The sequence below is a fragment of the Leptodactylus fuscus genome, chromosome 6 (genome assembly GCF_031893055.1).
Source record: "Leptodactylus fuscus isolate aLepFus1 chromosome 6, aLepFus1.hap2, whole genome shotgun sequence".
In the NCBI taxonomy this organism is placed as follows: Eukaryota; Metazoa; Chordata; class Amphibia; order Anura; family Leptodactylidae; genus Leptodactylus; species Leptodactylus fuscus.
Window position 1 is genome coordinate 62,099,515 of NC_134270.1, and position 144,179 is coordinate 62,243,693.

At 44.7% G+C, this 144,179-nt stretch overlaps 1 protein-coding gene across 1 annotated transcript; it reads left to right on the forward strand.

Annotated features, from left to right (window-relative positions):
* Window positions 1–7,557: 7,557 nt before the first annotated feature.
* LOC142210006 (CMP-N-acetylneuraminate-beta-galactosamide-alpha-2,3-sialyltransferase 4-like) lies at window positions 7,558–71,059 on the forward strand. Its single transcript, XM_075279038.1, has 11 exons — window positions 7,558–7,588; window positions 8,460–8,561; window positions 35,634–35,718; window positions 40,833–40,907; window positions 41,282–41,379; window positions 56,254–56,317; window positions 58,884–58,979; window positions 60,261–60,450; window positions 67,075–67,215; window positions 67,289–67,432; window positions 70,973–71,059. Exons 1-11 carry the CDS (start codon window positions 7,558–7,560, stop codon window positions 71,057–71,059), a joined length of 1,113 nt encoding a protein of 370 aa, XP_075135139.1.
* Window positions 71,060–144,179: the final 73,120 nt, after the last annotated feature.

A 144,179-nucleotide genomic window follows, 5' to 3' on the forward strand; every position in this document is an offset into this window, starting at 1 on the left:
ATCATCACTGACAAGCGCACCCGTCTGTCAGCTGAGAGTGCCGACCGGCTCACTTTGATAAAAATGAACCACCACTGGATAGAGCCTTCATTTTTGGGCCCACCTGTGTAAAGCACCCCAACATGAAACTCCATGTCTGTACTCAACCTCTCCAATTCCTCCGCATCCTCATACTCATCCACCATAAGCGTTGCACAATTCTGCTAATACTAGGCTCCCTCCACCCTGATTTCCCCCAACTCTGCTGGTTAGAGGCTCCCTCCACCCTGCTTTCCCACAACTCTGCTGGTTAGAGGCTCCCTCCACCCTGATTTCCACCAACTCTGCTGGTTAGAGGCTCCCTCCACCATGAATTGGTCCAAACTGGGCTGTTTAGCGGCTCCCTCCACCATGAATTGGTCCAAACTGGGGTTTTTAGAGGCTCCCTCCACCATGAATTGGTCCAAACTGGGCTGTTTAGAGGCTCCCTCCACCATGAATTGGTCCAAACTGGGGTTTTTAGAGGCTCCCTCCACCATGAATTGGTCCAAACTGGGCTGTTTAGAGGCTCCCTCCACCATGAATTTGCCCAAACTGGCCTGTTTAGAGGCTCCCTCCACCATGAATTTGCCCAAACTGGCCTGTTTAGAGGCTCCCTCCACCATGAATTGGTCCAAACTGGGGTTTTTAGAGGCTCTCTCCACCATGAATTGGTCCAAACTGGGCTGTTTAGAGGCTCCCTCCATCATGAATTGGTCCAAACTGGGGTTTTTAGAGGCTCCCTCCACCATGAATTGGTCCAAACTGGGGTTTTTAGAGGCTCCCTCCACCATGAATTGGTCCAAACTGGGGTTTTTAGAGGCTCCCTCCACCATGAATTTGCCCAAACTGGGCTGTTTAGAGGCTCCCTCCACCATGAATTTGCCCAAACTGGGCTGTTTAGAGGCTCCCTCCACCATGAATTGGTCCAAACTGGGGTTTTTAGAGGCTCCCTCCACCATGAATTGGTCCAAACTGGGGGTTTTTAGAGGCTCCCTCCACCATGAATTTGCCCAAACTGGGCTGTTTAGAGGCTCCCTCCACCATGAATTGGTCCAAACTGGGGTTTTTAGAGGCTCCCTCCACCATGAATTGGTCCAAACTGGGCTGGTTAGAGGCTCCCTCCACCATGAATTTGCCCAAACTGGCCTGTTTAGAGGCTCCCTCCACCATGAATTTGCCCAAACTGGCCTGTTTAGAGGCTCCCTCCACCATGAATTGGTCCAAACTGGGGTTTTTAGAGGCTCTCTCCACCATGAATTGGTCCAAACTGGGCTGTTTAGAGGCTCCCTCCATCATGAATTGGTCCAAACTGGGGTTTTTAGAGGCTCCCTCCACCATGAATTGGTCCAAACTGGGGTTTTTAGAGGCTCCCTCCACCATGAATTGGTCCAAACTGGGGTTTTTAGAGGCTCCCTCCACCATGAATTTGCCCAAACTGGGCTGTTTAGAGGCTCCCTCCACCATGAATTTGCCCAAACTGGCCTGTTTAGAGGCTCCCTCCACCATGAATTGGTCCAAACTGGGGTTTTTAGAGGCTCCCTCCACCATGAATTGGTCCAAACTGGGCTGTTTAGAGGCTCCCTCCACCATGAATTGGTCCAAACTGGGGTTTTTAGAGGCTCCCTCCACCATGAATTGGTCCAAACTGGGGTTTTTAGAGGCTCCCTCCACCATGAATTTGCCCAAACTGGGCTGTTTAGAGGCTCCCTCCACCATGAATTGGTCCAAACTGGGGGTTTTAGAGGCTCCCTCCACCATGAATTGGTCCAAACTGGGGTTTTTAGAGGCTCCCTCCACCATGAATTGGTCCAAACTGGGGTTTTTAGAGGCTCCCTCCACCATGAATTGGTCCAAACTGGGGGTTTTTCAGAGGCTCCCTCCACCATGAATTTGCCCAAACTGGGCTGTTTAGAGGCTCCCTCCACCATGAATTGGTCCAAACTGGGGGTTTTTAGAGGCTCCCTCCACCATGAATTTGCCCAAACTGGGCTGTTTAGAGGCTCCCTCCACCATGAATTGGTCCAAACTGGGGTTTTTAGAGGCTCCCTCCACCATGAATTGGTCCAAACTGGGCTGGTTAGAGGCTCCCTCCACCATGAATTTGCCCAAACTGGCCTGTTTAGAGGCTCCCTCCACCATGAATTTGCCCAAACTGGCCTGTTTAGAGGCTCCCTCCACCATGAATTGGTCCAAACTGGGGTTTTTAGAGGCTCTCTCCACCATGAATTGGTCCAAACTGGGCTGTTTAGAGGCTCCCTCCATCATGAATTGGTCCAAACTGGGGTTTTTAGAGGCTCCCTCCACCATGAATTGGTCCAAACTGGGGTTTTTAGAGGCTCCCTCCACCATGAATTGGTCCAAACTGGGGTTTTTAGAGGCTCCCTCCACCATGAATTTGCCCAAACTGGGCTGTTTAGAGGCTCCCTCCACCATGAATTTGCCCAAACTGGGCTGTTTAGAGGCTCCCTCCACCATGAATTGGTCCAAACTGGGGTTTTTAGAGGCTCCCTCCACCATGAATTGGTCCAAACTGGGGTTTTTAGAGGCTCCCTCCACCATGAATTGGTCCAAACTGGGCTGTTTAGAGGCTCCCTCCACCATGAATTGGTCCAAACTGGGGTTTTTAGAGGCTCCCTCCACCATGAATTGGTCCAAACTGGGCTGTTTAGAGGCTCCCTCCACCATGAATTGGTCCAAACTGGGGTTTTTAGAGGCTCCCTCCACCATGAATTGGTCCAAACTGGGGTTTTTAGAGGCTCCCTCCACCATGAATTTGCCCAAACTGGGCTGTTTAGAGGCTCCCTCCACCATGAATTTGCCCAAACTGGGCTGTTTAGAGGCTCCCTCCACCATGAATTGGTCCAAACTGGGGTTTTTAGAGGCTCCCTCCACCATGAATTGGTCCAAACTGGGGTTTTTAGAGGCTCCCTCCACCATGAATTTGCCCAAACTGGGCTGTTTAGAGGCTCCCTCCACCACGAATTTGCCCAAACTGGGCTGTTTAGAGGGTCCCTCCACCATGAATTGGTCCAAACTGGGGTTTTTAGAGGCTCCCTCCACCATGAATTGGTCCAAACTGGGGGGTTTTAGAGGTTCCCTCCACCATGAATTTGCCCAAACTGGGGTTTTTAGAGGCTCCCTCCACCATGAATTGGTCCAAACTGGGGGTTTTTAGAGGCTCCCTCCACCATGAATTTGCCCAAACTGGGCTGTTTAGAGGCTCCCTCCACCATGAATTGGTCCAAACTGGGGTTTTTAGAGGCTCCCTCCACCATGAATTGGTCCAAACTGGGGGTTTTTAGAGGCTCCCTCCACCATGAATTTGCCCAAACTGGGCTGTTTAGAGGCTCCCTCCACCATGAATTGGTCCAAACTGGGGTTTTTAGAGGCTCCCTCCACCATGAATTGGTCCAAACTGGGGGTTTTTAGAGGCTCCCTCCACCATGAATTTGCCCAAACTGGGCTGTTTAGAGACTCCCTCCACCATGAATTTGCCCAAACTGGGCTGTTTAGAGGCTCCCTCCACCATGAATTGGTCCAAACTGGGGTTTTTAGAGGCTCCCTCCACCATGAATTGGTCCAAACTGGGCTGTTTAGAGGCTCCCTCCACCATGAATTGGTCCAAACTGGGGTTTTTAGAGGCTCTCTCCACCATGAATTGGTCCAAACTGGGCTGTTTAGAGGCTCCCTCCACCATGAATTGGTCCAAACTGGGCTTTTTAGAGGCTCCCTCCACCATGAATTGGTCCAAACTGGGGTTTTTAGAGGCTCCCTCCACCATGAATTGGTCCAAACTGGGGTTTTTAGAGGCTCCCTCCACCATGAATTTGCCCAAACTGGGGTTTTTAGAGGCTCCCTCCACCATGAATTTGCCCAAACTCTGCTGGTTAGAGGCTCAATCCACCCTGATTTTCAAAACAAATGTTGGTGCCAACCTCAACTTACTACAAGGGCCAAATTCACTGCTGGTGACAAGCTCTCCTCACTGCAAGTGCCAAATACACATGTTTCAAGGTGTTTTCCTACTGTCAGAGAGGTGGTATTGAGTGTGTAAAGTGTGTAGTTGTTAGGCTGTGATGTTGGGGTAATAGAGGGTCTTTGGTGTGTTAGATGCCCCCAGACATGCTTCCCCTGCTGTCCCAGTGTCATTCCAGAGGTGTTGGCATCATTTCCTGGGTTGTCTTAGTGGACTTGGTGACCCTCCAGACACGGATTTGGGTTTCCCCCTTAACGAGTATCTGTTCCCCATAGACTATAATGGGGTTCGAAACCCGTTTGAACACACGAACATTGAGCGGCTGTTCGAATCGAATTTCGAACCTCGAACATTTTAGTGTTCGCTCATCTCTAGTTACCAACAGATAACAAGAGAAGAGGGGAAAATATAGGCAGGGGAGAAAGAGGGGGTGGGGGAGGGGTGAGGGGGTGAAGGAGACTACAAAAAACACAAATAGGAACAAAAAGAAACGCAGCTCCCGCCATACTGCAACCCTCCAGCAAACACAGAAAAACGTGGCGGTCACCTGGCGGAGAATGCGACCACTACTATCGCAATGACAACTAAAGTGAACCAAAATGACTGTAAGAGGAATAAATAACAAGACCCCTCATAATAAACACGGGAATCAATAAAGACATATACAGTCCTATGAAAAAGTTTGGGCACCCCTATTAATCTTAATCATTTTTAGTTCTAAATATTTTGGTGTTTGCAACAGCCATTTCAGTTTGATATATCTAATAACTGATGGACACAGTAATATTTCAGGATTGAAATGAGGTTTATTGTACTAACAGAAAATGCGCAATATGCATTAAACCAAAATTTGACCGGTGCAAAAGTATGGGCACCCTTATCATTTTATTGATTTGAATACTCCTAACTACTTTTTACTGACTTACTGAAGCACAAAATTGGTTTTGTAACCTCAGTGAGCTTTGAACTTCATAGCCAGGTGTATCCAATCATGAGAGAAGGTATTTAAGGTGGCCAATTGCAAGTTGTTCTACTATTTGAATCTCCTCTGAAGAGTGGCATCATGGGCTACTCAAAACAACTCTCAAATGATCTGAAAACAAAGATTGTTCAACATAGTTGTTCAGCGGAAGGATACAAAAAGCTGTCTCAGAGATTTAACCTGTCAGTTTCCACTGTGAGGAACATAGTAAGGAAATGGAAGACCACAGGGACAGTTCTTGTTAAGCCCAGAAGTGGCAGGCCAAGAAAAATATAAGAAAGGCAGAGAAGAAGAATGGTGAGAACAGTCAAGGACAATCCACAGACCACCTCCAAAGAGCTGCAGCATCATCTTGCTGCAGATGGTGTCACTGTGCATCGGTCAACTATACAGCGCACTTTGCACAAATAGAAGCTGTATGGGAGAGTGATGAGAAAGAAGCCGTTTCTGCACGTACGCCACAAATAGAGTTGCCTGAGGTATGAAAAAGCACATTTGGACAAGGCAGCTTCATTTTGGAAACAAAAATTGAGTTGTTTGGTTATAAAAAAAGGCGTTATGCATGGCGTCCAAAAAGAAACAGCATTCCAAGAAAAACACATGCTACCCACTGTAAAATTTGGTGGAGGTTCCATCATGCTTTGGGGCTGTGTGGCCAATGCCGGCATCGGGAATCTTGTTAAAGTTGAGGGTCGCATGGATTCCACTCAGTATCAGCAGATTCTTGAGAATAATGTTCAAGAATCAGTGACGAAGTTGAAGTTACGCCGGGGATGGATATTTCAGCAAGCCAATGATCCAAAACACCGCTCCAAATCCTCAGGCATTCATGCAGAGGAACAATTACAATGTTCTGGAATGGCCATCCCAGTCCCCAGACCTGAATATCATTGAACATCTGTGGGATGATTTGAAGCGGGCTGTCCATGCTCGGCGACCATCTAACTTAACTGAACTTGAATTGTTTGTCCAAAATACCTTTATCCAGGATCCAGGAACTGATTAAAAGCTACAGGAAGCGACTAGAGGCTGTTATCTTTGCAAAAGGAGGATGTACTAAATATTAATGTCACTTTTCTGTTGAGGTGCCCATACTTTTGCACCGGTCAAATTTTGGTTTAGTGCATATTGCGCATTTTCTGTTAGTACAATAAACCTCATTTCAATCCTGAAATATTACTGTGTCCATCAGTTATTAGATATATCAAACTGAAATGGCTGTTGCAAATACCAAAATATTTAGAACTAAAAATGATTAAGATTAATAGGGGTGCCCAAACTTTTTCATAGGACTGTATGATGAGTGCAGAGTGGCTGTTATGCAAAAAGAAGATGGCATCAGAGAGTCAAGGCGATCATAACGTACGAGGGGAGGAGGAAGCAGCACGACAAAGTCCCCTTCAAAAAATGCGGACCAAGTAATGCTATTAATCCCCCATGGAGGTAGTCGCAGCAGTCGCAGACTCCGTCTGAGCCAACAAGGATTTTCGGGCCTTTGGCGACTTGTTTCTCCCCGAAGAACGAGAGGGATCCAGGGTGATAGCTGACAGTGCGGGGACCCGTATGGACTCAGTATGTACCCCTCATAGGCCAAGTCCGCCCTATCTCTGGCCACTCGGAGAAGGTCCACAGTGTGTGCGGAAGATAGGAGGGCACACAACAAATCATGCGTCGGGTCCTCGGGGCTAAGTTTCGGGCGAACTGACCTATGGACCCTCTCCAGGGACATCATGGAGGCAGCATCTTTGCCCACCAGGGAGGCAAAGACTTCGGCAATGATGAGAGGGAGCTGTTCCAACAAGTAGGTCTCCGGCAGGCCTCTAATGCGAAGGTTTCGACGGCGGGACCGGTTGTCCAGATCCTCCATCGCCAAATAGGTATAATTGAAATGTGCAGTACGGGTGTCCAGGCGCTCCGAGATAGATGAGGCAGTTTGCAAGACCTTTCCATGGCAGGACTCTAACATATCCACACGACTAGTGACAGTGGTAAAGTCAGCGCGCAGCGCAGATAGATCGCTCAATACAGGAGCAAGGGCTTGGAAGAAAGTCTGAGAGAGTTTTCTTGAAATACTCTTTGGAGATGGGCGCCGGAGGATTGTCCTGTAGGGAGCTATCCTCATCAGAGTCAGGTGTCCCATCCCTCAAGCGAGCTGCATCCTCAGGAGCTATCTTCTTCAGGAGGGCAGGAGAGTCCGACAGCTGTTTCTTGAGAAACTTCTGCATCCCCGCTGACTGGTTCGGTCGATCCCTCGAATCAGGGGGTTCACCGGATCTACCACGTCCGATCTTAACCATGGCCTGCGACAATAGATGAGTACGAAAATGTATCCTTTTTTCTAGATAGAGGTGCAGGCAAGCAGTACAGGGTGGTGGAGGCAGTGTCAAGAGCAGGCAAGCAGCTACTACAGCTAGTCAGAGGTACAGTCCCTCGGGCTGGAGAGGAGCAGGACCAGCTAGAAACGGCAGGAGTTACACTGGAGGAGCCCCCAGGACAGGAGATCTCATGCAGGGCGTCCAGGGAGGAATAGTCCCATGGCAGCCGACTCCGGAGCAGAAGGCAGGCGGCTGGAGCTATGATGGCAGCCGGCAGCAAGACCAGGGGGAGAGGTAGGCCGCAACAGTTATATTCTCAGGATAGCGATGATCCAGTGCAATATCACCCCCGGTAGGGGCACGGAGACTCGTCGAATGGTCTCAGGGTATCCGAGTCAGCGGATGGCAGCCAGAGAAGCTATAAAAAGCAGATTTTTGGACCAGCGCCCGGAGCTCAGAATGGTGCGTCTGTACTCACTGGCCGCTAGCCACGCCCCCCCTAGTGGTGATTTGTTTTGGGGTTAGTTTTCCAGGTTACGTTTTCCCCTTCAAGACCTTATCAAAAGGGACTCGCTGGCTCCACAGAGTTGGTGGAGAAATAATTGGGAGTGGGCTTAGAACTTGAAACTAGGACCAATCTGGGATTTGCAGGTGCTGCAGGAACAAATGATTCATCAGTTCTCTTAGGTCTGTCTTGCGTTTTATGATATAGCGTCTCCCATCCAAGGTCGTCATAAGGCCTAAGTGGAACAGCCAATAATAAGGGCCTTTTTTCACTCTCAGCATATCAGTGATCGGTTTCAGTATTCTACGTTTTGCTTAGAGTAAGAGGTGTTAAGTCTTGAAAGAACAGAAAGGGTTTACCTGTCTGACTACGTATATGGAGGCTGACTATAAGGAGGAGGGGGCTGTGCAGAAGGTGAAATGTCAGATTATAAGGGTAACTGCCCTCCACTGTTGTGTTAGTGTGCCAGTATATCCTCTTGGAAGGAGGAGCTGAGTGTAATTATGCTGGTCTTTAGTTAAGTATGAGCCAAGTGCAGGGATATGCAGAGGGTAGTTTGTAGCAGTATATGGAGTGAGGTTAGGAGAGCGGCATGCGGTGTGATAAAAATTACATAAGAGGAAATAAAACTTAACTCTTATTAGGTCTTAATTAAAACAGGGAAATACCAAAGACACCTGCCAGTGATTCCCAGCAATGTGTTTAAAGCCCATTTAAAAGTAGAGATGCTGTCCGAGATCTCACATACAGTCATAGTCATAAGTATTGGCACCCCTGAAATTTTTGGAGAAAATCAAGGAATCTCCCAGAATATTATTATAACTATTTTTTTTTTTTTGTCATCTACATGTTTATTTCCTTTGTGTGTATTGGAACAAAACAAAAAACAAACAAACAGAGACTGGGACATAATTGGACATAATTTCACACAAAAATCCAAATATGGACCAGACAAAATTGTTGGCATCTTTTCAAAATTGTGGGTAATTACAGGAGCTACGAGGAAAATAGTAGGAAATTTGGGGTACCCAGTTAGCTTGCATAACTGACCATTTCACTTTTCACTGTGCAAAATAATGCTCATTACATACAGGGTTTATTGCCCTTGATAAATACTACATGGCACTCCTTCTGCAATTTATGCCTACATGTATGACACGTTTGTACCCAGAATAACATACATACATAACAATGTAATGTGAGTAAACTGCTGTTCGGGCACCCAGCTGGGCACAGAAGGGAAGGAGCCCTATTTGTGCTATACTAGCTAATAAAATGGTATATTTCTTTAAATATTTTAATTTTCACTTTGAACATTAATTTTGAGCACTCATAGGCCCAAAAAGATAACAATACCCCTTGACAACCTTGAGGGTGTAGTTTCTAAAATAGGGTCATATTTTATGGGTTAATTATTCCTCTTTTCTCAGGCCCTCTGCAAGTGCCCACCAATATAGTGTAAATTTTAAAATGTGGAATTTATACAGTGACCAGAAGGTTTGTTGGGGGCATGAAGATTCCCTGATGTGTACATTTGTGTAAGATTTGATCCTTAACAAAAAATTATCTCCCTCCCTTCTATATAGTGGAGCGAGTCTTTGTGAATAAATGGGGTGTGTTTAGAGACATCTATAGATACCCCCCTGCTTGCTTTAGTGGAGGAGTTGCTATTACAGCATCCCAGAGGGTTCGGAGTGTGTGAGTAGCGTACCAGGCCTAGCAGGCGGAACAGCCCATGTCGTTGTATTCTGCACTCTTTGATCCCCTCCGCTGGGTTGCTGCACTATGATACCACTTATTAAATTCAAATCAAATCGGCTTTATTGGCACGTCCGAATAGATATTTGGCATTGCCAGAGCTAGTAAATTGGAGGGGGGAGTTGGAGTCGAGAGGGAGAGTATGGGGGGAGTGGCTGATTTGGGGTATAACAGTCCGTGGAGTCTCATCTTTCTCTTAGTTGGTGACAGCTGTATGGGGGGGGGGGTGATTTAGGATATAACAGTCTGTGGAGTCTCATCTTCCTCTTAGTTGGTGGCCAGTATATGGGGAGGTGGGGTGAGGTGGGTGGTTTGGGGTATAACAGTCCGTGGAGTCTCATCTTCCTCTTGTTTGGTGGACGCTGGACACGTATTGGGCAGCGATCTCAACAGTGGCCTCTACTTCTCCCAGTAGGATGTAGAGTTTCCTCTTCTCGTCTGAAGATATGAAGTCTGGGATGTCGGCAGAGAGTCTTTGGAAGTAGACGGCCCTCACAGCTGAGTATTTGGTGCAGTGTAGCAGGAAATGGGCCTCGTCTTCTAGGGCACAGTGCTGGCACAGTCTGTTCTCCCCTGGCTTGTATGTTTGCCTGTGTCACTCCGTCTCCATGTTGTGGGCACTCAGTCTGTACCAGCTCAGGGTCTGTCTGTGTTTGGGGTGGCGTATTCTCTCCAGGTAGGTGGCCATGGTGTAGTCCCTTTGCAGTGACTGGTACACAGTGAGTTTCTTGGAATTATTTATTGCGCTTCTCCATTCCTCGATGTAACGCTCTCTGTCTCTCTCAATTACTCCTTTTATTTGAGCCTTGTTCAGGGCATGTTGGGGGTTTTGGCTTGGCAGAGGGCTGATGCTTGGTTGGGGGGGTATCAGTTTTTCTCGGGGCTCTGTGGCTCAGCCAGGCTTGGTGGTGGCAAGAGCCAGGGCTGCTGCCCTGTATGTGTGTCCAGAATGATAGTGCCCTCTTCTGCATGGTGAGCCATAGGGGGAGTCTTCCTAGCTCTGCCTGGCATCCCATGTTGGAGGTGCTGCGGTGGACATGGAGCAAGTACTTGCAGAACTCCAAGTGGAAGGTCTCTGTTGGGCTGGAATCCCACTTTGACTGGTCTGGGTAGGTGGCTGGGCCCCAAACCTTGCTGCCATAGAGGAGGATCGGAGCGATGACTGCTTCAAATATCTTCATCCAGACCCTCACCGGTGGTTTGAGGTGGTACAGTTGTCTTCTGATGGCGTAGAAGGTTCTGCAGGCTTTTCCTTTCAGGGTTTCTATTGCTGCTTTGAAGCTTCCTGATTGGCTGAGCTCCAGCCCCAGGTAGGTGTAGCTGTTGGTTTTCTCCAGTGTGGAGCCGTTCAGTGTGAATTGTGGGGTGGGGCTTTGTTGTGGCCCTTCTTCTGAAATACCATGACTTTGGTCTTCTTCTGGTTGATGGGTAGGGCCCATGTGGTGCAGAATTTTTCCAGCACTGACAGGCTGTCTTGGAGGTCTTTCTCGGTGGGGGACAGGAGTAGGAGGTCGTCGGTGTATAGCAGGAACTTCACCTTATGGTCGTTCAGGGTGAGGCCTGGGGTTGGTGAGGCCTCCAGGGCTGTAGCCAGTTCATTGATGTAGATGTTGAAGAGCATTGGGCTCAGGCTACAGCCTTGTCTGACCCCTCGGGCATGTTGGAAGTATGCTGTCCTTTTCCCATTCACCTTCACACTGCACTGGTTTTCAGTGTAGGAGCTCCTGATGACGTCACACGTTCTTCATCCTATTCCACTCTCTCTCTTGTTTGTCTTTAACACCTTGCTCCCCTGCAGGGATTAGTGAGATAAACTAGGGCGCAAACACTCAGTATCTGTTCACACCCATCTAATCCCTCTGTTTGTGCGTTCATCTAAAAGATGTCCTGCTATATTCAAGGCAGGACTTAACTTATGCACCTAATCTGGTGGCTAGGACCGTGCCAACTGATCTGGGGATCAATAACTCTTTTGAATATGCCCAGACGAGGATATAAGGTAACCACACTCCATCTGATTCATGGGTTAGTATATTCCCTCACTAACAGTTGCACTGCAGGAACTTGAGTCAATTATAACCAGTCCATTGTAACCAGTCTCCTCTTGTTACAGTCCTATGAAAAAGTTTGGGCACCCCTATTAATCTTAATCATTTTTAGTTCTAAATATTTTGGTGTTTGCAACAGCCATTTCAGTTTGATATATCTAATAACTGATGGACACAGTAATATTTCAGGATTGAAATGAGGTTTATTGTACTAACAGAAAATGCGCAATATGCATTAAACCAAAATTTGACCAGTGCAAAAGTATGGGCACCCTTATCATTTTATTGATTTGAATACTCCTAACTACTTTTTACTGACTTACTGAAGCACAAAATTGGTTTTGTAACCTCAGTGAGCTTTGAACTTCATAGCCAGGTGTATCCAATCATGAGAAAAGGTATTTAAGGTGGCCAATTGCAAGTTGTTCTACTATTTGAATCTCCTCTGAAGAGTGGCATCATGGGCTACTCAAAACAACTCTCAAATGATCTGAAAACAAAGATTGTTCAACATAGTTGTTCAGGGGAAGGATACAAAAAGCTGTCTCAGAGATTTAACCTGTCAGTTTCCACTGTGAGGAACATAGTAAGGAAATGGAAGACCACAGGGACAGTTCTTGTTAAGCCCAGAAGTGGCAGGCCAAGAAAAATATCAGAAAGGCAGAGAAGAAGAATGGTGAGAACAGTCAAGGACAATCCACAGACCACCTCCAAAGAGCTGCAACATCATCTTGCTGCAGATGGTGTCACTGTGCATCGGTCAACTATACAGCGCACTTTGCACAAATAGAAGCTGTATGGGAGAGTGATGAGAAAGAAGCCGTTTCTGCACGTACGCCACAAATAGAGTTGCCTGAGGTATGAAAAAGCACATTTGGACAAGGCAGCTTCATTTTGGAAACAAAAATTGAGTTGTTTGGTTATAAAAAAAGGCGTTATGCATGGCGTCCAAAAAGAAACAGCATTCCAAGAAAAACACATGCTACCCACTGTAAAATTTGGTGGAGGTTCCATCATGCTTTGGGGCTGTGTGGCCAATGCCGGCATCGGGAATCTTGTTAAAGTTGAGGGTCGCATGGATTCCACTCAGTATCAGCAGATTCTTGAGAATAATGTTCAAGAATCAGTGACGAAGTTGAAGTTACGCCGGGGATGGATATTTCAGCAAGCCAATGATCCAAAACACCGCTCCAAATTCTCAGGCATTCATGCAGAGGAACAATTACAATGTTCTGGAATGGCCATCCCAGTCCCCAGACCTGAATATCATTGAACATCTGTGGGATGATTTGAAGCGGGCTGTCCATGCTCGGCGACCATCTAACTTAACTGAACTTGAATTGTTTGTCCAAAATACCTTTATCCAGGATCCAGGAACTGATTAAAAGCTACAGGAAGCGACTAGAGGCTGTTATCTTTGCAAAAGGAGGATGTACTAAATATTAATGTCACTTTTCTGTTGAGGTGCCCATACTTTTGCACCGGTCAAATTTTGGTTTAATGCATATTGCGCATTTTCTGTTAGTACAATAAACCTCATTTCAATCCTGAAATATTACTGTGTCCATCAGTTATTAGATATATCAAACTGAAATGGCTGTTGCAAATACCAAAATATTTAGAACTAAAAATGATTAAGATTAATAGGGGTGCCCAAACTTTTTCATAGGACTGTATCTGCCTGCTTATTCAAAGAAACCTGCCATCCTTCAAGTATAAAATAACTTTCCCTGTCATATCCCCTCTTGCCCTACATGTTTCGCCATTAAATATAACTCTTCAGGGGCTCCAGATATACGGGTTCATTAGGGATAGCAATAGCGTATTTTTTAATTTACTTAGTCTTTTAATCACAATAGGTTATGTACCTTTAATAAAATACGAGCACTTATTGTTCTTTATTTATTTTCAGTTCTCTAGTTGCTCCATTTTGTGGGAACAGCTTATTAAAATAAGAGCTTTTAATCCTAGGAAATGAATTTTTCATTTAAGTGTGTTTCTTGTAGTAGACAAATGTTTATTTTTCATTTACTAAAGTATGTGACCTCTTTTAGCTGTTTAATTAAGATCTCTGACATTGTACAATAGGAAGTTTATGCTTCGCCATAATGTGATGCGAGCCATGCAATATCCAAACCCTTCAATGTCTGTTCTTCAAAGCAAGGGATTGGGGGTTAACACCTCAGAACAGTTGGCAAACAGTAAAAATGACAGTATGAAAAATAGGTCAAGGTAGTTGGCACCTGTAAAGCGCCTCATGTGTCAAGTGTGACCAGTGCCATGATGGCCCCTGCACTAATTGTCCATAAAGAAATGTAGCTGAGAATGATGCCGTGAAGTTAAGATGCAACCGTAGTAAAGTTATATCAAATTAATATGGCTAACTTTCACCAAAACTTGAATAAAGACAATATATCGAACAACAAGTAAGTAAAATGTTAAGAATATCTAGACGGCACATAGGAGTTCTGTGTAGATGTGTTAGTGGTGATTTGTTTTGAGGTTAGACACAGGTGAGTATTGGATATACCAATCAAAAAATTGGGAAACGCGCTCCCTCGGAAGTAAATGATAGTCAGAAGATATGCTTCTTTGTGGAGGAATATTTTATTTAATTAATCCTAATTAAAGGCTCAGGTTCCGGACCAAAAAATGGGTAGCCACGACTGAATGCTGCATACTCTGCTCCGGATTAGTCCCAATAGTCGGGAGGAGGGAGAGTCTTCAGGCCGAATCGCGAGGCTAATCAGCCTGAAGAATGAGCATCTCGCTTCTTTTTCCGGGAGCCGGAGCAAACCGGCTCCCGGAAAAAAGACCTGACCGGCTCCCCTTGATTTCAATGGGAGCCGTCTATTTGGTCAGGATTTTGAGGCGGATACGGCCTCAAAATCCTGACCAAAAAACCCCGTATGAACTTAGCCTAATACTTTATATCCTCAATTTGGATCCTCAAAGTTTTTGTTACATCTGAGCTGCCCTTCCATCTTTTCCTTGATGTCCCTTGTGGACATCTAGTGTTCCAGGTTACCCTAGGATGTAGAGCTTTTTATTAGCATATGGAAATTTTGTTTGCATTGGTGATCTGCCAGTTGGTCACTGTTAGCATTGTATTTGTTTTGTATATTTTGTGTACTATATGTAAACCCTCAAATGTAAAACAGCATGGAATTAATATAATGTTCAGCAGCATGGAATTAATAAGATAAGATAATCCTTTAATAGTCCCACAATGGGGAAATTTCAGTGATACAGTTTCATAGATGGTACAGTAGTATATAACAAGAAAGAAACACATACAAGCTCATGGCAGATAGAGAAATCCTAGGAATCATAGCAACTAAAAAGAAAGAAACACAGACACACTGCAGGATCATTTAGTTCTCTGTGTGAAGTGATGTTAATAATACAGCCCGACCGTGGTTGGAGGACATGAGGAGGGGGGGTCACAGCATGTAGATATAACAGGCAAAAAAACATTTTTTTTGCAGAGGTGGGGGACATATGCAGCTATCATGATAACATGTGGCAGTTCCTTTGGTAGGTGGCGAGATCTCCTGCTCACAGCTGATAGTTCAGTATCTTGCATCAGCACTATTGTCCATTAACCACAACAAAACGCCCCAAATATCCTTCATCACAAGCCCTCCTCTTCCTTTCTTCTTACCACTGTGTTCTACTGCCCAGAGAGGTCTGAAGCCATCCAGGTAGACAGGGTGCTGCTCTCTTGCCAAGCTTCCATAAACACATGGGTAGGTGGGTGATGGTAGGTTCCCAGGTTGTAACAGAGTCCCACGTGTCCATAGTAAAAGAGAGAAATACCAGTCAGCTGTAGCATCTTCACACATCAGCAATAGACTCCAAAAATCTTCTCCTTGAAAAGAAGAAGTCCACACTTCCATGTAGGTTTCTCCTCCATGCCACATAGTGTCCATGCTGTCCTTAGCTCCTGGGGGGGATGGTAACAGGCACATGTGCACAGGTCTTGAGTCATTGTCCATGCTTAACAATAAAAACAAAAGGAACAAAATACTCCACAGGGTCTTCCATTCAATTTATAGTTGCTAATTCATAGTGCTCGTTTGCTTGGTTACAGGATTCTTGAAGATACAGAGGAAAAGAGTGAAAAAGGAAAGATAAAGGATGCACCCAGCTTGGAGCACTGTATCAGGCAGCCACACACAAGGCGGCGCCAGGAAGTTAATATAATAATGTACAGAACCGCGGAATTAATATAATAATGTACAGCACCATGGAATTAATATAATGTACATCAGCATAGAATTAATATAATGTACAGTACCTGTTCTGTCCCCACATGAGGCGAATGAAGATGCGGCAGGTGGATAGGAGCTGGGAGAGGTCCTACCTTCGTTTCCTCAATGCAGGGCAGACAGGACCATGTTGCTCAGCGTCCGGAGAGATGATGCACATCAGGAATGGTGAAGTTCAGGCTTGTTTATTTGGAAGACTGGACATACAGCATGTGATGGTAATGCAGCACTTCTCCAGGAATACAGGTGCAACAAGCAGGATGGTACAGCAATTGGGAGCAACTACTTATAAGTGTAGTTTGTGATAAGTGTGTGGTCGAAAACTGATGCCTTCTGCTGCTCAGTCCAAAAGTGCTCTCCCAGAGAAAATGGAGACTAATAAGTGAAAACAGGAAACAGTAACCCTTGAACCAGGAAGCAAAGGCATGTACAGAATTAATTAACTACAGGCTGTCATACGAAAAAAGGACAGCAGGTGGCAGCATGGATTACAAAGAATACAATCTATGTATGAACGGTATGATTACATCTAGATGAAACAGCACAGTACCATGGAACTAATATAATAATTTACAGCAACATGGAATTATTATAATGTAAATCAGAATAGACGTAGTGTAATGTACAGCACCATGGAATTAATGGTGCTCTATAAATAATAATGTGTTAGGGCGGGTTCACACCTGCGCCCCGATCTCCACTTTTAGGTTTCCGTCTTCTGCCCGAGGAACTGGACAGGAGACGGAAACCAGCAGTCACTTTTCAAGACCATTCAAGTGAGCGCCCGTGAGTGTTTTGTGGTCTCCGCAGCTAAACCGTTTTTTTTATCCACACACAAAAGTCGGACATGCAGAACTTTGTGTCCAGTTAAAAAAAAAAACGGTTTTGCTGCGAAGACCACAAAACACACTGTTTGCCGGGTTTCCGTCTCCTGTCGGCAGAAGACGAAAACATAAAAGCGGAGACCAGGGTGCAGATGTGAACCCACTCTTACAGCTAACAAGCCATTTACTTTAGTATGGTTTTAGTTGTGGATATTTTGCTTTTACCAGGCTATCATATCTTGAAGAGTTAAATGTTTGCTCTATGAAAAGTTTACAAAAAATCCCTGCCTCCTATGAAGAAGAATATAACTACTATAATGCTGCACATACTGTATGCAGAGGAATAGAACTACTACAATTCTGCAGGTGCATAGAGGAATATAGTTATTGTCACACTGCCAGGATACAGTGCAGTAGAACTGCTTTATTTTTATAGCTCCATATAATCCTTTCAGCTAGAGTTTGGAGTATACTCACATTTGCAGGATAATACACATACATCCCTATTCTCAATCACAATTCAATACTGCATGACAGAGGGGAAAATACAAACTATGAAGATTGATCGTTCATGATCATGGGTGAAGATCATAGAAGGAAATTATTCACTACAGAATCATATTTCATATTACATATTACGTTGAATGTGTGTGTCTTGGAGGTTAAAGGAAAATCAAGACCTAATCTTATTGCATACAATATGACAGATTTACTATTGAAAATGTGCTGGAGTTCTGGCACAATTTGCTCCAGAAACTGGTTTACAAACTCAAAAACAAGTAGCACTAAACCCTTCATTAGCCCTGTACAAGAGATAAGCGTTTTCTTAGGAAGCACATACGACTGGCACAGCTTCTTGTAGCTTAAAGGTGCTCTATCACTAGGAAAAGTCATTTTTAACTAATCACATCCTTGCATAGCCTTTAGAAAGTCTATTCCACACCTACCTTTAGTAGATAGATTGCCTCAGGGCTCATTCACATCTGCGCCGGCACTCCGTATTTGAGGTTTCCGTTTCCTGCCTAAAACAGAGGCAGGAGACGGAAACCTGCAGGACTCTTTCTCACCCTTTCATTTGAATGGGTGAGAGAGCTGTCCGGCCATGAGCGGCGGTGAGCGTTTTGCGCTCTCCGCCACGAAACCAGGTTTTATAATCCAGACACAGAGTCGGACATGCAGTACTCTGTGTCCGGATAAAAAAAAATCCGGTTTCGCGGCGGAGAGCCTAAAACGCTCACTGCCGCTCACGGCCGGACCCGGTCTATGGTTTCCGTCTTCTGGCATGCAGAAGACGGAAACCATAGAACGGAGACCCTGAACGCAGGTGTGAACCTAGCGTCAGTGGTTTCTGAATAAGTCCGTTTTTATTCATATGCTAATTAGACTGGTGCACGATACATCGTTCACTCCTCGCTTATTGTTTCCTATGGGAGGCTGCTGCTGCTGATGACTCAGCTTCCTTTTTGCCTCACACACATAGGAGATAATAGAAGAGAGGAGGCTGCTGGGAACTTCCTGTACTGGCTGAAAGCTCATTAGCATATTAATAAAAACGGACTTATTCAGAAACTACTGAGGCAATCTACATACTAAAGGTAGGTGTGAAGTAGCATTTCTAAAGCCTATGCAAGGATGTGTTTAGATAAAAATGACTTTTCCCAGTGATCACTTTAAAGGGATTCTACCATTAAAACCTCTTTTTTTGTGGATAAGACGTTGGAATAGCCTTTAGAAAGGCTATTCCTCTCTTACCTTTAGATGTGATCTCCGCCGCGCTGTTCCTTAGAAATACTGTTTTTTACCGGTATGTAAAAACTAAGAGAGAACTAATTTGCATACCGGTAAAAAACAGTATTTCTAAGGAATGGCGCGGTGGAGATCACATCTAAAGGTAAGAGAGGAATAGCCTTTCTAAAGGCTATTCCAACGTCTTATCCACAAAAAAAGAGGTTTTAATGGTAGAATCCCTTTAATGATAAGCATCTGATGTTGATCTGATCTTTTAGTCTTATAATACTCACCTGCTCTCCCAACTCTGATGCCAGAGATTATATTAGGGTTAGGGGGATATCGTCACTCCTTGGGGAGAGACCACCATATAGGTGTGTGGAGACTTATTAAGCCTTTAGCACTCCAAGGGACAAAGTGGAGTGCTAAAGGCTTAATAAGTCTCCACACACCTATATGGTGGTCTCTCCCCAAGGAGTGACGATATCCCCCCTAACCCTGTCTAAGCCTTTCACCTCTACCAGGTTAGTCTTCTCTACACCGGGCTGACGAGATGCAATAACATCGAAACGGCCATCCTTGGTTGAGAGACTATACCTGGTAATAATCCCAGAATCATTGCAAAACAAAGGCCTCTTGGAAGGTCGAGCATGATGTTAAAGGGAGCAGCCTTTATTGAGCTAGATCACTGAGATTCTGTCTTCCTAATTACGTCAGGGAAGACAGGCTTGCACATTCCAGTGAGCGCCCTCTATTGGTTTGCAACACTGAGGCACCTGACTTCCTAATTACATCATGGAAGACAGATTTGTATATTCATCCCATGGCCAGAGATTATTTCACAGTGGAAGGAGGAGCTGAAAGAGCAGTGACAAATAAAATACCTGAGACAGGAGCAGCAGCCTCTTTCTACAAGGAGCAGGGATGTGGGAACAGGAGGTGACACATAACTGGAGTTAATTTTGAATTATGGCGAGCTGGTCATTCTATTGTTTATGGTAATTATTGATGGAAGATATTCGATTAATATTATAATAGAGAATGATGTAATATTACCAGAATGATTATTTATTTATTTGTAGTTCCATAAATAGTCTAGGTGTAACCAGGGATATATATTCGTATACAGAATTAGTTCTTTTGTTTGTTTTTTTTGTTTTATTTCATTGTTTTATTGTATATACAGTGAAATATTTTGTTGCAAAATAACCAAAAATATCATTAAAATAGAATAAATATTTTCAGAATTGTAGATAAGACATAAAACATTAGAGATTGATGGTGTTATCTGCAGTTTTTTTTTTTTTTTTTTTGGCAAGATGATGGATGTCAATGGGATATTTCAGACACCATTGATATCCATTATATAATATGATATTGATTTTTTTAATAAAACAGAAAAATAGGAAAACGTATATATCCTCGAATAGACAGTCTATCCATATGTCAGATCATGCAGCATCAGTCACTGTGATAAATCTGGTGCATTTTAACACAGAGTAGTCTGAGTTTAGACACTGTTAGGAAACCTGCCTCATTGTTCCTCAGGTTGCTAATACCCTCTGCTTGTCATGTATATGTATAAATGTATTTGAATGGATCACTTGTAATAATAGGCTTAGTTGTTAGCAAGTTAGTATAGCTGACACTAGAGCTTTATGCTAGTTGCTATCCTCACCTGCTGGTTGTAGCCGGTCATTGCTTCTCTCATAAGATCACAGCTCCGGTTATCACTGGATCCTACTTCTTTTAAATGTTGGTGTCTATCCCTACTCCATTATGCAATGTGTGGAGACCTCTGACTGGTACAAAATATTGTAGTTTATGTTTTATGTGAATAAATCCTTCAGCTTTACTTAAAGAGGACTGTGATGAACGGACCATCAGTTATGTATTTTTCATTCATGTATTTGTCTTCTGTGTTATGTCACATGCTATATTTACCCTTCTTGATCACAGGACCACAGGATGTGTGGGGGGGGGGGGGTGTCGGATGGCAAAGCCTGCTTAATTATTAGAAGGGCCTTTTGTTGCTCCTGGCCAACCCTATTACCATACCTATGCTAACCTCATTATCTCCCAGGGGTTTCCTGTGAGGTAAGAACCTATGGCAGTCAGCTCCAGACACTTCAGAGCCAGGTTCCACTTCAAAGAGCTATGGTTTCATGATGATATTGCCCCAGGAGAATATGTTACAGTTACCCCCAATAAATTCCTCAGGTGAACAATGCAAAGGTGCACATTCCAAGTCCAAACATTTTACATTTGCGGCCAGGGGAAAGATCCAGACACTGAACTCATTACTCATTACCCAAAGGGGATTGGGGTGTCATCCTTGGTGTCTACATGATGGGGACCTCACTACGAATCCCATTGTGTCACTGGCTTGGCCCTATGATCATCTGGCAGGGAATTATGCCTACTCACGGTTATTTTGTTGCCCGAAGGAGGGCTGAGCTGAGTTGGGGGGGGGGGGGGCTAGGCAGAGATCTTTTGTCTCCCATGAGGCGGCAATGCTGTTTTGTGTTCTGCTACCCTGGATACTATAAGTACCACATCTGAACTGTAATCTCTTGCTTGATCTGGATATCATGTGCTGAGACATGCACTCTGGTCTGCTTTGGACTGTTCTACTGATGAGGAATGCTGCCCTCTGTGCTATTCTTTCCTATGTGTCTGTACAGCACAGGCTGTTGCTGATTGTGATGACTCAGCTTCCTGATTGCACTCACAGATGGGAGAGAATAGCAGAGAGGAGTGCTGCTGACAACTTCCTGTGCTGTCCGGAAGCTAATTGGCATAAGAATAAGCAATGACTTATTAAAAAAACACTGAGGCAATTAGCATACAAAAGGTACGTTTGAAATAGTCTTTCTAAAGGCTATGCAAGTATGTGATTAGTTAAAAATGACTTTTCCCAATGATAGCGCCCCTTTAACCGGATCCTATCATTCAAACTAATTTTTTTTTCTCACTAACACATTGGAATAGCCTTAAGAAAGGCTATTCTTCTCCTACCTTTCAAAGTCTTCTCCACGCCGCCATTTGCTTGAACTCATTTGCATTCTGCATTTGCAGTGCTCAAACAGCACTCTCTCCAGCGCCGCCTCAATCTTCTTCAGCAACAGCCTCTTCTTTTGTCTTCTTCCGGCACGTGGGGGGTCAAAATTCAACGCATGCACAAGTCGGCTCTGCCAGAGCAGAATTCACATGTGGGCGCCCATTTTTTTGTGGCCGCTTACGCGAGCAGGCGCAGTACAGTCTGTACTCCATAGAACTACAGGAGAGTACTGTGCCTGCTTGCGTAAGCAGGCACAAAAAAATGGACGCCCACATGTGAATTCCTCCCACGCGACGGAAGAAGATGAAAGAAGAGACTGTTGCTGAAGAAGATGGAGTGGCAATAGAGAGAGTTCTCTCGAGGATTGGGGATGCCCTCAGTGCTGTTTGAGCGCTGGGGCCCGCCCCTAGTGCTGCGAGATAACTCATTTGCATACCGACAAAAACAGGATTTCAAGCGAACGGCGGCATGGAGAAGACATCGAAAGATAGGAGAAGAATAACTTTTCTTAAGGCTATTCCGACGGCTTAGTGAGGAAAAAAAATGAGTTTGAATGATAGGATCCCTTTAAATATGTGATATTGTTCAGATGCCAATTCAAGCTCAGCATTGTTTTCTGTCTTTGTGTTTTCCAGAATGTGTACAGCTTCAACTGCCAGGATGGACAGAACAGTGAATTTATCAGGTGACATTGAGCCAAGTTACTCAATATGTTCATTATGATGAATTCTTCTAATTTGACAGGTCCCTATAATACGGCTCATCAAGCATAGATGGGGGAGGGGATATTTGGTAGCAGATTGACTTTATTTGCTAGAATAGCGTTGGGACAGCAGCAACAGTAGTGTAGGTTTAGGGCAGGCAGATAAATGAGCTAAAGTCCATATACTCGTATACGTCAGCAAAATGAACTTAACCCCTTAGCGACCTTTGACGTACTATTACCTCATGGGCGTTAGGTACTTAGTGCACCATGAGGTAATAGTACGTCATGGTAATTCCGCCCGCTCACTAGCTGAGCGGGCAGAATCGGAAGCAGGTGATAGTTGTTACAGACAGCTATCACCCTTTTCCTTAACCTCCGATCGATGCTTTTATCGATCGGAGGTTTTAACCCTTTGATTGCGGTGGTCAAACATGACCACCGCAAACAAAGGGTTTTGCGGTGTTTTCCGCCCCCCCCCCCCCCCCGGCGGCGAGATCGTCGGTGTCGGTATCTGTAATACGCAGCTTGGGGTCTGGTTAGTGACACCACTTACCTTTTCATCTTGCCGGCGTCTTCTGGAAGTGAGCTGTGCCGTCTGCACAGCTCACTTCCTGTTTGCAAAGTGAGACGTGCAGGCTGTGTCTCACTCTGTATGAAAGAGGATTAGTAATGAAATCATCACTAATCCATGTGTCCCATAGGGACACATGAAAAAGTAAAAAAAAAAGTGGAAAAAAAAATAAAGTGTTTTATAACAATTAATAAAGTTATTACGCTCCTAAAAATCCTTTTTTTCTATAGAAAATGAATTATATAAAAAAAACCTAAAAATTAATAAAAACAACACATATTTGGTATCGCCGCGTCCGTAACAATCTGTACAATAAAACTGAAACAATATTTAATGTACACGGTGAATGACGGAAAAAAAAAACGGAAAAAAACCCGCCGGAAGTAGTGATTTTTCGCCATTTCACCTTACAAAATATGCTATAAAAAGTGATCAAAAAGTCAAATGCACCTCACAACAGTACCAATAAAAAGCACACATTGTCCCGCAAAAAATAAGCCCCCAACCAACACTGTCAACCAAAAAATAAAAATGTTACGCCTCTCAGAAGATGGTGATGCAAAAAACACTGATTTATGTCCCCAAATGTGTTTTTGTTCTGCAGAATTAGTATCGCATAAAAAAATAATATAAATGAGGTATCGCCGTAACCGTACCGACCCGCAGAATAAAGGTCACATGTTACTTATACTGTACGCTGCATGGTGAAAAATTTTAAAGGTAAAACGCAATGCCGGAATTGATTTTTTTTTTTTTAACTCCAGCAAAAAAGAGTTAATAAAATGTAATCAGTAAGTTGTAGGCACCCAAGATGGTGTCATTACAAAATACATCGCATCTCGCAAACAACAAGCCCTTATATGGCCACGTCACCAGAAAAATAAAGAAAATATAGCATCTAGTAATGCGAGAACAAAAACCCGCAAAAATTGCCAAATTATTAGAACACAACTGGCTGCGTCAGGAAGGGAATATATAAGCTATGCAAGCGAATATCAGGGGACACCCCATATTTACAGCTTATGAGCGAAAATACACCAGAAGTGACCCCCAAAGTGACCCCCAGAGTGACTCCCCCAATCATAGGAGCTACTGGGACATAGTAGGGAATTTGATGTTTGCAATGTCCTCCGCACCGCTTATATATTCCCTCTTCGCCATCCGCTGTGCAGTCACGTCTGGGATACTAATACTCACTACACCCCCTGATAAATTCTTTGAGGGGTACAGTTTTCAAACTGGGGTCACTCTTTTGGGTAATCCAATTTTCCGGTACCTTACAGGCTCTACAAACATGACATGGTGTCCAGATACCAAACATCTGAATCTGCGCTCCAAAAGCCACATAGCGCTCCTTCCCTTCTGCGCCCTGCTGTGTGCCCAAACTGCATTTTATGCCACATGTATGACACTGGTGTACCCGGGATAACGTATGTAATGTGATATGTGGGTATAAACTGATATTGGGGCACAGCCGGATACAGAAGGAAAGAAGGGTTATTTGGTTTTTGGAGCAGACTTAGACGGTTTGGTTTTTGGATGCCATGACCCTTTTGCAGAGACCCTAAAATTGCCCTTACAAAATGGGGCTACTTCTTAGGGAATTCCAGTTTACTGGCACCTCCAGGGCTCTGCAAAAACAACATGGCGCCCAGAAAATCCATCTAAATCTGTACCCCAAAAGCTAAAAAGCGCAGTGCTCCATCCCTTCTGAGCCCTGCTATGTGCCCAAGCAGCAGTTTATACCCACATATATAATTTTTTGTCCCTCGGGATGGCCCCTTAATAGTTTTAGGACTGCAGGTCTCTGACAACACAAAGTGGGTGCAATGTATTGGGCACCAAAATGGCATATTTCTTTAAAAATTTCAATTTTCAGGAAGCATTTTTAGTCTCAAAATCATAATACCCCTTGATACATTCCTTGACGGGTGTAGTTTCTAAAATGGAGTCACATTTGAGGGGTTTCCATTGTATTGATACCTTAGGGGCTCAGCAAATGCGACATGGCACCAGAAAACTATTCCAGCAATATCTGCCCTCCAAAATCCAAATAGCACTCTTTCCATTCTGAGCCCCACCATGTACCCATACAGCAGATTATGATCACATATGGGGTATTGCCATGTTCAGGAGAAATTGTGTAACAAACTGTGGGGGGCTTTTAATCGTTTAACTACTTGCAAAAATTTTAAATATGGCGCGAAATGGACGATTTATTGGAAAAAAAAGTAATTTTTCATTATTACGTCCCAATGTTAATAAAATCTGTGAAACAGCTGTGAGATCAAAATGCTCACTATACCCCTAGATAAATTCTATGAGGGGAGTAGTTTCCAAAATGGGGTCACTTTTAGGGGGCTTTCATGGTATTGGTATTGGTCATTCAAAATGACACCTGAAAAATATTCCAGCAAAATCCACCCTCCAAAAGCCAAATGGCGCTCTTTCCATTCTTTTTTTTTTTTTTTTTTAAATTGTTTATTTATGAAAATTTTAACAATAAAGCAATACAGCAAGACCAATAAACCAGTACCAGTCTAAAAAAGAACAAGGTAAACCAATACAATGAGGATATGAAGAGAATACAAATGGCAAACCAGTAAAAAAAAAGAAAGGGACAAAGAAGACAAACACAGACAAGACAAGACAGGGAGAGGGGAAGGGAAAAACAACAAAGAAAAAAACAGAGGTTCCAGGAAATAATGCAATCACAAAGGCTGAGTGGCCCAGAACGAGTCCCATAAATCCCAAACAGCATGAAACCGCTCCTCCTCATCATTAAGCACAGCTGTCAGGTATTCCAAAGATGGAATACCTCTAAAGATGGGGAGGGTCGACTGACGCCAACGTTTAGCAATTAAACACCGGGCAGAAGTGAGAAGAAACAGAAAAAGTCGCAGGGCCGGCTTGCGAAGCTTCACCGGAGGGAGGTTAAGGAGATAGGTCTTGGGGGATAGGGGAAGACATATTCCCAGAACCCGGTGTAGAAGGTTCCCAACCTGAGTCCAGTAAGGGAACAGGGAGGGGCATGACCAAAACAAATGAAAGATGTGTGCAGGACGTGCACCACATCTCCAGCAGCAACCCAGAATAAAGCTATCAAAGGAGTGGAGAAGAGCTGGCGTGTGGTACCAATGCATCAGCATCTTGAAGAAGTTTTCTTTATGGACCACACAACTCGAGGTCTTAAAACCTCTGCTCCAAATAAGGGACGGCGCTCTTTCCATTCTGAGCCCCGCCATGTTCCCATACAGCAGATTATGGCCACATATGGGGTATTTCCGTGTTCAGGAGAAATTGTTTAACAAACTGTGGGGGCTTTTTCTCCTTTAACCCCTTGTGAAAATGAAAACTTTGGGAAGAAAGAGACATTTTAGTCATTTTTCATTTACACATTCCAATGTTAGCAAAATCTGTGAAACGGCTGTAGGGTCAAAATGCTCACTATACCCCTTGATGAATTCTGTGAGGGGTGTAGTTTCTAAAATGGGGTCACTTTTGGGGGGTTTCCATTGTTTTGGTACTCTAGGGTCTCTGCAAATAAGGCATGGCGCATTAAAACTATTCCAGTAAAATCTGCTGTTCAAACACTGTGCGTTGCTCCTTCCCTTCCGTGCGCTGCCGTGTGCCCAAAAATAAGTTTACACCCACATGTGGGGTATTTCTGTGCACGGCAGAAATTGCACAATAAACTGCCAGATGCATTTTCTACTTTAACTCTTTTTGAATGTGTTAATTTTAGGTCTAAATTATTAGTATTAGTGTATTAGTATTAGTATTAGTGAAAAAAAGTTAAATATCTAAATTTCACCTCCATATTATTTTTATTTTTATGAAATGCTTAAAGGGTTAACAAACATCCCAAATGCTGTTTTGCATTATTTGAGGGGTGCAGTTTTGAAAATGGGGTGATTTATGGGGGTTTCTATTATATAGGCCTTTACAATTCCTTTCAGAACTGAAGTGGTCCCAAAAAAATTAGTTTGGGGAATTTTCTTGGAAATCTGGAAAATCGCTGTTACACTTGTAAGCCTTGTGACGTCCAAAATAAATTAAAAGACAATCAAAAGTTGATGCCAATATAAAGTAGAGATATGTTAGATAATATTTATTCATGTATTTGGGTGGTATGACTATCTGCCTGAAAAGCAGAGAATTTCACATTTTGAAAATTGCAATTTTTTCCAAATTTCCATCAAATTTCCTATTTTTTTTACAAATGAATACAAAAATATTGATTAGTGTTTACCACTAACATGAAGTGTAATGTGTTACGAGAAAACAATCTCAAAATCACTTGTGTAAGTTAAAGCGTCTCAAAGTTATTGCCATTTAAAGTGACACATGTCAATTTTGAAAAAAGAGGCCTGGTCCTTAACGCACTTTTGGGCTGTGTCTTTAAGGGGTATTCCAATTAACATAATCAGATCTATATTTGTAGATAATTAAAGGTTAAACATTTTTGTAAATATAAGTAATTAAAAATTCTGCAGAGTTTAAAAGATATTTTCTAAATATCTTGCTGTCACAAGTTGCTGATCAATTGCTTGATCAGTTGCCAATGGATACGACCACAAATGTAGAAACTTTCTAAGGTCTTGGACTCATCAGGAAGCCAGCCATGACTTTCTTATTGTAGCTGGGTTATCAGGATGAGACACTACATGTATGAGAAGATATCCCGGCCACAATAAGGAAATCATGGTTGATTTTCTGACCTTAGAAAGTTCCTGCATTCATGGTCGTATCCATTGGTAACCTATCAAGACAACAAGACTCTGACCATGAGATTTTTAGAGAAAATCTTTAAAATTCTATAAAATGTTTAATTACTTATATTTTCAAAAATCTTTAACTTTTAGTTACCTACAAATTTAAAAATGGTCCTGTACAGAGGAATACCCCTTTAAGTCTGTGCCTATCAGCACACTAAGAGATATACTGTATATTCATTATTATCAGTATGGGAGGGGCCACAAGGTGAATCTTTGTTCTGCTGAAGAATTTTTCCAGATTGTTACTTGGAAAAAGCAGATCTGCTGCTGAAAGTGCAACACTATGACGGAAATCATTGCACTAAATATGGGGCTCACCTAAAGGGTGCATCACCTCTCTACAGTTACCACATCAAGGTAAGGTTTTAATGTAAAATGCATGCTTTTTTAGCAAGAAAGTATGTGCCATCTGGAGCTTTATGTATGGGGGCACATGGGGATACCATCCCAGCTCCTTCATGTTTTTTTTTTCTTTCTTATGTTTTACTAGCAGTTACCCGCGACTTCGTCTGCGGGTTGGCGGTGGCGCTGAACTGCTTATATTTTTTGTCCTCCCATGTCTGCCCCCAGTTTCTTGTCCCCCCATCTCTGCCTCCAGTTTCTTGTCCCCCCATCTCTGCCCCCAGTTTCTTGTCCCCCCCATCTCTGCCTCCAGTTTCTTGTCCCCCCATCTCTGCCCCCAGTTTCTTGTCCCCCCTTCATCTGCCCCCAGTTTCTTGTCCCCCCATCTCTGCCCCCAGTTTCTCATCCCCCTTTCATTGTCCCTCAGTTTCTTGTCTCCCCCAACTCTGCCCCCAGTTTGTTGTCCCCCCATCTCTGCCTCCAGTTTCTTGTCCCCCATCTCTGTCCCCAGTTTCTTGTCCCCCATCTCTGCCCCCAGTTTCTTGTCCCCCATCTCTGCCCCCAGTTTCTTGTCCCACCCATCTCTGCCCCCAGTTTCTTGTCCCCCCATCTCTGTCCCCAGTTTCTTGTCCCCCCATCTCTGCCCCCAGTTTCTTGTCCTCCCATATCTGCCCCCAGTTTCTTGTCCCTCCATCTCTGCCCCCAGTTTCTTGTCCCTCCATCTCTGCACCCAGTTTCTTGTCCCACCCATCTCTGCCCCCAGTTTCTTGTCCCCCCATCTCTGTCCCCAGTTTCTTGTCCCCCCCATCTCTGCCCCCAGTTTCTTGTCCCCCCATCTCTGCCCCCAGTTTCTTGTCCCCCCATCTCTGTCCCCAGTTTCTTGTCCCTCCATCTCTGCCCCCAGTTTCTTGTCCCCCCATCTCTGCCCCCAGTTTCTTGTCCCTCCATCTCTTCACCCAGTTTCTTGTCCCCCCATCTCTGCCCCCAGTTTCTTGTCCCTCCATCTCTGCACCCAGTTTCTTGTCCCCCCATCTCTGCCCCCAGTTTCTTGTCCCCCCATCTCTGCCCCCAGTTTCTTGTCCCCCATCTCTGCCCCCAGTTTCTTGTCCCCCCCATCTCTGCCCCCAGTTTCTTGTCCTCCCATCTCTGCTCCCAGCATCATGTCCCCCCCCCCCCCCAAATTGGCCCAGTGTAGTTGGACTCACCTTGCCACGCTCCCCCGCCGCTCTCTCTGCTCGCTGCACATAGGTGTCGGGTGGCTGGCTGCGTGTGACATATATGAGGCAGAGCGAGGGCCGGCGTCAGGTTGCTATGACAGCCGGAGCCTCGCGCTGCCTCCCTGGCCTGTTAGGCGTGCGCTTGTATTGCAGCCTAGGCAGGTAGACTGCAATAGAGGCACCGGTATTATACAGTGCATTGCCGAATACCAGCGCCTCTACTGCAGTCTACCTGCCATACACAGCCAGCCGCCCGACACCTATGTGCAGCGAGCGAGCGGAGAGAGCGGCGGGGGAGCGTGGCAAGGTGAGTCCAACTACACTGGGGCCGATGTGTGTGTGTGGGGGGGGGGCATGAAGCTGGGGAATGTGGTTGATGCCTGGGGACACCGACTTAGGGACACGACACCCCAAAATGCATTCAGCCGTTTGGCTGTGATTGAGGAACAAACATCCAAACACACAAACCCACAAACATCCAAACTCACAAACTTTCACCTTTATAATATTAATAGGATTAATTAATTGGTTCCTGAAATTTATAAATGGCTTTGGTTATTTGATTACTTACCTTTATTCTCCTCAGTTTGATTGAAGGACCAATCTCTTATTCTTATGGTAGAGTTGGAAGGGACCTCAAGGGCCATCGGGTCCAACCCCCTGCGAGTGCAGGTTTTTCTAAATCATCCCAGCTATATGTTTATCCAGATTCCACTTGAAGATTTCCATTGATGGAGCGCCCACCACCTCCCGTGGCAGCCTATTCCACTCTCTCACTACCCTCACTGTCAGAAAGTTTTTCCTAATGTCTAATCTGTATCTCTTTCCCTTTAGTTTCATCCCATTGCTTCTTGTACTTCCTTGTGCTAATGAGAATAGGGTAGATCCCTCTGCACTGTGACTACCTTTCAGATATTTGTAGACTGCTATTAAATCTCCCCTCAGCCTTCTCTTCTGCAAACTAAACAATCCCAGTTCTTTTAGCCGCTCCTCATAGGACATGGTTTGCAGACCTTCCACCATTTTGGTTGCTCTTCTCTGGACTTGCTCCAATATATCGATGTCTTTCTTGAATTGAGGCGCCCAGAACTGTACACAGTATTCCAGGTGTGGTCTGACCAGGGAAGAGTACAGCGGAATAATGACCTCTCTTGATCTAGATTCAATGCTTGTCTTAATACATCCCAGAATTTTATTAGCCTTTTTTGCAGCAGCACCGCACTGTTGGCTCATGTTGAATTTGTGATCTACTATTATGCCCAAGTCCTTTTCCCCTATGCTATCACTTAGTTCTATTCCTCCCATACTATATATGTTTTTTACATTTCTGTTACCCAGATGTAGAACTTTGCATTTGTCCCTGTTAAATACCATTTTGTTCGCCTCAGCCCATTGTTCCAGTGTGTCTAAGTCCTTTTGAATACACTCTCTCTCCTCTCTAGTGTTGGCTATTCCTCCTATCTTCATATCATCTGCAAATTTTATGAGTTCCCCAATAATTCCATCGTCCAGATCATTTATAAAGATATTGAAAAGTACTGGGCCCAAAACAGAGCCCTGCGGCACCCCGCTTTTGACTTTCTTCCAGTTCGATGTGTAGCCATTTAGTATTACTCGTTGTGCCCGATCATTAAGCCAGTTGTGAATCCACCTAACTGATTTTTTGTCAAAGCCATACTTAATCATTTTTTCAATAAGAAGGTTGTGTGATACTTTATCAAATGCCTTACTGAAGTCAAGATATACTATGTCCACGGCATTCCCTTGGTCCAACCATTCAGTGATTTTGTTGTAGAAGGAAATCAGGTTAGTCTGACAAGATTTATTGGTCATAAAGCCGTGCTGGCTCTGGTTAATTAATGCCTTCTCATCCAGGTACCGAAGTAAATGTTCCTTGACAATTTGCTCAAAGATTTTTCCTGCTATCGAGGTCAGACTTACCGGCCTGTAATTTCCTGGATCGTCCCTTTTCCCCTTTTTGTAGATGGGGACAACATTTGCCCTTTTCCAATCTAAAGGGACCACTCCTGTTTCCCATGACTTACTGAAGATTATAGCAAGGGGTTCTGTTATTTCCTCTGCTATCTCTTTCAGGACTCTAGGGTGTAAATCATCTGGTCCTGGGGACTTGGTTTCCTGTAACTTGGCTAAGTGCTCTCTTACCAGACCTTCGCTTATAGTCAGCTTGGAGTCCTCCTTCCCCTCATCTCCATCACCATTAATGTCGATATTTCCATTAGTTTCTTGGGAGAAGACAGATACAAAATATGAATTTAGTAGCTCCACCTGCTGTTCCACCATGTTAACTGTTTCTCCTTTGTCATTCTTCAGGACTCCAATGGTCTCCTTCACTTTTCTTTTGCTTTTAACATATCCCCAAAATCCTTTTACCTTACTCTTTGCCTCTTTTGCAAGCTTCAATTCGTGTTCAGCCTTAGCTCCTTTGATGCTTGTCTTGCAGAGTCTGCAGACTGCTGTGTACTCTTCCTTAGGTATAGTTCCCATCTTCCACTTCTTGTATGTTTCCTTTTTCCTTTTTAGCAGGTTATGTAATTTTTTGGTCATCCATCCTGATATTTTTAGGTGCTTCCCATTTTTCTTCCTTCTAGGTATTGTTAGTTCCTGTGCTTTAATGATTTCCCTACGGAAGATTTCCCACTCTTCATGTGCATTTTTGTGCTTAAGAATTTTGCACCATGGAATTCTGCTAACCCTTGCCTTCAGGCTCTTGAAGTCTGCCCTGCTAAAGTCGAGCCTTGAAGTCTGTGTCTTCTCAGGTCTTCTTCTTCTTGCAACCCCAAACTCAAGTATAGCATGATCGCTGAATCCCAGTGTCCCTGCTACCCGTAGTCCCTTAACCATGTGCTCTTTGTTGGTTAGGACTAGGTCCAAAATGGATGTTCCTCTCGTGTTTTCTTCTACTAGCTGGGCAATGAAGTTGTCTGCTAGAGAGGATAAAAATTTGATGGAGCCTTTACTCTTGGCTGTGTGGGTTTCCCAATGAATGTCAGGGTAATTGAAGTCCCCCATGATCACTATTTCATGTTTCTTTGAGAGCGTGGTCATTTGCTGTGAAAAAATCTCATCCATGTCTTCTGTCTGTCCTGGTGGTCTGTAATAAACGCCTAGTATGATGTCCTTATCATTGTTTTTCCCTTGAATTACTACCCAAATAATTTCCAGTAGATTATCATTCCGTAAAACTGTAATTTCTGTGGAGATGTGTTCTTTTTTAACATACAATGCAACTCCACCCCCTCTTTTATTAGTTCTATTCTTTTTGAATAAGTTGTATCCTTCCATCTGTATGTTCCAATCATGCATGTCGTTCCACCAGGTTTCTGTGAGGCCGATGACGTCATAGTTTTCCTTGTGTATCATCAGCTCTAGTTCTCCTTGTTTGTTTCCCATGCTTTGTGCGTTTGTGTAAAAACATTTCAGATTGTGCTCTGTTGTATCCTTTTTCGTAATTTCCTTCTGAGTATCCTGTCTTGGGTCCTCTTTAGCACATCTAGTAACCTTGTTTAGTATGTCTTTTAGCTGCATGTTCTTGGCTTTCTTTTTTCTTCCCATCCCCTCTTCTTCTAGTTTAAAGCCCTTCTGATGAGTGTGGCAAGTCTTCTGGCAAATATGTTTTTCCCAGGTTTTGTGAGATGTATCCCGTCTCTAGCAAGGAGACGCGATATGCTGTGGTAATCGAGCAGGTTATTGGTGTTTACATTTCTGCCTAGTAACAGGTTTCTGTCAGCTGATTGGTCAGCTGTTCCTGTGTCATAAGAGAAATCTCCCAGATGTTAATCTGCCCAGCAGCAGCCAGAGCAGCTGATTGGACAGCTGGGTCAGCAGGCGGGAAATGAAGCAGTTAAAAGGTGGAGTCCTTACCAGCTGAGGTGCCAGTCCTGTCAGGATCAAGAATGGAGCAGTTGCCCACTGGCCCACCTATTTATTTGGAATTCACCTTGTCGCAATGCTTTATTAGTGGGGAATTTTAGTCTCTCAGCTAATGCTGGGAGTATTTGTTTCAGGGACTTTCAGTTATTGGTTCACAGTATTGATTGGCTATTGATTATCAAGATAATTACATTATTTATTTATTATTGATTATTTATAATTAAATATATTCCTTGGGTAACCCCTAAATAAATTGTAATGTCCTGGTATTGCTTGTCCCATTCCCTTTAATAGTCCTTGCAGACCGAGATGGTATGGACATTTTCATATGAAGTAAAGAGGTATCTCCCAATTCCTTCCTATTTATTTAACATATATATTAAATTCACAAGAGCCAGCACACATGGGGGTATAATAATTCACCATCTTGTGGATGTTTGGTGAACTGCACCTGCCTGTATTTTTCATTTTAATTTATGTCTGAGATTGCATCATCCTAGTGTGCTAATGTAAAGGAGTGTCCAGTATGATCAGGTGACCTTCAGAACCAATCAAGCTCCCTTGATTGGCCTGGAGGAGGAGTTGAGTTACAGCCCTCTCTGGAGAGTGTTGGAAACCTTGTTGATCGGTATGTGTGTGTGTGTGTGTGTGTGTGTGTGCAGATATCTGCACATGTGAAGCAGAGTTGGATATGTTAGTCAAGCAGCAGTGCACTTCAACCAGAGATGTCTCTTCCTCTGTGCTCAAGATTCTCCTCAGAGTTGTTTCCTCTGAAGTCCCAAGTCTGCAAGTACTAAAATATACTGACCTATTATCCATACATCTGGGAACTCCGCACGTATCTCTCTGCAAGTAAGTCTTTGGGACAAATCTATATTTAAGGAGCCTATAGCTAGTCTCACAGAACTTGAGGGTCCCCCACTGTCAACACCCCTATTTCCTCTTCTACATACATATATCCAAGTTAAACTACTCAAGCAACTACTAGTTAAACTACCCAAAGTATTCCTGCTCCAAGCTCCATCACCTGCTTAACTGGACACTACCTGCAGGGATCACAGTATTGGATGTGAAGAATTACTCCATCTGTCAGGTACCATGTGGGAGCGGGTAGTCGGGGACATCAAAAAGGCTTTTTGCACATTTTGGATTAAGGGTCATTCTCCAAGCTGGCCACATCTGACATACTACCCATGACATCAGTCCTGGCCCTCCTGATTGTTGCAAAAGCATCACAGCCAATTGAAGAGGACCTTTAATCAGATTGGGCACAGGCAGTTCCATATACTGCTGGAAAGCCGACTTTCCTGATCTGTGCCCCGGGTAAAGCGATATTGGTCCCGGTACCATAGCGCTTTACAGTCAGAAGGGCGATTCTCGCAGTCAGTCAGGTATGACCTCCACAGCAGCGCCTATTGCGCTGCACCGTGTGAGTGGGGAGGAACACCCCCTCCCCTCTGATAATACTCATCTATGGACGAGCACTGTGAGCAAAGGGAGGGGGAATTCCTCCCCGTTCACACTGCACAGCGCGATAGGCGCTGCTGTGGAGAAGGACGTACCTGACAGACTGTCAGAAACGCCCTTCTGACTGTAAAGAGCTACGGTACTGGGACCGAAAGCTCTTTACCCGGGGCACAGATCGGGAAAGCCGACAATGCGCTGAATTCAGCACACTGTCAGCTTTCCAGCAGTATTTAGAACTGCCTGTGCCCAATCTGATGAAAGGTCCTCTTTAAGCCAAAGAATGAAATTGAGTCTTAGTCTCTATTTCGTTCTTTATTTATTTAAATAAGTTATTTATTATCTAAATAGGAGCATATTGGCGCGTGTATCACCATGTCTGTATGAATCTATCATCATGAGGTAACGCTTAAGAGAACTCTGAGAGAACTTATAACTCTCATTCAGCTCTGTCCCCTTCCTACCCAATACTACACCTCCCCCCTCCAGGTCTTTGAGGGATTGTGATGCTTCTTTGTCATTGACCTCACTTACTCTGCTTCACTATTCTGGCATTCTTATGCTTGGTTCACACATCAGTATGCCATCAGTCTTGTTTGAATTCAGTTTGACACTTTAAAACTGACTGATGCACATACTGATTGTATACTGACACCTTTATATGCTGATAGCAAAGGCTGTCTGTCCCCTAGAGGACAGATAAGGGGATTAAAAGTAGCAATTGTAAACAGAGTAGAGATAAGGACATATAATAAATATCCTTATCTCATATAATAAATGTCCTTATCTCTACTCTGTTTACAATTTTCTACTTTTAATCCCCTTATCTGTCCTGCTAGGTGCCTCAGGTAAGTAACAGGTGCTGTTAATTACACAAATTAGGGAAGCATCACATGATTTTTCAAACAGTGCCAATACTTTTGTCCACCCCCTTTTTTATGTTTGCTGTGGAATTATATCCAATTTGGCTTTTTGACAATTCTTTTTGTGGTTTTCCATTGAAGACAAATTAAATGAAGATGATAATACCAAAGAATTTATGATTGCAATCATTTTTTGGAAGAAAATGAGTATTATCTGACAGAATTGTAGGGGTGCCAATACTTTTGGCTAACACTGCATGTGATACTGTGCGCCTAGGCAATGTAACTGAGATGATGTGTTCTTTGTTGCAGGACAGATTATTTTGGAGCTGTTCATCTCTTTAGTTATATTTATCGCAATCACTTTATATAGAAACTCGGATTATTACTGGTCAAGGTAAGAGATGTTTTATTTTTTTTTATCTGATTATCTAAACTTATTCTGAACTGATCATCAGATATCTGAGACTGTGACTGATTAAAAAGTTGTAACAGCCATGTTCGCCCCCACCCATCCCCACTGATGTCACTGGGGACATCTGGGACATTATGTCTCGCTCCATCCACCAACGTCACATTGCACCACAGGCTGTCCGGGAGTTGGCAGATGCTTTAGTCCAGGTCTGGGAGGAGATCCCTCAGGAGACCAACCTCATCAGGAGCATGCCCAGAAGTTGTAGGGAGGTCATACAGGCACGTGGATGCCAGACACACTACTGAGCCTCATTTTGACATGTTTTAAGGACAATACATCAAAGTTGGATCAGCCTGTACTGTGTTTTTCCACTTTATTTTATTTTATTTTTTTTGGGAGGGGGGCTCCAAATCCAGGCCTCCATTTGTTAATAAATTTGATTTCCATTGATTATTTTTTTGTGATTTTTGTGATCATCACATTCAACTTTGTAGAAAACAAAGTATTCAATGAGAAGATTTAATTCATTCAGACCCAGGATGTGTTATTTGAGTGTTCCCTTTATTTTTTGTGTATATATATATATATATATATATATATATATATATATATATATATATGTATGTAGTAAGTTGATGGCTGGTCAGGTAATGGAGGGGGTGTACATCTCACCCAGACTACTAAGGTGGGTGAGATGAGAAAACTCCAGAAAGAATGTTTCTCAGCAGATAATTCTGTCTGCTGAGTGTTATTTCAAAGTTCCAGCTACCAGGCTGGATTTTTAGGAATGGCAGGTAGGTTTGGTAGTGGGACCTGTCATTCCACCCCCCCCCCCCCCTCCAGTCCACACTTTGGGGATGTTCCGGCAGCGACTCGGCTGTTGAGAGTCTCATCGTCAAGGAGGCTTAAGAAGTCAACTCCAGCAGCAGACCTTTGGCAGAGTTTGGCTGCAGAGCCAAAGATAGAGGTCACATTTTGGAGCTGTGTTCTGAGTGATTCAACTGGCTTTTGGATTTCTGTTATTCTAGATGAGGTAACCTATTCTATGTTTAGTTAGAGCCTAGCCGGGCAGGGATTTATTTTTGTATTGTTTCCCTTTGTTGCTGCACTACCTTTTTGTAGTACCTTTTTCATACCATCCTGATGAAGAGACCTCTATAGAGTCTCGAAAGCTCGATATGTCATCAAAAAACTTTTTAAGTTAGCCATTAAAAAAGGTATCAACTACTGAGGACTTCTCTCAAAAAATTTCTTTCATTTCATATCCACTGGCTAACACGGTACAAGGATATACCTTTTTGTGTGAAAATAAACTCTACCTTTGTTTTGGACTAAAAGAAACTGGACTTGTGTGTCTATGCCACCCCACCTAGCAACCCCAGATCCTGACAATAAATAAATATATATATAAATACATATATATATATATATATATATATATATATATATATATGTATATATAGTACAGACTAAATGTTTGGACACACCTTCTCATTCAAAGAGTTTTCTGTATTTTCATGACTATGAAAATTGTAGATTCACACTGAAGGCATCAAAACTCTGAATTAACACATGTGGAATTATATACTTAACAAAAAGGTGTGAAACAGAAAACAAAATATTCTTATATTTTTATATTCAAAGTAGCCACCTTTTGCTTTGATACCTGCTTTGCACACTCTTAGCATTCTCTTGATGAGCTATACAGTATATATATATATATATATATATATATATATATATATATATATATAATAAAAAAAGTCAAATCATTGATCATTTTACACAAAACTCCAAAAATGGGCCGGACAAAAGTATTGGCCCCCTCAGCCTAATACTTGGTAGCACAACCTTTAGACAAAATAACTGCGAACAACCGCTTCCGGTAACCGTCAATGAGTTTCTTACAATGCTCTGCTGGAATTTTAGACCATTCTTCTTTGACAAACTGCTCCAGGTCCCTGAGATGTGAAGGGGGCCTTCTCCAAACTGCCATCAAGAGATCTCTCCACAGGTGTTCTATGGGATTCAGGTCTGGACTCATTGCTGGCCACTTTAGAAGTCTCCAGTGCTTTCTCTCAAACCATTTTCTAGTGCTTTTTGAAGTGTGTTTTGGGTCATTGTCCTGCTGGAAGACCCATGACCTCTGAGGGAGACCCAGCTTTCTCACACTGGGCCCTACATTATGCTGAAAAATTTGTTGGTAGTCTTCAGACTTCATAATGCCATGCACACGGTCAAGCAGTCCAGTGCCAGAGGCAGCGAAGCAACCCCAAAACATCAGGCAACCTCCTCCATGTTTGACTGTAGGGACCGTGTTCTTTTCTTTGAAGGTCTCTTTTTTTTTTTCCCTGTAAATTCTATGTTGATGCCTTTTCCCAAAAAACTCTACTTTTGTCTCATCTGACCAGAGAACATTCTTGCAAAACGTTTTTGGCTTTCTCAGGTAAGTTTTGGCAAACTCCAGCCTTGCTTTTTTATGTCTCTACCATACAGTCCCTTTTCATTCAGACTCCGACGGATAGTACGGGTTGACACTGTTGTACCACAGGGCAGCTTGAACTTGTTTGGATGTTAGTCGAGGTTCTTTATCCACCATCCGCACAATCTTGCGTTTAAATCTCTCGTCAATTTTTCTTTTCTGTCCACATCTAGGGAGGTTAGCCACAGTGCCATGGGCTTTAAACTTCTTGATGACACGGCGCACGGTAGACACAGGAACATTCAGGTCTTTGGAGATGGACTTGTAGCCTTGAGATTGCTCATGCCTCCTCACAATTTTGCTTCTCAAGTCCTCAGACAGTTCTTTGGTCTTCTTTCTTTTTTCCATGCTCAATGTGGTACACACAAGGACACAGGACAGAGGTTGAATCAACTTTAATCCATTTCAACTGTCTGTAAGTGTGATTTAGTTATTGCCACCTACTGTTAGGTGCCTCAGGTAAGTAACAGGTGCTGTAAATTACACAAATTAGAGACGCATCACATGATTTTTCAAACAGTGCCAATACTTTTGTCCACCCCCATTTTTATGTTTGCTGTGGAATTGTATCCAATTTGGCTTTTTGACAATTCTTTTTGTGGTTTTCCATTGAAGACAAATTAAATGAAGATAATAATACCTGAGAATTTGAAGAAAATGAATATTATATGACAGAATTTCAGGGGTGCCGATACTTTTGGCCAACACCGTGTGTGTGTGTGTATATATATATATATATATATATATATATATATATATGACAAAATTGTGGGTCCCCCTTGTTTAATGAAAGAAAAACCCACAATGGTCAAAGAAATAACTTGAATCTGACAAAAGTAATAATAATTAAAAATTCTATGAAAATGAACAAACGAAAGTCAGACGTTGCTTTTCGCTTAAGCAGAATTTTTATTTTTTTTAAATAAACCTCCTGAACAGGCCTGGACAAAAATGATGGTTCCCTTAACTTAATATTTTGTTGCACAACCTTTTGAGGCAATCACTGCTATCAAACGGTTCCTGTAACTGTCAATGAGACTTCTGCACCTCTCAGCAGGTATTTTACCCCACTCCTCATGAGCAAACTTCTCCAGTTGTCTCGGGTATGAAGGGGGCCTTTTCCAGACGGCATGTTTCAGCTCCTTTCAAAGATGCTCAATAGGATTTAGGTCAGGGATCATACAAGGCCACTTCAGAATAGTCCAATGTTTTCCTCTTAACCATTCTTGGGTGTTTTTAGCTGTGTTTTGGGTCATTATCCTATTGACCTGCAACTGAGACCAAGCTTTCTGACACTGGGCAACACATTTATTTCTAGAATCCCTTGAAAGTCTTGAGATTTCATTGTACCCTGCACAGATTCAATACACCCTGTGCCAGATGCAGCAAAACAGCCCCAGAAAATAACAGAGCCTCCTCCATGTTTCACAGCCAACCTCTATATCATGGCTAAGATTTGTATCACTAAATATATTAGGATAGTAATATAATTACATTGTGATCAGACATGAGAAGCTCAGACCTTATACGACAGTATCAGCTATTCCAGTTATTACTACTGACAAACCGACTATACTATTGATATCACTGAATATAATAGTAATATAATTGTGATCAGATATGAGACGCTCAGACATTGCTCTACAGTAACAGCTAGTTCATGTATTACTGCTGACAACCAGTCTTTGCATCATGACAGTGGTCACAGTCCATTCTTCTCTACTAGTTACCGTATATACTCGAGTATAAGCTGACCCGAATATAAGCCGACCCCCCTAATTTTACCACAAAAAACTGGGAAAACTTATTGACTCGAGTATAAGCCTAGGGGGGAAATGCAGCAGCTACTGGAAAATTTCAAAAATTAAAATGGTCAGAGTTTTGGGGTGCAGTAGATGCTGGGGAAGGAGAGGGGCTGTTTTGGTTGTCTGTCTGCCCCTTCCCTGAGCTTGAGGACTGGGTTTTTTCTTCCCCCCACTTGGAATTCAGTCTGGCTGAATATAGGGTATCTGCAGTGCTTCTATTAACCCCTTCCTGACGGAACAGGAGCACTACAGATCCCCTATATTCAGTAGACCGGGCACTTTCAGACACAGGGATACCTAATGTGTATGTGTTTCACAGTCATTTTCTACTTTTGTATGTATTCTAGGAAAAGGAGTATTTTAGAACTTTTATGTTTTTAAAATCTTCTTTTTTGTTTTGTTTTGCACTATTTTATGGGAGATTCTATACATTAATATTGTGGCTGGTCATAGATCCCCCCTCCTTTTTTGCTGACTCGAGTATAAGCCGAGGGGGGCTTTTTCAGCACAAAAACTGGGCTGAAAAATTCGGCTTATACTCGAGTATATACGGTAATATTACTGTGATCTGATGTCCATAGAATATTGTGGGATTTCAGATCATCTTGCAGTCACCTACTAAAAAAGAAGCGCTTCACTACCAGTTGCAAGAGTGAAGGACTTTAGCTGTATTATATTTTACATTTTACCCAGGTTTACCATAAATTGAACAATGTTTAACAAAATTAAAAATTGCAGTTACAATATAACAATGTTTTATTTAGGCCTAGTTTTCTGTTTGCATTTACAATTATTGCCTTTTCTTCCAGTCCACTATTTCAGGACATGCGAGGTGAATGCACGCCAGGGGATGTTGCCTCCAAGGCAGCTGACATAATCTCCAGGTGAGTACCTTCCCATGGCCAGAATGATAGTGAAGCCATTCATGTCTTAGCAAGAGTACAGTATTATAATGTGGGCAAGCAGGCATTTATTCTGGGGCCTCTGCCATATGACCTGCACTATTTGTTTGTCACTAAAAATTTCCTCTTTGGTGATTGCAGCGAATTCATCTTTTGGCACAGATTATGGTTATTATATAGGTTATATATTATGGTATACCTGTATGGGTACATTATTTAGGTGCCATGCGGAACTATTACTGTACGACATTATAGTATGCTATTAGGTCCCTACACCTGTTTTGCCCAGGGCTCTTTTCTGACATTACCCAGAATCCTGAACATCTTTGTGCTCTGATTTCTCTGGTTTATTTCAGTTACTCCAGAAATCACAGAATTTTCCTGGAACTCAGTGACTTTTTCTGGTCAGCGAATCAGTCCTTGTTTAATTTGCCATATGGCACCAATGGAAGTGGTAAGCTACTGGGGTTGTGGGTGAATTCTCCAACAGCGCCTCTTTAAATAAGAATTCATTATTGTATCTGCAAAAGAGCGAAATACTAAATGAACTTGTATGAAGAGGCTTACTACTGCCAACTTTTATGAGCTATACCACCTTCCCAGCAACTCTTATTGACAACACATGTAGATGCAGATAAAGTATGGTGGCGTATCATAGGCACTATATTGTGCCATTATTTAATACATAGTATGGTGGTATTGTACACTTCTGTATCATATGGCACTGATTTACGTTCACTGTTTAGGCCAATGTTTACCTTGTATGGCTGTGGTACTGTGTACGTCATGAACATGATACTTGTATTTGTCACCACATAGTGTAGTATTTTATTATTATTTATGTGATTATTGTATGACATTATTGTGAAGGTACTATTTGGGATAATTATTTAGACATTTCTCTGGGATTTAGGATTTTTTTTTAGTATTTTTAGGTTAGTTTTAATCAAGCAGGGCGCAGATTAGATGCAATTGCACTTGCAAATACATTGGATTTCAGTTTTAATAATCTACTTTGAACATAGACATTTGCCTTCTACTGGAACATGGATATTGTAGTCTACTATGAACATAGGTAGAACATTCTTAACGTATAACAGTTGTAACTTATCAAGAATATGGATATTTGTAATATACTAGAACATATAACAGTTGTAATCCACCAGGTCTACAGAAATAATGCATGTCTTTGGGTTTAAAAGAGAGATTATAGTTATATTATAGACTAGCAGGAGAACCCGGCTTCACACGGGTATATTTCATTTTTTGTTTATGTAGTGGCCCCATAAGAATTGTCTAGTTTTGCACCGGTGCATTTTGTATGTTGTTTGTGTGTGTGTCCATAAGCGTCATCTGATCATGTGTATCTCATTTTGGATATCAGTGAAAAACCTGCGATCAGTTGTTATGCATACCTGGAGTAAATGCTGTGTGAATGTGAACTTATGTAACAGTGTCATCCACAGCGCCCTGCCCCTTTAAAGCTGACATACAGCAGTGAAGAAAAATGGCTGGGTTACTATGGAAACCTGGAGTAAAACTCTAAGGTGTGGTACTCTGTGCGGAGCTGCGTATCTAATCCTCCGGCGTTTGGTAGTGTGTGCTGAGGTGCGTAACTAATCCTCCAGCCTGTAGTACTGTGTGCAGAGGCACTTATCTAATCCTTCCTCGTGTGATACTGTGTGCTGACACGCGTATCTAATCCTGCGGTGTGTGGAACTGTGTGCAGATGCGTGTATATAATCCTCCGGCGTGTGGTACTGTGTACAGATGTGCGTATCTAATCCTCTGGCGTGTGGAACTGTGTGCAGAAGCACGTATCTAATCCTCTGGTGTGTGATACCGTGTGCTATCTAATCCTCTGATTCATGTATCTCAGTTTGGATATCAGTGTTGGATTGTGTATGTAGAGTGACCATGTGTATGGCAGTTGGAATATGAGTGAAAGATTTGCAGGTTTGTATTGGCTAATGGGGGGGTCATTGTTTTGGGAATGCTGTATCTCAGCATTCTTAACTGTAACTCAACAGTACATCCAAGCGAGTTAAGGCCTCGTCTTAAACCTTCCCGGACACCTGAAATATCTGTGTGCCAAATTTGGTGAAGATCGGTCCAGTCGTTTGGTTGGGCATAAAGAACAGACAGACAGAAATACATTTTTATAATATAGAGAGATAACTCTATATTTGGGAGGCTCTAGTACCTTGTTGGGCTTCTTCTAGTCTGGCCTTCAAATACAAAGTGTCAGATACAGTCGGCTCACTTATACTGAGACTGACACTCTCTTGATGATCTACTTATATCTTGGGAAAATTTTTCTTTGTTGTTGTTACACCATGTTCACTTGTGGGTGTTTTTATATCACTTTGTATCTATAGACCGGTTTTTAAGTTATTAATTAAAAGTTAAGTATTATTTGATTGATTTAATTACTGTATATACTCGAGTATAAGCCGAATTTTTCAGCCCAGTTTTTGGGCTGAAAAAACCCCCCTCGGCTTATACTCGAGTTAGCAAAAAAAAAAATTATTATTTTTTTTTTTTTTTTAGGAGCCACAATATCAATGTATAGAATCTCTCATAAAATAGTGCAAAAAAAAAGAAGGCTTAAAAAAAAATAAAAGTTCTAAATCCCTCCTTTCCCTAGAATACATACATACTCCTGTTCCGTCAGGAAGGGGTTAATAGGAGCACCGCAGATACCCTATATTCAGTCAGACTGAATTCCAAGTGGGGAAAGAAAAAAACAGTCCTCAAGCTCAGGGAAGGGGCAGACAGACACCCCCTCCCCTTTCCCAGCATCTGCTGCACCCAAAAACTCCGACCATTTTAATTTTTGAAATTTTCCAGTAGCTGCTGCATTCCCCCCCCCCCCCCCCCCCGGCTTATACTCGAGTCAATAAGTTTTCCCAGTTTTTTTGTGGTAAAATTAGGGGCCTCGGCTTATATCCGGGTCGGCTTATACTCAATATACTCGGTATACGGTAGTTGTATCTGAGATTAATATATGATAAATCATTCAAAATTGACTTTTGATTTGGGACATTGAGACTGTTCTTGGCTGTTTTCACCTGTAGTCTTGATGGAAGATGAGATACGAATGGACATGGAGGCATAGAGGTGCTGTATGGTATTCTGAGGCACATTTGTCCACAGAAATTGGAGTTGGGCCAATAAGTTAGTGAAACTGAAGTCCTGGTTGATCTGATATACGCTTGATTGGTGATCAATCTGGTGACTGAATAAACCAAGGAAACCATTTGTGTGTGTAGTCAAAGATCAATTATTCAAATAGGAGAGTATGCCTATCCATTAGGAAGTTTCCCATAAAAAAACAATTTTATTAAATATAGTTTAAACAGCTACCCCAAGACAAAAACACCATCCACAACCAGGTGCTTAAAACCTAAATCGCACTCATGTATTGGAGATAGAAGCGATTTACAAAACCAGCTGCTAGCTAAATGAAGTCTTTTAAATAAGACCGCTACTGCTATAACCCTCAAATCTGTTTGGATTTTTATGGAGTTTGCAACAATAAGTTAATCACCAGCGGTCAAAAATTGAGTACAGCCAAAAAACCATTATTGTTTGTTTATAATTGGCTTTCAACATCAGGGCTATAGTCCACTCACTGGACCTAACTATGGCTATCGCTTGATGAACACTATAAAACTAACTAACGCGTTTCAATGCCCTCATAAGTTCCTGCAAGGGCATCTCATCAGAGGTAGGATAGGGACTAAAGAAATAGCTATCGCTCTCTCGTTGTTTCATCTATCTAGCTATTTCTACGGAGTGAATGATGTTTCAGCTTTTAATTCTTACCCCCCACTCCCCGCTGGCATTAATGTGCAGATGTGCATGAGAGCCAAAGGTTTGGTCTATTTAAGGCTATAGGACTGCCCCATACCTTCAGCGCTGGCCAATCACATTTCACTTTATGACACCAGCCTTCCACTGACATGGGAACGCACCTACGCGCATGCGTCGACCCTTAACCAATCAAGGGCGCCTATTCCTGACACCTATACTTCCGCCCACCACGTGGGTCAGAGATAAACATAAACATCACAGCAATCGATCGCAGGTAAGTATATGTCTATGCTGTACCATAAATCACCAGGCTTTAAGCTAAGGTTTTCTTCTCCACAGAAAACCGGCATCAGCATCAGCATCAACATTACCTACAGTACTACAACCTACTCAAAGCAGGTACTCCCTGATCATATTCCTTCATCTTGTGAAGTGTTTTTTCTTTTTACATAAGAGGTTAAACGCAACTCTTGATAACACTGTTTCACTGTATTATTCAGCGATATCCCTGAATTTATTCACGAGATCCCAGTCCTATACAGACATATTGTATAATCAGCACACTGGAGTCAAAATAAACACAGCCAAAACCACTTGGGAGTTAGCTTTTCCATCTATACCCGGTTGGCTACGCAAATGCGTTTGTTAAATAAACCTGGACGAAACCACACTAACGAATCCAGATAAATAAAGTGCAGTAATCTAGACCTCCTAAAATCCCACATATTAGTTACAGTGTTGGCCAAAAGTATTGGCACCCCTGCAATTCTGTCAGATAATACTCATTTTCCTCCTGAAAATGATTGCAAGCACAAACTCTTTGGTATTAATATCTTCATTTATTTTACTTGCAAAGAAAAAACACAAAAGAGAATGAAACAAAAGTATTGGCACCCTCAGCCTAATACTTGGTAGCACAACCTTTAGACAAAATAACTGCGCACAACCGCTTCCGGTAACCATCAATGAGTTTCTTACAATGCTCTGCTGGAATTTTAGACCATTCTTCTTTGGCAAACTGCTCCAGGTCCCTGAGATGTGAAGGGCGCCTTCTCCAAACTGCCATCAAGAGATCTCTCCACAGGTGTTCTATGGGATTCAGGTCTGGACTCATTGCTGCCACTTTAGAAGTCTCCAGTGCTTTCTCTCAAACCATTTTCTAGTGCTTTTTGAAGTGTGTTTTGGGTCATTGTCCTGCTGGAAGACCCATGACCTCTGAGGGAGACCCAGCTTTCTCACACTGGGCCCTACATTATGCTGAAAAATTTGTTGATAGTCTTCAGACTTCATAATGCCATGCACATGGTCAAGCAGTCCAGTGCCAGAGGCAGCAAAGCAACCCCAAAACATCATGGAACCTCCGCCATGTTTGACTGTAGGGACCGTGTTCTTTTCTTTGAAGGCCTCTCTTTTTTTTTCCTGTAAACTCTATGTTGATGATTTTTCCCAAAAAGCTCTACTTTTGTCTCATCTGACCAGAGAACATTGTTCCAAAACGTTTTTGGCTTTCTCAGGTAAGTTTTGGCAAACTCCAGCCTGGCTTTTTTTATGTCTCTGGGTAAGAAGTGGGGTCTTCCTGGGTATTGAGATGGTATGAGATTGCTCATGCCTCCTCACAATTTTGCTTTTCAAGTCCTCATACAGTTCTTTGGTCTTCTTTCTTTTCTCCATGCTCAATGTGGTACACACAAGGACACAGGACTGAGGTTGAGTCAACTTTAATCCATTTCAACTGTTTGCAAGTGTGATTTAGTTATTGCCACCACCTGTTAGGTGCCTCAAGTAAGTAACAGGTGCTGTTAATTGCACAAATTAGAGAAGCATCACATGATTTTTCAAACAGTGCCAATACTTTTGTCCACCCCCTTTTTTATGTCTGCTGTGGAATTATATCCAATTTGGCTTTTTGACAATTGTTTTTGTGGTTTTCCATTGGAGACAAATTAAATGAAGATAATAATACCAAAGAATTTGTGCTTGCAATCATTTTCTGGAAGAAAATGAGTACTATCTGACAGATCTGCAGGGGTGCCAATACTTTTGGCCAACACTGTATAGCCTGCCAAAGTTCCTAAATAAAGCAGGCATACGTTTTTTACACGTGTAAAAAATTTCATTGAAATCAATGGGAGTGTTATTTTAACATGTATATTCTATACACGTGTATTATGCTAAAATGTGCTCGCATTAACTCCATGTGCACGGGCCCTTAATAAGCATGGGCCACAAAACAGGCATAGGACGTGGACCCTACATGTGTTTGTGAAAACATATAAACATGCTGGGCGGGCATTCAGGGTGCGCCGTCTTCTTCATCCACGCCTCTTCTTCCTCCGATGTCCTCCGGTCCCGTCCTCCTCCGGCCCTCGCGAACTGACACTGATAAAAAAAAATGGCCTGGGAGCATGCGCAGTAGCCGTAGTAGAAGCCGCATGCTACTGCGCATGCGCCCAGGCCATTTTTTAATATCCGTTTCAGTTCACGAGCGCCGGAGGAGGACGGGACTGGAGGACATCGGAGGAAGAAGAGGCGTGGATGAAGAAGACATACCCTGAATGCCCGCCCAGCGTGCACGATGCGTAAGTAGATAACATTCTTTTTTAGGGTTTTATTTTAAAACTGGGGGGTAGTTTAATATAACATTTACGGTGCCTGAGTAACCTTTTTAAAGGCTATTCATGCATATGTGGGGCTCTATCAGCATGATTTTGCTGATAGAGCCCCTTTAAAGTAATCACATGTATCCCCAAATAGTACCAATAAAAAGCACAGGTTGCTCACAAAAAATAAACCCTCAACCAACTCGGCCAAACAAAAAAAAATAAAAATGTTATGTGTCTCAGAAGATGGCAATGCAAAAATAATTGATTTATGTCCCCAAGTGGGTTTCTGTTCTGCAAATTTAGTATTGCATAAAAAATAAAACAAAATGGTGTTACCATAATTGTACCGAACCGCAGAATAAAAGTAACATGTTATTTATACTATATGCTTTGCAGAAAAAAAAAGAGGTAAAAGCTATGTCAGAAGTGATGATTTTTTCTTTTTCTTTTAAATCCACTGTGACAATTGGGGGTAATTTAGCATCAAAGGTAGCGATTTTCCTGGATTCACAGAGGTGTTGGTGGCGCTGCGTGCCAAATAAACAGCAGATCAGGTAACGCAATTCAAAATAAGTGGCTTTATTCAGCTTACAACCGGAACAAAAAAAAAAAACAGCCTAGCCCACACACAGGGCACTACCTCACTTCTTGAACCCTGTCTAATCTACCAAGAGTAAGTTACTCTACTGAGGTTTCTTCTCATCAGTCTAGCTCACACTGAGCTAAACCAAGTCCTTTATGGCAGAGTTTTCCCAAACTGTGCTCCGGGGAGCACCAAGTGCTCCGCGAACCATCTACAGGTGCTCCGTGATATGGCAATAATAAATGGTTAACAATAGAGATGAGCGAACACTAAAATGTTCGAGGTTCGAAATTCGATTCGAACAGCCGCTCACTGTTCGAGTGTTCGAATGGGTTTCGAACCCCATTATAGTCTATGGGGAACATAAACTCGTTAAGGGGGAAACCCAAATTCGTGTCTGGAGGGTCACCAAGTCCACTATGACACCCCAGGAAATGATACCAACACCCTGGAATGACACTGGGACAGCAGGGGAAGCATGTCTGGGGGCATAAAAGTCACTTTATTTCATGGAAATCCCTGTCAGTTTGCGATTTTCGCAAGCTAACTTTTCCCCATAGAAATGCATTGGCCAGTGCTGATTGGCCAGAGTACGGAACTCGACCAATCAGCGCTGGCTCTGCTGGAGGAGGCGGAGTCTAAGATCGCTCCACACCAGTCTCCATTCAGGTCCGACCTTAGACTCCGCCTCCTCCGGCAGAGCCAGCGCTGATTGGCCGAAGGCTGGCCAATGCATTCCTATGCGAATGCAGAGACTTAGCAGTGCTGAGTCAGTTTTGCTCAACTACACATCTGATGCACACTCGGCACTGCTACATCAGATGTAGCAATCTGATGTAGCAGAGCCGAGGGTGCACTAGAACCCCTGTGCAAACTCAGTTCACGCTAATAGAATGCATTGGCCAGCGCTGATTGGCCAATGCATTCTATTAGCCCGATGAAGTAGAGCTGAATGTGTGTGCTAAGCACACTCATTCAGCACTGCTTCATCACGCCAATACAATGCATTAGCCAGTGCTGATTGGCCAGAGTACGGAATTCGGCCAATCAGCGCTGGCCAATGCATTCTATTAGCCCGATGAAGTAGAGCTGAATGTGTGTGCTAAGCACACACATTCAGCACTGCTTCATCACGCCAATACAATGCATTAGCCAGTGCTGATTGGCCAGAGTACGGAATTCGGCCAATCAGCGCTGGCTCTGCTGGAGGAGGCAGAGTCTAAGGTCGGACCTGAATGGAGACTGGTGTGGAGCGATCTTAGACTCCGCCTCCTCCAGCAGAGCCAGCGCTGATTGGCCGAATTCCGTACTCTGGCCAATCAGCGCTGGCCAATGCATTCTATTAGCCCGATGAAGTAGAGCTGAATGTGTGTGCTAAGCACACACATTCAGCACTGCTTCATCACGCCAATACAATGCATTAGCCAGTGCTGATTGGCCAGAGTACGGAATTCGGCCAATCAGCGCTGGCCAATGCATTCTATTAGCCCGATGAAGCAGAGCTGAATGTGTGTGCTAAGCACACACATTCAGCACTGCTTCATCACGCCAATACAATGCATTAGCCAGTGCTGATTGGCCAGAGTATGGAATTCGGCCAATCAGCGCTGGCCAATGCATTCTATTAGCCCGATGAAGCAGAGCTGAATGTGTGTGCTAAGCACACACATTCAAGCACTGCTTCATCACGCCAATACAATGCATTAGCCAGTGCTGATTGGCCAGAGTACGGAATTCGGCCAATCAGCGCTGGCCAATGCATTCTATTAGCCCGATGAAGTAGAGCTGAATGTGTGTGCTAAGCACACACATTCAGCACTGTTTCATCACGCCAATACAATGCATTAGCCAGTGCTGATTGGCCAGAGTACGGAATTCGGCCAATCAGCGCTGGCTCTGCTGGAGGAGGCGGAGTCTAAGGTCGGACCTGAATGGAGACTGGTGTGGAGCGATCTTAGACTCCGCCTCCTCCAGCAGAGCCAGCGCTGATTGGCCGAATTCCGTACTCTGGCCAATCAGCGCTGGCCAATGCATTCTATTAGCCCGATGAAGTAGAGCTGAATGTGTGTGCTAAGCACACACATTCAGCACTGCTTCATCACGCCAATACAATGCATTAGCCAGTGCTGATTGGCCAGAGTACGGAATTCGGCCAATCAGCGCTGGCCAATGCATTCTATTAGCCCGATGAAGCAGAGCTGAATGTGTGTGCTAAGCACACACATTCAGCACTGCTTCATCACGCCAATACAATGCATTAGCCAGTGCTGATTGGCCAGAGTACGGAATTCGGCCAATCAGCGCTGGCCAATGCATTCTATTAGCCCGATGAAGTAGAGCTGAATGTGTGTGCTAAGCACACACATTCAGCACTGCTTCATCACGCCAATACAATGCATTAGCCAGTGCTGATTGGCCAGAGTACGGAATTCGGCCAATCAGCGCTGGCCAATGCATTCTATTAGCCCGATGAAGTAGAGCTGAATGTGTGTGCTAAGCACACACATTCAGCACTGCTTCATCACGTCAATACAATGCATTAGCCAGTGCTGATTGGCCAGAGTACGGAATTCGGCCAATCAGCGCTGGCTCTGCTGGAGGAGGCGGAGTCTAAGATCGCTCCACACCAGTCTCCATTCAGGTCCGACCTTAGACTCCGCCTCCTCCAGCAGAGCCAGCGCTGATTGGCCGAATTCCGTACTCTGGCCAATCAGCACTGGCTAATGCATTGTATTGGCGTGATGAAGCAGTGCTGAATGTGTGTGCTTAGCACACACATTCAGCTCTACTTCATCGGGCTAATAGAATGCATTGGCCAGCGCTGATTGGCCAGAGTACGGAATTCGGCCAATCAGCGCTGGCTCTGCTGGAGGAGGCGGAGTCTAAGATCGCTCCACACCAGTCTCCATTCAGGTCCGACCTTAGACTCCGCCTCCTCCAGCAGAGCCAGCGCTGATTGGCCAGAGTACGGAATTCGGCCAATCAGCACTGGCTAATGCATTGTATTGGCGTGATGAAGCAGTGCTGAATGTGTGTGCTTAGCACACACATTCAGCTCTACTTCATCGGGCTAATAGAATGCATTGGCCAGCGCTGATTGGCCGAATTCCGTACTCTGGCCAATCAGCACTGGCTAATGCATTGTATTGGCGTGATGAAGCAGTGCTGAATGTGTGTGCTTAGCACACACATTCAGCTCTACTTCATCGGGCTAATAGAATGCATTGGCCAGCGCTGATTGGCCGAATTCCGTACTCTGGCCAATCAGCACTGGCTAATGCATTGTATTGGCGTGATGAAGCAGTGCTGAATGAGTGTGCTTAGCACACACATTCAGCTCTACTTCATCGGGCTAATAGAATGCATTGGCCAATCAGCGCTGGCCAATGCATTCTATTAGCGTGAACTGAGTTTGCACAGGGGTTCTAGTGCACCCTCGGCTCTGCTACATCAGATTGCTACATCTGATGTAGCAGTGCCGAGTGTGCATCAGATGTGTAGTTGAGCAAAACTGACTCAGCACTGCTAAGTCTCTGCATTCGCATAGGAATGCATTGGCCAGCCTTCGGCCAATCAGCGCTGGCTCTGCCGGAGGAGGCGGAGTCTAAGGTCGGACCTGAATGGAGACTGGTGTGGAGCGATCTTAGACTCCGCCTCCTCCAGCAGAGCTAGCGCTGATTGGTTAGTTCCGTACTCTGGCCAATCAGCGCTGGCCAATGCATTCTATTAGCCCGATGAAGTAGAGCTGAATGTGTGTGCTTAGCACACACATTCAGCTCTACTTCATCAGGCTAATAGAATACATTGGCCAATCAGCGCTGGCCAATGCATTCTATTAGCTTGATGAAGCAGAGTGTGCACAAGGGTTCAAGCGCACCCTCGGCTCTGATGTAGCAGAGCTGAGGGTGCACAAGGGTTCAAGTGCACCCTCGGCTCTCCTACATCAGAGCCGAGGGTGCGCTTGAACCCTTGTGCAGCCTCGGCTCTGCTACATCAGAGCCGAGGGTGCGCTTGAACCCTTGTGCACACTCTGCTTCATCAAGCTAATAGAATGCATTGGCCAGCACTGATTGGCCAGAGTACGGAATTCGGCCAATCAGCGCTGGCCAATGCATCCCTATGGGAAAAAGTTTATCTCACAAAAATCACAATTACACACCCGATAGAGCCCCAAAAAGTTATTTTTAATAACATTCCCCCCTAAATAAAGGTTATCCCTAGCTATCCCTGCCTGTACAGCTATCCCTGTCTCATAGTCACAAAGTTCACATTCTCATATGACCCGGATTTGAAATCCACTATTCGTCTAAAATGGAGGTCACCTGATTTCGGCAGCCAATGACTTTTTCCAATTTTTTTCAATGCCCCCGGTGTCGTAGTTCCTGTCCCACCTCCCCTGCGCTGTTATTGGTGCAAAAAAGGCGCCAGGGAAGGTGGGAGGGGAATCGAATTTTGGCGCACTTTACCACGCGGTGTTCGATTCGATTCGAACATAGCGAACACCCTGATATCCGATCGAACATGTGTTCGATAGAACACTGTTCGCTCATCTCTAGTTAACAATAAAAAATAGATATATGTGAAGGATTTCAAAATTAAAATACTGGTTCACATGCACTCCTAATATTCTACCGGTGCGGCACTATGGTCTGTTCAGTGATATATACGAGGCCGGATTAACGCTTCACGGTCTAATGGCACTTCCAAACTGGTTTTAGACCGCCCTTTCTGACTTAATATGCCAGTCTCGTATATTTGCCGAACAAACTGTACCTACGGATGGAAGTGCTTTAGTCATCTTTCACACTTGTATTGTACAGTCACTCGATCCTTGCTGTGTCAGTTTAGTTTGCATGGCACTTGCAGTTATTCGCCACTTGTTGTTCGAAAAACATTCCTAATTTGGTTGTTCAGCAATGGATTACTGGTTAAAGGGTGCATTCACACTACGGATATGCTGACTGATTCTGAACGTTAAAACATGTTCAGAATCAGCGCATATAAAGCAGTTCCCATTCATTTCAATGGGAGCCGACATACGAGCGCTCCCCATTGAAATGAATGGGCTGCTTTTTTCTCTACGAGCGCTCCCATTGAATAGGAAGCGCTCGCGTGTACGGCTCGCCGTGTGAAGGGGCCCAGCGCTCTGCTCATTCCGAGCCGTACACGCAAGCACTTCCCATTCACTTCAATGGGAACGCTCGTAGAGAAAAAACAGCCCATTCATTTCAATGGGGAGCGCTCGTATGCCGGCTCCCATTGAAATGAATGGGATGTGCTTTATACGCGCTGATTCTGAATGTGTTTTAACGTTCAGAATCAGTCAGCGTATCCATAGTGTGAATACACCTAAAGACTGGATCCTTCAGAAAACCAGTTAATACCACTGAAACAGAGCCTCCAGTAGGAGCAGCGGCTTCAACATCCAACAGGTATGTTCTAATATTATGTTAAAAAGTCAGGGGCAACACGGTGGCTCAGTGGTTAGCATTGCAGCACTAGAGTCCAGGGTTCGATTCCCACCAGGAATAAAATCTGCAAGGGGTTTGTATTTTCTCCCCCGTTTCTGTGGATTTCCTCCCATTGTACAAAGACATACTGCTAGAAAAAAAAAGTGCATTGTGATCCCTATATGGAGTTCACAATCTACATTTAAAAAATACATATATATTATATTAAAAAGTTAGACTATGGATATTTTGATTATCCAGAACCATATTTGGGTGATACGACTTTTCAATTGCAGTGTTGAAGAGATTACTGATGCTGAAATAATTCAACAGGCTGAAGAGTTTGTGGAAGAGTTAGTGACGCCAAATGCGCCAGAAGTGTTCAATGAACGAAAATGTAATATCTAATATCAATCCGCTAGAAATCCCCCCCCCCCCCCGCATCGTTAATATTGTGTGTTATCTTTGGCATCTATGTAGGTTTTAGGTAAAATATGTTAAGTGCTCCCTACAGAATTTCTGTCCAGAACAGTGCTCCTCGACTCAAAAAGTTTGGGAAATGCTGCTTTATGGAATCCAATCCTCTTGGGACAGACCTCTTGTCTGTCTCCAACTGGTCCACAGTGCACCTGCTCCTGCAGGTCACCAGCATCACTCTCCTGCTGTGCGCACTCCCTCTGGAGTTGAGCCCCTTTCCCAGGTATGGTTGTGGTCAGTCCTTTTTAACCCTGTTTTTGGTAGCTCTACAGCGCCCTCTAGGTTCACACCCTCACACCACCAAGAAAGAGTTAATAAAATTTAGTCAATAAGTTACAGGCACCCCAAAATGGTGTTATTACAAAATCCATTTCATAGCGCAAAAAACAAGCCTTCATATGGTTACATCGAAAAAAAATAAGAAAAATATAGCTTGTTCAGTGTGAGGATACCACCCCCCCCAAAAATATAACTGACTGCGGCAGAAAGAGCACGCACAAGCTGTGCGAGCGTATATCAGGGTACATGTCAGATCGAGGGTCTATTCACATGGAGGAAAATGGTGAGGAATTTGGTGTGGAATTTCAGCGCTGAAAAAAAAAGCCTCCAATTGATTTCAATGGGTTCTGTTAGCTTTTTTTTTTTTTCCAATAGTGGAAATTCCGCTACTTGAAAAAAAAGCTAGCAGCAACCATTGAAGTCAATGGGAGGCTTTTTTTTCAGTGCTGAAAATTCAGCACCAAATAAAGCGCGATTTTCCTCCATGTGAATAGACCCTTAGGCTAAGGTCTCACTGGGTGTTTTGGACTGGAACCTGAGGCGGCCTCCTGGTAGCCATGACGGGTAGCCTCTCCGGATTAGGCCCAATGAATGGTTGGGAGGAGGGAGTATCTTCAGGCCGAATCGCGAAGAGTAACGGTCTTAAGAATGAGCATCTCGCTTCTTTTTCTGGGAGCCGGAACAAAGCTAGGTGCGATGTGTTGGGCACTGAAATGGCGTATCTTTGGCAAAATTGCATTTTTCATTATCAACTGCGCATTCATCTGTGGATATTAAATTAATGCAACACTAATGAGCTAAAATTGCTCACCAGGCTACTTGATAAATACCTTCAGTGGTGTAGTTTTCAGAATGGGGTCGTATGTCTGCGAATTACACTTAACGCTAGGTTCACACCTGCGTTCAGGGTCTCCGTTCTATGGTTTCCGTCTTCTGCATGCCAGAAGACGGAAACCATAGACCGGGTCCGAGCGTGAGTGGCGGTGAGCGTTTTAGGCTCTCCGCCGCGAAACCGTTTTTTTTAAATCCAGACACAGAGTACTGCATGTCCGACTCTGTGTCTGGATTATAAAACCTGGTTTCGCGGCGGAGAGCCTAAAACGCTCACCGCCACTCAGGGCCGGACAGCTTTCTCACCCATTCAAATGAATGGGTGAGAAAGAATCCTGCAGGTTTCCGTCTCCTGCTCTGTTTTATGCAGGAAACGGAAACCTGAAGTACGGAGTGCCGGCGCAGATGTGAACGAGCCGTTACTGGCAATTCGGGGCTTTGCAAAAGTGGTATGAAGTTCCCTTCCTTATCTTCCCTTGCCTATACCATCCTTCTCCCGCCCTCTTACACCTACCATGGCCGGACCTTCCTGGAGACTTCCCTGGTGGTCCGGTGATGTGTGTGTGTTTTTTTTTTTTTTTTTTTCTGTTTGGTATGTACTACTCATACTAGTGTTTCTTCTTTTTTTGTGTGTGTGTGTGTCTCTGTGTTTTTGGTCGATTTTAGACCCTGTTGTGTTATTAAAATTTTCATTAAAAATTTCAATTGAAAAAAAAAAAGTGGCATGACGTCCAAAAACCAAATGTGCTCCAAAAACCAACATAGTGTTCCTTCCTATATATTTTCATTCATTTTGTGTAGACATTCTTGGCTTTGGCTTAAAAAACTGCTACAAAATAAGTTGTATATCCGCAGCGTAGGGTCTCGCCTAAATTACGATTAAAAGATGATGCCGATATATAACAGAGATATGGTAGATAATTTTTTTAAATGTATTTGGGTGATATGACTCTCACTGTCTGAAAAGCAGAGCATTCCGCATTTTGAAAGTTGCTATTTTTTCCAAATTTCCATCAAACTTCCTATTTTTTTAATAAATAAATACAAAAATATTAATCAATGTTTACCACTAACATGAAGTACAATGTGTCACGAAAAATCTGAAAATCACTTGTTAAAGCATCTCAAAGTTATTGCCATGTAAAGTGAGACTTGTCAGTTTTGAAAAACAAGGCCTGACCCTCTATGCACTTTTGGGCTGTGTCCTTAAGGGGTTAATTCTCTAAATATCTTTGTACTTGGTTCTTGTCACAGTTTACATATATTGATTTTGCTATTCCTTTATGTAGAGGACCTGATCATGCAGACGCTGGCGCTCACCAGTCATTATGACATACCCCAGGAAATTGACAGGTAATGACCGGTGATGCTGATGAGCCTTTCCTATACAATGCTGTGGAATATGTTGTGGCTATATACGTAACAGGATACAAATACATCTACACAGTGTTGGACTGAGGTTCATTGGATCAAATAAAATTATTTTGGAGGTTCCTAAAACCCTATAAAATAGACCATAATTCCCTACAAATTTCTCTTCCTTCTGATGCACCATTATTGTGCTTTATATCAGGTGTGTCATGGATTCAGTAGGTGCTGCTTCGGCTCTGGGAATGTTAAATGTGCGGCCTGCAGGCTCCGTCTGCTACTCTGACACAGCTAACACACCTGGAGCTTCTGCATTTTCGGGTATTGCATTGTTGAAGTTCGTGCTAACCATGTCTCTGCTCTATCCTGTATGCAGCAGGTGGTGTCTCTATCAGTCACAGGAGGCAGCGCCACCTACTGGATCTATAGCATACCAGACAGCACCTGGTGATACCCACTGATACACTTGTGAGCATAATACAACTTGTAAGCCATGTGCTGCGTATTATTTAGTCTTGGCTGCCCCCTAGTGATTGCTCTGAGAATTCATCATCTTACAATATTCATCTCCTGCACCTGCAAAAGTCCTATATATGGCATATATACAATATATACATATACATATATACAATACACCAGTGGCGTAACTACCGCCATAGCAGCGGAGGTAGCTGCCACAGGGCCCGGGACATTAGGGGACTGGTGACAGCTGCTACCGCTGCTATCATTTCGGACCCCCGAGTATAATGATTGGCGGACCGAGAGAGGTAAGAAGCATAAAAAACATGTTACATACCTCTCCACGATCCTGCCAGGCCTCCTTCCTGACGTCCTTTCTGACGTCTCTGACGTCACATGAACCCGGCCTGCCTCCCGGGTCATGTGACGTCCGACGTCATTGTACAAGGACAGCAGCAGAGAAGGCAGCGGAGAAGACCGCGTAGGAGCCGGGGGACAGGTAAGTAACAGTAGTTTTTTATGTTTTTATTCCCCCGGATCTGAAAAGACCCCAGAGTATAATAATTGTTTATGGGTGTCCACAGTGGGAGATAATACTGTGTGCAGGGGCAACTATGGGCGATAATACTGTGTGCAGGGGCCACTAAGGGGGATAATACTGTTTGCAGGGGCCACTATTGGGGATAATACTGTGTGCAGGGGCCACTATGGGGGATAATACTGTGTGCAGGGGCAACTATGGGGGATAATACTGTGTGCAGGGGCCACTATGGGGGATAATACTGTGTGCAGGGGCCACTAAGGGGGATAATACTGTTTGCAGGGGCCACTATTGGGGATAATACTGTGTGCAGGGGCCACTATGAGGGATAATACTGTGTGCAGGGGCCACTAAGGGGGATAATACTGTTTGCAGGGGCCACTATGGGGGATAATACTGTGTGCAGGGGCCACTATGGGGGATAATACTGTGTGCAGGGGCCACTATGGGGGATAATACTGTGTGCAGAGGCCACTATGGGGGATAATACTGTGTGCAGGGGCCACTATGGGGGATAATAGAACACGCAGAAATGTGTAGGAGGGGGTCGGTCGAGGTCTTCGGCGTTGGTCGGGGGGGCCCATGCCAAAAGTTCGGTCAGGGGGGGCCCCGCTATTCCTAGTTACGCCACTGCAATACACAATATTTTTATACAGATTGACCCCAGTGGTGTAACTACCAGGGTAGCAGCTGCCACAGGGCTCGGCAACAGGCACTACCGCTGCGTTTTTTTTAAATAGGCAGCTACCAGCTGGACTTACTCCAGCTGGTAATGGGCCCTACTTACTTACCGATAGTAATGGGCCCTACTTACCAATCCCAGCCCCTGCTAGCAGGGGCTGGGATCAGTAAGTGACACCGCGGACCCCCAAGTATAATGATCGGAGGCCCGGAAGAGGTAACGGAACATAAAAAACTGTGTTACTTACCTCTCTGCGCTCCGGGCATGCTTGGGTCCTACTTGCATGATGTCACATGCAACGCAGGCCCGCCAGTCACATGACGTCCCGGCCATCATTGAAGATGTCCGACCATACCGGAAAATGCAGCAGAGTCGGGAGATAGGCAAGTAACAGTTTTTTTGTTTTTCTGAAAAGACCCCAGTGTATAATAATTGTTTATGGGTGCCCACAATGGAGCATAATGCTGTGTGTAAGGGCCACTATGGGGAATAATGCTGTGTGCAGGGGCCACTATGGGGCATAATACTGTGTACAGGGGCCACTATGGGGCATAATACTGTGTGCAGGGGCCACTATGGGGCATAATACTGTGTGCAGGGGCCACTATGGGGCATTATAGTGTGTGCAGAAATGCAGTGGGGGGGAGTAGTGGTCAGTTGGTTGAGATCTTTGGTGTCGGTCGGGGGCCCCCATGTCAAAAGTTCGCTACGGGGCCCCGCCATTCCTAGTTACGCCACTGATTGACCCGGTCTCTAAAATGGAATCCCTTAGGTCACAGTATATATCCAAATTCATAGAAAATTATTACATTGTGATCTGATCATCCACATTCATGTCTATAGCCATATACATTTATGTCTGCATTCAGCTTGCAGTGTCGGCGCTGTGTGGTGGTTGGTAATGGATATCGCATGCTAAACAGTTCATTGGGAGAGATCATCGATAAATATGACGTGGTCATCAGGTGAGCAGATATTCCTATAGGGAGTCTCTAGTCTAGTTATCGCTATATTGTTATAGGTTGGTTGTTTTGTACACTTGAATTTATCGTGGCAAAAACTGATACTGTAAATTTAAAACGTAACTTTTACTAGTTTGTACTAAAATATAAACGTCAGGACTTATATATGAAAGTGCAGAAAGGTAATTTAAAATAACACACACTATCACCATATGTGAATGCTGACAATGCAGCAGCTTCTAGATACTAACAGTGTCTCCTTAAAGATGTTCAGGGCAATTCAATGCTTTAACTGTCCTTAAGACACTGTGTCCAATAAAGCAGCTACAAAATAGGGTTATGAGAAATACAATTGTAGCTCTACCAAGCTCTTCCTCCTAGCTGTTGCAGACTAGAGATTAAACTATCCGCATATAACATCCCTAGCAGAGTATGGACTGATGCGTAATAGGTATAGCCATAGTAAGCTCATCCTGTGTCTATTTGTCATCTATCTCAACCTGACATAGTGATCTGGCCCTAGTATAAACCAATGCATCACCTATATCGCCCATATAGTCTGCAGGGGTACATATAGAGCACACTGAGGATACTGAGCTTGTACAGATATAGAGGGAGACGATGTTATTGTCCTCACACAGACCTCCCTTTCTTGTAAATAGTCTCAACACGTTTCACCTATTGCTAAGTTCATCAGGAGACAATAATCCTAGTGCCCTACACAGATAGTTGCGGTTAAAACCGCCGTTCCTGTGGACCTGATGGTGGTTCACAGTACTAGTAACTTACTAGTACTAGTCAGTCTTACTACAACCCTGGCAGCCTGCACCTGCCTCTGCAAGGTAACTGAACTCCTGCAGTGGACCAGAAACTGGACCTGCAGACATCTTAGACTCTCTGCTAATACATGGAAAGGTGTCATCCAGCTACAAGCCACTGTGCCATAGCTCACTGCTACAGGACAAGTGAACCAGCAGATGCCTGTTACAATAAAGTAGTGAGTACTTCTACTGATCCTGGCCTGGACATTGCCTTCCTTGTAGCCTGGGCACAAGCTCCTGGTTGGAGGGGAGCACTGACACAAAAACACCATCACAGCCCAGGGCCCTGCGGGTGTCTCAATACTCCAACTGGCATCACATCTAACTGACTCTGCCTATTACCCTGTGCACCTCTCCTGAGAGTTCTGGTGCCTATAAGGTCACCGTGACAATCCAGCTTCCGGCACATTCTCCGGGGATGGTCACAATTGTATTTATGATGTCTGTTTCCTTGTCTTCACAGGTTGAACAATGCTCCAGTCCATAAGTATGAGAAAGATGTGGGCACTAAGACCACACTACGCTTGTTTTACCCAGAATCTGCACACTTCAACCTGATGATGGATAATAATCCAGAAACTCTGATGGTGCTGGTGCCCTTCAAGAATCTAGATGTAATGTGGCTGAAAACAATCCTAAATAATGAGAAGAGGGTGAGTTATGGTACCTAAGAGCCCTGTTAAGGCCCCATAACTGACCTGCTACATGAGTGCTTAGTAGATACTAAATGGACTAAGTGGGTAACACCAAAGCATATACTATCTTCACTAACTGAACACATCATGAGAATTGATCCTCTCATGTTATGGCCAAGCTGTGTGTAGGGGGGATGGGAAGCAGGGTTGTAAAAAATTTAGCACTCAAATATACAGAGCAGAATAGTTGTAAAACGCACCATGTACATTTGGACCAATATTACCACCTCATCCCTCATAACTGTATCCGTAGATAATTCCCTCTGGAATATAAGTCACCATCAGTAACAAAGGGGGTTGACTGGGATGTCTAAAGTTTACCAGTGGAATTGTTTCTAGGGGTCCACCACAGGACTCCTGCAGATCAGTTGTACCAACACAGAGTGACTACAGGTAATAACATGCTGGGATTCATGTTGCTCACCCGACATATGATGTACACCACTGCATTACCTAATCCATACCTTCCAACTGTCCTGAATTCATCTGTCCGCTCCCTGCTTCATCACAGTGTAACCCCTGTTTGCAGTTCAAGGCAACGAGGGGTTAGCAGTTTGCAAACATTATGCATGCAGCATGAAAGCAATTGTGTTTGTTTATCAAATCCTTGGAGGATGGGAGGAGCTGCTTGGCAGGGCAGACAATGTGCTCATGCAGTCTGCAGGAGAGAGGGATCACAGGTGGATGCAAGAGGAAGATCTCCTGAGCTCCCAGAGACTGGAAGCAAAAGAAAAGAGGATTTAATTCCTTCAGAGAAAAGGTCACCAACTCCACAGGGCAATTTGCTGAATAGACTGGGTATTCATACCCTCCACAACGGACGGAGGCGCCTCCCTGCTACACCGGAACGTTCTTCCAGACTTAACCCTTTGGCAGCCTGTTGGACAGGACGGCGTTAAAGGGGTATTCCCACGTTGCATACTCACCAGTCTTCGTTGCTGTGAAATCTTCTGTCTTCCTGCTTTGTTACGTCATTGGTGGGCGGGGTTACATATGCAAAGCCAGCGGCGAGATGCCGCTGGCCCTGCGTGCACGCTCACAATGCGAATACAGACCCGGCATCCGCTGTAATAGAGAGGCAGATGCCGGGTAGTGTAGACGCTGGCACAGATGCCTGCAACATCACTATGCTCCTGCCCTGCATGAAGCCAGCAGCGGCAGGAGCTCCTGTTATTCGGCTCCTCCGCCCCCCCCCCTCTGGAATAGCAGCATCGCTCCTGCCGCTGCTGGCTTCATGCAGGGCAGAGAGCATAGCGATATTGCAGGCATCTGTGCCGGCGTCTACACTCTCCAGCATCCGCTGTAATAGAGAGGCGGATGCCGGGGAGTGTAGACGCCAGCACAGTCTGTATTGGCGGTCCCTTCCCCCCAAAGGGTAAACTGTCCCCCCCCCCCCTGCAGGCTCGCTCCCGTGTACTTAGCCCCTCCCCCCTCAGGGCAGCAGATACATCACTTGACTTATGAGTCAAGGAATGTGTAAAAAAAAAAAATGAATAAAGTAATATAGTGGACAAACAAAGCAGTTTTGCTGAAGCAATGTATTTAGGAAAAGTCTTACATCCACATTATCAAGCAGTATAGATAGGATCCTTGTGATGGGACAACCCCTTTAACCCCTCTGGGACTGTAAGTGTACCTACCACCAGCATTCTTATTTAGACTGCATCCTATGATCCAGGAGTAAATTGTTCTTGCAAATCGTTTTTGAAATAGCACCAGCGCAGCCACTTGGAAAGTAAAAAACTCCTCTTTATTGTGTCCACAATTGTGAAACTTCACACGCAGGTTACAAACTTCCATCTTTACTATGGGCAAGAGGAGTTGGAGTGCCAAGTTTTGAGCATGCGTGATTTTCAAGATCATGCGCAACATGAAATAGGATGTTAGTTGAGTCCATCTGTAGTAAGGGCGAACACGTTAGGGGAGTGTCCGATTGCATCTAGGAATTGGAGATTGAGGTAAGACCGACAATACCTTATATGATATCTTTATGCAATGGACTCCTCTGATGATAAGTTTTTTTGCCATTTTTTCACCTAGCTGTTTTTATTATTTTTTGTTGTGGATTGTTTATTCATACTTTGTCTATGTATGATGTTTTCTGTGCGTCTTGTGTTTTTATATATTGTTGCTCTTATGGGGAGCTGCAGAGATGTTAACACCTGCAATCGATTAGCAATTGTGACGCATCGATTGCAACTCCACATAAGCAAATGTGAGAGTCTTTTTTCAACCAGACTTTGAGAAAGGAAGCTATTTTATCCGAAACGCGTCAGTCTGGCGCAGTTTCCATGTTTGTAACCTGCGTGTGAAGTTTCACAATTGTGGACACAATAAAGAGGAGTTTTTTACTTTCCAAGTGGCTGCGCTGGTGCTATTTCAAAAACGATTTGCATGCTATACAGCTCCGAGCCGAGGGAGACAGTTCCGTGCGACGGCCTTTTATGCAGGAAAGTGAAGGTGGTGTAAGGATATCGTGGAATATTGGACATTGCTACCGGTAGCTGAGTATTCCTTTCCCCTTTTTTCCCTTATTGATTTCTTTGTAAATTGTTCTTGGCTAGTATAACTGTTTAAGCTGGAGCACTGCAGAAGGCGTAAAAGAGACTTGATGCATACAGGCACCTGCTGTGCTGCCATGTCCTATTGTAAGGGATAGAGCCTGCTGCTGATAGATGATTGTAGACATTACTGGATTTTCTGCAGTGTACTAAATCTTCTGCACTAAGGAATATTACCCTGCTAGGAATTAAAGGAGCATTGTTCATTACTGACATATTTCATGTGCACCAACGAACAAAGATTCTTTCCAGAACCGCGGCAACAGGCCTTGTATTAAGACTGAGCTTTGTGATTGTTATGCATGGTCCTAGGGCTTTGCCATATAGACCTGCCATTTTCTAGATAGGTTTATTGTTTAAAGTACCACCTCTTACTGATGCTGTGAATGTTATTGCATATTGTACTTCACCATTACTTTTATTAAGTTCCATATAAAAGTTTCTTTGTTTATACCACAATCCTCTCTAGCGTGTTGTTGTGGGCGGGGCTTTTTCCTTGTCAAGCCTTGGGCAGAGATCTGAAGAAAGGTACTGTCCACCTGGAAGCACCAGAATATCACCAACAAGGGTGGAGGCACTGTGCTAAGCAAGGTAGAACGGCAACTCATACTTACCCGAATGCCCCGCTACCCGGGGGTGTGGCCAAAAGGGGGCGATACATTGGAGGCACTGCTTATATTCGAAAAACCAACAAACCCCTATACAGTTGCAATGGAGAACTTAGCTGAGAGAGATGTGGCTGAATGGTGTAAGGAGATGGATATTCCTGCAGAATGTAGTTTCGCAGTGACTGGAGAGTTTCATGACACCCTGGGTGATGAGATCATACAAATGGTGAGCACACTTCACGGAGTAAATCGTCCTAAGGTGGTGGACCGGAAGAATGTAACTTCTCAGAAAATGATTTTGGCTTTAATAATGACAGATAAAGCCCTAGATAGAGACTGTACACCGATTATTCTGGTTGTACCACGAGAGCAAGGTCGGCGGTGGAGAATCACCTGGCCTTTGAGGTCTGAAGTGGGAGTGTGCCAAGACGTAGAATCTGAACAGGGGGAGTCCAGTCCTGTCCCTTTTCATAATCCTACAAGCACTCAGTCTGATGGAGCCGTAGACACTACTTCTACTCTACGTATTGCCATAGGAAAGTTGGTCGACCAGATTGGGAAGGTGCATCCTGAAGGAAGTTATCGTCGGTTGAGAATCTTCTCAGGCACCATCCCAGTACCCTCTGGAGAAGATCGGTACGAAACCTGGAGAGATGTCACCATGCAATGCCTGGAAGAATGGCAATGCTCGGATGGAGTGAAGAGGCAGCAAATTGTGGAGAGTCTCAAAGGTCCCGCTATGGAAGTGGTGCAGGCCGCTTGGAGAGGAAAGCCGCAGGCTACTTATCAGGACTACATGGAGGCCCTTGAAGATGCATTTGGGTCGCCTGAAGACGCCACTGACCTCTTATTCAAACTTCGTACCACGTACCAAGAAGCTGATAAGAAACTGACTATCTCTACAGATTGGATAAACTTGTGCACTGCGTAGTGGCGAAAGGAGGACTTAGCCCTAATGAAGTGGATCAATGTCGTCTGAATCAGGTGTTGCGAGGCGCATTGAATCATAACCCTATCGCTCAGCGGTTGAGGTGTAGCAACAAGGACAAGATTCCACTGCCATTTCATCAGTTGCTTAAGGAGGTGAGGCAGGAAGAAGCTACCCTGGCGGCCCGGGAACAAATCCCTGCGAGAATCGCCACAGTGGCCATACGCACCGAGTTTAATAGCAGAGAAGAGGGGTTGTTGAAAATTATTGAGAAACAGGGGGAGAAAATTGCCCAACTTATCAAGATGACTGAAGCTCTTATAGTTCAGAAGCAGCAAGCAGCCACAAGTGGCTTAGAGGAGAAGAAAGATCCTATCCGATCACCAACCTGCTTTAAGTGTGGGGAACTTGGACATCTACTGTATATAAGCAGTGTCCGAAGAGATGGGGCCCCAAGAAGCCTGATTCCTCTTCCGGGTCAGAAGCGTGCGGGAAACGGGGCCGGTAGAAGACCACACCAGCCCCCCAGAGACCGCCAGGACAAGGGAGGATGCTGCCCCTCAGCAAACTTTCACAGTACGACTTCCTGGGGGCTTAGTGGGATCTGCCCCTCAGGTGTCTGCCTACATCAATGAGCAGCCTTGTAATGTCTTATTGGATAGTGGATCACAAGTGTCAGTTCTTTTCGAAGATTGGTACAAGAAGTATTTACCAAATGTCCCTCTACAACCACTTACGGGACTAGTCGTCTGGGGACTGAGTGATCGGAGTTACCCTTACAAAGGATATGTGTCCGTTACACTACGGTTCTCAAAGGGTGTTGCTCTAATTGAAAAATAAGTCCCCATCTTGGCTTTGATGTGTTCGAAGACAGATGCTGGTCCTGTATCCACACCTCTGATAGTGGGAACTAATGCTAATATCTTCCTCAAGCTAGCCCAATGGTGCAAAGAAGTTGGGGGAGTTGTCCCTGGACAAGTGCTGTTTCTGCCAGAAATCCGTCAAATTCGTGGGACATATTGTCAGTCGGGATGGGATTGCCACCGACCCTGCTAAAGTGGAAGCTGTTGTGAATTGGCCGAGGCCCACCAAGCTAGCTGAACTCTGGTCCTTTCTCGGATTCTGCAACTACTACCGCAGATTTGTGCCACAGTTCTCTAAGATCGCTAGACCGTTGACAAATCTTACCTGGGTCAGCTCCACACAAGAAACCTCCAAACCAGACTTACTTCAAGGCTAATGAACCCTTTGGAGAAAGGTGGACAGAACAGTGTGAAGAGGCGTTTGAGAAACTGAAGTCTTGTCTAACTCAGGCCCCGGTGTTGGCTTATGCAGATCCTAACAAGCCCTACGTACTGCATGTCGATGCTTCATTTGAAGGACTAGGGGCTGTGTTGTATCAGGAGCATGAGGACTCTCTACGACCCGTTTACTATGTCAGCCGGGGATTGACCCGCAGTGAGCATAACTATCCAGCACACAAACTTGAGTTTCTGGCTTGGTTGCCTGTTGCCCCCCTTGCAACCACGATCATTACGCCACTGGATGTGATGACATAATTCACATGATGTCTGCAGCTTGCTGAACACTTCTGGAGCTAGCAGCAGGAGAGCAATGAGAGATGAGTAGCTGGGAATGTCCTCCTACAGCTAAAGGCCACTGATCAGTAGGGGACTGACACATGGCCCCATCAGTTGTACAGAGCCACTTCCAATACAGAAACTAATGTAGAAAGCTCCATCCACACTAGGTGCCATCAGATACAGTGAAGATGCCCAGCCCCTGTATAGTGGAAGGAGCTTTCTGCTTTCAGGCCTGTATTGTGTTCAAGATGGGCACTGGAAATGGCTCCGTACAGCTGATTAGCATGTGGCAGGAAGCCTGTGGCTTATTCCTCTACCAGTAATAAAACCAGGTCAGCGGCACTACTTATTCCCAGTTCTGTGATCCAGTTTTAGCAACTGGATTGGCAGGACTGGAGAGAACCTTGCTGCATATCACTCCTGCTCGCTACCTCTCCTCTTCCCTCTTCAGCCTTCAATGGGCCCTGTGTGCCACACATCAGGTTGAGATGATGTAATGTGCTGCACATAGGGGCTCCCTAGAGGCTGAAGAGGAGAAGTTGTGAGTAGGAGTGGGGAGAGGTAAGTGAATTGCGGCCATTACCAGACCTCCACTGCCTATTAAAAAAGCAGTGCGACACTGGTAGGATCCCCTAAAGGCAAGGGGCCCATTGGGGAATTTACCGGTACCCTGATGGGCCAGTCTGAGCCAGATTGTAGTGCATCAATGATAACATATGCAAGTCTGTGGAAGATCAGGAAACAACATGTGATGGCAACCAAATGTGTGGTAGGACAAAGAATTAACAATGAATAAGACCCTTAACTAATGGAGGCCTCAGAATTTTTGTACAATTTTGTCCATTTATTAGCTTTTTAACATATCTACATGTTCTGTGTTTTTATATTTTCTATTCTTCCAGAATACAAGTGGTTTCTGGAAAAAACCGCCAGTAATCTGGAATGTGAAGCCTGAGAACACCCGAATCCTGAACCCATACTTCATGCAGGTTGCCGCTACAAAACTCCTGGGCTACAATACTGAAACCCAGGAGCTTGTTGCAGTAAGTGAGTGACAGGTAGGCGTAGGAATTTCTGGTGTTAAGGGCATTCACTGACCCTCTCCTCTAATTACAGAAACCCACCACAGGCCTGATGGCTCTCTCCTTTGCCATTCATTTTTGTGACCTGGTACACATTGCAGGATTTGGGTATCCAGCACCAAGCAATAAAATACAATCTGTCCACTACTATGACAAAGAGACCATGAAGAACATGGCGGTGAGTATCCACCTCTACCTTATAGACACTAATTTCATAGATAACTCATCGAGGGCATGCTGTCAGGTAATGATGGGGATCCCAGACCTAATCCCTCTATAGCTGGTCAACAGTGTGCAAAGCATTTCTCCAATTTAATTCTGTATTCTTATTCACAGGGAGGGGCACTATAGTGGCTATAGTATTGTACATAGGAGGCACTATGGACGCAAGGGATATATTACAGTAATTTCATTTCAGGATACAGATGAGAGGTAGTATAGCGGTCATTTTCTTGTATATAGGGATAGTACTCTAGTAGTTGCATTCTTGTACATAAGCAATGGTATTAGAGTAGGCTTTTTTTCTTGGACATAGGTGACAGTATTATAATAGACTAGCTGGTACCCGCGACTTCGTCTGCGGTGATTGTAAAAGTGAGTAAATACAGGCTTGGGTAAGGTTTTAGTAGTGTGTAAAAGGTATGGGATATGAAATGTACCTTTGTATCTTGTTTTTTCTGTAATTCTGAGAATACATGATATGTTTGTGTTGAACGTAATTTCGTGAAGACGAAACAGCAGTGAGGTGAGAGTGCCGTTGGGGAGTGTGGCGGGCTGGAGAGAGGAGATCGGGTGCTGCGGCCTACGGTGGAGGCGCAAAATGGTGGCGTGCTGGAAACACGTTCTGGAGGTGGCTAACATGCGCATGCTCCTGGCAACACAGTGGAGTGGCTGGGTGGGCGGTGTCGCAGATCGTCAGAGCGGTGGGGGTCGGCAAAGATGGCTGCTCCGGAGCGTTGAAGAGGTAGCCTCCTGGAGTATTGTTAAGGTGAGGGTGAAAGTGGTAAAGTATGTGTAAATGTCATTGTGTGGGGTTACGGGCTAGATTGTAGAGGGCAATATGAATTTTGTGGTTTGCTATGGTCCAAAGTGTGTGAGATTGCAGAGATGGTGATGTGAGTTTGGCTTTTGTGAGGGCCCTGGGAAAAACGTATGTGCGCTATTGTGACGAAAAGTAGCCTATTGAGCAATCCTGTGTAGTAACTATGTTTGTGGAAAATTTCAGCCAAATCGGTGGAGCGGGTTTTGCATGATTGAGGAATAAACATCCAAACACACAAACCTACAAACATCCAAACTCACAATAATATAAATAGGATTAATAGGATAATGTAATGGGAAGGTGTGGCAAAATTTCAAATGGGGTGAATTTGTTTGAAAAATGCATTTATGGGAGTTTCTTAGGGCTTGTGTTTGACGCCGTTCACTGTGAAGGCAAAATGACATGTCCCCGTGTTGTGTTTTTGGTGTGGATTGTGGGGATGGTAACGTCATATGGTTTTATGAACTTTTTCAGCCTTTTTCAAAAAAGCCAGAGTGTGTTGACCTTTTTTTGTGGTTAAAAGTTGTCCTAGTGTGACAGTAGCAAGTTTTAGAAACGTGTGTTGGGGATGTCTTTTGTTGCGGGGCGGGTTTGGTTTGTATTTGTAGGCTGTTTTGAGAAATGTTATTGTTTTGATGTTTGTATTGATATTTATCTGATAATGCAAATAGTGGGCAAACGTTGGTTTGTGGGTTTTGAGTATGTTTGGCGCTACGGTGTTAAGCGTCCAGGCAAAATATTTGTCTAGCTTTGTAGAGTGGGTGATTTCGGACACAGGGATACCTAACATGTATGTATTTCACAATATGGAAGCACTTTTATATGTGTTCTGGGGAAAGGGATTTTTTTTTTTGGTTTGCATGTATTAGACCACCTAGGGGGTCTGATGAGCAATGCAATGCATGACAATGCCAATGCATTGCAAAACAATCCAAATTTCTTTTGCAAGCTGCATATAGCAGGTTGCCAAAGAAAAGGGTTGTTGAAGAGCAGGGGGTGTGAGGACTAATGCAATGCATAGCAATAGTAATGTATTGCAATGCATTTAATTATTGTGCCAGTGCTATTGCAGGCTACGTAGCATAGCCTGCTGAAGCCTGGACAGAGTCAGATGAGTGGGAGACCTGGCGGCTGCCATAGCATCCTGACGCCTGCAGCCTAGCTCAGTGTAGGTGGCGGAGAACAGCAGGAGGATGCCTACGCGCAGCGGGGGACAGATCGGAGGCGCGGCACAGGTAAGGGGTAGGCGCTGGAGAAGGTAATGTCGCCGCTTCATGTGGGCACGAAGCGGGGACATTACTGTAAAGTGTGTGAAACATTGTGCAAGCGGAGGGCTATGGCAGGCGTCCGGCTCCCGGGCGCCTGCCATAGAGAAACCGCTGGTATGCGCCGTACTGCAACGACTACAGTGACTGAAATGTACCTGAGCTCTAGCAGCGAAATAGCCGGTGGCTATGGCGGGCGCTTGCCATAGCCACACCGGCGGCCTAGGCCGTAGTCCTACGGCGTATGCGGGGAAGGGGTGCAGTAAGGTTGAAGTTACTGGGAGGTGCTTTTTGGCTAAATAGATGGAGAGGGCAGTAAGGGAGATTGGTCACATTATTATTATGGAGCGTAACGTGTTGTGTGGAAGGGTAGAGCGGAGTACACAGGCCAGAAGTAGAGGCAATGTAAGCATGCTATTGCAACTTACCAGTGTCGTTGGCGTGGAGAGGGAAGGTGCATGGATCGTGAAGACAGGAACAGCAGTGAGGTGAGAGTGCCGTCGGGGAGTGTGGCGGGCTGGAGACAGTATGTCGGGTGCTGCGGCCTACGGTGGAGGGGCAAAATGGTGGCGTGCTGGAAACACGTTCGGGAGGTGGCTAACATGCGCATGCTCCTGCCAGTGGAGTGGCTGGGTGGGCAGTGTCGCAGATCGTCAGAGCGGTGGGGTCGGCAAACATGGCTGCTCCGGAGCGTTTTAGAGGTAGCCTCCTGGAATATCGTTAAGGTGAGGGTGAAAGTGGTAAAGTATGTGTAAATGTGATTGTGTGGGGTTAGGGGCTAGGCTGTAGAGGGTAATATGAATTTTGTTGCTTGCTATGGTCTAAAGTGTGTGAGATTGCAGAGATGGTGGTGTGAGTTTGGGTTTTGTAGGGGTCCTGGGAAAAACATATGTGCGCTATTGTGACGAAAAGTAGCCTATTGCACAATCGAGTGTAGTAACTATGTTTGTGGAAACTTTCAGCCAAATCGGTGGAGTGGGTTTTGCGTGATTGAGGAACAAACATCCAAACACACAAACATTAATATATATATAAAACATTAAACATGGGGCAGAATTATAGTAGCTATATTCTTTTACATAGGGTTCAGTGTTATTGTGATTATATTTCTGTACATGGGATAATACTTTAGTAGTTAATCTATTACTTAGGGGGTGACGTTATAGTAGCTACATTCTTGGACATAGGGGGCATATTATAGTAATAATGTTTTGGACATTTGTATTATAGTAGTTCCAATATATTCTTGTGCATAGGTAATGGTATTATAGTACTTTTTTTTTGGTGGGGGGGGGGGGGTGTCAGGTGGCAGTGCAGTAATATTATAATCTTATACATAAGGTGGATTTATTGTACTTACATTTCTGTGAATGTGCTGCTTTCTCATTTGTCCTTATACGTTTTTCACCAGATGTCAGGACATAACATTCCCCTTGAAGCCATTGCAATAAAAACACTTCTTGAAAACAAGGTCATTTACAATCTGACATACTTCTGAGGTCGTGGATATGGGAAATTATGTGGTGTTACCAAAAGCTGCAAAATTGCAGAAAACATTAAATAGGATTTCATGGACCTGAGTTCTGGAGATGTAACCTATACATGATAAATATGAAGCTTTCCCTATAACGTATGGTTGTTTATCTGTTAAGACGTCTCAGAAACTGTTTCTGAATATTAGTGATGGTTGTGTTGCTAATCACCCTGAAGTTCCAGGCTGAGATATCTGGCTGGACAGAAGAACCTGATAAAAGAGGACTATAGGACACTTCTACATCTAAAGGAGCTGCTCTTTAATATCCATTAACCTTTTCGCTGCCAAGGGTCTCTGGAAATTTTGCATCTCCAGTAGCCAGAGCAATTTTCACAGTTTTGACATGTCTGAATAAAACGCATATTTCTAAATTAAATGTTTGTCAAAGACCCCCATACCAATATATTTTCTGAAAGCAGGGAGCCAGGGGAATATAGCTTGAACAGTTCTATCTTGGAATGCTACATTATACTTGTATACATTTGAGTTAAAGTTTTTTTTTTCTAAAAAAAAAAATCCAAAATTCCAAATTTCTCACCTAAACTCTACCACATGCAGGGATATACTGACATAATTTCTTTAGTATACTAAAGTCTAAGGTGCCTTTAATACATCAATACTACATATATGTGACTAAACTCCCTTTAAGACCCTAAAAAAGTGCACCTCAAAATCTTGATTTTGGCCTTAAATGTGAAAAAAATAGTAGCATGAATAAAACATGCCATAGACAGTGGCGTAACTACCGCTATAGCAGCAGAGGCAGCTGCCACAGGGCCCGGGACATTAGGGGCCCGGCGACAGCTACCCTACCTCTGCTACCTCCGCTCTTATCACTGACAAACTGTTGTACTACGATAAGAGCGGGGAAAGATTGTAGGACCTGTCGGGGAAGGACTTTGTGTGATGTCATCTGTCACATGACTAGGTGGGCGTGTCTATAGCCCATGCCGTCCTGGAAGAGAAGGAGAGATGTGCTGCTAGGTAATGAAGGGGAGGGGGAAGGGAGATGCAGGATGGAGATGCAGGATGGAGAGTGTGTGTGTGTGTGTGTGTGAAAGTGTGTGTGAGTGATATCTGTGTATTAGGAGGAGAGGTCTGTGTACTGAGATCTGTGTATTAGGAGGAGAGGTCTGTGAGTGATATCTGTGTATTAGGAGGAGAGGTCTGTGAGTGATATCTGTGTATTAGGAGGAGAGGTCTGTGTACCGAGATCTGTGTATTAGGAGGAGAGGTCTGTGAGTGATATCTGTGTATTAGGAGGAGAGGTCTGTGAGTGATATCTGTGTATTAGGAGGAGAGGTCTGTGAGTGATATCTGTGTATTAGGAGGAGAGGTCTGTGAGTGATATCTGTGTATTAGGAGGAGAGGTCTGTGTACTGAGATCTGTGTATTAGGAGGAGAGGTCTGTGAGTGATATCTGTGTATTAGGAGGAGAGGTCTGTGAGTGATATCTGTGTATTAGGAGGAGAGGTCTGAGTGATATCTGTATTAAGAGGAGAGGTCTGTGAGTGATATCTGTGTATTAGGAGGAGAGGTCTGTGTACTGAGATCTGTGTATTAGGAGGAGAGGTCTGTGAGTGATATCTGTGTATTAGGAGGAGAGGTCTGTAAGTGATATCTGTGTATTAGGAGGAGAGGTCTGTGAGTGATATCTGTGTATTAGGAGGAGAGGTCTGTGAGTGATATCTGTGTATTAGGAGGAGAGGTCTGTGAGTGATATCTGTGTATTAGGAGGAGAGGTCTGTGTACTGAGATCTGTGTATTAGGAGGAGAGGTCTGTGAGTGATATCTGTGTATTAGGAGGAGAGGTCTGTGAGTGATATCTGTGTATTAGGAGGAGAGGTCTGTGAGTGATATCTGTGTATTAGGAGGAGAGGTCTGTGAGTGATATCTGTGTATTAGGAGGAGAGGTCTGTTTACTGAGATCTGTGTATTAGGAGGAGAGGTCTGTTTACTGAGATCTGTGTATTAGGAGGAGAGGTCTGTGAGTGATATCTGTGCATTAGGAGGAGAGGTCTGTGAGTGATATCTGTGCATTAGGAGGAGAGGTCTGTGTATTAGGAGGAGGGGGAGGTCAGTGTCCTGATATCTGTGTATTAGGAGGGGGAGGCCAGTGTCTGTAGATGGATCAGTACTCTACACATTGTTTGTATTCAGACTTGCCTGCAATTGCTGTTACTAATGACTGTCTAAGGGGGCATTCACACGGAGTAACGCCGGGCGTGTATCACAGCCGTACACACCGGCGTTACGGCAGACTGCCGAACACTTCCCATTCACTTCAATGGAAGCGCATGTAACAGCGGCATTTACGAGCGCTCCCATTGAAGTTAATGGGAAGTGTTCGGCAGTCTGCCGTAACGCCGGTGTGTACGGCTGTGATACACGCCCGGCGTTACTCCGTGTGAATGCCCCCTAATAGTAGTCAGGGGGCGCTCTGTGTATTGTATTGTACTGAAGGGGAGGGGGATGTGAGATGCAGGATGGAGAGTGTGTGTCTGTGTGTGTATGTATGTGTGGTGAGGAGCAACAGTAACCTAGGGGCAGAGATGGAGGGGAGGACATGAAAATGTGGGTAGAGATGAGGGGTGCATGAAACTGGGGGCAGATGGAGGGAGGGCATGAAATGTCACGTGACATCCGTGCGTTATTAAAGATGGCCAACACCACCAAAGACTGCAGCGGAGACGGCGACAGGTAAGTAACTTTTTTTTCTTATGTCTGTATCTCCCCTCGGTCTCTGATCATCATACTCTGGGGTCTGAAAATACCCCAGAGTATAATAATTATTCGTGGGTGTTCATTATGGGGCATAATCCCGTGTGCAGGGGCCACAATGGGGTATAATACTGTGTGTAGGGGCCACTATGGAACATAATAGAGCGCACAGGAATGCGTGTGTGGGGGGGGGGGGTCGGCCAAGGTCTTTGGTGTCGGTCAGGAAGGGGGGGGGCCATGTCAAAAGTTCGCCACGGGGCCCCGCCATTCCTAGTTGCGCCACGGGCCATAGACATTACAATCAATGACTAAACCCCATAAACCTATATATTTCCAAACAGCAGACACCCTGACGATCATAAAAATACCATCTAGCTTATTATACTCACAGCCACCTTCATGCAACTTTTTTTTATCAAACATTGAATTACAAAAATTACACAAAAGTTCAGCTTTGAGACTAAATCTCTGAGACAGTTTGAACTATATTCAGCTAATACTTCCTAAAACTAAAAGGCCAGGGTGTGAGGAGTTTATACATACCACATGTGTATACACCTGGACACTATTTATATTCTCAAAACTGCAAAAATTGCAAACACCCAAAATCTGCTTTTTGTCTTCAAATTTTAAAGTAGTAGTGACAGGGATAAAACATACCACACACACCAGAAACAATGACTAAACCGCCAACAACTATATATTTCCAAACAGAAGACACCCTGGCAATCATAAAAATACCATCTAGCCTATTATACTCACAGCCACCTTCATGCAACTTTTTATCAAACATTGATTTTTTGCAAAAATTACACAAAAGTTCAGCTTTGAGACTAAATCTCTGAGACAGTTTGAACTATATATACAGAAAACTGTCAAAGCTGAGTTCTTTGTGCACTAAGCAATACTAACTTTTAACAGTATATAATTGCTTAAGAAGAATCCCTTAACTTAAAGTCGTTATAGGAAATAGGGGGTTTGGATAATAGAAGGGGAGTGGGGTCGGTATATCAGGGACAGGGGTAAAGTGCTAAGAATTTTAAAACGGGATATGTACGTGTATACATTTTATTCTGCATGCAGGGTTTTTCTGTCCGCTTGAGAAGTCGGACATCTTCACTTGCGGACAGGAAAGGACGGGCACGGAGTGCAAAAGAACGCACCCGATGCCCATTGAAATGAATGACCGGTGTCACAGACACAGCTAGTGTCCGCTCCTAATGTCAGTGACAGATTTTGAGCGGACACTAGGAGCGGACACTACCTGTCGGACACCGACAGTAGTGTGAACGCCCCCTTAGTGTAACTGAATGGATATGTATGTGTATAAATGTTATTCTGTTAGTGTAAGTGAATGTGGTGGAAGTGCTTAGTGGTTAGTGACGTTGCTTCCTGGGCTTCTCACACAGGTAAGGACAGTTTCTATGCAGATAGGAACGATCTGATGACCTATTGGTCACTAGATGTTACCTTACTCTGAAGCTCAGACATTTAGCTTCCAAATGAGATGGAAATTGTGTCACAATACATCTCATACTCAGTAGGACAGTGCCCATTCTTCAGCACCACAGATAAGAGAGGGACAGAGATAGCAGGACCAGGCCGTCTTTTTTTATGTGATAGCTGTGATCAGTGACCTTTTGGTCAGTTTATCAATGGCTTATCTGAAACCTAGGAACACGGGCTATAAAATAAGCCAGTGATAAGCTGGCCAAAAGGTCACTGATCACAGCTATCAGATAAAAAAGACACAGTATGGTCCCTCTGTCCCTCTTATCTATGGTGCTGAGATTGTGCAGCGATCTATAAAGTGCTACTGTGATATGAATCTTGTGAATAGTGTCACAATTTTAATATATTTGGAAGCTATGAACATGGGCTATAAAATAAGCCAGTGATCAGCTGTCCAAGGGGTTGCTGATCACAGCTGTCAACTAAAGAAGTCAGCAGTACCGCACAGTGTCAGCACTATTGAAGGGGGTGAGAGAGAGCTCACATAGCCGTACATAATGTTTTCAGACTCCACAATTATCGCCAAAGTTAATAACTCTATTGCCCTTTGTATTTTGCGTGTCACTGCCGCTTTAACTGTGTTGGTGAGACATCATGGTACTCCTGGTTCTGGTACTTTCTGGGTGAGAAGTGGTGCAAGGATTTCCTAAACATGTAAATACTGTATGTGTTTTGACTATTGGTTGTGCAGCGGGCAGTGCATTTTTGTGCTTCCCAATATATACAGCCTACACAAATTATGGTTTGATGTCTTCTGCTAGCTTGCATAAATTTACAATTCCTGCACCTTTTGAGAGTTCGGAGTTTGGTCAGTTCACTTGCCCATCAGTGTGGAGTGACCTTTGCATACATGGACTTCTCTCAAAAAACAACAGAGTGAGAAGTAGTTCACACCATCTGACCCCGGTCTTCGTCTTGGGATTCCGTTCTCCATTAAGCTTGAAAAATGCGGAGAGAAAAGCACTGTAAGCAGTGCATTCAGTTGTCTGAATGTAGACTAAGTTTATTGCCCCAGTCCCATTGTAGCCTAAAGCTGAAGTGTAGTGCCACAGTCCCACTGCAGAAGTACGCATTGCGGAGCAGCAGATGAACATCAGACTCATCATTAGGTAATAAAGGTCCTCTGCATGTCACGTGGTCTGGGATATTATCATATAGGCCCAAAGCCTGTGCTAGTAGTAACAGCCTGTTGCCATACAGGCCCAAAGCCTGTGCTAGCAGTAACAGGCTATTACTACTAGCACAGGCTTCGGGCCTATATGGTACTGCTACCACAAACTTTGGGCTATATGGTAATATCCTATACCACGTGAGGTCTGGGCATTACCATATAGGCCCGAAGCCTGCTAGGAGTGACATTGGATCCCGGAGAGGTGAGTAACACTGTTTATTATGTTCCCTCACCTCCCCTGGGGCTCCGATTATTATACTCGGGGGTCTGAAAAGACCCCTGAGTATAATATTAGCAGTAGCGGGATCGTGGCCTGGGCCTGCTCACTGCCACCCTCTGCGGCCTAAAGTAGGTAGGCAGCCCGGGGAGGTAGGTGAATAGACCGTTACCTGCTGGGGATACTTCAGCAGGTAGCAGCCTATTATAAAACAAAAAAAAAAAGAAGAGATATGGTACTTACCAACCTTGCTGCTGCTCCCGCCGCCTCTTCACTTCCCCAGCAATAAGATGTCTGCGTATCAGGTGTTTACTAGAGATGAGCGAACAGTGTTCTATCGAACTCATGTTCGATCGGATATTAGGCTGTTCGGCATGTTCGAATCGAATCGAACACCGCGTGGTAAAGTGCGCCATTACTCGATTCCCCTCCCACCTTCCCTGGTGCCTTTTTTGCTCCAATAACAGCGCAGGGTAGGTGGGACAGGAACTACGACACCGGTGACGTTGAGAAAAGTAGGCAAAACCCATTGGCTGCCGAAAACATGTGACCTCTAATTTAAAAGAACAGCGCCGCCCAGGTTCGCATCATTCTGAGCTTGCAATTCACCGGGGACGGAGGTTTCCGTCCAGTTAGCTAGGGCTTAGATTCTGGGTAGGCAGGGACAGGCTAGGATAGGAAGGAGAAGACAACCACAACAGCTCTTGTAAGAGCTAAATTCCAGGGAGAAGCTTGTCAGTGTAACGTGGCACTGACGGGCTCAATCGCCGCAACCCAGCTTTCCCAGGATCCTGAATGGAATACACTGTCAGTGTATTCCCGTATACCCGATATATACCCCCGATACCCGTTCCAACGGTGTGCCCCCCCACCTTCACCCCAGAAATACCCTGCAAGTCCCCTAGCAATAGAATTGGGGCTATATACACCCACTATTTTTGCTACTGCCATATAGTGCCATTGTCTCACTGGGAATTCAAAGAATATATTGGGCTTACATATAACTTCAATTCCAGGGAGAAGCTTGTCAGTGTAACGTGGCACTGACAGGCTCAATCGCCGCAACCCAGCTTTCCCAGGATCCTGAATGGAACACACTGACAGTGTATTCCCGTATACCCCATATATACACCCCAAATCCCCGTTCCAACGGTGTGCCCCCCCACCTTCACCTCAGAAATACCCTGCAAGTCCCCTAGCAATAGAATTGGGGCTATATACACCCACAATTTTTGCTACTGGTATATAGTGCCATTGTCTGACTGGGAATTCAAAGAATATATTGGGGTTACGTGCACCCACAATTTTTGCTACTGCTATACAGTGCCATTGTCTCACTGGGAATTCAAAGAATATATTGGGGTTATGTGCACCCACAATTTTTACTACTGGTATACAGTGCCATTGTCTGACTGGGAATTCAAAGAATATATGGGGGTTACGTGCACTCACAATTTTTGCTACTGCTATACAGTGCCATTGTCTCACTGGGAATTCAAAGAATATATTGGGGTTATGTGCACCCACAATTTTTACTACTGGTATACAGTGCCATTGTCTGACTGGGAATTCAAAGAATATATGGGGGTTACGTGCACCCACAATTTTTGCTACTGCTATACAGTGCCATTGTCTCACTGGGAATTCAAAGATTATATTGGGGTTATGTGCACCCACAATTTTTGCTACTGCTATATAGTGCCAGTTTATGACTGATAATTCAAAGAATATATTGGGGTTACGTGCACCCACAATTTTTGCTACTGGTATATAGTGCCATTGTCTGACTGGGAATTCAAAGAATATATGGGGGTTACGTGCACCCACAATTTTTGCTACTGCTATACAGTGCCATTGTCTCACTGGGAATTCAAAGAATATATTGGGGTTATGTGCACCCACAATTTTTACTACTGGTATACAGTGCCATTGTCTGACTGGGAATTCAAAGAATCTATGGGGGTTACGTGCACCCACAATTTTTGCTACTGCTATACAGTGCCATTGTCTCACTGGGAATTCAAAGAATATATTGGGGTTATGTGCACCCACAATTTTTACTACTGGTATACAGTGCCATTGTCTGACTGGGAATTCAAAGAATATATGGGGGTTACGTGCACCCACAATTTTTGCTACTGCTATACAGTGCCATTGTCTCACTGGGAATTCAAAGAATATATTGGGGTTATGTGCACCCACAATTTTTACTACTGGTATACAGTGCCATTGTCTCACTGGGAATTCAAAGAATATATGGGGGTTATGTGCACCCACAATTTTTGCTACTGCTATACAGTGCCAGTTTCTGACTGGGAATTCAAAGAATATATGGGGGTTACGTGCACCCACAATTTTTGCTACTGGTATATAGTGCCATTGTCTGACTGGGAATTCAAAGAATATATGGGGGTTACGTGCACCCACAATTTTTGCTACTGCTATACAGTGCCATTGTCTCACTGGGAATTCAAAGAATATATTGGGGTTATGTGCACCCACAATTTTTACTACTGGTATACAGTGCCATTGTCTGACTGGGAATTCAAAGAATATATGGGGGTTATGTGCACCCACAATTTTTGCTACTGCTATACAGTGCCATTGTCTCACTGGGAATTCAAAGATTATATTGAGGTTATGTGCACCCACAATTTTTGCTACTGCTATATAGTGCCAGTTTATGACTGGTAATTCAAAGAATATATTGGGGTTACGTGCACCCACAATTTTTGCTACTGGTATATAGTGCCATTGTCTGACTGGGAATTCAAAGAATATATGGGGGTTACGTGCACCCACAATTTTTGCTACTGCTATACAGTGCCATTGTCTCACTGGGAATTCAAAGAATATATTGGGGTTATGTGCACCCACAATTTTTACTACTGGTATACAGTGCCATTGTCTGACTGGGAATTCAAAGAATCTATGGGGGTTAAGTGCACCCACAATTTTTGCTACTGCTATACAGTGCCATTGTCTCACTGGGAATTCAAAGAATATATTGGGGTTATGTGCACCCACAATTTTTGCTACTGCTACATAGTGCTAGTTTCTGACTGGTAATTCAAAGAATATATTGGGGTTACGTGCACCCACAATTTTTGCTACTGGTATACAGTGCCATTGTCTGACTGGGAATTCAAAGAATATATTGGGTTTACAAATACCCTCATTTCTTGCTACTGCTATATAGTGCCATTGTCTGACTGGGAATTCAAAGAATATATTGGGGTTATGTGCACCCACAATTTTTACTACTGGTATACAGTGCCATTGTCTAACTGGGAATTCAAAGAATATATGGGGGTTACGTGCACCCACAATTTTTGCTACTGCTATACAGTGCCATTGTCTCACTGGGAATTCAAAGAATATATTGGGGTTATGTGCACCCACAATTTTTACTACTGGTATACAGTGCCATTGTCTGACTGGGAATTCAAAGAATCTATGGGGGTTACGTGCACCCACAATTTTTGCTACTGCTATACAGTGCCATTGTCTCACTGGGAATTCAAAGAATATATTGGGGTTATGTGCACCCACAATTTTTACTACTGGTATACAGTGCCATTGTCTGACTGGGAATTCAAAGAATCTATGGGGGTTACGTGCACCCACAATTTTTGCTACTGCTATACAGTGCCATTGTCTCACTGGGAATTCAAAGAATATATTGGGGTTACAAATACCCTCATTTCTTGCTACTGCCATATAGTGCCAGTTTCTGACTGGTAATTCAAAGAATATATTGGGGTTACGTGCACCCACAATTTTTGCTACTGGTAGATAGTGCCATTGTCTCACTGGGAATTCCACAAATAATTTGGGGATTCATTCACCCTACATCTCAGGCTCTTGCCATATTCACCCAGGTTGTCAGTGCTGCACCAGCTCGTTCCCAGACAGCTCGGCCCGAAAAACACGTTACCTATATAGAGGATTTGGACAATGAAGACAACATGTTCTAAATCTAATGTCTGCACCTTCTCCAGAATTAAAATAAAGGCAGCGTTTAACTTTCAAATAGCACTGCACAAAGGAAGAGCTTATCAGCTTGTCTCATGACATGCTACTGAAAAGTGTCATTTGTGTATCTTAATGTAAATATAGTTGTATAAGCTTTTTGGGTTTTAGGCACTGCCAAGTTATTTATTACCACCCGCTCCCTTATAATGATGATGACGCCAAAGTCACTGTGGGTGTTCAGAGCTCACAGCTTTGGGTGACATTTGTCTTGCTCTCTGTCGGTACCAGCTGTCTTTTTGGATACCGTAAAGTTATGTTGACTTTATTAACAGCTATAGAAGCTTTAGCCAGGTTGTGACGGTGTGTAACCCTAACAACACTAAGTGGGATACACATTAATAGTCAGTCTATGTACGCTAAACGTATCACTGAAGTAATTTTTTTTCCCTCTCCCCTAATATAAGAAAGGAACAGACATTAGACCTAGACCGGGGTTCGAGGCTTGTAAAAATCCAGTATTATTTGTTCTTCATGATGTGAAATATGTGTTGAAAAGCAACCCAAGATGAAGTCAGCCATGTGTGCCAGTGTGTTACTTGGCATGCCTTTGCTGGCCCCAACTGTAAGGGTCACTCTCCATTTCCTCCATTTTCCACTCCCCTTCACACCATTTGTGGTGAAGCAATGGGATGCACTGAAGTGCACCCTCTAGCCTCGTGTGGGATAGGGACATCAGATGCCACTCCAACCCCCTCGTCTTCCTCCGCCAGCCAACGGTGCGAAGATGAGAGGAGTGTGCTCTGAATGTTTTCTGCCTAGCAGAGGCTAGTTCTCACTTAAGAAAATGGCCCCACTTTGACCTGTATATCAGGCACAATGGTGTAGGTTTCAAAGAAACATGGCACCAACAAGTTGGAAAACGTGGGCCATGTTTGAGTCTGGCAAGCTCCAGATCTGCTACCAGGTTCCAGCCATTATCACAGGCGCAAAAATGCCAGGCCCCAGGTGTAGCAGGGAAAAAAAATGCCATCTCAGCCAGGATGGCATCCCTGACCTCGGAGGCACTGTGCTGTCTGTCCCCCAAGCTGATCAGTTTCAGCACGGCCTGCTGACATCTCCCCATGCCAGTGTTACAGTGTTTTCCGCTAGTAGCTGGGGTGGAGGTTGCAGCTTCGTAGGGTTTCAGTCTACTCCTGCCATGAATTTTGGCCTGGGAGAGGAGATAGGCCACCCCAGTTTGCACCCGGGGAACAGACTCCACCACATTCACCCTGCCTGTCATTAAAGATAAGCACTGCAGCATCCCTGACCACAGGCGCTTGTCCATGTGTCGGTGGTCAAGTGGACCTTGCAGCAAAGCGCAGAGCTCTGGGCCCGACTGATGTTATGGGACACATGCAGGCGCAAGGCAGAGACAGCACACCAAGAGAAGTAGTAACGGCTAGGCCCAGCATAGGGAGGTGCCCCAGCTGCCATCTGCTGACGGAAGGCCTGGGTCTCCAGAAGCATAAACAAACACCAACATCTCCAGGGCCAGCAGTTTATCGATGAGGCTGTTAAAGGCTTGGGCATGGGGGTGGGTTGTGTTGTACTTCTGCCTGCAATGAAAAGCTTGGGAAATGTGGAGTGGCTGGGAAGAGGCGCATGATGGTGCAGGCCAAAAGGGCGCATGAGGGTGAACTCCCCAATGTGTCAGAGATAGGTGTGTAGGTGTCCTTGCATCATATACTTGCACCATATTTGGCTTTGGAAGTTAATTTTGTGCCAAAAAGTGGTTAAGACAGCGATCCCTCAGCTACTCCCGTTACATTGTCTATTGAAGTTACCATCTGTGGAAGTGGACCACCATTTCTAAGATCCCAAAGGAAGCAGGCAAGAGATGTGCAGTTCAGAAAAAAAGATGAGAAAATAAGTGTAGGCTGTAGAGCACAGAGGGATCGGAGAGGACAGAGCTGGTGTCGGCCAGGTATTCCCACAACATGCGCCTATACTTGTCCCTCCTGGTGACACTAGGCCCCTGAGTGGCAGTAATTTGTCCAGGGGGGCCATTAACGTGTTCCAGACCTAGGAATAAGTCTTCCAACAGGGTAGAGTTTTGCATGCCTTTGCTTCTACCCACTGTTTTTGCTGCTTAGCTTCCCTCCACATCTACACTGCTTTCACCCCTAAACATCACCCCAGTTTATGCCTTTGTTTCTACCCTGTTTTTTTTGTTGAATTAGCTTCCCTCCACATCTACACTGCTTTAGCCCCTAAACATCACCCCAGTTTATGCCTTTGCTTCTACCCTTTTTTTTGTTGAATTAGCTTCCCTCCACATCTACACTGCTTTAGCCCCTACACATCACCCCAGTTTATGCCTTTGCTTCTACCCTTTTTTTTCTGTTGAATTAGCTTCCCTCCACATCTACACTGCTTTAGCCCCTAAACATCACCCCAGTTTATGCCTTTGCTTCTACCCAGGTTTTTTGTTGATTTAGCTTCCCTCTACATCTACACTGCTTTAGCCCCTAGACATCACCCCTGTCCATGTGGGGTCGGTGGCCTCGTCATCCACCAACTCCTCTTCCAATTGCGCACTGCCCCCTTACTGCAAACCGCACATGACCACAGCTTGCCTTGATGGCAACTGTGTCTCATGATCCCCACTTAGGTCCAGACAAGTCGGTGGCGGGTCCAAAACCCCAAAATTGGAAGGAAATGGCAGATGCTGCAGTATTTCTAACACCTGTTCCTGGTGCTCGGGCCTGGTCTGTGTTGTACCCTGCACCCTGCTTAACGCAGCTGCCATATCCGAAGTTGTGCTGAGCGCATGCTAATGTTTCGTGTCCAGTGCAATGGATGGGATGGGATTTCACATAAGTCTGCCACCCATGGCCACTCATGGTTGAGCAACTGAGGGAGTTGACTTTGACGAACCCGAGGGTTTTGGAGTTGGAACTACATCAAAGGTCTGTGCTGCTCACACACTCTGCTCAACACATGATATGTTTAGTGCCAGCAGTGTGGAGACGTCGCACAACAGCCGTTGTTCCAGCAGGTACAGGCGTTGTAGGAGTGCATAGAGGCTAGCAGCGGCAACTATAGACTTTAAAAACTATCCGCACAAGCGCCACACTTTCACCAGTAGCTCAGGAACATTGGGGTACCTTTTTCAAAAGATTAGCAGCAATGAGTTAAAAACGTGGCCCAGGCATGGAATATGTTGCAGGCTGCCAAGCTACAGAGCCAATCCCAGGTTACGGCCATTATCACACATGACAACATGCCTGGGCCCAGGTGCAGTGGCAAAAACCACATTGCCGTCTCATCGAGGATGGCATGACTCACTTTGTAGGCAGTGTGCTGTCTGGCCCCCAAGCTGATGAGCTTCAGCACGGCCCGCTGACGTCTCCCCACACCAGTGTTGCAGCGTTTCCAGCTCGTAGCTGGGGTCAATTTAACAGCGGAGGAGGGTGGTGTTTCAGCCCTCCTCCCAGGAATGTTGTGTGGGGAGACAAGTCAGGCCACCACATTTTGCGACCCGGTCCACGCCTCAACTACATTCAACCACTGTGCCCAAATTGAAAGGTAGCGTCCCTGTCCGCATGCACTTGTCCATTCGTAACTGGTCACATGGAACTTTAGGGCTAAGCGCTGAATTTAGGGACCGCCTCATGTTTGGGGGAAAGTGCTGGTGTGGACGGCACAGTGCGGTGGCGCAGTAGACACTCTGCCCAAAAAGGGCAGAGTGTCCCCCAGCCGGGATTCCAACATCTCCTGGGCCAGATTTCTTGAGATGAGGCCGTTGAAGCCTTGGGCATGTGGGTGGGTTGCGCTGTACTTTAGCATGAAATGAAAGGCTTGGGAGATGGGGAGTTGCTGGGAAGAGGCGCATGATGGCGCGGGCAAAAGGAGAAATGGCAGGAAAAGGTGAGGATAAGGGTGAACTCCCCAAAGTGTCAGAGGCAGATGTGGAGGTGTCCTGGCTGCTGGTCTGGACTGCAGCGCCAGCCCTGTCAACAGTGGGAGAGGCAGTGGCCGCCAGGCCAAACGACGATTATCCTGCGCTTGCTCTCACCCACTGAGCCCAGGGCTTGCCTTCCAAATGATGGCACCCGCAAGAGGTGGTGAGATTCCTCTCCGCAGATCTCCAAACCATCTTGGACTTGCAAATTGCACTAAATTTGTCATGTAACTGACATGTATATGATGAGTCTATCCATTGTCTGTTCATTTTGGTGAAAGTCAGCCTGTCAGCTGACAGACAGCTGTGCTTGTCAGTGATGATGCCACCGGCTGCTTGTACCCCCAGTTTTTGCTGCTTAGCTTGCCTCCACATCCACACTGCTTTTGCCCCTACACATCACCCCTATCCATGCCTGTGCCTCTAGCCATAAGTCTGCCACCCATGGAAACTCATGGTGCAGAAAGTGAGGGAGCTGACTCTGAGGAACCCTTGGGTTTTGTAGCTGGTACTCCATCAAAGGTCTCTGCTGCTCACACACCCTGCTGAACATACGGTATCTAGGGTTAGAGCGTGTGGTGACCTCGCACAACAGTAGGTGCTTCAGGCAGATGTAGGCCTTGCTGGAGTGTATTGCGGCTAGCTCCAGGTACTGTAGACTTGGGAAAGTGGGTGTCCAAGTGCCGCACTTTCACCCTTAGCTCAGCTAATTTGGGGTATGTTTTTAAAAATCATTGCACCACTACATTGAACACGTGGGCCAGGCATGGAACGTGTTGGAGGCTGGCAAGCTCCAGAGCCCTCCAACAAGACAAAAAAGCCTGGCCCCAGGGGCAGCGGGGATAAACAAATTGCCATCTCATCCAGGATGGCATCCCTGACCTCAGAGGCAGTGTGCTGTCCGTCTCCCAAGCTGATGAGCTTCAGCCCAGCCTGCTGACGTCTCCCCACACCAGTGTTGCAGCGTTTTCAGCTCGTAGCTGGGGTCAATCTAACAGCGGAGGAGGAGGAGGGTGGTGTTTCAGCCCTCCTCCCAGGAATGTTTTGTGGGGAGACAAGTCAGGAAAATTCTTGAAACGGGAGAGTTTTGCATCTTTGCCCTTGCTGCCTATGGACATCCCTTTGCCTCTAGCCACCATTTTCCCTGCTTTGCTTGCCTCCACATCCACACTGCTTTTGCCCCTAGACATCACCCCAGTCCATGCCTTAGCTTGTACCCCCAGTTTTTCCTGCTTAGCTTGCCTCCACATCCACACTGCTTTTGTCCCTAGACATCACCCCAGTCCATGCCTTAGCTTGTACCCCCAGTTTTTCCTGCTTAGCTTGCCTCCACATCCACACTGCTTTTGCCCCTAGACATCATCCCTATCCATGCCTCTGCCCCTAGCCATAACTCTGCCACCCCTGGAAACTCATGGTGCAGAAACTTTGGTTGCTGACTTTGAGGAACCCTTGGGTTTTGTAGATGGAATTCCATCAAAGGTCTGTGCAGCTCACACACCCTGCTCAAGATATGGTATTGTAGGGTTTCAGCGTGTGTGAATGACGGACAACAGCCTGTGTTTGGACAGATGTAGGCCTTGCTAGAGTGTTTTTAGGCTAGCAGCGACTCCTGTGCACTTGCAAAAGTGGGCGCACAAGCGCCGCATTTTCAACAGTAGCTTCGGTACATTTGGGTATGTTTTTAAAAAACTTTGCACCACTAGGTTAGACGTGGGCCAAACATGGAACGTGTTGGAGGCTGGCAAGCTCCAGAGCCGCTACCAGGTTCCAGCCATTATCACAGGCGTAAAAATGCCAGGCCCCAGGTGTAGCAGGAAAAAAAAAATGCCATCTCAGCCAGGATGGCATCCCTGACCTCGGAGGCACTGTGCTGTCTGTCCCCCAAGCTGATGAGCTTCAGCACCGCCTGCTGACGTCTCCCCACACCAGTGTTTTAGCGTTTGCCGCTAGTAGCTGTGGTGGAGGTTGCAGCGTCGTAGGGTTTCAGTCTACTCCTGCCATGAATTTTGGCCTGGGAGAGGAGATAGGCCACCCCAGTTTGCACCCGGGGAACAGACTCCACCACATTCACCCTGCCTGTCATTAAAGATAAGCACTGCAGCATCCCTGACCACAGGCGCTTGTCCAAGTGTCGGTGGTCAAGTGGACCTTGCAGCAAAGCGCGGAACTAAGGGCCCACCTGATGTTGAGTGACACGTGCTGGTGCAAGGCGGGGACGCCACACTGGGAGAAGTTGAGACGGCTAGGGACGGCATAGTGAGGTGCCACAGTTGCCATCAGGTCCGGGAAGGCGGGAGTTTCAACAAGCCGGAACGCCAACCTCTCCTGGGCCAGCAGTTTAGCGATGTTGGCGTTCTAGGCTTGCGTGAGTGGGTGGTTAGCGGTGTATTTCTGCCGGCGCTCCAATGTCTGAGAGATGGTGGGTTGTTGTAAAGAAGCGCCTGATGGTGCCTTTGATGGTGCAGGAGAAGGAGATAAGACAGAAACAGGGGAGGATGAGGGAGAAGTCAACAAAGTGGCGGAGGCAGATGAAGTGATGTCCTGGCTCGTCCTCTGGAGTGCATCGCCAGCACTGTGAGCAGAGGCAGTGGCATGAACGGCGGGCGACGTTTGTCCTGCCGTTGCTGCCTGCCACTGATTCCATTGCTTGGATTCCAAATGACGGTGCATTGAAGTGGTGGACAGGTTGCTCTTCTCAGGGCCCCTACTCGATTTCGAGAGGCAAATTGTGTAGACGACACTATATCTGTCCTCGGCGCATTCCTTGAAAAAACTCTACACCTTCAAGAAACGTGCCCTCGATGGGGGAGTTTTTCTGGGCTGGGTACAAAAGGGAACATCTTCGGACATTCCGGGTCTGGCCTGGCTTCGGCAAAGCAGCTGACCTCTGCCTCTGGACATGTCTCTGCCTCTAGCTACCCTTTTTGGTGCTGCACCTGCCTCAACATCCACACTACTTTCCCAGCTTGACATCTGCCTTGTCCAGGTGGGGTCGGTGTCCTCGTCGCCCACCACCTCCTCTTCCAACTCCTGTCTCGCCTCCTCCTCCTGCACAATGCGCATGTCAACTGGCTGCCCTTACAGCAACTGCGTCTCATCGTCGTCGATGAGGGTGGGTTGCTGGTCATCCGCCACCAAATCGACCGGAGATGGAATGGAGGAGACTCTAGTGTTTGAGCATCTGGACACAGATACTCGTCTGTTAGGTCCGTGGAATCGCGAAATGGAGGGGCAGGTTGCGGTACAGTCAAAGGAAGGGAGAACAGCTCTGGGGAGCAGGGACAGTTGGGGTTATTGTTCTGGGAAGATTGGGAATTTTGGGTGGAAGGAGGACAAGACTGTTGGGTAAGAGGAGGTAGAGGCTGCCTGGCTGGTGGACAATGTGCTTTAAGCGTTATCCGACAGCCATTGCAAGACCTGTTCCTGGTTCTCGGGCCTACTAATCTTTGTACCATTCAGCCTAGTTAATGTGGAACTTTTGTGCAAAGCGCAGAACTTAGGGCCCGCCTGATGTTAAGGGACACACGCTGGTACAAGGCTCAACTCACCCTAAGTGCCAAAAACACTGCTGGTGCAAGGCTCTACTCATGCCAAGGGCCTCAATCTCTGCTGGTAGCTCAGCTTAAGGTCCTGTAACTTTGTTTGGAAGGGCTCATGTTAAGGGCTAGAAAAGTGAATTTTGGAAGTTCTTACCACATCACACACACACACACACACACACACACACACACTCAAAATGACAGTTAAGGGTGAGGGCTTTTGGAATTCCCATTGCCTATTCCATTTGTGGTTGTCATGGGGAACGTGATTTAAAGGGGTGGTTGTTACTGTTTGTTGAGCTTAAATTGGGGTTTGTGTCCATCCATTTGGGGAGTAAAGAAGGTTTCCAGGTATTTTCCCACTTTGATAGAGGTTTTTTTGAATGTGGAAAGTGTGTAGTTGTTAGGCTGTGATGTTGGGGTAATAGAGGGTCTTTGGTGTGTTAGATGTCCCCAGACATGCTTCCCCTGCTGTCCCAGTGTCATTCCAGAGGTGTTGGCATCATTTCCTGGGGTGTCATAGTGGACTTGGTGACCCTCCAGACACGGATTTGGGTTTCCCCCTTAACGAGTATCTGTTCCCCATAGACTATAATGGGGTTCGAAACCTGTTCGAACACACAAACATTGAGCGGCTGTTCGAATCGAATTTCGAACCTTTTAGTGTTCGCTCATCTCTAGTGTTTACGTGTCTAAGTGAGCAGCAGGTTACTCTGTGAGAACGGAGCCTAAAGGGACCTTAAAGGACTTCTATCATTTAGAAACCCTTTTTACAATAAATACACGTAGAAATAGCCTTAAGAAAGGCTATTCTTCTCTTACCTGTATTATTATTAAATATCTTCTTTATGTAAATGAGTTTTCTCGCAGCACTGGGGGCATTCCCCAGCGCTCAAACAGCGCCCAAACAGTACGGCGTCCCCAGTGCTGCTTGAAAACTCTCCAGCAACAGCCTGTCTTATTCAAAGCCTCTGCCTTCTTTTTGTGCGATCCTCTTCTCTGGGTCCAAAAGCACCGACTGCGCATGTCCGTCGGCCATTATCCTGTGGCCGAACAGGAGAGTCCTCTCCTGTTTGGCCCACAGGAAAATGGCCGACAAACATGCAGTATGGATGAAAATGTTGTGCTCAGAGCATAGAGTGAACACCCCCTGTGCTTTCTGAGCACAATTACCCTAATGAAGAAAAGAAGAAAACAGGACTTATCATGTCCACGGCCACTCTTTCAAAGGGTACCTCTATAAAGGACTCCTGAAGTGTGACACAGGAGCAGTTAGTTGACACTCTGGGCAGGAATTACAATACTCTTGGATATGCTTATCGATTCTTGGCCAATCTAAACGCTGTAGAATGCGCTTTTTGGTCTTTTCATACCCCAGGTGTCCTCCTAACACATGCTTATGTGCCAAAGCTAACACTATCCTTTGACACGGCCGGGGTACCACGAATTGCTCAACAATTTCTCCCTGTATTGGTTCACCCTATACAGTAGGTCCTTGTTCATGGACATATAGGGAAACTCCTTATCAGCTCCTAGATACTGGGGTTCAACATTTACCACCTTTACATTTTCTCTGGTATGAGACATATTAGGATCTCTCATTTGAGCAGTCCCAAAATTGTCATGCAGACCTCGAGCTCAGGCATCTTGGGAACTCCCTCCTGATCTTCCGTATCATCAGCTATCATGGACAGGGGGAAATTATTACCATCTTGGGGCACCCCTACAGCTGGTGTTTCCCTGTCAGGATCAAAAGGTTCAGGCTTAAAGGGGTATTCCCATGACGCTTGTTCACTAACCTGCAGGCTGTTGTGCTCTCTTCACTTCCAGCTTTTCTTGGCACATAGGTGGGCGGGGTTTCACTTGCACGGGATTGGTTGTAAATGAATTACCACAGTGTGAAGCTGATGTAGCAGAGCTGGATTTGAGTCAGCTTGCATTACACAGGTAACGGACTCCCTCTTTCAGCCCTTATCAGCCAAATTCAATTAAACTGACTCATAAGAGCTCAGAAATCCTGGAGCTCTCACCTCCTCTATCTGAGAATCTCCGCTACTTAAAAGACACAAACAGCTCAGAGCTGCTCCCAGCCCCTCCCTCCCCCCGAGAGCAGGCAGCTACATCACTTTACAAATGAGCAGATAATCCCAAGGGTCATAGACACGGAGTGTAAACAATAAAGTGAATAAATTAAGATAGCGGCCAAACAAAGCAGTTTTGATAAAGCAATGAATTTAGGAAAAGTCTTAAATCCACATAAACTAGCAGTATAGATAGGATCCTTGTGATGGGACAACCCCTTTAAAGGGGTTGTCCCATCACAAGGATCCTATCTATACTGCTTGTTAATGTGGATTTAAGACTTTTCCTAAATACACTGCTTCAGCAAAACTGCTTTGTTTGTTCACTATCTTACTTTATTCAATTCATTGTCGACACAGCCCTTGACTTATCTGCTCAAAAGTCAAGTGATGTATCTGCCTGCTCTCAGGGGGGAGGAAGGATGGGCTAAGTGCACGGCAGCGAGCCTGAGTTTCTAGCTATTCCTGTGTCTACACCATGTAACCTAGCTTCCTGCTCCCAGATAGGGGAGAGGAGCTGCTTTCATTTCTGAACTCGTCTTCTGTTCTCCCAGTTATCAGGCTAGCTAATTCAATTGTGTTCATTATGGCAGAGACAGGCAGTCTCTGTATGTAACACAGAATGGAGTTGCTCCTGCCTGTACTTCATAGTCCAATATTGTGCATATAGTGTTGTTTGATGACCTTTGATGACATCACAGGCCCTTCAGCCGCCCCATAGGATCACGCTATGCGGTGGGCGGAGCTACACTCTAATTTGGGGGCAGAGATAAACGGCAGGTTGCATGTGAAACCCCGCCCACCAAATGACACAAGAAACCAGGAAGAAAGAAGATTTTACAGTAGTGAAGACTGGTGAGTATGCGACGTGGGAATACCCCTTTAAAGATGTTAATCCTGCCATAGAGTAAGAGGGGAAGGGATTGTCATGATTTAAGTTGCTTCTCAGTAGAGACCACCAGGGGATCAAGATTAAGCATTTCATGCTCCAGTAGATTGAGAGATACCCATACCCCTATGTATTTAACATATTGTGAGACCAACTGCAGGAACACAGAAACAAGTGTCATCAGTGTATAGGGATTTACTATTATTCCTGTACTATGACATCACAGTCACAGTGTAGGGATGGGCGATGGGCCTGCTATGATTCTCATTTTGAATTTAGCACCAAAGCTCCTGCACAGTGCAGTGAATATTAATAAGGAGGTTTCAGGTAGATCCTCTATAAATTTAAAGTTGAAGCATGTAAGGCTGTTCTATGGGGAGGCTACAATTACTAGATAGGCCAAAGCCCCACAGTGAAACACAGCTAAAAAACTGCAGAAAAAAAAACACAGCAAAAACTCATTGTTATATTTCTGTTTTTGCTGTGCTTTTCTCAGCTTTTTTCCTTCCCCTATTAAATCTATGGGGAAAATGCTTGTGATTCCAGAGCTAACACTAACACACCAAATTTTTAAAAAATTCATGCGTTTTTGAAAAGCAGCTTTTCTGCACCTCTCCTCCTTTGCTCACTGTGATTGTGTCTTGCTTATCTAATGTAATTAAACTGCTTGACAAATAGTATCACATATAATAAGATTAGATACACAGACTTAGCAGACAGTATCACAAGATGCTTATATGCATAGATTATACATCGCAAACTGAAATACACGACTTGGCAGACAGTATCACATTAGATACACTTAGATACAATGGCTCACAGTAGTTGATACCGTTTTTAATGGCTAACGTAAAAAGTTTTTTGATGACATATCGAGCTTTCGAGACTATAGAGGTCTCTTCATCAGGATAGTATAACACTATTTCTGAAGTATATATATACAGAGGAGTGGGGTGTTAGATGCAAAAAAACAGTTCTTTCATTTCATATCCACTGGCTAACACAGTACAAGGATATTTTTTCTTATACAATGGTTCAGCAGACTATATTACACATAATAATAATACATTTTATTTATATAGCGCCAACATACTCCGCAGCGCTGTACAATTTATAGGGTTCAGATACAGACATACATAACAAAGAACGTCATTTCACACAATGGGACTGAGGGCCCTGCTCAAAAGAGCTTACAATCTATGAGGTAGAGAGGGTGACACAGGAGGTAGCAGGGGCGGCATTGCTTATACAGTGTTCAGACAATTTTGTGCATTAGGAATTGTGATAGGCTTGTCTGAAAAGATGCGTCTTTAGTTTGCGTTTGAAACTGTAGAAGTTGGGAGTTAATCTGATTGTCCGGGGTAGAGCATTCCAGAGAAGTGGTGCAGCTCGGGAGAAGTGATAGGCTTAGATACTTTGAACACATGAGGTTTCGTCTATGTTGCTCTTTACTCGCTTGCAGGACCCGTAGACCTGGACCGAGTCATAATGTCATAATTAATAGAGGTTTATTATATAGGAGTATAAGATAGGATGGGATGATCTGGAGCAGAACCCTGCTGAAATATTCATGCCCTGTTACATTATTTACAATGTTCCTTGACTATGGAACTGTTGTTATTCTAGAAATGTCATTTCCAGCAAATACTAGAGTCGTATGTAGTCTTGAAACTATCTTGAGACTATATACGAATAACCAGCAGACTTTTTGAAAATATTGAGGAACTGAAGCACAAAGTTTATTAGAAAGTTACAAAACTTTTCAGCAAATAATAATTAAAGGGGTTGTACAGGATTAGAAAAATATTGCTTCTTTCTTCTCCTGTCCATGGGTTTTGTCTGCGAAAATGCAGATTTGTTCTGTTAGGCCAGAGCCCCACGTGGTGTAAATGCCACGGTTTGGCCAAGCAGAAACGGTACAGAAAAAAAATGTGGTGTTTTATAGTCCCCACAAAGTGGATGGAATTGTAGAGAATCCCATCCTTACATTGCAGAAAAATACACAAAGCGGACACACTGGGATTTCCAAAACCGTTGTGGAAAGGAGAGAGGAAGAGGAATTTTCGGAGCGCAAGCTAAAGACGGGGTGGTTTGAAGGTATGACGCAAGGGGGTGTGTATAGGTTTCTGTTTGGGGAGTGTCCAAGCAGACTCCCTGAACGGTAACCTGAACGCAGATGTGAACTGGGCCTAAGCATCACATTATAAAATACAATTTTAGTATGTATAATGGCAGACATGTATAGAAGCAAATACAGATAGATATACTGTAGATAGATAGGTAGATAGATAGACATTGATATGCTGTATTTCACGTACGTACTACGGCAGCACAATTATACAAGGGATTTTGTCCCCTAGGTACAACCAGAGAGACAGGTTAGTTAGCAATTGTGAACAACCAATTAAACAATTAACAAGGACCCCTCCTATAAAGGTAAGGAAGTCGGCTGGCCCAATTGTGCCCGCTTTGGGCCTGGCAAGAGCCAGCGGAGGAGACTGACTGGGAATCACTAATTCCATTGGCAAAAAATAAAAAAATAAAAAAAACAACAAAACAAAACAGATTCTGTCTTGTAGAAACCTTCTATATCCTCCATAGGAGTTTACAATGCATCTTTGTAAGTTATTCCAGTTGCCAGGTCACTATGTATACGGCTCGCTCATCTCACCAGAGATTTAGAAGAGAAGTCCGAGAGCAGAAATCCTCCGGTCACTGACAAAGATGGAGAATCCTTCAGATTTCTCTGCGATACTCATTTGCATAAAATAAGATCTGTATCCACAGGATCCTAGAATATATCTGTGGTGTATATACACTCCATTGTCTATATACTCACACACACTCTATTATGTATATACTCACATAAACTCCACTGTGTATATGCTCACATACACGCCAGTGTGTATATACTGACATACACTCTGAGTATATACTTACATACACTCTACTGTGTATATACTCACACTCCATTGTGTGTATATTCACATACACTCTACTATGTATATACTCACATACACTCTACCGTGTATATATTTGCATGTTCTTTTTCATGTATACTGTATATTCACATACACTCTACTGTGTGTATACTCACATACACTCTACTGTGTGTATACTCACATACACTCCATTGTGTATATACTCACATACACTCTACTGTGTATATACTCACATACACTCCATTGTGTGCATACTCACACTCTACCGTGTATATATTCGCATGTTCTTTATCGTGTATATATTCACATACTCTACTGTGTATATACTCCCATACACTCTACTGTGTGAATGCTCATATACACTCCATAGTGTATATATTCAAATATTCTCTGTGTATATACTCACATACACTGTGTATACATTCACATACTCTACAGTGTATATACTCACATACACTCTACGGTGTGTATACTCACATACTCTGCTGTGTATATACTCACAAATACTTTGTTGTGTATATACTCTAGTATGTTTACACTCACATAAACTCCGTTGTATACATACTCGCATGTGCTTTATTTATGGTTGCACTCTCATATACTCGATTGTAGAGATACACTCATGAACTCTTGTGGATATGGTCCTATACTGTATGGTGAATATACTGACATGTAGTCTGATGTGTGGACTCGCATATCGCCCATTGTATATACTTACATATATTCTATTGTGGATACATGCACATATCTTCCATTATATATACTGGGATATTTTTCCTTGTATATTCTCATATATCCTATTGTGGATATACTCACATATTGTCTGGTATACTCATATATTCTATATTGAATATACTCATATACTCGTTAGTCTCCACCTCATAAGAACCTTTTTCAAAGCATTGCAAATGTTAAGTCCGTTTTGTCACCAAAAAAAAAAAAAAAAAAGAAAGAAGGTATTCTCCTTTAGGGCCCTGCAGTGTCATTAATGCGCTGAATCTCCATTTGAGCCACTTCAAGAAGTCTCAATAAATGGCTAAACTTCAAAGTTTCTTCTTAATCGCCATCATATCTACCGGACATATTAGTGAATTACAGGCTCTCTACTACAAAGAGTCTTATCGGAGTTCCTAGGAGTTTGTCTTCTCTTGAGAGACATCCCGGGGTTCCTTCCTAAGGTCCCTCTTTCAAGCAGATCAGCCCAGAAGTTGCCTTACCAGGGTCTTCCCTAAACCTTAGTGATAGGGACATATGGATCCCTCCGTATGTTGTAGAGGTCCTAATTAGATAATTAATTAACAGGCCTAGATGGACTGCAGCCATCTTCTTCTTTAGGCCTGGAGAACTGATTAAGACACAAAATGGTGGTGTATCAGAAGCGTTCTAATTTTATTGTAAGAAAAAGGTAGTTTAAATACATTACAGACAAAGAGCTGGCTTGGCTATTCTAATCAGTACAACATGATTGGTTATAGAGATATAAGACAAGCCTGGCACATGACTATTGGCTGAGGCTCATTATAATCTGCATCTCATTATAGCTTTCCACACTGGGATGGACTTTCCCATGAAACAAAGAAGGATTCAAAATACTTATGTGTGATCTAACATCCCAGACTGTCTATATGTATACCATGGGGCAAAAAAGTATTTAGTCAGTCACCAATAGTGCAAGTTCCACCACTTAAAAAGATGAGAGGCGTCTGTAATTTACATCATAGGTAGACCTCAACTATGAGAGACAAAATGAGAAAACAAATCCAGAAAATCACATTGTCTGATTTTGTAAGAATTTATTTGCAAATTATGGTGGAAAATAAGTATTTGGTCAGTAACAAAATTTCATCTCAATACTTTGTTATATATCCTTTGTTGGCAATGACAGAGGTCTAATGTTTTCTGTAAGTCTTCACAAGGTTGGCACACACTGTTGTTGATATGTTGGCCCATTCCTCCATGCAGATCTCCTCTAGAGCAGTGATGTTTTGGGGCTGTCGCTTGGCAACACAGACTTTCAACTCCCTCCAAAGGTTTTCTATAGGGTTGAGATCTGGAGACTAGCTAGGCCACTCCAGGACCTTGAAATGCTTCTTACAAAGCCACTCCTTCGTTGCCCTGGCGGTGTGCTTTGGATCATTGTCATGTTGAAAGACCCAGCCACGTTTCATCTTCAATGCCCTTGCTGATGGAAGGAGGTTTGCACTCAAAATCTCACGATACATGGCTCCATTCATTCTTTCATGTACCCAGATCAGTCGTCCTGGCCCCTTTGCAGAGAAACAGCCCCAAAGCATGATGTTTCCACCCCCATGCTTTACAGTAGGTATGGTGTTTGATGGATGCAACTCAGTATTCTTTTTCCTCCAAACACGAAAAGTTGTGTTTCTACCAAACAGTTCCAGTTTGGTTTCATCAGACCATAGGACCTTCTCCCAATACTCTTCTGGATCATCCAAATGCTCTCTAGCAAACTTCAGACGGGCCCGGACATGTACTGGCTTAAGCAGTGGGACACGTCTGGCACTGCAGGATCTGAGTCCCTGGCGGCGTAGTGTGTTACTGATGGTAGGCTTTGTTACATTGGTCCCAGGTCTCTGCAGTTCATTCACTAGGTCCCCCCGCATTGTTCTGGGATTTTTGCTCACCGTTCTTGTGATCATTTTGACCCCATGGGGTGAGATTTTGCGTCGAGGGAGATTATCAGTGGTCTTGTATGTCTTCCATTTTCTAATTATTGCTCCCACAGTTGATTTCTTCAATCCAAGCTGGTTGCCTATTGCAGATTCAGTCTTCCCAGCCTGGTGCAGGGCTACAATTTTGTTTCTGGTGTCCTTTGACAGCTCTTTGGTCTTCACCATAGTGGAGTTTGGAGTCTGGCTGTTTGAGGGTGTGCACAGGTGTCTTTTTATACTGATAACAAGTTTAAACAGGTGCCATTACTACAGGTAATGAGTGGAGGAAAGAGGAGACTCTTAAAGAAGAAGTTACAGGTCTGTGAGAGCCAGAAATCTTGATTGCTTTTAGGTGACCAAATACTTATTTTCCACCATAATTTGCAAATAAATTCTTACAAAATCAGACAATGTGATTTTCTGGATTTGTTTTCTCATTTTGTCTCTCATAGTTGAGGTCTATCTATGATGTAAATTACAGACGCCTCTCATCTTTTTAAGTGGTGGAACTTGCACTATTGGTGACTGACTAAATACTTTTTTGCCCCACTGTATATACCCATCTATTCACACACATACAGTCATATACAACATATACACACACACCTATCTACACACATACAGGATTCACACAGTGTATAAGACACATAATGTAAACACATATACACATATTTTACCTAAGAATATATACATACCTTTGGGTGAAAGGTTGGGTGCACAGGACATGGAGGAAATTTCTGTGCAGCTCTGCCTGGCAGTGGAGAAAGCTGTGACATCGCATGGGACGTCTCCCCTCAAACTCCGTTGCCGAGGGGGAGGGGCGGTACAGGAAGCTGCTGTGTGCAGGGAAACTTTTACAAACAGCGATCGGCAACACCTGCAAGTGGCAGTGATTTATCTGCTGCCGATCTAGTCCTAAAGGAAGAGAAAGTATGGGGATCCTGAGGATGTTTGCACCCCCCTCCAAACGCCGACCATGGATAGATGCCAAATTGCAAAAGGACCTTTGATGACATCATCACTGACATCATCATAGGTCCTTTAACTTTAATACTGTTTAGGAAAAAAAAAAAAAGTCCCGTGGCTGCCGCCCCCTCCCAAACTTCCGCCTGAAGCGGCTGCCTCACGTCGCCTCATTAGAGATGCGGCCCTGTCAGTGACTAGGATAAGAGAAGAAGGAGGAGGATGCAGCTGCAGTTTCCCTACCTTTCAGGAGAGAGGTGTGCATTTGATATCCTCACACACTGAGGATCCTGTTACATATGTTCTTGACCCATGTACAGACATTATGGTCACTGACTATTTGATTTATCCTACAGCTCAGTCATACCTTCTCAGAATATGACCTGGAGTGCGTTTCATCCAGTTCACACATGGCGGTCAAGATTCAGTTTACTGGAAGGGCTGGTATGGAGTCCGAGTGACCAACAGCAGTGTAACAATTGAAGCCTAGAAACTGAAGAAGAATGGAAATGTTATTCCTGTGTCACATGACTGGTTTCTTCTGTCTCAATGTGGACCAATAAATGAAATGGTGTGATACTGGGGCTGAACGGGTGATTTATCAGACACTGCGACATGCTATACAAGTGTCTATTGAAAATACCTATAGGAGTATCACAAGAGTCATTAGGAATAGCAGGTGCCACTGACAGACTACCCTGTTTCCCCGAAAATAAGTCATCCCACCGAAAGTAAGACATAGCAGAGGTTTTGTTGAATTGCCTAACATAAGGCACCTCCCAAAAGTAAGACATCCCCCAATAATAATAATTTTTCTGCACAAAGATTGTATGAAGAAAAACACTGCAGCCGGCTGAAGACTGTGTGCGATGTTCCGTGTGCACAGGTATGCCGGCTGCTGACGTCGCTACGATACGTTGTATCTACTGTTCCTGCTGCTGTAGGATGAGCTGGGAGATGCCTGCTGTCCATACACTAAGCATTGTATGCGGTGTGGAGTCCACTCTCCCAGCTCATCCCACAGCAGCAGGAACAGTGGATACAACACACGGTATCACAGCAGCCGCTGCAGTGTTTTTCTTCCTACAGTTTTTGCGCAGCAAGCACATCTTAGTGTAGCGCAGTGGTGGCAGCAGCACACAAAAATAAAATAAGACATCCCCTGAAAATAAGACATAGCATATCTTTAGGACCAGAATTTAACATAAGACACTGTCTTTTTTGGGGGGAAACACGGTATGTACAGCAGAACTATTATCTGTACTGGTGTAGGGCAGTATGCAATATGGCCTCTGTTGGAACGGTACAGTGTGGGCTTGGGTGTTGACCAGTAGGGAGCAGAAGATTAGATCAGCCCCTGGAATGACAGGATTTACAGCGGAAAGTACTCCTTCCAAAATGTAATTCATGTTGTTTATTGCAGTGACAGTGTTACAGGAGTTGATGGGCAGTCACTGGCAACAGGACGGTGGTAATATGGCTGCTCAATGTGTCCGATGTGCAACTTTGTTCTGTCACTAAGACGTCAATGTACAAACCAAAAGCATGGATCCCTAATAATATATAAGTTACATGGATCCCTAATAATGTATAAGTTACATGGATCCCTAATAATATATAAGTTAAAACTCAACATTTAATATGTCTACTCTAAAATTAGACCAAAAATCCAATAATTTCCAATAGAATAGAAAAATGGAACCGTCTTATCAGGATGATGGTCAATATTAGGGAACGACCCATTTGATGATTTAATGGAGAATATAACAATTCTCCACAAGTGATTCACTAGGTAATGGCTCTACCCTGACATACAGGGGTGCTATGTGCGTCATACAGTGGTCAATGTGCGATACAGCTTCCAGCTTTCATGACAACTGCAAATACTCGTATATAAGTGTATTTGGTGTTACAATAGCTGGTGATCCTTGAACTTTATACCTGACACATAAATTAGAGGGCAACTAAATTTGGCCCCATGACACAGCCAGACTGTTACCAAAGTGATAGGGCGAGGAATCACAGGTATGAATTGATGTTATATATCACCTGCCCCATCCTGAGCCTTCATACACACAGGACTAGGGACACTCAGGAGCAATTTTCATGAAACTGACACTCATCCATCTCTCATCCAGGCTAATAAGCGGCAGCCATCTTGGTCCTCTCACTTGAAGTGAAGAACAGCCATCTCATTACACCCCCAGCTGGTACCTGTAGCCCACCCTACCTATTTTACACCAGCAAGGAGCTGCTTAGGACTATGGACTTGGAGGATGGGCCTGATTTATGACAAAGTGTAAACGTCATTATAAAGTGGTGGAAAATCCGGCAAGTGATAAAGACTGTTCTTGATAAACCAGTCCTTATATTTTCTATATTACTCTTTACTGACTGTGGCATCTGAGGGGTTACATGACTGAAGTTGTTGTTTCAGCCACTAGAGCAGACACTGTCACTGCAGCACAATGATACAAGAATGAAACTACTCTCAGCAGGTCCTGAGGATCTGTGGCTGCTGGGGGTTGTAGTTCTCAGAGGGTCAGGGAAGAGTAAGGACCTGTTAAAGAGGACCTCTCAGGTCCTCGGGCACATGCTGTATTATATTACCGCCTAGCCATGACTGTAACGGTGAGGAATGCCCCCTCCCCCTCCTGACAGTACTTGTCCATAGACTAGTACAGGAGAAGGACGTTCCTCACCGCTAAGCGTCATGGCTGGGCAGTAAGGAGCGCCCCCTCTCACAGTACAGCGCTATGGACTCTACTGTCAGGAGGGGCGTTCCTAACAGACCGTCAGAAACGCCCTTCTGATACTGATACTACGCTAACGGCACTGATAGCTCTACAGTAGGGGCACATAACGGGAAAGTCGATAGTGCAGTGAATTCAGCCCACTGTCAGCTTTCTAGCGGTGTATAATACCGCATGTGCCCAAGGACATGAAAGGTTCATGACATGAAAGCCAAAACAGAACTTCACTACTGCAGCACTTTACTGGTCCCACATGGTATAATGCCATCCTTACTGACCGCCACACAGTGTAACACATAACTCATCCTTTACTGGTCCCACATGGTATAATGCCATCCTTACTGACCGCCACACAGTGTAACACATAACACACCCTTTACTGGCCCCACATGGTATAATGCCATCCTTACTGACCGCCACACAGTGTAACACATAACACACCCTTTACTGGCCCCACATGGTATAATGCCATAATTACCGACCGCCACACAGTGTAACACATAACACACCCTTTACTGGCCCCACATGGTATAATGCCAGCCTTACTGACTGCCACACAGTGTAACACATAACACACCCTTTACTGGCCCCACATGGTATAATGCCATCCTTACTGACCGCCACACAGTGTAACACATAACTCATCCTTTACTGGTCCCACATGGTATAATGCCAGCCTTACTGACCGCCACACAGTGTAACACATAACACACCTTTTACTGGTCCCACATGGTATAATGCCAGCCTTACTGACCGCCACACAGTGTAACACATAACACACCCTTTACTGGCCCCACATGGTATAGTGCCATCCTCACTGACCGCCACACAGTGTAACACATAACACACCCTTTACTGGCCCCACATGGTATAATGCCAGCCTTACTGACCGCCATATAGTGTAACACATAACACATCCTTTACTGGTCCCACATGGTATAATGCCAGCCTTACTGACCTCCACACAGTGTAACACATAACACACCCTTTACTGGTCCCACATGGTATAACACAACCTTTACTGGCCCCCAAACAGTATAACTGACCCATTTTTTTACTCCCACATGCTATAAAACCACCTTTACTGGCCCCCACACTATATAACACACCTTTCTCTGCCCTTACTCAATATAACACACTATTTCCTGGTCCCCACATGGTACAATACTTATTTCTTGGCCCCCAAACGGTATAGCGTCCCCATTTCCGAGCCCCCACACAGTATAATTTTACCCTTACTGACTCCCCAATACAGGTATATCGCTCCCTTTATAGTCCTCCTATATTGCCTCTTTGCAGGTCCCAATATAGTACAGGCCCCAATATAGTAAGGGCTCCCATACAGTAAGGATCCCTTTACAAGCCCACCATACAGCTAGCAACTTACATATCACTGCTCTTGCCCACAGCAGACTCCTCTGCTGCCTGTTTATTTTTCAGCCTCCAGCAGGTTCTGTGCGCTGCACATTATGCTCCGACACGAAGATTTCATATATGGCACACAGACCTCCACGAGGTTGACGAATGAAGAGAAAGATTTTGTGGACAGGAGCAGTGATAGGTAAGTTAATAGTACTTGTTACCAGCTGGAGTAATGGCCTATTAAAAAGTAAGCGGGGACCTGGCTGGGCCCCCCTAAAAGCATGGAGCGACCAGGGGAATTCCCAGTACCCCGATGGGACAGTCCAAGCCCGTAGTTACCTCTGTAATTCTGTATAGTGAAGGCAGTGCTGATCTCGCGCCATCTAGTGTTCACTATTTATTACTACACTAAACAGTAGCAGCTTGTTATCTGTGAAATTGATGCAGGTTATGTCCAGAGACATTTAAAAGGGTTTTTTCATGAAAGACACTTATACCCTATTCCCATGTTAGGGGTTTAGTGTCAGATCACAGTGGGTCCATCTGTTGGGATCCCCAGCGATCAGGGGAATAGGGACCATAAAATAACTGCACTTATACATGCAGTCGATGATCGTGGTCCATGACCTGCACTCCATTCACTGATATGGGGCTGTCAGGCAAAATGGAAGCAGGAGCCCCAAAGCGGTGAAAGGAGCTGAGGTTATGGTACGCACCTGTGTTAAAAATTATTATTTTTATTTGATAGACACCCAGGAGCATTTATTATAGAAATATTCTTTCCATGCATATTAGTAGAAAAACGTTATATATATATATATATATATATATATATATATATATATATATATATATATATATATTTATATATATATGCTATATGTCACTATGTCACTGCCAGCCATGATATACCAGTCACTTCATCCCCCAACTACTGATAACACAGCACCAGCAGTCATCATATAGTTCTCTCTCAATCCCCTGGACACTACACTGTCTCCCATGATGCCAACACCACAGAGTATATGGCAGTGCAGGTCAATGGACCACTGCCTGGCAGGTGCCACCTGAGGATTCCATGACCTGACATGATGTCACCTGCACACGGCCAACTCACATACAGTTTCTAACTGTCGACGGCGGCGATTAGAAGTGTTTCTACAGATTTGTTCGGATTTTTTTTGGATTGTGCGAGACGAGGAGAATGGAGTCCACTGGACGAGGAGAAGATGGAGAGGAGAAGAGAGAAGAAAAGAGGAAGAGGGAAGAGGAGAGCAAGACTGGATTAAAGAAGACCAAGAAGAGAAGAACCCAGGAGAAAGGATCAGAAGACCAGGAGCCAACCCCTGGGAGCAGCCAAGATGCCGAAACATCAGGCCCCTACCCTGGGCTTACCATCAGCCACTACAACCTCCACAAGATTTTGGGTAGGGGCAACTTTGGCAAAGTAAGTTTCATAACGTCTAATTTCATTTTGACCTAGAAATGTCCATTTTATGTCCCTCTATTGGTTATCAACCATTTCAGGTTGGGTGATTATTAATTGCAATGTACTTCTATGGGATGACTGGTAGGACATCTAGAATCTTCCCTGTCCTCATGACCACTGTCTTATGTCCTATACGTCATTAGCTCTTTGTATCTTCATAGTGAGGTCTTTGGGCTTAGGTCTAGGATGCTACAAGGGCAATACATACATTGTTCTATATGTCTTCATTACAGCTTTACAGTAATTTGGAAATATGAATAAGCCTGCATTTAGATTACATTTATATCCATTTCATTGATTGAGTCCGGGGGGGTTCATCTTTTGACCATCCGCCTTAGACAGTGGGTGGGCGGGGGCGGAAGAGGTGGAACATTACAATAAATACAATGCAGTAATACTCAAAGGAGATGTCTCTCCACATTTCCCGTCTCTTCCCTTTGGACCGCCATGACCACTTCTTTCAGCTGTAACTTGACTCGGTAAAGTTTGAAACACAGACTTCTTTGACTCCTCACTTCTTCACGCACGTAACCCTCATATATATATATATATATATATATATATATCGCACACCGGCGCCTGAAGCCTATATTATGCCCCACAGTGGCACAAAAGACTGTGTGGCATAATAGAGGTTGCAGTGGGGCAGCTGTGGGGCATAATAGAGGTTACAGGGACCACAGAGAACCCTTCAAGCTCTATTATTATACTCAGGGGTCTTTTCAGACCCCCGAGTATAATAATCAGAGCCCCAGGGTAGATGAGGGAACATAATAAACACTTTTACTCACCTCTCCGGGATCCAATGTTAAAGAGAACCTTTCACGGGTTTGGGCAAAGGCAGTTTTATATACTGCTGGAAAGCCGACAGTGCGCTGAATTTAGCGCACTGTCGGCTTTCACTATCTGTGCCCTAGGTGAAGAGCTATCGGTGCCGGTACCGAAGCTCTTCACAGTCACAAGGGCGTTCCTGACAGTCTGTGCGTGGACAGTCTTCCTTCCCTATAGTGCGGTACAGTGTGAGCGGGGAGGAACGCCCCCTCCTTCTGCTCGCAGTACTCGCCCATAGATGAGTATTATCAGGAGGGGATTGGGCGATCCTCCCCGCTCACACTGTATAGCACTATAGGAACTGCTAGGAAGAAGGACATTCCTGACAGACAGTCAGGAACGCCCTTCTGACTGTGAAGAACTACGGTATCGGCACCGATAGCTCTTCACCCGGGGCACAGATCGTGAAAGCCGACAGTGCGCTGAATTCAGTGCACTGTCAGCTTTCCACCAGTATATGGAACTGCCTGTGCTCCAAACCCATGAAAGGTCCTCTTTAATCCTAGCAGGCTTTGGGGCCTATATGGCAATATCCCAGACCATGCGACGTCTGGGCATTACCATATAGGCCCGAAGCCTGCTAGGAGTAACATCAGATCCCGGAGAGGTAAGTAACATTTTTTATTATGTTCCCTCCCCTCCCCTGGGGCTCCGATTATAATACTCGGAGGTCTGAAAAGACCCCCCGAATATAATAATAGCGGCAGTGGGATTGCGGCTTGGCCCGGGCCTATTCACTGCCGGCCTCCGCAGCCTATAGTACAAGGCGAAGTGGGGAAGTCAGTGAGCAGGTCCAGGGAGGTTGGTTAAGTAGGCCACTACCTGCTGGAGATACTCCAGCAGGTAGCGGCCTATAATAAAACCAAAAAAAAAAACTGTTATTATACTTACCGATCTTGTTGCTTCTCCCGCTGCCTCTGTGATCCCCTTCTCTCGGCAGTCAGACGTCTACGTATCAGTGAAGGCGGCCCCATCACACCGCCTACGCTGATACGTAGATGTCTGAACCAGCGCAAGGAGAGCTATTAATAGTTAAGCAACTATTAATAGTGAATCTAGTGGAGGAACTGTTTTAAATATGTGCCCCCCTTTCTTTAGTAATAACACCCTTTTATTTCTCATAAAATAATAAAACCTTTACTCACCTAACCGCGTTCCCCCGCTGAGTCCTGATGATGAAGCCTTTCCTTGCTTGTTGACTCCAGAGCAGCTCCGGCACACAGGGCGTGATGGAGTGACGTCATCGTGCCCCATCTTCTACATAATCATCTGTGACAGAGCAGGGACTTTGTAGCTCCTTGCTCTGGCATAGATGTCCGTGGTATATAGCACACTGATACACTTGTTATTAAAGCTGCCCCGGTCTGGGTCACCAGACCAAATGTCTGGTGCTGCGGATCCTGGAGCCCCTTAGGAGACGGGGGCCCTGGGCATTTACCTGTTTGCCACCCCTCCTCCCCCAACGTTGGCCCAGGTCCTGGGTACTAGCAGTCTGACAGCCCTTCTGTTCACCACTGCTCCTAAGGCTGAAATTTAACCAGACCTCCTTTCTTTGTAGATGTCCTCCATTAAGCATTTTGCATTTGTCTCAGGTTTTCCTGGCATCAGTCCCTGGCCGAGACATCTACATGGCCGTCAAAGTCATCAACAAAAGAGGGGACAATATGGAAACCATCATAAGAGAGCAGCAGATACTCGTTACAGCCAGAGAATGCCCGTTCATTTGCCACCTCTATGCCGCACATCATTCTGAGCAGCGGGCATATTTCATCACAGAGTATCTGTCTGGCGGCAGCCTGGAGGCTTTGCTCAGGATGTGCGGCTGCCTGAACATCGGCAATGTAAGGTAAGAAAACGGAGAAAGTATCAAATAAAATAGCGCGAGTTGGGTGAGAAATGAAAATTGTGGTCAGGGGGTGTAGTTAGAGATTTGCTAATACTGAGATTTCTCTCTTTTCTCCCTATGAGATTCTACACAGCAGAAATTATATGCAGTCTCCAGTTCCTCCACGGACACAACATCGTTCACCGGTAAGAAGAACTTCCTCCATTCTCTGTGGCTCCTTTACATGCTGGATTTCATGCACCCGGCTTTTCTGGAGTCCTGCCTAGCAATGCTCCCTGGTTACGTAGTGAGCCATTCGTCGTCTCCTGTATAACTGTGCAAACTATCATTTTCTTCTTTAATTTCATTGCAGAGATCTAAAGCCGGAAAACATCATGCTGGATGCAGATGGCCACATCCGTGTCATCGACCTGGGGCTGGCCCAAGATGGCGTCACCACCTCCAATCAACTCTGTGATGTGACAGGAACTTTCCATTATATGGCCCCAGAGGTGCATTTCCAGAAAGGATATGGCGCAGCAGTCGACTGGTGGAGCCTAGGAATTGTGGTATCCAAAATGGCAACTGGACGCCTCCCATTTTACCATGGTCCTATTCAACAGAAGGCTTTTAAAGCAAAGCTCACCAAGAAGCCCAAATTTCGAACTGAGGTCGATGCTAACATCAAGCATCTTGTAAAAAATCTGCTGCGCAAGACTCCTGAGGAGCGCCTGGGTGTGTGCGGGAACATTTGAGAGCATCCATTCTTTTCCACCATCGGCTGGAAGGAACTGGAACAGAGGAGAGCACAGCCACCATTCAGACCATTTCAACCAGTTCTGGAGGAGAAACATCTGCAGTGGCCAGAGGATAGGAACGCTCTTCACCACCACGACCAATATAACTATATGTCACCAAGCTGGACCCGGATCCAGGCTGCCTTATAACATCGACTCTCTCCAGACATCTATGTGCCATAACTTGCCACTGTGTTGCTGCCCCAGGTCTTTGACTTCTACGTCCCCAGGACTGGTAAGTATTACACATAACACACATTACATGTCACATCACATGTACATCACACACACTACATGATAAGTATAGACGCCAACACATAGATACTTAGTAGATATATAGATAGTTTGGCTTTTGATCCAGGGATTTATTCCGATTGCCATATTTGGGATCAAGAAGGAATTTTCCCCTTAAATGAGGACAATTGGCCCAATCCTCACAAGGGTTTTCGCCTTCTTTTGGATCAATACATGGCCCTAAATAGGTTTAGATGATAATAAGTAGATCACACATAAGCTAAAAAATATAAATGTCTAAAAATAGTATATAAAAAAAATAGTATATAAATCTAAGAAAAAAATTCTAAAAAAATTTAAACATAAGTTATAGCTCACACACAAACACACAGTTTAGTACAAGCTGAGTACAAATAGAAAAAAATAGCAAAATACACAATTTTAATATTATAGATTTAAAGGTAGTAAAGAAATAAATAGTGCAATATAAGACACAGGCCTGGTAAGAACACAACACACATCACATACACATCACACACACTACATGATAAGTATAGACGCCAACACATAGATACTTAGTAGATATATAGATAGATTAGCTTTTGATCCTGGGATTTATTCCGATTGCCATATTTGGGGTCAAGAAGGAATTTTCCCCTTAAATGAGGACAATTGGCCCAATCCTCACAAGGGTTTTCGCCTTCTTTTGGATCAAAACACGGCCTTAAATAGGTTTAGATGATAATAAGTAGATCACACATAAGCTAAAAAATATAAATGTCTAAAAATAGTATCTAAAAAATAATATATATATATATATATATATATATATATATATATATATGTATATATATGTATATATATATATATATAAAATATAGCTCACACACAAACACACAGTTTAGAACAAATAGAAAAAATAGCATAATACACAATTTTAGTATTATAAATTTAAAGATAGTAAAGTAATAAATAGTGCAATAAAAACTAAAAAAATATGTATAAAATTTGAATTTTAGCTATTCAGGTTAATATATAGTAGTTTAGCACAAAGACAAAAAATAGTATAGTATAGTTAAAAAAAAAAAACAAACAGGAAAAATAAAAATAAAAATTACATAGGTTAGAAAGCCTTTGATCCTGAGATTTATTCCAATTATGGGATCGTTCACACTACCGTGGGTGTCCGACAGGTAGTGTCCGCTCAAAATCTGTCACGGACATTAGGAGCGGACACTAGCTGTGTCCGTGACACCTGTCATTTATTTCAATGGGCATCGGGTGCGTTGTTTTGCACTCCGTGCCCGTCCTTCCCTGTCCGCGAGTGAAGATGTCCGACTTCTCAAGCGGACAGAAGAAACTTACATGCAGGGTTCTTCTGTCCGCTTGAGAAGTCGGACATCTTCACTCGCGGACAGGGAAGGACAGGCACGGAGTGCAAAACAACGCACCCGATGCCCATTGAAATAAATGACAGGTGTCACGGACACAGCTAGTGTCCGCTCCTAATGTCCGTGACAGATTTGGAGTGGACACTAGGAGCGGACACTACCTGTCGGTCACCGACGGTAGTGTGAACGCTCCCTATCATATTTGGTTTCAAGGAATTTCCCCCCCGATATGAGAACAATCGGCTCTTTTCACACAGGGGATTTTCTTGTTCCTCTGGATCAATACGGCCTAATTTAGTAAATTAGTTTAGTAATTGATATATAAATAATTTACATGTACACATACATTTACACAGTAGTATAATATAACAGTAATATAGTAATAAAATGTAACCCCACCCCATCTATAAATAAGTTTATTATTATTCAAAAATAGCTCATAGAAATACATAGTAGTATAATATAATAGGAATATAATAGTAAAATATAACCCGACCCCATCTATAAGTTTAGTATTTTATATAATTTTCATATACACATACATATAGACCGTAATATAATATAATAGGAGTATAGAAATAAAATATGACCCCACTCCCACCTATAAATAAAAATGTCCTTTTGCCCTCTTATATCTTTGTCCTTGTCTTTATTCCCATTGGGTGTCTATGTAGTAAATGTTCCTTTCTCCAGAACTATGGCTCTTGATAGGTTTTCAGTCTCATTTAAATGAAGTTTTACTGATAGACGTCTGGTGTAAAGACCAAGTTTTGTGTGTTTCTTCTGTTATGCTGAAACTGGTGGAGAAAAAAGTTCTTGGTGCAGGACTTTTCTCTTCACTGATTTTTGATGGCATCTGTGGCAGATTCTCCTACAGAGACACCGATGCAGATGTGAACCTTTTTTGGATACATATTCAAAAGTGAGGGTTTGTTTGTCACGGTTATGTAGATGCCCGACAACCATGGTACTGAATGGTGCTTGCACTACTAGGAAAACGGGGGTAGGTGACGCTGGGTTCACACCAAGCGTTCGGGTCTCTGTTATGAGTCCGAGTCCAGCCGTAAGCGCTGGAGAGCGTTTTGTACTCTTTTTTTTTTTAAACCAGACACAAAGTCCTGCATGTCCAGTTAAAAAAAAAACGGTTTCGCCGTGGAGCGCACAAAACGCTCACCGGCGCTCACAGCCAGACACTTTTCAAACCTGTTCAAATGAATGGGTTTGAAACATGACTGCAGGTTTCCACCATGACTGCTCAGTTTCAGGCAGGAAACGGAAACCTGCAGAATGGAGGCAGGGATGCAGATGTGAACGAGCCCTAAGCTGTCCCTAGTGCTAGGACGACTAACTAGGCCCAGCCTAAGGGTGTAGGTCAGCTGTACCCGAGCTAAGCTGAGCCCCAACAACTACTGGCTCTCTAAACATAAAGACCTAACAGACAGGTAGGATGAGAGCTGAAAGAGGCTAGGGACTGGGAAACTAGAGGCAGTCACCCCTAGCAAAAGGATAAGTGCAGCAGCAAACAGTACAAGCTAGGATGGGACATTCTGGAGAACTAACAGGTGCAGCACAACCACTAAACACACAATAGGAATTGAGGAGAGGAGGAGTGGAGCAGTGAGGAAAGGGTATCACAGGACAGGGGCAAAGCAAACCTGGAAACCAAAACAGAAACTCACAAATACCAAAACAGTGACAGGTAACCAGAAATACAGGACATTGAGTAGGGGTAGAGTAGGAATGTTTGAGGGAAGACAGAGTCTCACACAAAACACAACTCACACCACTTCCAATTCAGCTCAAGAAGCCGTACAACTCAACTAAACTCTTCTTCAAGACTGAGCTAAGAATCCTAGCTGGTAACCACAAACACCAGCGAGGACTGAAGTCAGCAGTCAGTCTTTTACAGCCCCCGGAAGGACCTCATAGGTTGACGACAATAACACGCACCTGAAGCTCGCATCCACCGAGACACAAAGCAATCTCAAGTAGACACTGAGGCAGAGCCCCTACCACTATCCCCACAGCTCAGTGGCAAAGAGAATTGACCAAAGAACCACAGGACACTACAAGCGCAGTTCACTTTAGGCTTAACTTTTCACTTACCTATCCCAAACAAGTATCAAACTCTGAAAGGAAAAATATCCAACTGTGCGTCCCCAATACCTTATAGTAGTGCAGTGTATAATGTACCAAGTTATCATTGTGCTTGAGAAGAATAAGTAAGCCGGGTCACAATGGTACCAAACCAGCAGCTGTGAGGACTGTTAGGTTAAGCCAGGTTTTTAGCCCCTAGATATGATCAAGAATATTTTTCGCAGAGATCTTGAAACTTTTTTCTTCAATAATTAAGCTTTATTTACAGAAACTTCGAAAACCCCTTTTTGCATTTGTTTTTCTACTTTTTGCTTCCCTATGTGATTTTCAGCCCACCTCCTTTATAGATCTGCAAAAACGGGGGTATAGGAGCCCTGAGAATAGTTGGGTGGGGAATGGGATTAAAGGGGCTCTATAAGCAAAACCTAAAAAAGAATGACCTACTTACGCATCGTGCACGCTGGGCGGGTATTCAGGGTGTGTCTTCTTCTTCATCCACGTTTCCTCTTCCTCCGATGTCCTTGGGTCCCGTCTTCCTCCGGCGCTCACTAACGGACATTGATAAAAAAAAAAAGAAAATGGCCTGGGCGCATGAGCAGTAGTCGTAGTAGAAGCTGTATGCTTTTTTTTTTATCAATGTCAGTTCACGAGCGCCGGAGGAAGACGGAACCCGAGGACATCGGAGGAAGAGGAGGCGTGGATGAAGAAGACGGCGCACCCTGAATGCCCGCCCAGTGTGCACGATGCGTAAGTAGATCACATTCTTTTTTAGGGTATTATTTAAAACGGGGGGGGGGTGTAGTTTAATATAACGTTTACAGTGCCTGAATAGCCTTTTTAAAGGCTATTTACACATACGTGGGGCTCTATCAGCATGATTTTGCTGATAGAGCCCCTTTAAGTAAAATATGCATAGAAAAAAAAAGTGCATTTTTTTCTTTTCCAAAATAGTTTGTTAGACTGCCACCTACAGGCCAGACTTATGAATTGTCTGCACTGAGGCATTGCCTTTCAAAAAGGAGAAAAAAAATAAGCCAGCATTGCAATCCCTACTAAATTCATTTATCCCTACTAATGTCACATGTCCAGAGGTATAGCTAGATGTTTGGCATGGGGAAGGGCAAACATATCCAAGTGGACCCCCTACCTTGGTATACTGATATTATCAATATACGGTGACCGTATAGTGATATACTGGCTGTACACAGGGCTTTTCATACAGTTTAAGTAAACACAGTACAGGGAAATGTTGTGACTTACAGGTGACGTCTCTGGCTGTAATCTTTCACATTTCTCATCTCCTCCATCTGGACCGCCATGACCACATCTTCCAGCCGCAGCTTGTCTCTGTAAAGTTTTCAGCAAAGACATCTTTGGCTCCTCACTTTTCCAGACACCTGACCCACATTTTCTTGCCTATACAAAGTTCCCATCCTGCTGCTACCCCCAATTATAAAATACATGATATAAAAATCCCCTATAAATGAATGATACCCGCCTTTTGTATGTAATTAACATTGCCCCTTTCTGACCCCCTAATGGGATTATTCGGGATCAGAAATATTAATGCAGGCAGCAGGACAGGGTTGTAAATAAATACACAATGACACTTACCTGCATTCTCCACTCTATTCCTGCAGAGGGCCTAACATCACCTTCACTGCACTATTTGTACAAGGAGCAGTTGTTGAGACCGCTGCAGCCAATCACCGTTCTCTACAGTACAGCAGTATACAGTGTTGGGCTGCTGCAGCCAATCACCGCTCTCTACAGTACAGCAGTATACAGAGTTGGGCTGCTGCAGCCAATCACCGCTCTCTACAGTACAGCAGTATACAGAGTTGGACTGCTGCAGCCAATCATCGCTCTCTACAGTACAGCAGTATACAGAGTTGGACTGCTGCAGCCAATCATCGCTCTCTACAGTACAGCAGTATACAGTGTTGGACTGCTGCAGCCAATCATCGCTCTCTACAGTACAGCAGTATACAGTGTTGGACTGCTGCAGCCAATCATCGCTCTCTACAGTACAGCAGTATACAGAGTTGGACTGCTGCAGCCAATCATCGCTCTCTACAGTACAGCAGTATACAGTGTTGGGCTGCTGCAGCCAATCACCGCTCTCTACAGTACAGCAGTATACAGTGTTGGGCTGCTGCAGCCAATCATCGCTCTCTACAGAAAAGCAGTATACAGTGTTGGGCTGCTGCAGCCAATCATCGCTCTCTACAGTACAGCAGTATACAGTGTTGGGCTGCTGCAGCCAATCATCGCTCTGTACAGTACAGCAGTATACAGTGTTGGGCTGCTGCAGCCAATCACCGCTCTCTACAGTACAGCAGTATACAGTGTTGGGCTGCTGCAGCCAATCACCGCTCTCTACAGTACAGCAGTATACAGTGTTGGGCTGCTGCAGCCAATCACCGCTCTCTACAGTACAGCAGTATACAGTGTTGGGCTGCTGCAGCCAATCATCGCTCTCTACAGTACAGCAGTATACAGAGTTGGACTGCTGCAGCCAATCACCGCTCTCTACAGTACAGCAGTATACAGAGTTGGACTGCTGCAGCCAATCACCGCTCTCTACAGTACAGCAGTATACAGTGTTAGGCTGCTGCAGCCAATCACCGCTTTCTACAGTACAGCAGTATACAGTGTTGGGCTGCTGCAGCCGATCACACATACGTTGGGCTGCTGCAGCCAATCACCGCTCTCTAAGTACCGCAGTATACAGTGTTGGGCTGCTGCAGCCAATCATCACTCTCTACAGTACAGCAGTATACAGTGTTGGGCTGCTGCAGCCAATCAACTCTCTCTACAGTACAGCAGTATACAGTGTTGGGCTGCTGCAGCCAATAACCGCTCTCTACAGTACAGCAGTATACAGAGTTGGGCTGCTGCAGCCAATCACCGCTCTCTACAGTACAGCAGTATACAGTGTTGGACTGCTGCAGCCAATCATCGCTCTCTACAGTACAGCAGTATACAGAGTTGGACTGCTGCAGCCAATCATCGCTCTCTACAGTACAGCAGTATACAGTGTTGGGCTGCTGCAGCCAATCACCGCTCTCTACAGTACAGCAGTATACAGTGTTGGGCTGCTGCAGCCAATCATCGCTCTCTACAGAAAAGCAGTATACAGTGTTGGGCTGCTGCAGCCAATCATCGCTCTCTACAGTACAGCAGTATACAGTGTTGGGCTGCTGCAGCCAATCATCGCTCTCTACAGTACAGCAGTATACAGTGTTGGGCTGCTGCAGCCAATCACCGCTCTCTACAGTACAGCAGTATACAGTGTTGGGCTGCTGCAGCCAATCACCGCTCTCTACAGTACAGCAGTATACAGTGTTGGGCTGCTGCAGCCAATCACCGCTCTCTACAGTACAGAAGTATACAGTGTTGGGCTGCTGCAGCCAATCATCGCTCTCTACAGTACAGCAGTATACAGAGTTGGACTGCTGCAGCCAATCACCGCTCTCTACAGTACAGCAGTATACAGAGTTGGACTGCTGCAGCCAATCACCGCTCTCTACAGTACAGCAGTATACAGTGTTAGGCTGCTGCAGCCAATCACCGCTCTCTACAGTACAGCAGTATACAGTGTTGGGCTGCTGCAGCCGATCACACATACGTTGGGCTGCTGCAGCCAATCACCGCTCTCTAAGTACCGCAGTATACAGTGTTGGGCTGCTGCAGCCAATCATCACTCTCTACAGTACAGCAGTATACAGTGTTGGGCTGCTGCAGCCAATCAACTCTCTCTACAGTACAGCAGTATACAGTGTTGGGCTGCTGCAGCCAATAACCGCTCTCTACAGTACAGCAGTATACAGTGTTGGGCTGCTGCAGCCAATCACCGCTCTCTACAGTACAGCAGTATACAGTGTTGGGCTGCTGCAGCCAATCACCGCTCTCTACAGTACAGCAGTATACAGTGTTGGACTGCTGCAGCCAATCACCGCTCTCTACAGTACAGCAGTATACAGTGTTGGGCTGCTGCAGCCAATCACCGCTCTCTACAGTACAGCAGTATACAGTGTTGGGCTGCTGCAACCAATAACCGCTCTCTACAGTACAGCAGTATACAGAGTTGGGCTGCTGCAGCCAATCACCGCTCTCTACAGTACAGCAATATACAGTGTTGGGCTGCTGCAGTCAATCACCGCTCTCTACAGTACAGCAGTATACAGTGTTGGGCTGCTGCAGCCAATCATCGCTCTCTACAGTACAGCAGTATACAGTGTTGGGCTGCTGCAGCCAATCGCCGCTCTCTACAGTACAGCAGTATACAGTGTTGGACTGCTGCAGCCAATCACCGCTCTCTAAGTACCGCAGTATACAGTGTTGGGCTGCTGCAGCCAATCATCACTCTCTACAGTACAGCAGTATACAGTGTTGGGCTGCTGCAGCCAATCAACTCTCTCTACAGTACAGCAGTATACAGTGTTGGGCTGCTGCAGCCAATAACCGCTCTCTACAGTACAGCAGTATACAGTGTTGGGCTGCTGCAGCCAAAAACCGCTCTCTACAGTACAGCAGTATACAGTGTTGGGCTGCTGCAGCCAATCATCGCTCTCTACAGTACAGCAGTACACAGTGTTGGGCTGCTGCAGCCAATCACCGCTCTCTACAGTACAGCAGTATACAGTGTTGGGCTGCTGCAGCCAATCACCGCTCTCTACAGTACAGCAGTATACAGTGTTGGGCTGCTGCAGCCATTCATCGCTCTCTACAGTACAGCAGTATACAGAGTTGGACTGCTGCAGCCAATCACCGCTCTCTACAGTACAGCAGTATACAGTGTTGGGCTGCTGCAGCCAATCACCGCTCTCTACAGTACAGCAGTATACAGTGTTAGGCTGATGCAGCCAATCACCGCTCTCTACAGTACAGCAGTATACAATGTTGGGCTGCTGCAGCCAATCACCGCTCTCTACAGTACAGCAGTATACAGTGTTGGGCTGCTGCAGCCAATCACCGCTCTCTACAGTACAGCAGTATACAGTGTTGGGCTGCTGCGGATCCGCCGTTGTGACATCTCACTGTAGCCTCTCTGTATACAAGCAACTGTGACAGACACCCCAGTGCAAGTAAAGGGGGAATGTACATTATAATGTTCGCCTGCTGCCTGCTTTAAAATTTGTCATAGCACAACCATTTAAATTAATAGTGCCCCTCAATTAATAATAATCCTATATGCCCCCTTAAATCAATAATGCCCCCCGTGTCCCCCCAATAATACTCCTGTATGCCTGCTTAAATCAATATTCCCTCAGCTAATAACGCCTGCTAATTAATCATTTTCCTGTATATTCCCTTAAAGAGGATCAGATTGGGCACAGGCAGTTCTATATACTGCTGGAAAGCTGACAGTGTGCTGAATTCAGCGCAGTATTGGCTTTCCCGATCTGTGCCCGGTGTAAAGCGCTATCGGTCCTGGTACTGTAGCACTTTAGTGTCAGAAGGGCGTTTCTGACAGTTAGCCAGGGACACCCTTCTGCCTAGCAGCGCCTATCGTGCTGTACTGTGGAGCGGAGAGGAACGCCCCCTCCCCTCCTGATAATACTCGTCTAACGCTGAGGCCCCACATTGCAAAAATGCAGCTTTGTTTTGTTGCAGATTTTGCTGTGTTCTTCTGAACCAATGCCAGGGGTGGATTTTGCAGAAATGAGACATATAAGAAGGTACCTAGATATTTCTCATTCTTTTTGGTAGCCATTCTTGGCTTTGGCTAAAAAATATGCCGCATTTCCCCAACATGGGGCCTCAGCCTGAGGGAGCAGCACAAAACCAGCGACATACTGTCCTGGACTCCTAGCATCAAATGACTGAACTGCCAGGAGTCTCACTCTCAGCATGAAGTTCAAGCCGGTAAATCTGGCTGACATACAGACTATGTTTCACATGTGAAAAACAGTCGTGTGCTGCACCCCTTAAGCACCTCAGTTTTTACTGATTTAGGCCCTGTTCACACGGTGCGCGGAATGGCGGATTTTGGTTTTGATTCTGACACAGGAAGCCACGTCACAATAGGGCCAAAATGCGCCTGCCACGACTTCCGACAGTTGCGGCTTCCCGCTCCGAATGGGCATAGTTCGGAGGGTGCTGCTGCGAGGCGGACGCCAGGGCTGAATCAGCCGCAGATTCTGCCTGAAGAAAGGACAGCTTGCATCATACCACTCATGGAAAAAAGTAAGCTAGCGATCTACATAGACCGCTATTGTGAGGGATATAAAACAAAACAAAGACACCGAGCGCACTAACGGCTCGTTCACATCTGCGCCCAGGTGTCCGTACTGCAGGTTTCCATTTCCTGCATAAAACAGAGCAGGAGACGGAAGCCTGCAGGATTCTTTCTCACCCTTTCATTTGAATGGGTGAGAAAGCTGTCCGGCCGTGAGCGGCGGTGAGCGTTTTGTGCTCTCCTCCGCGAAATCGGGTTTTTTAATCCGGACACAGAGTCGGATATGCAGTACTCTGTGTCCGGATTAAAAAATCCGGTTTCGCGGCGGAGAGCATAAAACGCTCACCGCCGCTCACAGCCGGACCCGGTCTGTGCTTTCCGTCTTCTGGCATGCAGAAGACGGAAAGCACAGAACGGAGAGTAGAACGCAGGTGTGAACCTAGCGTAAGTGTAGTATTTGAGAGTACACAGATGATTAAAAACTGGGTAAGTATTAACGTGGACCAGATGGCCTCTCACCTTATGAGGTTGTGAACAGTCACAACACTTGAAATCGTATTAGGGTGAGAGTGGCAGCAGTTCAATCCGTCACCGGAGAGCCGGAGGAAATACTGAAGAGGAAAAAAGGGGACCGAAGGTCCGTTGAGGGATGCTACCTGACGGGACCTGCTCTCGTTTTTTGCACTTGAGAAAGGGCCAGTGTAAGGCCCGAAACGCGTCGTGCTATATGCTGTATTTTTAACTACCCAATAAAACCTATGTGATTGGACCCTGGTTTACCATCTTCCTAAACATACCAGTGTGCATGGTTCTCCCTCAATGGACCTTTGGTCCCCTTTTTCCTCTTCGCTATTGTGCGGGGGCGGCTTATGGCGTGGATTCAGCGCCAAAATCCGCCCCCTCTTGCCCCGTGTGAACGAGATCTTATTCATGAAAAATGAATTGACAGAGCTGCAAATGCAGACACATATAGGACAGGTATAGGCATTGGCGTAACTAGGAATGGCGGGGCCCCATGGCGAACTTTTGACATGGGGCCCCCCCGACACCGAAGATCTCGACCGAGTCGCTCCTACGCATTCCTGCGTGCTCTATTATGACCAATAGTGGACCCTGCACACAGTATTAGGTCCCTTAGAGGCCCCTGCACACAGTATTATACCCAATAGTTGCCCCTGCACACAGTATTATGTCCCTTAGAGGCCCCTGCACACAGTATTATACCCAATAGTGGCTACTGCACACAGTACCCTGTTTCCCCGAAAATAAGACACCCCCCCTTCACCTTCTGGATCACATACAACCAGCAGTCATGCCGGCGCTCCGCTAAGGAAGCATCAGCATGACTGCCGATTGTTCCCCGCTCCAGCCGCTGCATAAGACATCCCCCGAAAATAAGAAAGGTCATATATTTCGTTAGATAATTAATTATAAGAGACTGTCTTATTTTCGGGGAAACAGGGTATTATGTCCCTTAGAGGCCCCTGCACACCGTATTATACCCAATAGTGGCCACTGCACACAGTATTATGTCCCTTAGAGGCCCCTGCACACAGTATTATACCCAATAGTGGCCACTGCACACAGTATTATGCCCCTTAGAGGCCCCTGCACACAGTATTATGTCCCATAGTGGCCCCTGCACACAGTATTATACCCAATAGTGGCCACTGCACACAGTATTATACCCAATAGTGGCCACTGCACACAGTATTATGTCCCATAGTGGCCCCTGCACACAGTATTATGCCCCATAGTGGCCCCTGCACACAGTATTATGCCCCATAGTGGCCCCTGCACACAGTATTATGTCCCTTAGAGGCCCCTGCACACCGTATTATACCCAATAGTGGCCGCTGCACACAGTATTATGTCCCTTAGTGGCCCCTACAGGACTAAATACTGTCACGTCACCGCTGACCGCTATACCAGGACAATTGAGGATAAAAAAAATCTGGTCATGTGCATCACAATTTAGTAACTCCATGTGCCTCATATTAATAGAAGTTAACCCCATCATGTCCCTCACATTAACCCCTGTGTGCATCACCATAAGAGTTACTGATATGTGAGAGACATGGAGGTAATAATAAAGTATCTTCATTACTTTTTCCCCCAATATGTCTCACATATCAGTAACTCTTATGGTGAGGCACACAAGGGTTAATGTGAGGAACATGATAGGGTTAACTGCTATTAATATGAGGCACATGGAGTTACTAAAACAAATGTAACCACCCCAAATGCCTGATATTAATAAGTATAGCAACCACAGTATGTACCTGATATTAATAAGCATAGTAACCCCAGTATGTACCTGTGTATCTGTTTTCTTTCTTTAGTTTCATTTTCCTTCTTCCTTATCTCCTCTTGAGTGCAGGACAGCAGGAGCTCGGCAGGGATAAGCCCCGCCTCCTGGGCTCTCCTCAGCCCTCTCATTGGTGGGCAGAGGACAGGAAGAGAAAGGGAGGGGGGGGGAGAGGGGGAATGTCCTGAAGCGCTGAGAGGAGCCAGACCTGCGGCTCCTGTGTGTCAGCCGTTGCTGCAGCTTCGGGGCCCCCTGTTGGTGTAAAGTATTCCACCTACAGGGGGCCCCGATCATTACACTCGGGGGTCCGAAAAGACCTCCGAGAATAATGATAGCAGCGGTAGCAGCTGTCACCGGGCCCCTAATGTCCCAGGCCCTATGGCAGCTGCCTCTGCTGCTATGGTGGTAGTTACGCCACTGGGTATAGGACACATATAGGATCTGCGCCATAATTTGCAGCTCTTCAATTTTGGCCCAGACACACAGCCATAAAAAACAAAGTCCGTGTGTACGGGACCATTAAAATATAATAGTCCACAATATTATCCACAATTCTTTATAAAAAGTCTAGTGATGTGCATTACAGTTTAGTAATTCCATGTGCCTCATAGTAATAGCAGTTAACCCCATCATGTCCCTCACATTAACCCCCTGTGTGCCTCATATAAGAGTTATTGATATGTGAGAGACATGGAGGTAATAATTAGGTATCTTCATCACTGAGGTCCTTTATTAGTACCTTCACATGTTTCACAGGGGTTAATGTGATGGATATGATGGGGTTAATTGCTATTAATGTGAGGCACATGGAGTTACTAAAAACAAATTAATAACTCCAAATGCCTGACATTAACAGGCAGAGTATCCCCAGCATATGTACCTGGTATTTTCTTTTTTTACTTTCACTTTGCTCGGCTCTTCCTCTGCTCTGTCTCTTGTGTGCAGGATACACACGGCAGGAGCTCTCACTGCAGGCAGGGACCGGGAACTCTGTGATGATAAGCTCCGCCCCCTGAGCTCATCTCTTATCTCTCATTGGTGGGCAGAGAGCAGCCAGTGAAAGAGGAGCGTCCTGAGAGAACTGAAGGGAAGCTCCACTGCTGCAGCTCCTGTCTGCGTGCCAGGAAGATATGCAGGGCCGGCTCCAGGTTTTTATGGGCCCTTGGTGGGCCTCAGTGGGCCCCCTTGTGGAGGCGGGGGAGTCGGGACACTGCACGTTGCAGATGAAGCGAGTGACATCACGCAGGAGTGTGGCGTCAGCAATGCCATACCTCCCAACTTTTGAAGAGTAGAAAGAGGGATAAAATGTGCTGCACGCCGCAGCAAATTTAGCTCTGCCCACTTTTATGTTGACTCCGCCCATTCTCATTCATTTTTCGTGTGCTCCCACACAGTATAATCCTCCTAGTCACCCGTCAATTATACGCCCCCATCTCTCCCCGTTTCATATACACCCATCCACTGCCCCCAGTTTCATGTCCCGCCTCCAACTCTGTCCCCAGTTTCATGCCGTTCTCCCCCCCTTCATCTGCCCACAGTTTCATGTCCCCCCGTCTTTGCCCCAGTGTCATGCCGTCCCCCCTTCATCTGCCCCAGTATCATGCCGTTCCCCCCCCCCCTCATCTGCCACAGTGTCATGCCGTTCTCCCCCCCTCATCTGCCCCAGTGTCATGCCGTCCCCCCCCTTAATCTGCCCCAGTGTCATGCTGTTCGCCCCTCCCCTTCATTTGCCCCCCAGTTTCATGGGCCCCCTTCATTATGTTCCACCTTAATGTTTAACACAAAAACCAAACAAACACTTACACTCACCTTCCATCGCTCCCCCACCACTCCTCTCTCTGCTCTCATGCCATTCACATAGTTGTAGGCGCGATGTGACATCATCACATCACGCCTACACACGCCAAAGCCGGGCCGGAGCGTTAAAGCAGGAGCTGAGCTGTCACAGCTCCTGCTTTAATCGCCTATGTATTCAGCTCATCAGCTCATTTCATTGAACTGAAATCGGGACAGGCAAGTGCTGGGGCGGGCAAGTGCCGGGGGGCCCCCAGAGGCTCCGAGGGCCCCGGCACTTGCCCGAGTACGCCGAGATGTGGAGATATGCCACGTGTGCCAAGAGCAGCACTTGTGCCGGGGGTTGCTGACCCCTGCTCCAGACATTAGAAGACGTAAAGGATCAGGATCTAAGAGGGATTATGTAGGATCTCAAGCTTAAATAAAATGGAGGCGTTGATATTGGCAAGATGTAAAGAATAGAGATGAGCGCACAGTAAAATATTTGATATTCGTTTCAAATAACCCCTCAATATTCGACTATACGAACAAATATCGAACCCCATTATGGTATATGGGGAATAAATGCTCGTTTCAAGGGATCCCACCATTCGACTCAGGAGAGTCACCAAGTCCACTATGACACCCCAGGAAATGATACCAACACCCTGGATTGCAACTGGGACAGCAGAGGAAGCATGTCTGGGGGCATCTAACATGCCCAAGTCACTGTATTACGATGGGATCCCTGTCAACTTGCGATACGCGGGAGCTGACTTTTTCCCATAGGAATGCATTGACCAGCATTGATTGGCCGAATGCCATACAGAGTACAGCATTCGACCAATCAACGCTGGTTCTGCCGGAGGCTCGTCTGTGAGGAGACGGAGTCTAAGATCGGACCAGAATGGAGACTGCTGTGGACTGATCTTAGACTCCACCTCCTCCAGCAGAACCAGCATTGATTGACCGAATGCCATACAGAGTACAGCATTCAACATTAGAGATACGCTGAACCCTGCTGCACACTCAGCTCTGCTGCATCAGAGATGTAGCAGAGCTGAGTGTGCGCTGAACCCTGCTGCACACTCAGCTCTGCTGAGATGCAGCAGAGCTGAATGTGCAGCAGGGTTCAGTGCATCTCTGATGCAGCAGAGCTGAGTGTGTAGCAGGGTTCAGCGGTTCTCCGGTGTAGCAGCGGTTCTCCGGTGTAGCAGTGCTGGCCGTGCGCTCAGCTCGACTACATCTCAAGTGTAGCCGAGCTGAGCGCACGGCCAGCACTGGTACATCTTGGCATAGGAATGCATTGACCAGCGTTGATTGGCCGAATGCCATGCAGAGTACAGTATTCGGTCAACAAACGCTGGTTCTGCCGGAGGAGGCGGAGTCTAAGATCGGTCCACAGCAGTCTCCATTCTGGTCCAATCTTAGACTCCGGCTCCTCACAGACGAGCCTCCGGCAGAACCAGCGTTGATTGTCCGAATGCTGTACTCTGTATGGCATTCAGCCAATCAACGCTGGCCAATGCATTCCTATGGGAAAAAGTCACCTCCCGCATATCGCAAGCTGACAGGGATCCCGACCAAATAGAGCGCCAAAGAGTTGTGTGAGTAACATTCCCCCTAACTAAAGGTAATCCTTAGCTAACCCTGCCTGTACATCTATCCCTGTCTCAGTCACATAGTTCACAGTCTCAAATTAACCGAATGTTAAATCCACCATTCGTATAAATTGGAGGTCACCTGATTTAGCCAGCCAATTACTTTTTCCGATTATATTTTCGATGCCTCCGTTGTCGTAGTTCCTGTCCCACCTCCCCTGCGTAGTTATTGGTGGAAAAAAAGCGCCAAGGAAGGTGGGAGGGGGATACGAATTTTTTGTGTGTTTACCTCGTGGTATTCGATTAAATTAGAATACCTCGAACGGCCTGATATTCTATTGAATATCTATTCGACCGAACAGTGTTCGCTCATCTCTAGTAAAGAAAACAAGAATGCAATAATTTGGAAATCTCATATAGCCATAGTTTATTCATAGAATATAGAACATATATCAGAAGTTAAAAGTTAGACATTTCCCCATAATATTGTGTGCAGGGGCCACTATGGGGTATAATACTGTGTGCAGGGGCCACTATGGGGCATAATACTGTGTGCAGGGGCCACAAAGGGCTTTAATACTGTGTGGAGGGGCCACTATGGGGCATAATACTGTGTGCAGGGGCCACGAAGGGCTTTAATACTGTGTGCAGGGGCCACTATCGGGCATAATACTGTGTGCAGGGGCCACAATGGGGTAAAATAGTGTGTGCAGGGGCCACTATGGGGCATAATACTGTGTGCAGGGGCCACGATGGGGTATAATAGTGTGTGCAGGGGCACAGTTGCTGTGCCTGCCACAGGAAACCATCAAAGCAATGCTATTGTTGTGCTGGCACTTTTATTCTTCAGCCAATACTGACTCCACTGCGTGAAGCTGGTATAACATTTATCACTCACTACTGTCCTATATCGCCCAAGCGTACGGGGTTGGATCTTCCCTCTCTGCACACTGCAGCATGATCGCCACCCAGAGGCTTTCTCCTTCCTCAACACCTGAGACCAGCCCCTTATTTACTTGTTCAACTGCTCTATTAGCTGTAATGTCTGACTCCCCCACAGGGAGTCCCTGTCCTCTGATATCGGCAATGGCACAGGCTCATCATATATCTCCATAGCTCTCTGTACTATCGCTGTCCACTACATCTGAAGACCTGCTCTATCTATCTATCTATCTATCTATCTATCTATCTATCTATCTATCTATCTATCTATCTATCATTATCTATTACTTTTCCTGCCAATTATGTCATTAAGTTGTAGGTTGTACTGCTGGCTGGGTCCTTTGCATGCAAACTGAGATATTGTCTTCTTGTGCTATGGTCATATGCCAGGTGGGAAGACTCCTATAAAAAGACGCTTTCTTCTGCTGTACATCAGACAGTTGCCCTCCTAGCGCCATTTTGTGGAAGGCAGTGACCTCCACCACCTTACAGCCATTATAGTTACTGTAGGCAGTTGTCACCCCCTGAATATAATCTTTCAGTCTGTTTGTGAGGAAAACTTGGCAGATTTACCATCCAGGGAAACTTTTGGTTGCAGGTATGCTGCACGGACTGACGCTGGATGTTCGTATGACCTGACTGTGCAGCTGTTGTCCGATGTCATCAATGAATACAAGAGTGAGAACATGACTATTCCTGATAAGACTGAGGGTACCTGGAACCAGGTGAGAAAAGCACTTGAGGCTTGAATTATGCAAAATCTTGTTATCTATGACTGATTCAAATAAGGATTATACAAGCATGACTTCATGTATTCAGACTGATCAATTTGGTAGTTTTATTTTTAAAATCCGTCCATTCATTCACAAGAAATAGTCCAAGGAAGATTCTAAGTAAACTAGCTCTTAATCCCCAAGTGGGTAGAAACCTAAGAACTAGGAATAAGAGCTAGTTTACATATAATTTTCATGGGACCAGGGGCGTAACTACCGGGGAAGCAGCGGAGGCAGCTGCCACAGGACCCGGGACACTTTTTTTTAAATAGGCCCTTACTGGCTGGAGTAACTCCAGCCGGTAACAGGCCCTATATACTTACCGATCCGGGCAGGGGCCAGGATCAGTAAGTGACGGCGCGGGCCCCAGAAGCATAGCGAAAAGACCCCCAAGTATAGCGATCGGAGGCCTGGGAGAGGTAAGATAACATAAAAAACGGTGTTACTTACCTCTCCAGGCCACAGCCAGACAGGCTTCGGCCTACTTGCGCGACGTCATATGACACGCGACGCAGAGCCCCGGTCACATGACGCCCCGGAAGATGGCCGACAGCGAAAGAGAATGCAGTGGAGCCGGAAGATAGATAAGTAACAGTAGTTTGTATCCCTCTGGGTCTCCGATTATTATACTCTGGGGTCTGAAAACACCCTAGAGTATAATAATTGTTCATGTGTGTCCACAATGGGACATAGTACTGTGTACTGGGGCCAGTATGGGGACATAATACTGTGTACTGGGGCCACTATGGGACATAATATTGTGTACTGGGGCCACTATGGGACATAATATTGTGTACTGGGGGCCACTATGGGGACATAATACTGTGTACTGGGGGCCACTATGGGGACATAATACTGTGTTCTGGGGCCACTATGGGACATAATACTGTGTTCTGGGGCCACTATGGGACATAATACTGTGTACTGGGGCCACTATGGGACATAATACTGTGTGCAGGGGCCAATATGCGGTATTATAGTGTGCACAGAAATGCGGCGTTAGGGGTCAGTTTGTCAAGGTCTTCAGCGTCGGTCGGGGGGGCCCCCATCTCAAAAGATCGCCACGAGGCCCCGCCATTCCTAGTTACGCTACTGCATGGGACCATATCTTGTGAATGGTTGGACGGATTTTAAATATACAAATAAAATGGTTCAGGGCACAGTGAGAATCAAATGATGTATGTCACTTCGTATTTTCTACTTGGTGACAGATTCTCTATGAGCCTTATACCCACAGTTTTTCTTTATTCCAGATTTTGCTGCAGTTTTTTGAGCCAAAGGCAAGAATGGCTGGAAAAAGTAATGGGAAATATATAGGAAGCTAGTATACTTCTACCTTTTGCTCAATCCACTCCTGGCTTTGGCTCAAAAAAGACAGCAAAACTGCAACGAAAAAAGCTGCGTTTCAGCAATATGGGGCCCCAAACAAAGTTGTGTGGACAACAAAAGTAAAATACACAGACAGCAGCAAATGATGGGAAGTGTGTGTGTGGTAACAACCCACATAATAGACTTGGGGATATGCTAAGATAAGAAATTCATGTCTTCTTTCTTCCATGGAAGCGCCACACATGGCCATGGATTGCAGCAGACTGTATCACACATGGTAGGCTTAGATACATTACCTTAGCTGACACATGATAGATTTATATACACTAGTTCTACAGACAGTATCACACATAACAGACTTACATTCAACTGTATAATAGGATTAGATATATCACATTAGATAGACTTAGATACAATGGCTCAGCAGACTATATTACACATATTAGGTGAGGTTTTGTACATGTTGCTCTTTACACACTTGCAGGACCTGCAGACCTGAACAGTGTCGCAATGACATAACTAATAAAGTTTTATTATAAGATAGGATGGGATGATCTGGAGCAGCACCCTGCTACATGGATGAAATATTCATGCCCTGTTACATTATTTACGGTGTTCCCTGACTGTGGAACTGTTGATATTCTAGAAATGTCATTTCCGGCAAATACTAGAGTCGTAGGTATTCTTGAAACTATCTTGAGACTATATACGAATAACCAGCAGACTTTTTGAAAATGTTCAGGAACTGAAGCACAAAGTTTATGAGAAAGTTACAAAACTTATAATGCTTAAAGGGGTTGTACAGGATTAGAAAAACATTGCTTCTCTCTTCTAGAAACAGTGCCATATTTGTCCATGGGATTTGTCTGCGAAAATGCAGCTTTGTTCTGTTAGGCCAGAGCCCCACGTGGTGTAAATGCCACGGTTTGGCCAAGCGGAAATGGCATTAAAAAAAACACGGCATTTTACCCGTCTCTGCAAAGTGTATGGAATCCTAGCGAATCCCATCACAGCGGACACACTGGGATTTCCAAAACCGTTGTGGTTTTGGAAATCGCAGCATGTCAATTATACCTACGTAAACGTCCTGGCGATTTCCCTATAGGTCTAATGGAAGCAGAAATTTTGTAATTTGTGGAACTGCAATACCTGACAAAACACATGGACAGGTGTGGTGTTTATTTCACAAGAAGGTAAACATCTTTTTACAATCTAACACTGTATCTTTAAAACTTTTTGTGAATATGTAAAACTTTGTAATATATGTTATTATGAGAAGATATAATTCTCCTCACCTTGTAGTTCTCCTCTCCCTGTGTATAGGTTCTCAATAAGGCTAGCTTCACATCTGCATGGAGGACTTTTGTATCCGCCGGTTTCAGGATAAAAATGGCAGAAACCCAACAGACACACATAGACTATGAGGTTCGCGTTTGTACACAGGTAACCACTCTTGTGGGTTATTCACACGGAGTAAAGTGGCACTGATTCTGTCATGATAACTCGCGGCAGAATCAGCGATGATAAAAAGATTTTTAACGTGCGGAACATATTGAAATCAATGGGAGGCTTTTTATCAGCGCTGATTCTGCCGTGAGTTATCGTAGCAGTATCGACACCGTTTTACTCCATGTGAATGACCCCTTGTACAGGATGATTTCTTCGTTGTTCATATCCCCCGGTGGCCCTGAACGACAGCGAGCCCAATGTTAGTGAGAACTTAGCCTACGTGTTTCCAATCTTCCTCACACTCCAGTATAACAGTAAATATTAGTCAGTGATTAGGATAAGAGAAGGAGGAGGATGCAGCTGCAGTTTCCCTACCTTTCAGGAGAGAGGTGTGCATTTGATATCCTCACACACTGAGGATCCTGTTACATATGTTCTTGACCCATGTACAGACATTATGGTCACTGACTATTTCATTTATCCTACAGCTCAGTCATACCTTCTCAGAATATGACCTGGACTGCGTTTCATCCAGTTCACACATGGCGGTCAAGATTCAGTTTACTGGAAGGGCTGGTATGGAGTCCGAGTGACCAACAGCAGTGTAACAATTGAAGCCTAGAAACTGAAGAAGAATGGAAATGTTATTCCTGTGTCACATGACTGGTTTCTTCTGTCTCAATGTGGACCAATAAATGAAATGGTGTGATACTGGGGCTGCACGGGTGATTTATCAGACACTGCGACATGCTATACATGTGTCTATTGAAAATACCTATAGGAGTATCACAAGAGTCATTAGGAATAGCAGGTGCCACTGACAGACTACCCTGTTTCCCCGAAAATAAGTCAGCCCCCGAAAGTAAGACATAGCAGAGGTTTTGTTGAATTGCCTAACATAAGGCACCTCCCAAAAGTAAGACATCCCCCAATAATAATAATAGTTTTTCTGCACAAAGATTGTATGAAGAAAAACACTGCAGCCGGCTGAACACTGTGTGCGATGTTCCGTGTGCACAGGTATGCCGGCTGCTGACGTCGCTACGATACGTTGTATCTACTGTTCCTGCTGCTGTAGGATGAGCTGGGAGATGCCTGCTGTCCATACACTAAGCATTGTATGCGGTGTGGAGTCCACTCTCCCAGCTCATCCCACAGCAGCAGGAACAGTGGATACAACACACGGTATCACAACAGCCGCTGCTGTGTTTTTCTTCCTACAGTTTTTGCGCAGCAAGCACATCTCAGTGTAGCGCAGTGGTGGCAGCAGCACACAAAAATAAAATAAGACATCCCCTGAAAATAAGACATAGCATATCTTTAGGGCCAAAATTTAATATAAGACACTGTCTTTTTTGGGGGGAAACACGGTATGTACAGCAGAACTATTATCTGTACTGGTGTAGGGCAGTATGCAATATGGCCTCTGTTGGAACGGTACAGTGTGGGCTTGGGTGTTGACCAGTAGGGAGCAGAGGATTAGATCAGCCCCTGGAATGACAGGATTTACAGCAGAAAGTACTTCTTCCAAAATGTAATGCATGTTGTTTATTGCAGTGACAGTGTTACAGGATTACAGGAGTTGATGGGCAGTCACTGGCAACAGGACAGTGGTAATATGGCTGCTCAATGTGTCCGATGTGCAACTTTGTTCTGTCACTAAGACGTCAATGTACAAACCAAAAGCATGGATCCCTAATAATATATAAGTTACATGGATCCCTAATAATATATAAGTTAAAACTCAACATTTAATATGTCTACTCTAAAATTAGACCAAAAATCCAATAATTTCCAATAGAATAGAAAAATGGAACCGTCTTATCAGGCTGATGGCCAATATTAGGGAACGACCCATTTGATGGGTATTCTTCAGGGATTTAATGGAGAATATAACAATTCTCCACAAGTGATTCACTAGGTAATGGCTCTACCCTGACATACAGGGGTGCTATGTGCGTCATACAGTGGTCAATGTGCGATACAGCTTCCAGCTTTCATGACAACTGCAAATACTCGTATATAAGTGTATTTGGTGTTACAATAGCTGGTGATCCTTGAACTTTATACCTGACACATAAATTAGAGGGCAACTAAATTTGGCCCTATGACACAGCCAGACTGTTACCAAAGTGATAGGGCGAGGAATCACAGGTATGAATTGATGTTATATATCACCTGCCCCATCCTCAGCCTTCATACACACAGTACTAGGGACACTCAGGAGCAATTTTCATGAAACTGACACTCATCCATCTCTCATCCAGGCTAATAAGCGGCAGCCATCTTGGTCCTCTCACTTGAAGTGAAGAACAGCCATCTCATTACACCCCCAGCTGGTACCTGTAGCCCACCCTACCTATTTTACACCAGCAAGGAGCTGCTTAGGACTATGGACTTGGAGAATGGGCCTGATTTATGACAAAGTGTAAACGTCATTATAAAGTGGTGGAAATTCCGGCAAGTGATAAAGACTGTTCTTGATAAACCAGTCCTTATATTTTCTATATTACTCTTTACTGACTGTGGCATCTGAGGGGTTACATGACTGAAGTTGTTGTTTCAGCCACTAGAGCAGACACTGTCACTGCAGCACAATGATACAAGAATGAAACTACTCTCAGCAGGTCCTGAGGATCTGTGGCTGCTGGGGGTTGTAGTTCTCAGAGGGTCAGGGAAGAGTAAGGACCTGTTAAAGAGGACCTCTCAGGTCCTCGGGCACATGCTGTATTATATTACCGCCTAGCCATGACTGTAACGGTGAGGAATGCCCCCTCCCCCTCCTGACAGTACTTGTCCATAGACTAGTACAGGAGAAGGACGTTCCTCACCGCTAAGCGTCATGGCTGGGCAGTAAGGAGCGCCCCCTCTCACAGTACAGCGCTATGGACTCTACTGTCAGGAGGGGCGTTCCTAACAGACCGTCAGAAACGCCCTTCTGATACTGATACTACGCTAACGGCACTGATAGCTCTTCAGTAGGGGCACATAACGGGAAAGCCGATAGTGCAGTGAATTCAGTCCACTGTCAGCTTTCTAGCGGTGTATAATACCGCATGTGCCCAAGGACATGAAAGGTTCATGACATGAAAGCCAAAACAGAACTTCACTACTGCAGCACTTTACTGGTCCCACATGGTATAATGCCATCCTTACTGACCGCCACACAGTGTAACACATAACTCATCCTTTACTGGCCCCACATGGTATAATGCCATCCTTACTGACCGCCACACAGTGTAACACATAACACACCCTTTACTGGTCCCACATGGTATAATGCCATCCTTACTGACCGCCACACAGTGTAACACATAACTCATCCTTTACTGGCCCCACATGGTATAATGCCATCCTTACTGACCACCACACAGTGTAACACATAACACACCCTTTACTGGTCCCACATTGTATAATGCCAGCCTTACTGACCTCCACACAGTGTAACACATAACACATCCTTTACTGGTCCCACATGGTATAATGCCAGCCTTACTGACCACCACACAGTGTAACACATAACACACCCTTTACTGGTCCCACATAGTATAATGCCAGCCTTACTGACCTCCACACAGTGTAACACATAACACATCCTTTACTGGTCCCACATAGTATAATGCCATACTTACTGACTGCCACACTGTGTAACACGTGACACATCCTTTACTGGTCCCACATGGTATAATGCCATCCTTACTGACCGCCACACAGTGTAACACATAACACACCCTTTACTGGCCCCACAAGGTATAATGCCATCCTTACTGACCGCCACACAGTGTAACACATAACACACCCTTTACTGGTCCCACATGGTATAATGCCATCCTCACTGACCGCCACATAGTGTAACACATAACACACCCTTTACTGGCCCCACATGGTATAATGCCAGCCTTACTGACCGCCACATAGTGTAACACATGACACACCCTTTACTGGCCCCATATGGTATAATGCCAGACTTACTGACCGCCACATAGTGTAACACATAACACACCCTTTACTGGTCCCACATGGTATAATGCCAGCCTTACTGACCTCCAGACAGTGTAACACATAACACACCCTTTACTAGCCCCACATGGTATAATGCCAGCCTTATTGACCGCCACATAGTGTAACACATAACACACCCTTTACTGGCCCCACATGGTATAAGCAATATTCGTAATAAAAAATTGAAGGTCCAGCGTGTCTTGAAAATACATCTTTCACTTTATTAAATGGCACATGGCCACATTAAAAGGCATCCCACAGACATAGATGGTATAGAACAAAAAATTAAAAACTAGCACTAGGTCTGACTGACGCGTTTCGAAAGCATAGCTTTCTTAGTCATAGTCATCTAGTTGACTGACCGTGGAGTTTAAATACGTAAGCTGCTGGTGTTAAGTGCAGCTGTACTGAGTATACATAATTACATCCGACAAACAACATACAAAAGATAAAAACAATATATGCTAGCAAATACAAATTACAAAGTAATATGTTTACATAACTTCCTCGTAACAACAATAAGTTGAAATACATGTGTTATAGGCATGACCGCTGGTACAATGACATCATGACTCATAGGTGTTGACACAATGAATACAAAAACAGAAGAGAAAAGAGAAAAACAAATCCCATGTTCCACATCGGATGCAAAGTCCTTGTAATGATGGCTCCTTATATATAAAGATCCGTATGTCAGAAATCGATCAATGATTCAAGCCAAACATTATTCTTTCGACCATTCTAATGTGGAGAAAAGGTGGGAATTAGTAAAGAATATGTAGAAATACGGAGTGCTGCAGGTAAGTATAAACCTAGTATATACTAGCACCAAGATCCACAAGTAGATATGGAACTAATAAACGATCATCATAACTAACGCATGAGTGTATATATGTCCACCCCATCTAACTGTCACGATGAATATGGCACTCTTACAGCATCTTACAAAAACCCACACAAAATGATGGAATCCATACATTACATTACCTCCTCAATGCCCATACTAAATGTGGCGCCCATATCACCAGGAGCGTTGATGCGCATGCGTTGATTACGAAACTCATCGCATTAGTGCGCATGCGCATCGCAAAAACTCTTGTCACACATTATCTCCTCCATGCCCATAACAAATATGGCGCCCATGTCTTCGAGAGCATTAATGCGCAGATGTTAATTGCTATGCTACTCCAGTTAATGCGCATGCGTACCACAAAAACTCTTTTCAAACAATAATGTCCGTTTGCCACGGCTTTCGTATGCTCCCAAGAGTCGATGCGCATGCATTAATGACTAGTTAGATCGTAATGGATACAATACCCATATATGAAGTAACCTTCATGTACCCACGTCTGACATTACTTGTGAAGAAGAAATGAACACAGGACTCATCATTGAAAGCTGTAAATTACACAGAATGATGCTGGACCACTAATGAGGTACCAATCCTTCTGTAGTGACAAAAAAGAGATCAGAATTAGTGTGACACGCACTAAATGTACACGTGTAAACATGTTAATCAGAAACAGATATATCCACAACAGATAAACACACGCGTTAATCTAGAATAAGTGCAGTGTATATGCCTCTGCTATCTGTATTTAGACCCGACAGTATATGCCAAAATTCAGGTCAATAGAAAATATGAACATACCGGTCAAAGGTACAGACAGAACTGTATGAATACTGACTATAAGGGGAGTATTTAAATTAAGTAAAAACCTCTCACCCCTAAACATATATGGATGAACCAGAAACAGATGTATCCAGACCACAATTGACTCTCACAGGTAAGTATCCCAAGAGTTTATATGAGTGACTAATTGTTATTAATAAATAAAGGACAAATCATTCCTCCTATTTAAGCCCTGTGGAAAACGGGTATTTAGTCTAAATATCCACTTGGCTTCCAACAATTTTAACTGATGCTCCCGATCTCCTCCTCGAGGTAATCTTTTTACTTGATCAATAGCCTTAAAGGAGAAGGTACTAATATCACCATCATGATTACCTATAAAATGGTGCGATACTCCTGTGGACTTTGTACAGTTCTTATTAACAATGCTATAAATGTGCTCAGCCATCCTCACTTTCAGAGCACATGTGGTGCATCCAATGTACTTCTTATTGCAATCTGTACATGTAACCATATACACCACATAAGTGCTAGAGCAATTCAATAAATTTTTTATATGGTATGTGCGTTTACCTTCTGAGTCCTCAAATGTAGAGGTTTTATCAACAAACTTGCACATATTGCACCTACTGGTGCCACATTTAAAAAAAACCATTAAGGTGTAACCAGGTTTCACTTTGAGCAAATGAATGGTTAACATACAAACTGGGTGAAAGCATATTACCCAAAGTTTTTTCCCACCTGGAGATATATTTGCACCATGATGTCAGGATGGATCCCAAGATTTCATCTTGGTATAAGATGGGCATATTTTTCTTGATAACGTCTACAACCTGGTGGTAATTGTGACTAAAAGTGGTAGAAAAATAAATGTTAGTCTCATCAGAATTGTTTGTATTTATGTCCTTGGGGGCAAGTAAAGTTTTTCTATCATACCCAGCCACGATTGCTTCTGCTCTCTTAATGGTCCAGCGCGGATACCCCCTGTCCCTAAACCTCCTGCCAATTTCCAATCGATTTTTTTGAAAACTGTTCTCTGCCGTGCATGCTCGTCTAGCCCTAATTAATTCACCCAAGGGCAAAGAATTTTTCGTATGGGCAGGATGTTGGCTGTTGGCATGCAATAGGGTATTACCGGACATGGGTTTCCTATAAAGGCTAGTTCTGACTTTACCAGTTTTACTGTCAGCAGATAAAGTAATATCTAAAAAATCTATACTGACATCCTTAACATTGTGTGTAAATCTAAGATTAAAGTCATTATCATTAACATAGGGTATGATAGAAAAACTTTACTTGCCCCCAAGGACATAAATACAAAAAATTCTGATGAGACTAACATTTATTTTTCTACCACTTTTAGTCACAATTACCACCAGGTTGTAGACGTTATCAAGAAAAATATGCCCATCTTATACCAAGATGAAATCTTGGGATCCATCCTGACATCAGGGTGCAAATATATCTCCAGGAGGGGAAAAACTTTGGGTAATATGCTTTCACCCAGTTTGTATGTTAACCATTCATTTGCTCAAAGTGAAACCTGGTTACACCTTAATGGTTTTTTTTAAATGTGGCACCAGTAGGTGCAATATGTGCAAGTTTGTTGATAAAACGTCTACATTTGAGGACTCAGAAGGTAAACGCACATACCATATAAAAAATTTATTGAATTGCTCTAGCACTTATGTGGTGTATATGGTTACATGTACAGATTGCAATAAGAAGTACATTGGATGCACCACACGTGCTCTGAAAGTGAGGATGGCTGAGCACATTTATAGCATTGTTAATAAGAACTGTACAAAGTCCACAGGAGTATCGCACCATTTTATAGGTAATCATGATGGTGATATTAGTACCTTCTCCTTTAAGGCTATTGATCAAGTAAAAAGATTACCTCGAGGAGGAGATCGGGAGCATCAGTTAAAATTGTTGGAAGCCAAGTGGATATTTAGACTAAATACCCGTTTTCCACAGGGCTTAAATAGGAGGAATGATTTGTCCTTTATTTATTAATAACAATTAGTCACTCATATAAACTCTTGGGATACTTACCTGTGAGAGTCAATTGTGGTCTGGATACATCTGTTTCTGGTTCATCCATATATGTTTAGGGGTGAGAGGTTTTTACTTAATTTAAATACTCCCCTTATAGTCAGTATTCATACAGTTCTGTCTGTACCTTTGACCGGTATGTTCATATTTTCTATTGACCTGAATTTTGGCATATACTGTCGGGTCTAAATACAGATAGCAGAGGCATATACACTGCACTTATTCTAGATTAACGCGTGTGTTTATCTGTTGTGGATATATCTGTTTCTGATTAACATGTTTACACGTGTACATTTAGTGCGTGTCACACTAATTCTGATCTCTTTTTTGTCACTACAGAAGGATTGGTACCTCATTAGTGGTCCAGCATCATTCTGTGTAATTTACAGCTTTCAATGATGAGTCCTGTGTTCATTTCTTCTTCACAAGTAATGTCAGACGTGGGTACATGAAGGTTACTTCATATATGGGTATTGTATCCATTACGATCTAACTAGTCATTAATGCATGCGCATCGACTCTTGGGAGCATACGAAAGCCGTGGCAAACGGACATTATTGTTTGAAAAGAGTTTTTGTGGTACGCATGCGCATTAACTGGAGTAGCATAGCAATTAACATCTGCGCATTAATGCTCTCGAAGACATGGGCGCCATATTTGTTATGGGCATGGAGGAGATAATGTGTGACAAGAGTTTTTGCGATGCGCATGCGCACTAATGCGATGAGTTTCGTAATCAACGCATGCGCATCAACGCTCCTGGTGATATGGGCGCCACATTTAGTATGGGCATTGAGGAGGTAATGTAATGTATGGATTCCATCATTTTGTGTGGGTTTTTGTAAGATGCTGTAAGAGTGCCATATTCATCGTGACAGTTAGATGGGGTGGACATATATACACTCATGCGTTAGTTATGATGATCGTTTATTAGTTCCATATCTACTTGTGGATCTTGGTGCTAGTATATACTAGGTTTATACTTACCTGCAGCACTCCGTATTTCTACATATTCTTTACTAATTCCCACCTTTTCTCCACATTAGAATGGTCGAAAGAATAATGTTTGGCTTGAATCATTGATCGATTTCTGACATACGGATCTTTATATATAAGGAGCCATCATTACAAGGACTTTGCATCCGATGTGGAACATGGGATTTGTTTTTCTCTTTTCTCTTCTGTTTTTGTATTCATTGTGTCAACACCTATGAGTCATGATGTCATTGTACCAGCGGTCATGCCTATAACACATGTATTTCAACTTATTGTTGTTACGAGGAAGTTATGTAAACATATTACTTTGTAATTTGTATTTGCTAGCATATATTGTTTTTATCTTTTGTATGTTGTTTGTCGGATGTAATTATGTATACTCAGTACAGCTGCACTTAACACCAGCAGCTTACGTATTTAAACTCCACGGTCAGTCAACTAGATGACTATGACTAAGAAAGCTATGCTTTCGAAACGTGTCAGTCAGACCTAGTGCTAGTTTTTAATTTTTTGTTCTATACCATCTATGTCTGTGGGATGCCTTTTAATGTGGCCATGTGCCATTTAATAAAGTGAAAGATGTATTTTCAAGACACGCTGGACCTTCAATTTTTTATTACGAATATTGCTTATGAAGGCTTCTAACCGGAGGAGCAGAGAGTCCGTGCGATAGGTCTGCCAGCATCGGGACATTTCCAGACGGGATAGAGACTTGATACATCACAGTAAGGAACACAATTTTGAAAAAAACTTTTTTCCATACAAATGTGGTTTTATCAACGCATGTAGTTCCATGATTATCACTGCTGGGAGGCTGTGTATCCACATTTCCCCCCTTTTCCCCAAGTGTGAACAAGTTTGAACCACATGGTATAATGCCATCCTTACTGACCGCCACATAGTGTAACACATAACACACCCTTTACTGGCCCCAGATGGTATAATGCCATCCTTACTGACCGCCACACAGTGTTACACATAACACACCCTTTACTGGCCCCACATGGTATAATGCCAGCCTTACTGACCTCCACACAGTGTAACACATAACACACCCTTTACTGGCCCCACATGGTATAATGCCAGCCTTACTGACCTCCACACAGTGTAACACATAACACACCCTTTACTGGCCCCACATGGTATAATGCCAGCCTTACTGACCGCCACACAGTGTAACACATAACACATCCTTTACTGGTCCCACATGGTATAATGCCAGACTTACTGACCTCCACACAGTGTAACACATAACACACCCTTTACTGGTCCCACATGGTATAACACAACCTTTACTGGCCCCCAAACAGTATAACTGACCCTTTTTTTTACTCCCACATGCTATAAAACCACCTTTACTGGCCCCCACACGATATAACACACCTTTCCCTGCCCTTACTCAATATAACACACTATTTCCTGGTCCCCACATGGTACAATACTTATTTCTTGGCCCCCACACGGTATAGCATCCCCTTTTCCAAGCCCCCACACAGTATAATTTTACCCTTACTGACTCCCCAATACAGGTATATCGCTCCCTTTATAGTCCTCCTATATTGCCTCTTTGCAGGTCCCAATATAGTACAGGCCCCAATATAGTAAGGGCTCCCATACAGTAAGGATCCCTTTACAAGCCCACCATACAGCTAGCAACTTACATATCACTGCTCTTGCGCACAGCAGACTCCTCTGCTGCCTGTTTATTTTTCAGCCTCCAGCAGGTCCTGTGCGCTGCACATTATGCTCCGACACGAAGATTTCATATATGGCACACAGACCTCCACGAGGTTGACGAATGAAGAGAAAGTTTTTGTGGACAGGAGCAGTGATAGGTAAGTTAATAGTACTTGTTACCAGCTGGAGTAATGGCCTATTAAAAAGTAAGCGGGGACCTGGCTGGGCCCCCCTAAAAGCATGGAGCGACCAGGGGAATTCCCAGTACCCCGATGGGCCAGTCCAAGCCCGTAGTTACCTCTGTAATTCTGTATAGTGAAGGCAGTGCTGATCTCCCGCCATCTAGTGTTCACTATTTATTACTACACTAAACAGTAGCAGCTTGTTATCTGTGAAATTGATGCAGGTTATGTCCAGAGACATTTAAAAGGGTTTTTTCATGAAAGACACTTATACCCTATACACGTTAGGGGTTTAGTGTCAGATCACAGTGGGTCCATCTGTTGGGATCCCCAGCAATCAGGGGAATAGGGACCATAAAATAACTGCACTTATACATGCAGTCGATGATCGTGGTCCATGACCTGCACTCCATTCACTGATATGGGGCTGTCAGGCAAAATGGAAGCAGAAGCCCCATAGCGGTGAAAGGAGCTGAGGTTATGGTACGCACCTGTGTTAGATTGTAAACTCTCGCGAGCAGGGCCCTCCGTCCCATTGTGTGAAGTGAGTATTAATCTGTAATGTAAACCCTACAATTTGTAAAGTGTTGCAGAATATGTTTGCGCTATATAAATAAAATGTATTATTATTATTATTATTATAATAATAATATAGTCTTATTAACATTAGAGAGCCCCTTTAACCATTGCCAGCACAATTTAAAAATTACAATTTTTATTTGATAGACACCCAGGAGCATTTATTATAGAAATATTCTTTCCATGCATATTAGTAGAAAAACGTTATATATATATATATATATATATATATATATATATATGCTATATGTCACTATGTCACTTCATCCCCCAACTACTGATAACACAGCACCAGCAGTCATCATATAGTTCTCTCTCAATCCCCTGGACACTACACTGTCTCCCATGATGCCAATACCACAGAGTATATGGCAGTGCAGGTCAATGGACCACTGCCTGGCAGGTGCCACCTGAGTATTCCATGACCTGACATGATGTCACCTGCACACGGCCAACTCACATTCAGTTTCTAACTGTCGATGGCGGCGATTAGAAGTGTTTCTACAGATTTGTTCAGATTTTTTTTGGATTCTGCGAGACGAGGAGAATGGAGTCCACTGGACGAGGAGAAGATGGAGAGGAGAAGAGAGAAGAAAAGAGGAAGAGGGAAGAGGAGAGCAAGACTGGATTAAAGAAGACCAAGAAGAGAAGAACCCAGGAGAAAGGATCAGAAGACCAGGAGCCAACCCCTGGGAGCAGCCAAGATGCCGAAACATCAGGCCCCTACCCTGGGCTTACCATCAGCCACTACAACCTCCACAAGATTTTGGGTAGGGGCAACTTTGGCAAAGTAAGTTTCATAACGTCTAATTTCATTTTGACCTAGAAATGTCCATTTTATGTCCCTCTATTGGTCTCTATTGGTTATCAACCATTTCAGGTTGGGTGATTATTAATTGCAATGTACTTCTACGGGATGACTGGTAGGACATCTAGAATCTTCCCTGTCCTCATGACCACTGTCTTATGTCCTATACGTCATTAGCTCTTTGTATCTTCATAGTGAGGTCTTTGGGCTTAGGTCTAGGATGCTACAAGGGCAATACATACATTGTTCTATATGTCTTCATTACAGCTTTACAGTAATTTGGAAATATGCATTTAGATTACATTTATATCCATTTCATTGATTGAGTCTGGGGGGGTTCATCTTTTGACCATCCGCCTCAGACAGTGGGTGGGCGGGGGTGGAAGAGGTGGAACATTACAATAAATACAATGCAGTAATACTCAAAGGAGATGTCTCTCCACATTTCCCGTCTCTTCCCTTTGGACCGCCATGACCACTTCTTCCAGCTGTAACTTGACTCGGTAAAGTTTGAAACACAGACTTCTTTGACTCCTCACTTCTCCACGCACGCAACTAGAGATGAGCGAACAGTGTTCTATCGAACACATGTTCGATCGGATATCAGGCTGTTCGATGTGTTCGATTCGAATCGAACATCACGTGGCAAACTCCAAAAAAATTTGATTCCCCTCTAACCTTCCCTGGCGCTTTTTTTGCACCAATAACAGCGCAGGGGAGGTGGGACAGGAACTACGACACCGGAGGCATCGAAAAAAATCGGAAAAAGTCATTGGCTGCCGAAATCAGGTGACCTCCATTTTAGACGAATAGTGGATTTCAAATCTGGGTCATATGAGAATGTGAACTTTGTGACTAAGAGACAGGGATAGCTGTACAGGCAGGGATAGCTAGGGATAACCTTTATTTAGGTAGGAATGTTATTAAAAATAACTATTTGGGGCTCTATCGGGTGTGTAATTGTGATTTTTGTGACATAAACTTTTTCCAATAGGAATGCATTGGACAGCGCTGATTGGCGATATAGCGAGGGTGCACACTCGGCTCTGCTACATCTGATGTAGCAGAGACGAGTGTGCACTCGGCTCTGCTACATCTGATGTAGCAGAGACGAGTGTGCACACTCGGCTCTGCTATATCAGATGGGCTGACCGGCACATCAGATGTAGCAGAGCCGAGTGTGCACACTTGGCTCTGCTACATCTGATGTAGCAGAGCCGAGTGTGCACACTCGGCTCTGCTACATCTGATGCGCCGGTCAGCCCATCTGATATAGCAGAGCCGAGTGTGGATATAGGAATCCATAGGAATGCATTGGCCAGCGCTGATTGGCCAGAGTACGGAATTTGACCAAGCAGCGCTGGCTCTGCTGGAGGAGGCGGAGTCTAAGATCGCTCCACACCAGTCTCCATTCAGGTCCGACCTTAGACTCCACCTCCTCTGGCAGAGCCAGCGCTGATTGGCCGAAGGCTGGCCAATGCATTCCTATGGGAATGCAGAGATTTAGCAGTGCTGAGCCAGTTCTGCTCAACTACACCGTGTGCCGGTCAGCCCATCTGATATAACAGAGCCGAGTGTGCACACTTGGCTCTGCTACATCAGATGTAGCAGAGCCGAGGGTGCACTAGAACCCTTATGCACACTCGGCTCTGCTACATCAGATGTAGCAGAGCCGAGTGTGCACACTCGGCTCTGCTATATCAGATGGGCTGACCGGCACACGGTGTAGTTGAGCAGAACTGGCTCAGCACTACTACCAATAGGAATGCATTGGCCAGCCTTCGGCCAATCAGCGCTGGCTCTGCCAGAGGAGGCGGAGTCTAAGGTCGGACCTGAATGGAGACTGGTGTGGAGCGATCTTAGACTCCGCCTCCTCCAGCAGAGCCAGCGCTGATTGGTCGAATGCCGTACTCTGGCCAATCAGTGCTGGCCAATGCATTCCTATGGGGAAAAGTTAGCTTGCGAAAATCGCAAGCTGACAGGGATTTCCATGAAATAAAGTGACTTTTATGCCCCCAGACATGCTTCCCCTGCTGTCCCAGTGTCATTCCAGGGTGTTGGTATCATTTACTGGGGTGTCATAGTGGACTTGGTGACCCTCCAGACACGGATTTGGGTTTCCCCCTTAACGAGTATATGTTCCCCATAGATTATAATGGGGTTCGAAACCCGTTCGAAAACTCGAACAGTGAGCGGCTGTTCGAATCGAATTTCGAACCTCGAACATTTTAGTGTTTGCTCATCTCTACACGCAACCCTCATATATATATATATATATATATATATATATATACTGTATAAATATATATATATATATATATATCGCACACCGGCGCCTGCAGCCTATATTATGCCCCACAGTGGCACAAAAGACTGTGTGGCATAATAGAGGTTGCAGTGGGGCAGCTGTGGGGAATAATAGAGGTTACAGGGACCACAGTGGACCCTTCAAGCTCTATTATTATACTCAGGGGTCTTTTCAGACCCCCGAGTATAATAATCAGAGCCCCAGGGTAGATGAGGGAACATAATAAACACTTTTACTCACCTCTCCGGGATCCAATGTTAAAGAGAACCTTTCACGGGTTTGGGCAAAGGCAGTTTTATATACTGCTGGAAAGCCGACAGTGCGCTGAATTTAGCGCACTGTCGGCTTTCACTATCTGTGCCCTAGGTGAAGAGCTATCGGTGCCGGTACCGAAGCTCTTCACCGTCACAAGGGCGTTCCTGACAGTCTGACAGGAACGTCCTTCTTCCTAGCAGCGCCTATAGTGCGGTACAGTGTGAGCGGGGAGGAACGCCCCCTCCTTCTGCTCGCAGTACTCGCCCATAGATGAGTATTATCAGGAGGGGATTGGGCGTTCCTCCCCGCTCACACTGTACAGCACTATAGGCGCTGCTGGGAAGAAGGACATTCCTGACAGACAGTCAGGAACGCCCTTCTGACTGTGAAGAACTACGGTATCAGCACCGATAGCTCTTCACCCAGGGCACAGATCGTGAAAGCCGACAGTGCGCCAAATTCAGTGCACTGTCAGCTTTCCACCAGTATATGGAACTGCCTGTGCCCCAAACCCATGAAAGATCCTCTTTAATCCTTGCAGGCTTTGGGGCCTATATGGCAATATCCCAGACCATGCGACGTCTGGGCATTACCATATAGGCCCGAAGCCTGCTAGGAGTAACATCAGATCCCGGAGAGGTAAGTAACATTTTTTATTATGTTCCCTCCCCTCCCCTGGGGCTCCGATTAAAATACTCGGAGGTCTGAAAAGACCCCCCCGAATATAATAATAGCGGCAGTGGGATTGCGGCTTGGCCCGGGCCTATTCACTGCCGGCCTCCGCAGCCTATAGTACAAGGCGAAGTGGGGAAGTCAGTGAGCAGGTCCAGGGAGGTTGGTTAAGTAGGCCACTACCTGTTGGAGATACTCCAGCAGGTAGCGGCCTATTATAAAACCAAAAAAAAAAAACTGTTATTATACTTACCGATCTTGTTGCTGCTCCCGCTGCCTCTGTGATCCCCTTCTCTCGGCAGTCAGACGTCTACGTATCAGCGAAGGCGGCGTCATCACACCGCCTACGCTGATACGTAGATGTCTGAACCAGCGCAAGGAGAGCTATTAATAGTTAAGCAACTATTAATAGTGAATCTAGTGGAGGAACTGTTTTAAATATGAGCCCCCCTTTCTTTAGTAATAACACCCTTTTATTTCTCATAAAATAATAAAACCTTTACTCACCTAACCGCGTTCCCCCGCTGAGTCCTGATGATTAAGCCTTTCCTTGCTTGTTGACTCCAGAGCAGCTCCGGCACACAGGGCATGATGGAGTGACGTCATCGTGCCCCATCTTCTACATAATCATCTGTGACAGAGCACAGATGATTATGTAGCTCCTTGCTCTGGCATAGATGTCCGTGGTATATAGCACGCTGATACACTTGTTATTAAAGTTGCCCCGGTCTGGGTCACCAGACCAAATGTCTGGTGCTGCGGATCCTGGGGCCCCTTAGGAGACGGGGGCCCTGGGCATTTGCCTGTTTGCCACCCCCCCTCCCCCAACGTTGGCCCAGGTCCTGGGTACTAGCAGTCTGACAGCCCTTCTGTTCACCACTGCTCCTAAGGCTGAAATTTAACCAGACCTCCTTTCTTTGTAGATGTCCTCCATTAAGCATTTTGCATTTGTCTCAGGTTTTCCTGGCATCAGTCCCTGGCCGAGACATCTACATGGCCGTCAAAGTCATCAACAAAAGAGGGGACAATATGGAAACCATCATAAGAGAGCAGCAGATACTCGTTACAGCCAGAGAATGCCCGTTCATTTGCCACCTCTATGCCGCACATCATTCTGAGCAGCGGGCATATTTCATCACAGAGTATCTGTCTGGCGGCAGCCTGGAGGCTTTGCTCAGGATGTGCGGCTGCCTGAACATCGGCAATGTAAGGTAAGAAAACGGAGAAAGTATCAAATAAAATAGCGCGAGTTGGGTGAGAAATGAAAATTGTGGTCAGGGGGTGTAGTTAGAGATTTGCTAACACTGAGATTTCTCTCTTTTCTCCCTATGAGATTCTACACAGCAGAAATTATATGCAGTCTCCAGTTCCTCCATGGACACAACATCGTTCACCGGTAAGAAGAACTTCCTCCATTCTCTGTGGCTCCTTTACATGCTGGATTTCATGCACCCGGCTTTTCTGGAGTCCTGCCTAGCAATGCTCCCTGGTTACGTAGTGAGCCATTCGTCGTCTCCTGTATAACTGTGCAAACTATCATTTTCTTCTTTAATTTCATTGCAGAGATCTAAAGCCGGAAAACATCATGCTGGATGCAGATGGCCACATCCGTGTCATCGACCTGGGGCTGGCCCAAGATGGCGTCACCACCTCCAATCAACTCTGTGATGTGACAGGAACTTTCCATTATATGGCCCCAGAGGTGCATTTCCAGAAAGGATATGGCGCAGCAGTCGACTGGTGGAGCCTAGGAATTGTGGTGTCCAAAATGGCAACTGGACGCCTCCCATTTTACCATGGTCCTATTCAACAGAAGGCTTTTAAAGCAAAGCTCACCAAGAAGCCCAAATTTCGAACTGAGGTCGATGCTAACATCAAGCATCTTGTAAAAAATCTGCTGCGCAAGACTCCTGAGGAGCGCCTGGGTGTGTGCGGGAACATTCGAGAGCATCCATTCTTTTCCACCATCGGCTGGGAGGAACTGGAACAGAGGAGAGCACAGCCACCATTCAGACCATTTCAACCAGTTCTGGAGGAGAAACATCTGCAGTGGCCAGAGGATAGGAACGCTCTTCACCACCACGACCAATATAACTATATGTCACCAAGCTGGACCCGGATCCAGGCTGCCTTATAACATCGACT

Coding starts and splice junctions, on each gene's coding strand:
- LOC142210006 (XM_075279038.1), top strand. CDS start 7,558: ATGGCAGCCGGCAGCAAGACCAGGGGGAGAG. Junction 8,562..35,633: donor ACATACAGTCATAGTCATAA/GTATTGGCACCC, acceptor TCTTTGTTGCAG/GACAGATTATTTTGGAGCTG. Junction 58,980..60,260: donor AAATATGACGTGGTCATCAG/GTGAGCAGATAT, acceptor TTGTCTTCACAG/GTTGAACAATGCTCCAGTCC.